The 144179-nt window shown below is 40.8% G+C and overlaps 5 pseudogenes across 1 annotated transcript; 3 read left to right on the plus strand and 2 right to left on the minus strand.

The window, feature by feature from the left end:
* The first annotated feature begins 32000 nt into the window (after positions 1-32000).
* On the plus strand, positions 32001-34999 carry LOC128574207 (oxysterol-binding protein-related protein 8-like; annotated as a pseudogene). The gene has a single exon (XR_008376640.1). The product of XR_008376640.1 is annotated as an oxysterol-binding protein-related protein 8-like (transcript).
* An 8261-nt stretch (positions 35000-43260) lies between these two features.
* On the plus strand, positions 43261-52270 carry LOC128573435 (bromodomain-containing protein 4-like; annotated as a pseudogene).
* LOC128573436 (ran-binding protein 6-like) lies at positions 52201-109530 on the plus strand (annotated as a pseudogene).
* A 4674-nt stretch (positions 109531-114204) lies between these two features.
* LOC128573747 (RING finger protein 10-like) lies at positions 114205-116682 on the minus strand (annotated as a pseudogene).
* A 25874-nt stretch (positions 116683-142556) lies between these two features.
* Positions 142557-144179, minus strand: part of LOC128573437 (solute carrier family 5 member 4-like) — a 20557-nt pseudogene continuing 18934 nt past the window's right edge.

The raw sequence follows: 144179 nt of genomic DNA on the forward strand, positions 1-144179 counted from the left end.
TTTTAATTAAAAAACTTATTTTTTATTTGAATAGACTTAGGGGTACAAGTTGAAATCTGTTACATGTATATATTGTATAGTAATAGAGTCCGGGCTTTCAGTGTACTCATCATCTGAGTAGAGTATATTGTACCCCATAGGTAACTTTTTATCCTTTACCTTCCCCCTTCAAAATTTACTCTTTATTGAAGTTTCTATTGTGAAAGGGACGTGGTTTGCAAACGTGGTCCTTCCCCAACTGAGACTTAAAAAGCATAAGTGGCTTTTCTTAATGAAAGGGGCACTTAGTCAGTCTGAGAAGACAGATTGAGTCATCATTTAAGAAAAATGGCTGGGGGCGGCACCTGTGGCTCAGTCGGTAAGGTGCCGGCCCCATATACCGAGGGTGCTGGGTTCAAACCCGGCCCGGGCTGAACTGAAACCGAAAAATAGCTGGGCATTGTGGCAGGCGCCTGTAGTCCCAGCTACTCGGGAGGCCGAGGCAAGAGAATCGCTTAAGCCCAGGAGTTGGAGGTTGCTGTGAGCTGTGTGAGGCCACGGCACTCTACTGAGGGCCATAAAGTGAGACTCTGTCTCTACAAAAAAAAAAAAAAAAAAAAGAAAGAAAAATGGCTGGGGGCGGCACCTGTGGCTCAGTCGGTAAGGCGCCGGCCCCATATGCCGAGGGTGGCGGGTTCAAACCCGGCCCCGGCCAAACTGCAACCAAAAAATAGCCGGGCGTTGTGGCAGGCGCCTGTAGTCCCAGCTACTTGGGAGGCTGAGGCAAGAGGATCGCTTAAGCCCAGGAGTCAGAGGTTGCTGTAAGCTGTGTGAGGCCACGGCGCTCTACCGAGGGCCATAAAGTGAGACTTTGTCTCTACAAAAAAAAGAAAAAAGGCTGTCCTTTTTGGACCCTGTGTGATTGTGTTTAAGCCTGTGAAGATTTTGAAATTATTTAAACTTTAAAGCCAGGAACTAAGAGTTCTTAAGAGTTGGATTTCTGGTAGCCTAAAAAAGATAAGTTTTGCTTGAGTATTCTTATATTAATAATATTAATTCATAACATTAATAATATTAATTCTTATATTAACCTTGAAAGACAGAAAATCTCATTATAGGCTGATCTCTGTGCTATTAAGTATAGCTGGAGTGGATGGTGATGTTTCTGAATACTAAATAAGCACATGGGAATTATATGATATACAAAATGTACGTAAGCTTACTCTCTACTGAATTTGGTTTAGCAACATTATATGAACACTATGGAGTTTTTTAGATTTTTTTATACTGAAATTTTATTTATTTATTTATGTTTGAGACAGAGTTTCACTTTGTTGCCCTCTGTAGAGTGCAATGGCAACATAGCTCACAGCAACCTCAAATTCTTGGGCTCAAGTGATTCTCGTGCTTTAGCACCCCCCCCCCAGTAGCTGGGACTACAGGTGCCTGCCACAGTGCACAGCTATTTTTAGAGATGGGGGTCTTACTCTTGCTCAGGCTGGTCTTGAACCCATGAGCTCAGGCAATCCAGCCACTTCAACGTCCCAGAGTGCTAGGATTATAGGCGTGAGCCACTGTGCCCAGCTATACTGCCATTTTAGAAGGAATGGACATTATATTTTATTGGTTTGCAACACACAGCACTGGCAAATTCATGATTCTATACCCCTGAAAAGTAACTTCAGGGATTTCCAAGAGTCCCCAGAGGATGTCCAAGTTCTGATCATTAGGACACATCAACTACCACAGGAGACCTCCAGTGAGCTGTGCACCAGGCGTCACTGTTTCTGCTGGGCTTTACAGCTCCCATCAACTCTATTTCAGTGGTTCTTTAGTCGGATCTAACTTAATCATGAATCTGGAATCGTCAATATTCCAATGTAAGATCTGTTTCTGTAGATACCAGGTTTTGAATGAGCTACTCAGAGCTGAATTCTAGATCTTGGAAATCTCCCATATCTGTCATTTGGGGACATAGCACATCTTCTTTTCATGCCAAACAGCACTGTTTGAATTTGGCTAAGTGAGGAGTGGACTGTCATTGCACACTCTGCAAAGAAAACCTTCTGTCAATACTCCTAATTCTGCTCTCTCCAAGTTAATTCTATGAATGGTGCTTTTTTTTTTTGAGACAGAGTCTCTCTATGTTGCCCAGGCTAGAGGGCTGTGGTGTCAGCCTAGCCCACAGAAATCTCAAACTCCTGGGTTCAAGCAATGCTCTTGCCCCAGCCACTCGAGGAGCTGCGACTACGGGCACCTGCCAAAATGCCTGGCTAATTTTTCCATTGTTAGTAGAGATGTGGTCTCACTCTTGCTCAGGCTGGTCTCAAACTTCTGAGCTCAAGGGATCCTTCCTGCTTCAGCCTCCCAGAATGCTAAGGTTACAGGTGTGAGCCACTGCACCCAGACACTGAGAATGGGTTTTCCTCTCCTTTATCTCTTGGTTTTATAAAATTACCCTATTTTAAACACCTTTTAATCACTTTTCTTCCTATTGAATTAATCCCTGTATCTGCTAGGGTTCTTCTGAGAAAAACCAGAATGAATATGAGAAAAAGTAGAAGAGAGAGATAGAAAGAGAAATAGATTTGTTTTAAGAAATCGCCTAACATGACTGTGGATGCTGGCAAGTCCAAAATCTACAGGCCAGGATGGAAATTCAGGCCGGACTTGTATGTAACAGTTTCAAGGTAGAATTCCTTCTTTTCAGGAAACTTCAGTCTTTGCTCATAAGGCCTTCAGGTGATTAGGTGAGGCCCACCCACATTATCAAGGATAATCTCCTTTGCTTAAAGTCATTTGATTGTAGGTAGAGGTCAATCACATGTACAGAACACTTTCACAGCAACATTTAGACTGCTATCTGACCACACAATTGGTCAACTACACGGCAGCCAAGTTGACACACACAATTAATCATAACAATGCCCGTCTGGTGCCCGTTCCTCAGCAGGTTGCTCACCCTACATCCCTTGCAGGTATGTTCTTTTTTGTTTGTTTGTTTGTTTTACTTTTATTTACATCATTCAGATTTCATCTTTTTTGTTCTGTCATGCAATACGCAGATTGTCATACAAATAGCAGTCTGGAATATACATTTTCATCAGCTCTCTCTAAATACTTTTTGGTCTTTTATGGGAAGAAGGAAGCCTGCCACATAATAATGAAGAAGTAATTTTTTTGATGAGAGCTATACATAAGGAGGACAGATTTAAATTATATTCAGGGATTAAGTGCCATGGTTACACAATTTCAGTTGTTCATGGAGTGTTTCTTAAGGATCAGGTGTGATTAGTTTTTGAAATTGATTTAAATAAATGTTTATTAATTATTCAGTTCATGAGAACACTTGCACTTTATAACTTATGTGATGTATTATTCTAATGATTCTAATGGTTCAGTAGACTATGCCCCCATATATTAATGTTTTAAAAAATACATTTAGAGCATCTATTTTGGGAAGTATAAATCAACCATAAGCATTATGAGGGTAGAGGCCATTTATTATTCATTATTATTTCCATAATACTAACATGGGACCTAGTAAAAAATAAGTATTCAATCAATGAATTTAGTAAATGACATGTAAGTCACCTTCAAAAAAGCATGGAAAATGCATATTATGGAAAAACTATGCATTGATTTCAAAAGGCTTTTTTGCACCCAAATGAACTCATACTAACTTATCATAACATGTCTGAACAGAATCTAGTTTGAGGCACCAAGAAGGATAAGGAATCAGTTTGGAAGAGCCCTGTCAGCCCAACATGAATTTTGATCAAATTGAAATAGGAACAAAGATCAAATTTATGATGATTCTGGGGAGGAAGAATAATAAAATCATTGATACTTTACAAAAAGTTTATGGAGATAATGCCCCAAGGAAACTAGTAGTTTACAAATGGATAATTCATTTTAAGAAGGGACAAAACAATGTTGAAGATGAAGCCCACCTTGGTAGACCATCCATATCAATTTGTGAAGAAAAATGTATTGTGTTTATGCCTTCTTGGTGTAAACAGCAGAAATAATAGCCAATACCACAGCCATCTCAATTGGCTCAGCTTACACAGTTCCTGCTGAAAAATGAAAGTCCATCAAACTTTCCACTCAATGGAAGACAAAACCATTGAGGTCACAAGGGCTGAGACAAGAGCAGAACTTTCAATGGAAATTTTAAAACAAGTGGGGTCAAGATCCTGAAGCATGTCTTTGAAAAGTTGTAACAGCAGATGAAACATGGTTCTATCAGTACAATGCTGAAGACAAAGCACAACCAAAGCATTTGTGACACAGAGATGGGAGTAGTCCGGACAATGCCAAGGTGGATCAGTCCAGAGCAAGGGTCATAGCAACAATTTGGGGGATGTTTAAGACTTTTTTTTTTTTGAGTTTCTGAAGGGCCAAAAAATGATAACATCTGTTTATTTTGAGAGTATTTTGGGAAAGTTAGTGAAAGCTTAACTAGAAAAATACTTGGGAAAGCTCACAAAAAGCTCCACCACAAAAATGCTCCTGCTCATTCCTCTCAGCAAACAAGGGCAATTTTGTAGGAATTTTCATGGAAAAGTATTAGGCATTAACTTTACGGTTCTGATTTGGCTCCTTCTGACTTCTTTTTCCTTCCTAATCTTAAAAAAAAATCTTTAAAAGGCACCCAGTTTTCTCAGTTAATGATATAAAAGAAGTCCAGGTGTGGTGGTTCAGACCTGTACCAGGGGTCTTCAAACTCCACATGAGGCGGTGTGATTGTATTTGTCTCCGTTTTGTTTCTTTACTTCAAAATAAGAGATGTGCAGTGTGCATAGAAATTTGTTCATAGTTTTTTTCTTTTTTTTTTTAAATTATAGTCCGGCCCTCCAATGGTCTGAGGGACAGTGAACTGGCCTCCTGTTTAAAAAATTTGAGGACCTCTGCCTAGCACTCTGGGAGGACGAAGTGGGTGGACTGCCTGAGCTCATGGGTTTAAGACCAGCCTGAGCAAAAGCAAGACCCTGTTTCTAAAAAAGACCCTGGGCATTGTGCTGGCGCCTGTAATCTCAGCTACTTGGGATGCTGAGGCAAAAGAATTTCTGGAGCCCAAGAGTTTGAGGTTGCTGTGAGCTATGACATTACAGCACTCTACCGAGGGTGACAAGATGAGTCTTAAAAAGAAAGAATGAAAAAAGTAAAAGAGACTGCTTGAAGTGGTTAAATTCTGAGGACCCTCAGCTCTTTATGGATGGACTACATGCCTGGTACCATTGCTTAAAAATATGGCTTAACCTTGATGAAGCTTATGGTGAGAAATACACTTTATATTTTTTATGTTTATCTTTTAATTCCGTTTTCCATGATTTTTTAAAAAAAATTCTCTTCATTTATCCCTCATTTCCCTTCTTCAGTATATCCTTGAAGATGGGATTGTGAATTCCCTGGATGGGGGAGAATGATTCACCCAGAAAGACATTGCTCGTGGTGGCTCCCAAGATGTGGGCAAGTGTTATGACATCACAGATAAAAACTGCAGGGTCCACAGCGAGGCACTGAGAGGCTGGAACACCTGCTAACATCTAATTTTCAAAATCAGACTTTGTTTTCAAATAAACACATAGCCCTTTTTTATTAATATTAAATCATAGCTGTGTACATTAATGTGATCATGGGGGACCATACACTGGTTTTATAAACAGTTTGACACATTTTCATCACACTGGTTAACATAGCCTTCCTGGCATTTTTTATTTATTCTACATTTACTAAGTTTCACATATACCCTTGTAAGATGCACCACAGGTGTAATCCCACCAATCACCCTCCCTCTGCCCATCCCCCCTCGCTGCCCTCTCCCCTTTCCCCATATTCTTAGGTTATAACTGGGTTATAGCTTTCATATGAAAGCCATAAATTAAAAAAATAAAATATACTGAACAATAAGTCAAACACTTTTTATCTAAGCGGTCCTTATACATACAGCTATGTTTTCATTTAGACATACCGATCTCAGTAAAGTTTTAAATCACTAACTATAATCCTATGATTAGACTTTGCATAAGTCTTTTTGTAGACCTCCAAAGTTCATGCACTATGGAACCTAGAATCTGGGAAGTTCCATATTCATCCCACATTTTATTTTCTTGCTTCTTGTTTTTTGTTCATTCTCTTGTCCTATTTTAAATGCATAGTTCTCTCTTCAGTCTATATATAGGCTCTCCTAAGTTTAGGGCTAAAATGGACTTATTTAATCCAAAACATTTACTAGGATGTTTATAATTTTCTTAGTAAATTCCAAATAAAAAGTTTGAAATAGACCTTTAAGTAAAAGAAAAACATCCATAGGTGATGGGTTAACTTTGTTAACTGCTTAATGAACACCCATCCCTCTTATTTTTCTTGCTGATAGAAGCCCAAATATCTTTAAGAGTTAGAAAGTAAAATTGTAATACTCAAGTCATATTTGACTTCTGCAGTTACAAGAGGTGCTTAAATGGGACTTGTATTCATCTTTTGTTATCAGTATATATGGAGTATTAAAATTTTAATTCAGTGCGGCGCCTGTGGCTCAATGGAGTAGGGCGTGGGCCCATATGCCACAGGTGGTGCGTTCAAACCCAGCCCTGGCCAAAAACTGTAGAATTTTCATTCAGTTTTTTCTTGTCTCAAAATGTGCATATCTTTTTTGGCATCCTCTGAATGTCCTCTATCCTAGATTTTATCTTGCTAAACTCTTTGATTAATAAAAATTAACACTTATTAATTACCTTTTGTATAACCTTATTGTGCATATATATTATTTTCAATTATTCAGAAAGATGAACCTTATTTGTTTCATTTTATGTAGAAAACTACTGCTTAGAAAGGCTAAGTCGCTTAGTGTACTTGCAAGTGGCAGAGGCACGATTGGCACCACGATCTGTCCTTTTTCTTTTTTGTTGTTTATATTTAATCATATATATTTTTTTTATTAAATCATAGCTGTGTACATTAATGCGATCATGGGGCACCATACACTGGTTTCATAGACCGTTTGACACACTTTCATCACTCTGGTTAACATACCCTTCCTGGCATTTTCTTAGTTATTGTGTTAAGACATTTATATTCTACATTTACTAAGTTTTGCATGTACCCTTGTAAGATGCACCTTAGGCGTAATCCCACCAATCCCCTTCCTCAACCCATCCTCTTTCCTCCCTCTCCCCCTTCTCCATATTCTTAGGTTCTAACTAGGTTATAGCTTTCATATGAAAGCCATAAATTAGTTTCATAGCAGGGCTGAGTACATTGGATACTTTTTCTTCCATTTTTGAGATACTTTACTAAGAAGAATATGTTCCAGCTCCATCCATGTAAACAAGAACGAGGTAAAGTCTCCATCTTTCTTTAAGGCTGCATAATATTCCATGGTGTACATATACCACAATTTATTAATCCATTCGTGGATCGATGGGCACTTGGGCTTTTGCCATGACTTAGCAATTATGAATTGGGCTGCAATTAAACATTCTGGCACAAATATCTTTGTTATGATGTTATTTTTGGTCTTCTGGGTATATGCCTAGTAGAGGAATTATAGGATTGAATGGCAGATCTATTTTTAAATCTCTAAGTGTTCTCCAAACATCTTTCTAAAAGGAATGTATTAATTTGCATTCCCACGAGCAGTGTAGAAATGTTAAGTCCACTTCCTCCTACGTTTATGGAAGGTATAGCTTAGGGGCCATTTCTTCCAAAATACCACCCATGACCACTCTTTGGGTCAGATGCCCCACTTTGTGCTCCCATGACGTTCTGCCTATGTCTCCATCATTTCACGAAGCACATTATATCCCACTTAGCTGTTTGTGTTTCTTTTGTATTCCAATCTTTCCGTTAGGGACATTGCTGGGCTGAGTGCAGGCATATACGTTTTCCAATGTTTGTTGAGGATAGACAATATCTCTATGTTCACATTGCTCAAGACATGCTCATGTGTTCCTTTCATTGTTTGAGTGTGTATTGAGCAAAGAATCTTGTCCCCCTAGTGTTTACTGAAAAATACCCGACATGACACAGATTGATTTAATTGGAGAAAAAAATACCAATTTATTTAATGTATATACAAAGGAGCCTTCAGAATGAAAATGTCCTAACAGTGTTTTGAAGCTTGTGTGGCTTTCTGGAAAAATGCTGGGGAGGATGATGAATGGGGCAGAAAGATGAACTGATCAACAGTTCTCCTTGGAATTTGAAATTTAGATGAGTCTTAGACTGGGCATTATCTTCTTAATGAGTCTATACAGGTGTGATCACATTCTTGGTCTTATGTGGAGGGAAAGAAATGAACAATTGTTCTCCTAGGTGTGTCTGGATCTTAGGCAAATAAAGGAACATTATCTTTTTGGGAGAACAGATGGTGGAGAGGGGGAGATGCTCAGATGGAACTTGAGAATTTTTTAGTCAGCCCAGCATGTCAAAATGCCATGTGTGGAGGTATTGGCTTCTAAGCCCCAACAGATGAATACAAAGTTTTTCTTATCAAACACCAAACAGCATTGGTCAGAGAGAGAAGAAAGAGAGAGAGAGAGAGAGTGCGAGCACGAGAGAGAGCCGGTGCAAGACTGGAAATGCAGGCCAGGTCTCTCTAAGCAGAACACAGTCACCATCATGATATCAGGGAAATGGAGCAGAAAGGTCAGGCACAGCCTGAAGCCAGAAAGCCAGCTGCACTGTAGCAGAGAACGTTCTAAGCTTCCAAGGACTGAGGCCTGGTTTATAAACAAGTGTGAAATAAACCATTTTAAAAAGTAAATTTTACTTTTTAAAGCAGTTTTAGGTTCACAGAAAAAGTGAGTGGAAGCTACAGAAATTTCCCATACCCCTAACCTCACTAGAACAGCCTGCCCTCTTATTGACATCCCCAACCGGAATGGTGCATTGATAACAATCAGTTGACCTACAACAACTCATCGTTATCATCCTACTTCTTTTTTTTCCAATGGACTCTTTTAACAATTCTTCAGTGCCTTGGATTTCTTTACATTTTGGGAGATAACTAGGATACGTTTTTCCTCCTATTTTGGTCTTTATAGCTTTTTCTGCCTTTTATACTCACAACTAGCCCTTACAGAGTTCCCACAACAGGATCCCAGTCTGTGTTTTTGGACTCTGTGTTAAAGGCCGTGGGGCTTCATTTAGGACAGCTAGGATGTTGGCTGCTGCCTTATGTGTGTTAGTCTTGTCCTTACAGATACATCACTGATTCTTCAGGACAGGAACCATTTCTCATTGCTGAGTTCCTATAGGCTGTTAATAAAATACAGGTTGATACAAAATAGAAGTTCGTTTGGGAGTATAAACAGAAGAATCCAAAGGCTGGAGTTGTTCCCAAAGACTTTTGATGTTATGATTATCCATTTTGTATTCACAACTACAGTAACAGAAGGGTGGTCTGCTCAAGGGCATGACTATGACTATAGTATAATATGCCAGGGGGGGGATGAGTCTTAGTGGCCCAAACCCCATGACCCAGGCAGTATGGTGGGGTTTGTAATAGAATGTGTGAAAAACGACTTCGTCTGAAGCTGTTTGATGATGAAAATCTTATAAATGACATGGGATGAAAAGTCATTTACTACAGAGCAAGAGATATTTCAGGACTATAAACAAGCACCACTTGTAAAGGAAGACGTAGCTAGAGCAAGTGGGGGATACTGATATTTTCAGAAATCACACCTATTAGAATGGCTCTGATTATGAAGAGTAATCATACCATGTGTAAAGAAGGAAGTGGAGGAACTAGAATTCTCACACTCTGTTAGTGAGAATATGAAGCAGGAGAAATAGTTGTATTTTTTTTCTTTTTTTCTTGAGACAGTCTCATTCTATCACCCTCAGTAGTGTGCCATGCTGTCATAGCTCACAGCAACCTCAAACTCCTGGGCTCAATCAATTCTCTTGGCCTCAGCCTCCCAAGTAGCTGGGACTACAGGTGCTCTGCTACAACCCCTGTCTATTTTTCAGAGACTTGGTCTCCTTCTGGCTGAGGCTGGTCTCAAACCTGTGAGCTGAGGCAATCCACATGCCTCAGCCTCCCAAGTGCTGGGATTACATGCATGAGGCACCCTGCCCAGGCCAAATTAAAATTGGGTAGAAATAGTTTTTGAAAATAAATTGGCAGTTTCTGAAGTAGTTCAACCTACACTTTCCATTTGATCCAGCAATCTCAGTTCTAGTTGTTTACGCAGGAGCAATAAAGGAATAGTCCACACAAAGAACATTCAAGGCAATTTTATTTGAATTGGTCAAAAACTAGAACCAACCTGAATATTCATTAATAAACAAATGGATCAACATGTTGTGGTATCTACAAACAGCACTAAAAAGAGTGAACCACAATACCTACTGTGATGAGATTTGATAGATGAATCTCAAAATACCATGCTCAGTAAAGGCAGAAAAAAGGTCTTACTATAGAAGCTCCTTACCTACAATGGGGTTATGTCCATCTAAGTTAAAACTTTACATGAAAGTGCCTTTCAAACTTAAGACATTTACAATTCTTTTTTTTATTATTAAATCATAGCTGTGTACAATAATGGAATCATGAGGTACAATGTGCTGATTTCATATACAGTTTGAAATATTTTCATTGCACTGTTTAATATAGCCTTCATGGCATTTTCTTATGTTCAGACTTTTATATTTTACATTTAGTAAATTTCACCTGTACCCTTCTGAGATGCACCATAGGTGTGGACCCACTAATTACCCTCCCTCCACACATCCTCTCCTCTCCCCTCTCCTCCCTTGCCCCTTTCCCTATATTCTTGTGCTAAGATTTGGTTATAGCTTTCATATGAAAGCTATAAATTAGTTTTATATTAGAGCTAAGACATTGGGTACTTTTTCTTACATTCTAGAGATACCTTGCTAAGAAGAATATTTTCCAACTCCATCCATGTAAACATAAAAGAGGTATGGTCTCCGTCTTTCTTTAAGGCTGCATAATATTTCATGGTGTACATATACCACAATTTATTAATCCATTCATGAGTCAATGGACACTTGGGCTTTTTCCATGACTTAGCAATTATGAATTTGGCTGCAATAAACCTTCTGATACAAATATCTTTGTTATAATGTGATTTTTGGTCTTCTGGATATATACCTAGTAGAGGAATTATAGAATCGAATGGCAGGTCTATTTTTAGATCTCTAAGTATTCTCTAAACATCTTTCCAAAAGGAACATATTAGTTTGCATTCCTACCAACAATGTAGAAGTGTTCCCTTTTCTCCACATCCATGCCAACATCTCTGGTTTGGGGATTCTGTGATGTGGGTTAATCTTACTGGAGTTGGATGATATCTCAAAGTAGTTTTGATTTGCATTTCTCTGATGATTAAGGAGGATAGCATTTTTTCATGTGTCTGTGGGCCATGTGCCTGTCTTCTTCAAAGAAGTTTATCTTCAAGTCCCTTGCCCAGCCTGTATGGGATCACTTGTTCTTTTCTTCCTAATACGTTTGAGTTCTCTGTGGATTCTGGTTAGTAAACCTTTGTCAGAGACACGATCTGCAAATATCTTCTCCCATTCTGAGGGCTGTCTGCTTGCTTTACTTACTGTGTTCTTGGCTGTGCAGAAGCTTTTTAGTTTGATCAGGTTCCAGTAGTGTATTTTTGATGCTGCTTCAATTGCCGGGGGTCCTCCTCATAAAATATTCTCCCAGGCCGATTCCTTCAAGAGACTTCCCTGCACTTTATTCTAGTATTTTTATAGTTTCATTTCTTAAGTTTAAAACTTTAATCCAGTGAGAGTCTATCTTAGATAAAGGTGAAAGGTGTGGGTCCAGTTTCAGTCTTTTAAGGTCACCAGCCAGTTCACACAACACCACTTGTTAAATAGGGAATCTTTTCACCATTGAATGTTTTTAATTGGTTTCTCAAAGATCAAATAACGGTAAGTAGCAGGGTTCATTTCTTGGTTCTCTATTCTGTTCCATATATCTACCTCTCTGTTTTTGTGCCAGTACCATGCTGTTTTGATCAGTATTGATTTATAGTATAGTCTGAGGTCTGGTAGCATGATTCCTCCTGCTTTGTTTTTATTTCTGAGTAATGTCTTGGCTATTCGAGGTTTTTTTTTTCTGACTCCATATAAAACAATGTATTATTTTTTCGAGATCTTTAACGTATGACAATGGAGCTTTAATAGGGATTGCATTAAAATTGTATACTGCTTTGGGTAGGATAGACATTTTGACAATGTTGATTTTTCCCAGCCATGAGCATGGTATGTTTTTCCATTTGTTAACATCTTCAGCTATTTCTTTTCTTAGGGTTTCATAGTTCTCTTTATAGAGATCTTTCACGTCCTTTGTTAGATAAACTCCCAAATATTTCATCTTCTTTGGCACTACTGTGAATAGAACACAGTCCTTAACTGTTTCTTCAGCTTGACTATTGTTGGTATATATAAAGGCTACTGATTTATGAATGTTGATTTTGTAACCTGAGACACTGCTGTATTCCTTGATCACTTCTAAGAGTTTTGTAGTAGAATCCCTGGTGTTTTCCAGATATACGATCATATCATCTGTGAAGAGCAAATGTTTGATTTCTTCTGATCCTATATGTATACCCTTGATCACCTTTTCTTCCCTAATTGCGGTGGCTAAAACTTCCATTACAATGTTAAAGAGCAGTAGAGACAATGGGCAACCTTGCCTGGTTCCTGATCTGAGTGGAAATGATTTCAGTTTAACTTCATTCAATACGATATTGGCTGTAGGTTTGTTGTAGATGGTCTCTATTAGTTTAAGAAATGTTCCCTTTCTATGCCCATTTTCTTAAGTGTTCTGATAATGAAGACATGCTTGATATTATCAAAAGCTTTTTCTGCATCAATTGAGAGAATCATATGGTCTTTGTTTTTTAATTTATTTATGTGCTGCATTATATTTATACATTTACGTATACTGAACCAGACTTGAGACCCTGGGATAAAACCCACTTTTTTCATGGAGTATAACTTGTTTGATGTGTTGCTGGATTCTGTTTGTTACGATCTTGTTGAATATTTTTGCATTAATATTCATTAGTGATATTGATCTATAATTTTCTTTTCTTGTCGGGGATTTTCCTGGTTTGGGAACAAGGTGATGTTTGCTTCATAGAATGTGTTGGGTAGTATTCCTTCTTTTTCTATATTTTGGAAAAGTTTGAGTAATATGGTACTAGTTCCTCTTTAAAGGTTTCGTAGGATTCTGATGTGAAGCCATCTGGTCCTGGGCTCTTCTTTTTAGGGAGATTTTGCATGGTTGATGCTATTTCAGTAACTTGATATAGGCCTGTTCAACATTTCCACTTCATTCTGACTAAGTCTTGGGATGTGGCATGCTTCCAAGTATTTGTCAATTTCCTTTAGATTTTCGTATTTCTGAGAATAAAGTTTCTTGTGGTATTCATTAAGGATTTTTTTAATTTTGGAGGAATCTATTGTTATTTCGTCTTTACCATTTCTGATTGATGATATTCGAGATTTTACTCTTTTTTTTTTTTTTTCCTGGTTAGGTTAGCCAAAGGTTTATCTATTTTATTGACCTTTTCAAAAAAAAACAACTTTTTGATTTATTGATCTGTTGTATAATTCTTTTGTTTTCAATTTCTTTTAATTCTGCTTTAATTTTGATTATTTCTTTTTCTCTGCTGGGTTTGGGATTGGAATGTTCTTCCTTTTCTAATTGCTTGAGATGTCCCATTAAGTTGTCCCATTGACTTCCTGTCTTTCTGTTCTCTTGAGGAAAGCTTGCAGTGCTATAAATTTCTCTCTTAGGAATGCCTTTGCAGTATCCCAGAGGTTCTGATAATTCATGTCTTCATTTTCATTTTGTTCCAAAAATTTGGTAATTTCCTTCTTAATTTCATTTATAACCCAGCTATCATTTAGCATGAGGTTATTTAGTTTCCATGTTTTTGTATGGGTGCGCAAATTCTTGTTGTTACTGAGTTACACTTTTATTCCATGATGGTCTGAGAAGATTTAAGGAATAATTTCTATTGTTTTAAATTTGCTGAGGTTAGATCTGTGTCCTAAGATGTGATCGATTTTGGAGTATGTTCCATGGGATGATGAGAAGAATGTGTATTCAGTTTTGTTAGGATGAAATGTTCTGTAGATGTCTGTTAAATCCAATTGTTGGATGTTTAAGTTTAAATCTAAGTTTTCTTTGCTTAGCTTCTTATTGGAAAATCTATCCAACACCGCTAAAGGGGTGTTAAAATCTCCAACTACTATTGAGCTGGAGGAAATCAAGTCACTCATGTCAGTTAGAGTTTCTCTTATAAATTGAAGTGCAATTTTGGTTCGGTGCATAAATAATAATAATTGAAATCTCATCATATTGAGTACGTATGACCCTCCTTATCTTATATGTAGTGACCCTCTTTATTTTTCCTAACATTTGTTGGTTTAAAGCCTATTGCATCTGCAAATAAAATTGCAACACTTGCTTTTTTCTGTTTTCCATTTGCCTGGAATGTAGATGACCATCCCTTCACCCTGAGTCTTTATTTATCTTTTAAAGTAAGATGAAATTCTTGTATGCAGCAGATATCTGGCCTGAGTTTTTCATCCAGTCAGCCAGCCTGTGCCTCTTTAGAGGACAGTTTAAGCCATTTACATTAATTGAGAATATTGATAGCCCTGGTAGAATTTTGGGTATTGAGTTTTTTGAAAGACCAGTGGACATTTTTAATCCTTTTGCAACTGTGGAAGTTGGAATTTGATCAAAAGTTTCAGAGTCAATTTACTTTTGTAGTGGAGAACTGCGCTGGTCATTATGGAGGATAGGTTTGAGGATATCCTGGAGAGCTGGTTTAGTTATGGCAAATTTCTTCAACATGTGAATATCACTAAAGTATTTAATTTCTCCATCATAAATGAAACTCAGTTTAGCTGGGTTGAAAGTTATTTTGTTTTAGGTGATTAAAAGTCAATGACCACCCTCTTCTAGCTTGACAGGTTTCAGCAGAGAGATCTGCAGTCATTATAATATTCTTCCCCTTGTATGTTATGGTTTTTTTACATCTGGTTGCTTTCAGGATTTTCTCCTTCATATTAACTTTAGTGAAGTTAATTATGATGTGCCTGGGAGATGTCTTATTTGGGTTGAGTCATGCTGGGGTTCTGAAACTGTCTGCTATCTTGATTTCAGGATCTCTTGGCGTGTCTGCAAAGTTCTTTCATAATCTCATGAAGAAGACCTCTGCACCTTGCAAAGCTACTTTGTTGCCTTCAGGGATCCCTATAAGGTGAATATTTATTTTCTTCAAATTATCCCAGAGCTCTCTGAGAGAATGATTCATTTTTGCTCTCCACTTCTCTTCCTCTTTGAGCATTTGGGATCATTCAAAAGCTGTGTCTTTGATGTCAGAAATCCTTTCTTCTGCCTGTTCCATTCTGTTACTGAAGGAGTCTACTGTATTTCTCATATCATGTAAGGCTGCAACTTCTTTTGTCAATGTGTCTAAATCTTTGGTGATTTTGTCTTTGAATTCATTGAATTCTTGAGAAATCTTCTGAATTAATCCTACAATTTCTTTCTTTTTTTTTTTTTTTTTTTTTTTTTGGCAGTTTTTGGCTGGGGCTGGGTTTGAACCTGCCACCTCCGGCATATGGGGCTGGCACCCTACTCCTTTGAGCCACAGGTGCCACCCAATCCTACAATTTCTAATTCCATCTTTACTTCTATTCTGTTGATCTTATTTGCAATCCAAATTCTAAATTCAATTTCGGACATCTCAGCCATCTGTTTGTGAATGGGATTCTCTGGTTTGGCTGGTTTGTCATTCCTTGGGGGAGTTGAACTGCTTTGGTTATTCATGTTGCCAGACTTTTTCTGCTGATTCTGCCCCATGATTGTTTTTCAGTGTTTAGCTAGATGAGCAGGTAAGTTTAAATTGGATTGGAGACTTCTGGAGTTGTGGTTGACCAGCCCTTCACTGAGGAACTGGGACTGGTGACTGCAGCTTATCCTCTACAATTTTGAAAAGGACTTGTACAGTACTCCAGTCTGTGACTCTAGAGGCCTGCGTGGTGTAGTGTGGGGTAGGTGGCTCTGTCTTGTATTCAGCTGATCTCTGTCCAATCCTAGTGAATCAGTGACTCTGGGTTCCAGTCTTAGCTTTGGAGAAATACAAGCAGCTAGGACATCACTTCCCACACTGGTAATATCTGGAAGAGGACAATCAAACCTTCCCACTACAACAAAACTTGGGTCCCACCTTGGAAGGTCCTCGGGTGATTTGTCCAGTTCAAGAGTTCTAGACCAATAGTCCCAAACAGCCCCAACTGTCTAGCTGGAGAGTTCAAAAGGACTCCAGCTATTAGATATTAGGAGTAGCTACTGGTAGCTGTGGTTTGAGTGCCTCTGGTTCTCTGAGGAGTCAAAAAGGCCCGTCCAGTAGGAGCTTTGGAGCCAGGGGGTTGAGGCCTCTTTTCCCACCTTGCTCTCCCTTCACCACCAGACCCTGGTCACCCCAGTCTCTGGTATCCACACCAGCAATCTCTGTTGACCCAGTCTCTGTGGCCCAGTTCTGTCCAATAAGCAAATGTGCTAGAGCTATGTGCTTGCCAGAGTCAAAGTAAGGTCACTGCTTCCTCTTCATGTTTACCACAGTCTGCCACCATCCAGCAGGGGAAGCTTAGGTCTGCCTGCCTCAGGAGCTCAATGTCAGCTGAAGAAAGTTCCACCTGAGCTCAATCTAAACTTGAGGGTATCCAGAGAGCAAAAGAATTTCTCCCTCAGCCACTGCACCTTTGTTGCCACTATTCTGCAGCTATGGTATCCCTATAGGGCGAGGTCTGGTTCCCTCTGGCAGGCCACAGTGTTGGGGAGATGACTCTCCAAAATTAGACCCCAGCAGGATCACTCTATTAATGCTGACATTGGGTGGGAGTTGTCTCCTCTTGGGTTGATGCACCTCATCAGTTTCTGAGCCTCCACCCGCAGTGCAGAAACCCAAGCCTCTGTCTGATGCTGAGATACACTTTTTCTGGGCCAGGTCAGTCACCTTTTCTTCTATGTCTTTCTGTTTAGTTACTGGATTCACAGATGCTGCACAGCTGTACTGCCTCCCTCTATGCCATGCCCAGTCCTAGCCAAGAAGTACAGACATTCTGGTTTCTGCAGGGGTTGGACTTCTGGACTGTCAAGCCAGGGGGGAGGGGTAGACTGGAGGTTCAAGGTGGCAAGGAAAATATTTGTTCAAACTTCCTGCCAGACAAAGGAATTCCTGGGCTCATAGCAGGGGCTATCTGGATAAGGAGTCCCAACTTCCAGCAATTTTCTCCAGTAGGTTGAGGAAGGAGAGCCTCAGTTCATTACTCACTAGTAGAGATCACACAGCAAGCAAGCAACTCTCTTAGGAGAGGGGACAGCCACACAACCTCATTGGGATGACATCTGTACCTGAAATTAGTTTCTTTGGAGACAAAGCTTGCCTCAGCAGGGAAAACGAGCAATTATCTATCTCATCTCTCATCTCAGCTCTCCTCCTTTGGCTTTGTTGGGTTCTTTCTGGCCATTATGGACTGGAGCTTTGGACTGGAGCTTCTGTTGAGAGCTGGCTCCAGTCAGCCATCATCCCCCATTCCCTGTTGTTCTTATTGAATGTGAAAATTGGAGTTAGGGAAAGTAGCCAACCCAAGGATGTAGCAAAACACAAAACACATTGAAACCAAATGAGCAAATAAACAGATAAAAAGGCTACCAGACACATAAGTCCACAGATGCACTGACAATCAGAAATGCACACACACACAGACAAAAAACAACTACAATAAAAACAATGATAATCATAATATAATTGAAAAAATATTTTTAAAAAACCTCTAAAAATCTGATGTAAGCACTCTCAACAACCATAAGAAAGGAAGAAGAAGAGAGAAAGAAAAAAATAGTATTAAATAAAAAGTTAAAAAAGAAGGAAAAATTAACAATAACTCCTCCAAGAAAAGGATGAAAAAAGAGAGGGAAAAGAAAGGCCACAACCACAAAAATACTATTCTTGTATATATATAAAAAAAATACAACTCTACATATTATGTAGGGGTCAACTTTAGCAGGAATATATTTATATTGCACCAGGTGGTGCTGTGAGTAGTTCCAAGGCTTATACCTGATTCACAGGTTACATAGTTACCATGGTAACCACCGTACCTGGCCCCTAGCCATTTCTGAAGTTTCAATATATGTCTGTGTCCTAACTGTTGCCTAACCTCCACTGCTCTGTTCCAGATAGCACCCCTATCTGACCTCCAAACTCGGTGCAGGCATCCACGCTTCACAAATCTTTCCATTCAGTTCCCAGATTCTCCACAAACTGCAAGAACTTTCCATCAGTTTCCATGGCTCAGAATCTCACTTTTGAATCCAGCAACCCACCAGTTCACTACACACCCTGAACTGCCAGTCCACACTAGTATTCCCCACCAGGAAGGTCCAGTCTATTCAATCACACCTGTTGTTCTGGGAAAAAGGTGTCCGCCATTTCTGACATTTCAAAATGTGTCTGTTTCCCAGGCTGGATCCTTTTCCCTTAATTTTCTATGGGGCTGCCTAGCCCCTTGCGGCTCCGGACAGCAACCCTTTCTGGTCTCCAAATTCTGCTCAGGAATTCATCACTGAAATTTCCATCAAATACCTAAGTTTCCCCATGAACTGGGAACTGCAGTCCTCTATGGGGGAGGAGCCGGCTGCCGGCTGCTAGCTGCTGGGTCCACAGGGGTAATTTCTACAGCAGAGTCTGTGGCTTTGGATTACAGCTCAAATACAGAAATCGACCAATTCGCTGCACACCTCTAGCTGCCTATCCACATGACACTCTATGCTGGAAAAAGATCTAGAACCCCCTAGCTCTCACCTGATGATTTGGGAGAGAGGGGCTAAACATTCATCCCATCAGCCATCATTTGTAATTCTTGATGTGTTTAGCCAGCCATAACCCCATGCTCAGTTGAGAAGCAAATTGAATGCATACCTCTTTTGTATCATTGTAAGTCAAACCATTCTAAGTCTGGGACTATCTGTATATGATCCAATTTATCTGAAATTCTAAAAAGTCTGAGTTAACCTAGAGTGATAGCACTTCTCCCTTGAGAAATAAAGAAAAGGTGGAAGGACATCAAACAAAAGTGAGGAAATGTTGGGGGGATGAGGAATACGTACCATAACTCATTATGGGTGCTTTGGACCACTTGGTGATGTCACCTAGTCACATGTCCCATTGCTACCAGTGCCCCCTATTGTAATATGAATTCCTTTTCAGTAGGTCTATAATTGTCTTTGGTAGATGGCACGATCTTACCGCAGAACCATGAGGGACAGCTTAAGGGACAGCAGAACCTACTGGGGCCAGCCAGAGACTCCACAGGCAATCATACCACAGATACTGTGGGATCTGCCAGTTCATATGGACCAAGTGACAGGGCTTTTCGTACCATGCTTGGACCTGCTGTAGAAACTTCTCTTACTGATTCAACTTCGAACTGGCAGTTGTACATGTCACTTGGTCTATGGATTGGAGCAAAATTCCCAAGTATGGTAAATGCTGTCCCCGGAATCCAAAAAGGCTTTCAGAGGACTATGAGTCCCACTTTGAGGAAGAACATGCAAGGTGTAGTGACTTGACCACTGGGGGTAAAAAATTAGAACTAACATGTCTGTGAATTTATTCCTTTCAAGTAAGGCAAATGTGATGATCCTTTCTCAGACTTCCTGTAGGAAATCTGCCTCTAACAATTTGTACCAGATTTTAATTTTCATTCAAATAAAGAAAATCATATCAAGAAATTGTTTCTGATTGAACTCTCCTCAAATAATTTCAAGGAATTTCTAAATTATTTCTTCTCCTGGACAGCTTACCAAGGGCTTGTATTGAGGAAAACCTCTAAGGCCTAGCAACCTCAACCTTGTTGCGGATGGAAGTTTGAATATGGGCTGACATACTTTAAATGAATCAGAAAAGCCTAAAATCAACTGCATAATGCATTAATTATGCCTGAAGTTATTTTAATAGACCTTTTAAAAACTAAAAATGCATACAAATATATTTATTGGTCTATGATTGATTCTGAAACTTCTGCCTATGATATGTCTGAAACACGTCAGTCCCAGGAGAGAGAAAAATACTCCAATGAAAAAAGCCAGAGAAATAAGATGAAAACTAGATAAAGCCCTGTGTAGGATTTTCTAAATCCTTCGTGACAAACATACATGTTAGCTTTACGCAGACTCCAATGTCTGTCTTTGGGCATAAGAACTTGGAGAGATACATTTGTGTGGCTATACAGTGCATTGAAGAGGGGCCCCAACAGGTGTCGTACTATCTTCATCAAATATCTAGCATTCTTTTCTGGATTAAAAGAAATGTTTTCAAAATAAAAAATAAAAGTGCGTGAGCAATAAAAAAAAATATATATATATATATATTCTGCCTGACTAGTAATTTGCAAATAAATATATTTGTTTTCTAGACAAATTCCAGAAAGGCCACAGACACTGTCTTCTTATCGGTATGCCATAATCCACAGATGAATTTACTTGAGGAGGGACCACAGTTGAGCTAGACTATAACTTTTTCTTATTTGGGTTCTGCATCTTCTGAGGAAACTGGAGCCCAGCTTGGGTCACAGTCAGCTGGGTTGAAGTGAAGACCTCCCCTCTAGGGCACATGCTTACTAGAGCTGGCCCATGTGCCACGTGCCCTCGGGCTATAGAAATAAACAAAGGGAACCCTGTCCTACAGGAGAGGAGGAGGTAGACACTGCCTGGGTTGGAAGCCTGGCTGGGCCACTCCCACCACTGTGACCTCAGAGGTGAGCTAAGGTTTACCTGTCCTTTTACCAAACATGCAAAAAGAAGTGAAAAGAGGTGACTGCCAAGAAGGGATGTCACAGGTGTAGCACCTGTCAAGGCACCGCAGTTCCCTCCTGGGAAAGCATCCCAGCTGGGCCAGAGACCCAACTCCCCCCAGCCCACAGGCATTGAGATGGGAAGGGATGGACTGGAGGGTGTCACTGGAGGAGGCTGGCAGGATCGGGTCCCTGCTCTGCCTTGGGGAAGCTCTGCCCCTGTGACCTGGAGCCCTTCATCAGGTGCCCTGGAGCCTGCAGAGCCCCCTCCTAGCCAGGAAGGCACCTGGAACATGGAACTCATACAGTCCCCACACAGTGGCTCAATTTGAGCCCAACACCTGCCACCAACTGCAGTGACTTGCCCTTTGCCCCTTGGCGCCACTTGTAAGTGCCCTCTGCTATGCCCCTCCCTCGACCCCTGGGCTGGGCCTCTGTCCGTCACCAGCTCCATTGGGACTTCACAAGTGCCCCGCTGACCAGTGAGTGATCAGTCTCCCGACGAGGTGGACGCCAGGAGAGATCTCTCCTTCCTTTTGCCTCTTCAGAGAGTCACTTTGCACTTTGCGTAACTCACCAGGATGGACAATCACATCGGTAAACCCGGCCTCCCCAGCCCCCATTGGCCGCCTTGCGCTCATGTCCAGGTGCCACCTGCCCTCCACACCACCCAGCCTGGGGCTGAACATGCCTCTGCCCTCCACACTACCCAGCCTCGGGGCAACCACCCCGCCTCAGCTTCCCCTTCCGCCTCCTGGCCTGTGACAAGGCTGTGCCAACTCCACAGGGAGATGAGGAAACTGCCCATGCCACTACTGCTGCCACGGCCACCACCAGTGCCAGTGCCACTGTGCTGTCATGGGACAGAAGTGAGCTGCCCCCACCTCCGAAGCTTCCAGCTGTAGCAGCAGAGAAAGATCAAGGCACCATGGAGGGGGGCACTGGGGGTCAAAGGAACATCTGGCAGAAAAAGCAGAGGCCTTGGAGAGGAAGACAGAGGCCCTGGGAAGCTGCAGGGCCACCCAGCCTGCTCCTTCCCTTTCCCAGGTCCCACTTCCTCTTCCTTCCTCTGACCCCCCTGCCCACACGGCTGCTGCTGGACCTCCTGTCCTGCCTGTCCCTCCACTTTCCTCCACCCTTAGCAGCCTCGGATCCTTCTCTGTGAGGCAGAGTCCACAAATAATGGATGTCACCTCCCCTCCTTTCCTTCTCCTCCCGCCACCTCCTCCTCCTCCCCTTCCCATCCCGCCTCCTCCTCCTCCCCTCCCTATCCCTCCTCCCCTCCCTGCACCCTCCCCTCCCCCTCTATCTTTCATCTTCCGCCCTCCCCTCTCTATCCCTTTCTCCCCCCTCCTTCCTTGACCATCCCACCTCCCCTTTCTGTTCCTTCCCCTCCTCCTTCCTTCACCTTCCATCTTCCCCGTTTCATCCACTCCCCTCCTCCTTCCTCCCACACCACTTCCTCCCTTCCCTTCCCCTCCCCTCCTCCCACTTCCCTCCCCATTCCTCCTCCTCCATTCCCTCCCCATCCTACTTTTTCTTTCCCCACTTGTCCTCCCCTTCCTCCTACCCCAAACCCACCTTTTATCCTGGAGACACCCAGGTCTTGTGAAGCCACCACGTCCAACATCACAGGCCACCCATCTGCCCATGTCACCGGGCAGCCTGATGAAGAGCCGGAGGACATGGACACCACACCCCCTTCTGCAGCTGGCATTTTCACCTCTCCCTCAACCTCTACCAGGACCTCTCCTCCCTTTCCTCACACTCCTTGGAGCACAGATCAGGGGAGCCCTGTCCATTATGGTGTCCCCACACACCAGCCTCCACCTATCATTCCCCACCCCACACATAAATCCAGGCTGGGGAACCCTTTTCCCACGGCCCCTGCCTTCACAAGCCTTCCCACCATGGCTCCTCCAGTCGCCTCCAGTCTGGGAGGCAGGGCCTCTGCTGTACCACCGTCCATGCCTGCCTTTGACCTCCATGCCATGGACACCACCCCTCCATCTATGGCTGTCATCTTCTGGCCTCCCTCTCTACCTGCTGGAGGGAAGAACACCATTTACTTCTGAGGGGGCTTGCTGGGAGCTCAACCCCTGCCCCGTGGCAGCGCTGGCTCAGCACTGGTCACCATCAGCACGGGCAGTACTGCATGGGTAGTCACAGGGCGGCAGCATCTCTGGAGCCACTCCTCAGCCCACAATGGGCTGCCTCACAGGCAGTGAGTGGCAGCTGCAACTATGGAAGGAGCTCTAGGCACAGTGGCCCCACAGCCCAGCCAGCCAGGCAGCCTGGCCCCTTGGAGGTGTCTGCCACAGCGGCATGATGAGAACTCTAGCATCTTTCCACTGCTGGACCTGTACTCACTTTGGAATACAAATTACCTGGCCAGCTCAGCTCTACCAACTGGGCATCTCTTCCCCTGGAGAAGGGCGAGCTTCTCAAGGTCCTTGCACATAGTTTCACACACATCCGTGCAATTAGTCCCCAGCAAGCACTTGTGCAGCTTGCTACAGAGTTTATAGGATAGGAAATTGAAATGTTCATGTGACAAAGAACGATTAAGCTCGAAGTCACTCCAGGAAAGGAGAAGCTCAGCGACATGCTCCCATTCACTCTGCTTATCAGAGTGGGCCAGGCTGCAAACCCACCTTGATGCTTTCTGCTGAGGCTGTTGCCTTCTTTTAGAAATTTGGAACTGCACTGCAGAGCTGCTCTCCCATCGGCAGGGAGGGATTCTGAGATCTGTAAAACAGAGCAACATTAACACAGGCGGGCACCGTGGAGTCGGGGTGGGGACTGAGCACCAACTCCATCAGATGAGCCTCCAGCCAAGTTCACAACAAGAAGGTGGCTAGGAAAATGGTAAGGAAAATTTAAGATGTCCCAGGAAAAGAACACAAAGACTTTTTTAAATGTACAAAGAAGGAAACCAGCCATTCAACAAAGATTTGCACCACAGGTAAAGAAAAATGTCTCAAGTCAATAACAAACAGCATTATTATTTGTATTATAGAATACAACCCTAGCTCCCACTCTGTATAAAGAAGTACTTACAATATTAAGAAATTAAAACACATATCATACAACGACAGATGCCATAAGTAGAATCCATCAGAAAAGAGTGTTAATAAGCATAAATTTGAGCTGCTGGGTCTTTGGTCAAACCCCTTATGGACCAATCTCCTTCACCGCCCAGAGGAAGAAGCCCGCGGCATTTCTTCCCAGGCCCACCTGAGTCACAATCCTGTGAGCATCTTTTGCCAGTTTCTCTGATTCTTCAATCAGACTCTGGAGGTTGGAATAGACACGGGCTGCATTGGTCACGTTCAGGGACACATGTCTGACATTTTCAAGGTCACTACTGAATCAGCATGTTTAGTAATGTTATGACAAACTAAATCACACTAGCAGAGTCACTTGCGAAAATTGTAAGTGCCCACATTCTTGAAAGTCTCCTAGTTTCTTTCCCCATAGAAAAATATCACTAGCAAAAAGTGACAACAATTGTGCTCCCCTCTAACTTCAAAAGTAATCTTTCAGGAGCAGTAGCCATATTATCATGCTGACACTCAGAATTGCAATTTAATCAATACTAAAGAATGTATTGCTGTTATACCCATTGATCACTTCCCACTAGCTGCCTTCAGTATTCCTTGATCTCTGTTCAATGCCCCCTGCCTGTGTTACAGTGCACTTGTTAATTTCCAAACTGCTTTCCTAAGCATACATGAGGATGCTGAATTTTATCCCTCAAATGTCATATACCAAGAGACTTTGGAAGAGGAGGATCAGATAATATTTCAATCAGCTGAACTTCATTCTAACAGTTAGTGGTCAAATCACTTAGAATGTGGCAAAGGGCAACAAGCACAGTTGCGTCCAGCTCGCTCTATCTTGAAAATGAAACCCTGCATTGACAATCTTTGCTTCCTGAGCAACACACCTCATTTTCTTTCCAAGGGTATTGATGTAGGGCAATTTCCAGACCAGATGTTAGCAATTATTGCTTCTTACTACTTGGTTGGCAAAATTCAGTGATTTATAAATCAAAGATAATGATGTTATTTAACTTCGTGTATCATACCAAATTGCTTTTATTACTGTTCCACTAAGCAATCGTGGTGTTGTTCTAGCTACACGTGGACTGGAATATCTCTTTCTCTTTTAAGAAATGAGCAAAGATGATGAAAATAGAGAAGGAGAGTATCTAATGCCATTTTCTGTTAATGAATCCTACAGCCCATGTAGGCAGCAGTGCTCAGTTTAGCACATAATTTACACAACACTCCACCTTCTATCATTTTTAATTGCCTTTGTTGTGTGAGCTAACCTTGCAGGACAGCTTTCCTCAAATGGGGAGATACTAAACTTTCCCCTTCCATGGAACACACATGCACGAAAACACTTGTTCCCAGCATGTGCAGACTTTTTCCGCTCAGAACTTATAGCAAAGTCTAAAGAAATAAATTTACCAATTAACCCCCAGTATTATATAAATCACAGATGAACCCTAAAATACAGGTTCCCATGTTTGCCGCACATGAGAATCACTGGGGGATTTTTTAAAATGTTACAAAGCTCAGGCCACATCCTGGACATATTAAGTCACAATCTTCATGGAGAGAGGAACAGAAGATAAAGCCATCGGTAGTTTCTGAAGTTCCCCAGATCCAGTGTGTGCAGATGAGTTTGGAACCACTGGCATAAAGTGCTTCTCGCTCAAATGCTCTTTTAACACTTTGGGTGCATATTTATATTGTGTCACAATGGCAGACTTCGGGTAGTGGAAAATATTAGTAATTGGGGTGGTATCTTTCCAGAGTTGGAAAAGAAACTGTTCAACTGTAAAGCAGACTTCTATAATCCAAATGCTATTTTCCCATTGACATCTGTGATGAAATAGCAAATCTATCCATCCTCCTAGTAGGTTTGGTGGAGTTTAAAGAAGACAGAAATTGGCTGACAATTTATAGTAATATTCAGAATAACCGCAAACTACTGACAAGGACAATGTAGGAATGCTAATTTCATGTTGATTATTTTTTGTTATTAGAAAGTCTGAAAGTCTTAAATTATTAAGACTTCAGTGTCATTAAATAAAGATGAACCTGTATATGTTCCTTGCCATGTTTTAAAAGACTTATCCCATTAGTATTTATGACTATGCAGATACCAGTCAGTGCTCCATGATGCAAAAGTGATCAAAACAGCTTTAAAAAACCACTACACATATGCAGTCATATATCCATACATTCTAGAAGGCAGAAATGGGAAGATTTGGGAGACAAATATTTGGAAGACAGAGACGCATCCACTGTGGAAGAACAGCCAGACAATAAAGTCTAGAAAAAGCTGTTGTTTTCACTCTGACCACCCAGGACAGAGTGGCAAGAAAGGCCTGGAGCCATGGAAAGTACGGCTGACACACTGTAGCTTTAGTTTATAAAAAATCAAAGCTACTAATAAGAAACTACCATGCAAATGGAGTCCCCCTCCTAGGTTAGGTTGTAGAAAAGGGAAACTCTGATTTTGTGTGCTCATCAGGTATGCAGCGCATGGGTACTAATTGCTGGAGTGACAAGACACCATCTCTGGCAGATGCTGGGACAAGCACAATGTCTGATAAGGACCACAGAGACAGGAGCAGATCAGAGACAGGCAGGGCAGGGCGGCACCATCAGACGGGAAACCCCTGCAAGGCCTCTCTGTGCTAGTCCTAGAGGAGCCCCAGGGGACAGGGGAGGGGGGTCTCTGAGAGCAGCAGGGCTGTGAGCCCCAGGTGGGAACAGCCCAGGGCTGGGAGCAGGAGGAGAAAAGAAAGTGGCCCGGAGGTCGGGGAAGCCTCAGAAGACATTCGAGGCACTAAGAGGGAATGACACAGCTCTCCTCTGTTGCTCAGCGCAGAGTAACTAAAGTCAGTCGAGCAACTAAGAACAGCGACATCTATGATGCACTTTGGAAATGTCACAGGGCCCAGTGAAGGCTGTGAGGTTTGGGGAGGCGGGTGCACACAGCTCTCTGTCCCTGCTCTTTTCTCATTTCACACAGGCTGTTTGGGAAAAAGGAGCCAAATTTTTGGTCAAATCCAACAGATGTGACACATGCTACTACCTGTCTTCTTTAAGATGCCCTGTCCTTCTGTCTGTGAGGCCAGCCTTGCTTCTGCCCGGTAGAGCCTCGTGGTGGTGTCCCAGTGAGTGGCTCAGTGTGCAGAGTCGCTGCCAGACAGTGGGAGCTGTCAGAAGAGGAAAAACTTGTTCTACAAGTCCAGGTCCTGTGCCCCATCACTGCCCCCATGGAACGCAGGACCCTCCAGCCTCCCCTTCTTGGGACTTGACACCCAGCACGGAACTGGGGACTTGGGAAGCAGAGAGGGAGGAGTGTGTCAACAGCTTGTCATTGTCTGGCTCTTCCCTCTGCCCAGCACCAGCCTGTCACCTGCAGCTGCTCTGGCAGTCACTGCCCCTCCCTCCACAGCTATGGACAGAACCAACCACTAACTGTCCGAGGTTCCAATAGTCCTGCCCAGCAACTGCTCCCAGCAACTGCCACTGGCTCCCAACCCTGCCTTGGCATCCCACAGGGACCAGGCTCCCCTCAGCTTCCCTGTCACCTTCATTTTTCTTCTTCCCCTCCTGGAGGTCTCCACCTCAATCGGAGCCCTGTTCTCTCACACTTTGTAAATGGTGCCAAGGGGAGCATCAACTGATGTAGAGCTTTCTCCAGCTTTCTCAACATCCCAGCCTACTTAAATACTATTGTCAAAAGCAACTCAGAATCACACAGTAACTCTCTTAGGAAGAATACCCTCTCCTCCGGCACTGCTGAGGCTCTTCCAACTACCTGTAAGATTTGTCTAAAGCCTCGTCCTGGGTGTGCCTGTCCCTCGTAGCTCAGCAGTAAGGTTGTGACATCTGAACTCAAAACCCAGAAAACTGTCATTTCGGGTGTTGCACAGCTAGGAACAGCCAGGGGTCTGCCCCAGTGGTCACTCTCTTTCACTGGGAACAGCAGGGCCTCTGCTGCCCTGGGCCCTCTTGTTCTTCCATAAATCATTTCATTCTTCATCTAGATACCAACCCTACTCCTCTTCATGCCAAATTTCTTGAAATTTTGCTTTGTTTATTTTCCTTTTCCTTGCATTCCTCCTGACCACTCTTCAGTCTGTGATGTTCTGGGTTCTCCTACCACAATTCATGCAAAACTCTTTTCTGAGGAAGATACCAGTGAGCTAATTGCCAGAAGCTATGAACACATTTTACACTCCCCTTGGGCTATACCTCTGGGGAAGCGCCTTCTGTCAAGTACTTTATTTTAAAACTCTGTTTGAGCTCTTGGTCAAGCTTTCTGTTGCATGATGGGGCTGCCAAGATGGATCTAGACCCTGTCCCTTCAGGGAAGCCAGAGTATGGCTGAGGACAGAGGCTGAGCTCTCTGACAGACACAGAGGAAGTTACACAGTTTTCTCAAGAACAGGTGCTTGAATTGAATCTGGAAGGATGAATAGGGGTCCACCCACACAAAAGAAATGTGAAAGGCAAACATGGGGGCTTTATTTGCCCGGACAGTGCATTGTCTCCAGACCCCAAGGCCAAGACCACAGGTGGCTTTAGAAAGAAAGCCAACATCAGGAAACTCTCAGCATCACTCCTCTCTGCTCCCCTCTGAGCAGTCCTTTCCTTCTTTTCTCTCTGAGGACCTACCTCCTGTATGGCTCCTGCCTACCAAAACAGGCAGCAGTGACTTGCTTAATACTGCTTTCTATCAAAAATGGCTTATCCACAGTTAAGGCTCCTCCAAGCCCATTAAGTATGGCCAGAGGACAGAGTCACACAGTGCAGTTGGGAGAGCCAGAGCCCCCCTGTGTAGAGGGCATCCTCCTCAGCCAGGCCAGCAGTCACCTGAGCCCCCTGTGTGTATGTTGGAGGGGGATAGATGGGGCTGTCACTGCCTGGTTTTTGAGTTGAGCCATGCTATTCCTGTAGTAAACTCTGTTTCTGAACTGGCAGGGGAAAGCTCCACCTGCTTCAGCCTCTGCTCTTGAGTCTTCTTGCCCAGTGGGCACCCCTGCGAATCACATGGTAGGAATGAGTTGAAAGTGTTTGCAGTTTGGGGGGCTCAGCCCTCTCTGACCTCCTCCTGGATATCTGGCCAGATGCCTGGGAGAGTCCCTTGTCTGGTGGTGCTGCCATTTGTAGGACAGGGAGGCTCCCAAGATCCTCTTAACATTGTTTCCCCTACACATGGCTTCTGCAAGCAAAGGCAGCTACTGCCCAAGGTGATTTCTGTATCTCCTTTTTTTTTTGGATGCTAATGCAGATGTTATATCTCTAAATTGTTGTTTATGAGAACATTTGTACTGTGAATTATAAATACATACACAAGTCTATCACCATTCATTTTTACTTAAATGAAATAAAATGAATAGTAGAAAATAATTTCAAGATTAAAGTAGTCTGAGGAAGCAAAAGTTGATAGTAGGAAGAAAAACAGCGAAAGAAAAATATTTAAAAGAAATACATGTTACATATGGATCTCCATACATGAATTGGAGTCTCAATAACAGCATTTAAGCACAGAAACATTTTCAGAGATATTCACTAACTTACCACTTCTGTATTTTTGTGCATGAAAGTAAAATTGATGTTATTCTTTTGCTCTTGTAGAATATTTTCAATAACACCAATGCCAATTTTCTTTACAGTTGCTGGATTGTCTGTTCCTTCCTGTAAAAAAAACAAAAACAAAAAAAACAAAAACAAAAAAAAACCTGACTTCAGAACACATTGTATTTATGGCATTAACTCATCCCCTTGGTCAGTAAGACAATAAATATTTAGTGTGTCTATCAGTCATGGGCAGTATTCTCAGAGGAACTGAACATGTAAAGAGAAGACACATGCTACCCTATTTTAAAGTGTGCGTAGAGGTGTATGAAAACAAGAATGGAAAAGGACAATTCACTAGCTCTAAAATTAAAGTGAATGAAGGACGATAAGGGCACACAATGGAGGGAACAGTCAGTTCTATCTGGAAATTCAGGAAATGCTACAGAGATAGGACCAGATTGTGAAAGACAAAGCATGAGGGTGTGCAGGGTTTCTAGACAGGGCAGCATGGGCAAAACAAAGAGGCATGAAACAGAACAGCAGGTGAAGGGTAGAACAGGAATGTGGAAAAACTGGAACACAGTTACAGGCAGTGAGGTGGAGAGAGAAAAGGGGAGAATAAGGCCAACCAGAGTGTACCATCCTGGAACATGCACTTTCCCCTTCATGTCATGGGGATCTGCTCAATGAGCAGGTGACTTAGATCATCACGAATATATTTTAGAAAGGTCATCCTAGCAGCAAAGTAAAGATAAATGAGCTGAGGTGGGGGAGGTGACTAGAAAAGAGTGTTTCAAAATCATAAGTCAGGGTGAATTAGTGTAGTAAGATATGGAAATTAGTAAGCAGGTGGCAAACACAGCACTTGGTGAATGACTAGACTAGCTGGAGGTAGGACCATTCCTGCTTGCCTGTTTCCGTGCTATGTTCTAGATGTTATTTACTAGGGTGGGAAAGCCAGATGACAGAGAAGATTAGAAAAAGTCAGGAAAGAGTCAGATGAGGGCCCAGGACATCTTCATTGGTGATGTATCGAATTCCAGGCCCCAGGGGGCTGTAGAAGACAATTCTGGATATATACATTGGGAGTAGGATTAGATAACCTTACTTAGAAAAAGTATATGAGATTAAGAGGATTGTTCTTAATTCTAAACTAGGAGAATTAATTAACACAAACCTACACAGAATTCTCAAATTTTGAAAATGAAAACAAGAGGAGGGAACAAATTTAAGATTCAGTTTATCAGTTAAATATTTTAATATCTGTTTTGAAAATATAAAATATACTTTTATTAACACATTTAAACATTTATTTCTGGAACATTGTTGGCATACGCATTTTTTTTTTTTTTTTTGTAGAGACAGAGTCTCACTGTACCGCCCTCGGGTAGAGTGCCGTGGCGTCACACGGCTCACAGCAACCTCTAACTCCTGGGCTTCCGCGATTCTCTTGCCTCAGCCTCCCGAGCAGCTGGGACTACAGGCGCCCGCCACAACGCCCGGCTAGTTTTTGGTTGCAGTTTGGCCGGGGCTGGGTTTGAACCCGCCACCCTCGGCATATGGGGCTGGTGCCCTACTCACTGAGCCACAGGCGCCGCCGGCATATGCATTTTTAAATCGAATAAAAATATTTACTACTAAACCACTGGTTCAAGACACTGGAAGGAGACTTCTTTATAAAAATTAATCTTAAAAGTTTTAGACTGTGGAAGACATGCATCTCCATTTGTGCGATTACAGCACTGAGGCATTCCTATGTGCTTCCATAATTTAAGAAAGAAACAAAACCCTATGTTAAATATCACATGGGTTTTTTTATACCCCTGTAAGCAACATACTAATAGCTCTTAATTTCTTCTCTTTACACCACACAGGATCTTAGGTAAAAATTGGATAGTGTATCTAGTATAAAGGAAATAAGGCTTCTTGGTTATTCAAGTTGAAGATTAAAAGTCTTCAAATACATCTACAATTGAACAAAAGACAATAGCTTTAAGAATAAGAAGTACTAAACTGGATAAATTAAGTATAATTTTCACCACGACTCCATGGTCTAACGAAAAAGTAAACAGGTTGTGGAGTCACTCAGACGTAGACTCCAACCTCCATTCTGCTGTTTTCTAACCTGTTTCCTCCTGGGGGAAGGATTATGAGAGATGGTACAGATGTCATCAAAATATTACTGCCGCCCAGAAAGGCGGCGACTAGGCGGATGACAACTTTAGGCCGCTGCGCGCTCCGGGCCGGGCGGCGGTGTTGGCGGCAGCTCGGGCGGCTATACGCTAGCTTGGCCGCCGCCGCAGGCAGGCGGAGGGCAGGCGGAGGGCAGGCGGGAGGCCGCTCTGGCGGGCGGACGGCGGGGCCAGAGTTCCCGCCCCTCTTCGCGGGCCGCGCCGGCGGCGCCCCGGTTGCACCTAGACAGCGCCCTCAGTCTGGGCTCGCGCCCCAGCCGCCGCCGGCCACAGCCGCCAAGAGAAGTTGGAGTCCGACCCGACGCGTGCAGGGCCCCGGACCGCGGCGTCCCTGCGACTCCAGAGGAACCGGCTCCCTGCCTCCCGCCTCGCTGGGGGCCCGCACCGGATTTGCAGATATACATGATGGCTGAACAATAATGTAAAGAGAAGCAGAAACCTATCTTCTTCCATTATGGAGACAGGTTTGCCAGATGGAGAGCCTGACCGAACTTCCATGTTATAGCAAACAGTGAGGAAGCTCAACATCTAACCCCAGAAAAGATGAGTCAGCGCCAAGGGAGAGAAGCTTATCCAACACCAACCGAAGATTTACATGGGCCATCTCAGTCCAGCAAGTCCTCCTAGCCAGGGTTTTGAAAGAGGGAAGGAAGATATTTCTCAAAATAAAGATGAGTCTTCACTTTCTATGTCAAAGAGTAAGTCTGAATCTAAACTTTATAATGGCTCGGAGAAGGACAGCTCAACTTCAAACAAGCTCACAAAGAAAGAATCTCTTAAGGTGCAAAAGAAAAATTACTGAGAAGGAAAGAAAAGAGCTACAAAGGAGTTACTCAGTACAATCACAGATCCTTCTGTCATTGTTATGGCTGATTGGTTGAAGATTCGTGGTACACTAAAGAGCTGGACCAAGTTGTGGTGTGTGTTGAAACCTGGGGTGCTGCTGATGTATAAAACCCAAAAAAATGGTCAGTGGGTAGGAACAGTCCTTCTGAATGCCTGTGAAATCATTGAGGGTCCATCAAAAAAGGATGGCTTTTGTTTCAAACTTTTCCATCCTTTGGAACAATCTATTTGGGCAGTGAAGGATCCAAAAGGTGAAGCAGTTGGATCCATAACTCAGCCCCTCCCTAGCAGTTATTTGATCATCCAAGCCACTTCGGAGTCTGATGGAAGGTGCTGGATGGATGCTTTGGAGTTGGCTTTGAAATGTTCTAGTCTTCTTAAACATACAATGATCAGGGAAGGAAAGGAACATGACCTGAGCATTTCATCCGAGAGCACACATGTGACTTTGTATGGCTTGTTAGTGCTAACAATCTCCACAGCGGTGACAACTTTCAGTTAAATGATAGTGAAATCGAACACCAACATTTTAAGGACCAAGATATGTATTCTGATAAATCTGATAAAGAAAATGATCAAGAACACGATGAGTCTGACAATGAGGTGATGGGGAAAAGTGAAGAAAATGACACAGATACATCAGAAAGGCAAGATGACTCCTACATTGAACCTGAGCCTGTTGAATCTTTGAAGGAAACTACCTATACTGAAGAGAGCCATGAAGAGCTTGGGGAGGCTGGGGAGGCTTCTCAAACAGAAACTGTGTCTGAAGAAAACAAAAGCCTTATCTGGACACTGTTGAAACAAGTTTGTCCTGGCATGGACCTGTCCAGGGTGGTTTTGCCTACATTAACTTTGGAACCCCGTTCTTTCCTGGATAAACCTTCAGATTACTACTATCATGCAGATTTCCTTTCTGAGGCTGCTCTTGAAGAAAATCCTTATTTCCGTTTGAAGAAAGTAGTGAAATGGTATTTGTCAGGATTCTATAAAAAGCCAAAGGGTCTGAAGAAACCCTATAATCTTATACTTGGTGAGACTTTCCGCTGTTTATGGATTCATCCCAGGACAAATAGCAAAACTTTTTATATTGCTGAACAGGTGTCCCATCATCCACCAATATCTGCCTTTTATGTTAGTAACCGAAAAGATGGATTTTGCCTTAGTGGTAGTATCCTGGCTAAGTCCAAATTTTATGGAAACTCATTATCTGCAATATTAGAGGGAGAAGCACGATTAACTTTCTTGAATAGAGGTGAGGTGAAGATTATGTAATGGCAATGCCATATGCTCATTGTAAAGGAATTCTTTATGGCACAATGACACTGGAGCTTGGAGGAGCAGTCAATATTACATGTCAAAAAACTGGATTCAGTGCAATACTTGAGTTTAAACTAAAGCCATTTCTAGGGAGTAGTGATTGTGTTAATCAAATATCAGGGAAACTTAAATTGGGAAAAGAAGTCTTAGTTACTTTGGAAGGCCACTGGGATAGTGAAGTTTTTATTAATGACAAAAAGACTGATAATTCAGAGGCTTTCTGGAATCCAACACCTGACATTAAGCAATGGAGATTAATAAGGCACACTGTAAAATTTGAAGAACAAGGAGATTTTGAATCAGAAAAACTCTGGCAGCGGGTAACTCGAGCCATAAATGCCAAAGACCAAACAGAAGCTACTCAAGAGAAGTATGTTTTAGAAGAAGCTCAGAGACAAGCTGCCCGAGATCGAAAGACAAAAAATGATGAATGGACTTGTAAGTTATTTGAACTTGATCCACTCACAGGAGAAGGGCATTACAAGTTCGCAGATACCCGACCATGGGACCCACTTAATGATGTGATACAGTTTGAAAAAGATGCTGTTATCCAGACCAAAGTGAAACATCAAACTCCAATGGTTAGTGTCCCAAAAGTGAAACATAAGCCAACCAGGCGACAGAAGAAAGTAGCAAAAGGATATTCTTCCTCAGAACCTGATATCCAAGACTCATCTGAAGTGAAGCTCAATCATTAAAACCAAGTACAAGAAGAAAGAAAGGGATAGAACTGGGAGACATTCAAAGTTCCATTGAATCCATAAAACAAACACAGGAGGAAATTAAAAGAAATATTATGGTTCTTCAAAATCATTTGGTTTCAAGCACACCTGCGACAGATTATTTTCTGCAGCAAAAAGACTACTTCATCATTTTCCTCCTGATTTTGCTTCAAGTCATAATAAACTTCATGTTTAAATAGAAGTTCTCTACTGTTGAATCAATGAACTAGAAACATGAGATTTTGCCTAGGACTAATGACCAAGTTGGTTTGGTCTTTATTAAAACATCACAAAATTTCAAAAAACCTAGGGGATAAATGGAGAGGTGTTAATCTTTTGTATCTTTTATCCTTAACCTGAAACAAGAGCTATCCTATTTGGTTATTAAAGTGACCTGTGTGTGAAGTGCCAGGACATTTCTAGCTTTCGTGAAAATGTGTCCACATGTGAGTATAATAAATCTACATGTATACACGGCTGTCTCTTATCAACTCTTACCTGATAGTGGTCTTTGTATTCTATAATATGTTCTTAGATATAACATTAACATTGTTCATAACAAAAATGCTATTACTCTTATAAATATATGTAATTTATTTTCTTCTTAAAACTGGCACAAAGCTTTTATCAATAAGAAATTACAGATTGAGAAATGATAGAATACTACACATGAATAACTCAGTACATTGTACTGTTAAAATAATTTCCAAACACCCAGCTCAATTGTCTTCTTATAAACAGCAAGAAAATAGTGTGAATGATCAGTGTATAATATGGAGACAGGTGGCAAATTGCTTTTTAAAAAGTTTACACAAGATTTTTTTAACCCCTAGAATTTAACTTAGTATTTATAGATACAGGTGTGTATGTACTTACGTGTATATCAATATGAAAAAACTTGTATGTAACTATTTGGATTGATTATAATACCACTTCAAGCACTTGTTGAAAAAGGTATGGTCAAAATTGACTGCTTTTTTTCCCCCACATTTTTGTATTTTTTTAAATCAGCTGGTCCATTTTAGGTCAACTTCTAGAGATGTTTGTAGGGTATATGGAATGCTGATAATTCATTTTTTTATCATGAAACTTTACTTTAGCTTTCATTTAGAGTTAGACTCTAGTATGGTCAGTCAATAAGTAGAATACAAAAATTATAACCAATATTTTACTTAAAATGCCAAAAAGAGAAAGGCCGTAAAACCCTGTGTGGTGGCCTTTCTGTGTATATTGAAATTGGTTTATTTAAAATGTGCAATAAGTCGAGCATCTGAGAAGAGTATCACGTCTGAAGTTTAATTCCTTATTATCCTCCTCTGTCTCAGTAAATTCTTTCTGTGGCAAAACCACAGTTCTTTAAGATTCCTTTTGTTCAGCTCAGGCATACTTTTTCCTAAGTTTTTTTTGTTTCTTCAGTTTAGTATTTTAACATTTTTTTTTTACATAAATATCAACAGTCTGCAAAAGCAAGTTTTGCCAAGGTAGTTAAGCCTAGGAACTTAATGTCTTAAAATATATCTTGGAATCCTGAAAGTACAGATTTTGAAATGAATCTTAATGAAAGTGGAGGTCAGAGAGTGGATTTTCTCTGGCCACATTTGCCTTTGCTTAAGACTGTGAGACTAATAAAACTATAATCAACTGTTTATTATGCTATGATAAATACGAAATCAAGGGATGAATGCTGAATTACGAAAATTAAAATGATAAAAAGAGCTTGCTCTTTTCCCCTAATAAATATACCTATCTTAAGTCTTGTATTTCTATAAAGAACCATTCACAGCCAGACGCAGTGGCTCACGCCTGTAATCCTAGCACTCTGGGAGGTCGAGGCAGGTGGATTGCTTGAGTTCAGAAATTCAAGACCAGACTTAGCAAGAGCGAGACCCTGTCTCCACTAAAAATGTAAAAATTATCCGGTAGTTGTGGCACATGCCTGTAGGTACCGCTACTTGGGAAACTGAGGCAAGAGGATTGCTTGAATTCAGGAGTTTCAGGTTACTGTGAGCTATGCTGCTACAGCACTCCACCCAGGACATCAGCGTGAAACTCTGTATCAAAAAAAAAAAAAAAAAAAATACCATGTTTTGTTGACAAACTATTGTACTCTATATGTACATGTAAAATTATTTTTTAAATTGATAAAAGCATAAATAAGATGTACCTATACTCAGTATTTTCATGACTACAGTAGAGCAAGTGTTTTTTCTGTTTTGGTTATATTTTGTATTTGTCATTGTAATTTTTTGTTAATATTCTGTTCCAACATTATGTTCAACTGCCTACTAGTTGATATGTGATATTTTGTAAATACTGTACAATTTGATCTTTCTTATGGTTTAAATTAGAATTAATTTATTTACATGTAACTTCATTGGCTAATGATGAAAATAATTGTATCATTAAATCCTGAAAACTTAAAATTTTTTGTTAGGGACTCAAATCTTGGTCCTATCCACTTGTATATTATTTTTATTTGGTCCAAATGTGTCTTATTTTATGGGTATCTTCTGAGACTAGAAAGGTAGTTATTTTCCTTATTAAAAAAAAAAAAAAATTAGGGAGGATGTTATGGGTTCTTACCAAAAGAGTCTAAACACTATTTCATAAGAGCAGGTTTATTGGTGACAGTTTTTTTTATTTACTGAAGTCCTCTCAATGCTTTTAGTTGTATGACTTCCTTTCTATAAACTGAACACAAAACTCAGGAATTGGTGGCTTAATTTTAGATCAGTGCTTATATAGTAGGATTAGTGTGTGAATCTTTAAAACACATAATTAATTTTGTACTTAGCCATAATATGTAATTGACTTTAAATTTTCTTTACCTGAGAATAATCTCCTTTCATACGTGGATTCATAGTGTGATTGACAGTTTCCAGTTGTCTGAGAGCCTCTTGAGGGTTTCTGAAATTTACAATCTTAATGACCAGTTTTCTTCAAAAAAGTATCAATTTTATTTTCCCACATAAAAACTTAAATAAGTAATAATTACTGACATGTACATTTCTTTCTTGGTTGTTAAATTGCTATGCCATCAGTCATCCACCGTTTACTAAGATGTAACTGGCCCAGGAGGGTAAGGCAATAATAAATAGGGCATGTGAAATGTTAAGTTTCAGCAATAGATACTTCACTTGTGTTTCATGTCAGTACTCTTCTGTATCAATTATAAAGGTACAATGTAATCTTTGTCCTAGCTCAGTTGGCAACTGCATTCCATTGAAAAGTTGGCCTTGTAAAATACAACCATCATTTAGTATTCACGCTTTTGTGCCTTTAAGAAAATACTTCCTGTCATTTTTGTGTTACAGAACTACAGTATGATTCGGTGTTTATAGGCTTAATTGTCATAAAAGAGTCATTTCTCTGTGTCATTTTATTTCCTTTTATATAGCTTTAGTATAAACAGAAATGCTGTAATTTTATAAGGGTTTGTCTATTTACCTATTTCAAATATATTCACTCAGACATCACTGAAGTAGACTTGTCAGATTCTGAGGTTTGTAAACAGTGCCTTTTTGATGGAAATCACACTGATTTGGAGGTCAACTTGTGCCATATACAGACAAAATGTTGCGGCGGGCAGTTTTAACTTTTTGAAGAATATCTTAAGCAAAATTTAAGAAAACAAATATATAAAATTCCATCTTCCTAGTGTTCAGCATTTCTAGTGAGGAAATAATAGTTTTGGTATTTTGTTTGAACATAAAGTTATAACATTATTGAAGAGCCATGCATGACTTTGAATTATGTTAAATAAACAGAAATAGAATATTAGCATTTATATCAAATTTTCCAATTTGAACCAATAGGAGAAACCACAGAAATCAGTTTGTTTCCACTTCTACCTTATTTGACTAAGTGCAAAAAGAGATTCTTTAAAATGTATAACCTGCCATTATGATGTAATTTGGTTTCATTTTGTTCTACCTATTGTGTGAGTTCAGTATTACTTGCTTTTTATTACTTTTGACATACTGTTACAGTTTTTAATTGAAGATGGACTGTTAAAATTGTATAGGACCAGTGTCTTCTTAATATGATTAACATATTGAGAACAGCCACAAAAAAACCCCATGACAAATGAATGTGAATGTACTTTCTAAAATATTTAGAAAATTCCTTTCTGCATTTATCATGTAAAATTATTTTAACATGGTAACATCAAAATTTTTCATTTAAAGAAAAAATGCCATAAAATATTGGAACTGGTGAGCTACAGAATTCAGCTATTTTTTTTTTCACTTTTTAGCATGCTAAATATACATCTCAGTTTAAATAGTGTTTAATGGCCATTTATAAATTCAGACACTCCCACTGGTCAGTTTTGTATGATAGAATAAAAGTATGTTACCTGCAGTTTAAGTACAGCACACTGTCAAATAATTTTCCTTAAGGTGCATAGTAAATGTACAGATAGTCAAAGGCTACTGTTTTGTAATGTATTATATTTCTAATCTATTATTCCTAACATACTATAAATGTTTGCAGAGACAAAATAATTGGAATTTTTCTAATATGTAAAACATGCTGACTTCTTCAAGTAGCCATTCTAAATAAAGTTTTTTAAAAAGAGAACAAAAATATTACTGCCTTCACTTCTCGTTCACTATTATATAAACACTATGATATCCAGTAGCGTCTTAATACAAATAACTTAGAACAAAAATTTTCCCAGGTAGTTACAAGTATCACCGAGATAATTAACATTAAAAACTTAAATTAATTACATGTTATGTTTTGAAATGTATCTGCATGATTTACAATCGTATGAATCATCTCCTGTCCAGAAATATGTGGGAGTTTAGTTTTTTTTTTTTTTTTTTTTGCAGTTATTGGCTGGGGCTGGGTTTAAATCCACCACCTCTGGCATATGGGGCCGGGGCCCTACTCCTTTGAACCACAGGCGCTGCCCGGGAGTTTAGCTTTTTTAGCAGTATCTTATTTAGATTGGTTGACACTTTAAGTAGTAGAAGTTGTTTCTGTTATGTTTGACACTCTAGTACTTACAAGAAAGACATAAACAAACAAGAACAAACCCTGTTGGGTAAGGACTGATGAGTGAGAGGCACACATACCTTACTACTAAATAGAAAGTTGTAACTAAATATGGAGACAGAGAGGAACTGAAAGGAAAGACACTGAAGAAATGTATTCTGCAAGAAAAATAGAGGCAAGGGTCATCATTTCCAAAGTTAGAGGAGGAGGAATAAACATGCAAACAAAAAAAAGTGACATGATTGGTCAATCAATTACAAACTTAAGTCAAGGAAAAAAGAAGGAAACATATTTAGAACAATAAGATGTATAAAAAAGACTTGTATTCATAGTATATCTATAAAAATACTGATTAATATTTATAGTTAGTTTTTCTCTCTGTAGAGTTTCATTTCATTGCTATAAAAGAAGACACTTAAGCGGTTAAAGATGGTCATCTACCACTACCTGAAAGCTGAAACCTTATTACCTACAGAGAGACAAAAATGAAAACAGAAATGTTCCATCAATTTCTACCTAGAAGAATTCTAAAGAGTAATATATGGCTTGTAAAAATATCTGTTAATATCTTGGCAAGCTATCACTGGTGAAAATCATAGAGGGGATATGGAGAAAACAGCTGATGAGAAAAATCTGTCATTAGGTTGTTTCTTTCTGAAGAGAGCATTCCAGATTAAAAGGCACACCCCAGGTATAATTCTGAGGGAAGAGTGCCAGAAATGCTCCAAGGTGCCCTACAAATCAAACACAATAGTCAATACACACCTGTATAAAAACTCAAAAGTGAAACTTCACAGTTTTCCTTTTCCATTCCTAGTTACTTTTCTAAAGAGGATGTTCTCCAACTCTATCCAGGTTAATAAAAAAGATGTAATGTACACTCAATGCTAATATGAAGCCAGTAGACAAACTAAATAGATGCCCACATACACATAAGAGAAACACTCAATTTAATTCAAGTTTTAGGGAGTGAAAGTGGAGGAGAGAAAGGGAGAGGGGAGGAGGGAGGGGGAAGGGTGTGCTTCCACCTAATGGGCACAATGTGAGGGTACACAGCACACCTACTGGGGGAGGGGCACAACTGCAACAGGGACCTTCCCTAACACATGCAGAAATTGTAACTTCATTATATGCAGTCTCGTATTAGCCTGAAAAAATTAATTAATTTTTAAAAAGTCACAGTTCTTAAGAAAGAGCAGCAGAAGAAAAATACAAAGCTACTGATAACAAAGAACATGATGATCAGAACAGTGTCTCTCCTATCAATGCTAACATTTCATGTAACTCCCCCCAGTGCCCCATTTAAACGGGACAGGCTCATGGAATAGATTAAAACACCACAAAACAAACAACCCCCTCACAACCCAAATTCAAATACCTGCTGTCTTCAAGAAACCCATTTAACTCATTAAGAGTCTCACAAAATGAAGGAAAAGTGGTTTTGGGGAAAACCATTTCCTGGGAGTGGAAACCCAACTCCAGTAGGAGTAGCTAGTATTGCATCAGGATAAAACAGACTTTAAGTTACCAACAGGTGAAAAACACAAAAGTGGTTATTATATAATGATACAGTGATCAATTCAACAATATATTACAACCCTAAATACATACGCACTTAATGCCTGAGATCCCAGATACATAAAACAGATGCTGCTACTCATAAGAATAGACATGAGAGTGGTGAGAGCTGTCAAGCTCCACTGACAGAAGATGTTAGAACTGGAAAGAGATGCCAGAGAAAATGGACCTATCAGATATTTACAGAATATTTACACATAAACTGGAAAATATACTTTATTCTCACCAACACATAGAACATTCTCCAAATTAGACTATATGTTATGCCATACACCAAGTTTCAGAAAATTTTCAAAAATCAAAACTAAACCATATGACTAATTTTTCAGATCAGTGAAATAAAACTATTTAGTAGAAATCAATTGAAAGAGGAACTACCAAAACTAAACATATACCTAGATAGTAAACAACCTCCTGCCAAATAATCTTTGGTGAACAATGGAATCAACAAGAAAAACAAAAAATTTTGTAAAGTAAGTTACAATGGCATTGCAAGATATCCAAACCTCTGAGACATAACAAAAGCAGTGCCAAGAGGGAAGTTTATAGCACTAAATGTCTACACCAAAAAGAAAAATGCCAACCCTCAGAAAACGGAAACAATGAGAAGAAACAAGCCCACAGCTGCAAGAAGATAAGAAATAGATCAGAGCAGAAATAAGAGAAATTATACAACAAAGTAAAAAAATGAAACAAAACAAAAAAACAAATGATCAAAGACACCACAAGTTGTTTTTTTAAGAGTTAGATTAAGAGGAAAAGAAAAGAAAATCGGGAATAAGAATCTCCCAAACAGGGCGGCGCCTGTGGCTCAAGGAGTAGGGCGCCGGTCCCATATGCCAGGGGTGGCGGGTTCAAACCCAGCCCCGGCCAAAAACCACAAAAAAAAAAAAAAAAAAAAAGAATCTCCCAAACAAAAACATTCAGAACAAGATTCACAGCTGAACTCAAGGAAACTGGTATCTGTCCTACTAAAACTATTCCATAACATTGAAAAGGATCGAACCTCTCTAACTCATTATGCCAGCATCACCCTGACCTCAAGGATAGGAAAGGAAACAATATCAGAAAACTACAGATCAATGCCCTTGATAAAGAGAAGTGCAAAAATATTGAAACAAAATATAAGCAAACTCAATCCAAAAGCACATCAAAGGGATAATTTTCCATGATCAAAAGGGTTTCATCTCAGAGATGAAAGGATGGTTGAACATATGCAAGTCAGTGAATGTGATTCACTGCAGGATCAGAATTTAAAACAAAAAACCAGGAAATCATCTGAATCGATGCAGAGAAAGCATTAGACAACATCCAATATCTCTTCATGATAAAAACCTTCAAAAAACTAGGCAAAGAAAGAACGTAGCTCAAAATAATAGAAGCCATATATAAAAAACACACAGCTGACATCACATTGAATGGGGAAAAAGTAATAGGTTTCCTGTTAAGTCTTGGAACAAGACAAGGATGCCAGCCTTTGCCAGTTCTACTACATATAGTACTGGAAATCCTAGCCAGAACAATCAGACAGGAAAAAGAAAGAAAGTGCATCCAAGTTAAGAAAGAGGAAATCACCTTAATCCTGTTGGCTGATGATATGTTCTTAGGTAAAAATTGGATACAGTAACAAAATCCCAAAACTACAGATGTTGGCGTGGATGTGGATAAAAGGGAACACTACTGCATTGCTGGTTGGAGTGCAGGCTAATACGTCCCTTTTGGAAAGAAGTATGGAGGATACTCAGGGATCTACAAGTAGACCTGCCACTCGAACCTCCAATTTCACTACTAGGTGTATATCCAAAAGACAAAAAATCACTTTGTAACAAAGATATTTGCACCATATTGTTCACTGCAGCTCAATTCATCATAACCAAGACATGGAAGAAGCCCAAGTGCCCATCGACCCATGAATGGATTAATAAATTTTGGTATATGTATACCACGGAATATTATGCAACCTTAAAAAAGATGGAGACTTTACCTTTTTTACATTTACATGATTGGATCTGGAACATATCCTACTTAGTAAAGTATCTCAAGAATGGAAGAAAAAATATCTAATGTACTAAGTACTATTATGAAACCAATTTACAATCACTCACACTTTCATATGAAGAATAGATCACAACTATGACCCGGGATGAAGGAGGAAGTAGTGGGGGAGGGAAAGGTCAGATCGAGGGAGGGTGAATGGTGGGATCACACCTATGGTGCATACTGCAAGGGTACATGTTGTATCTATTAAGCATAGAGTATACATGTCTTAACACAATAATTAAGTAAACGATGTGAGGAATATATTAACTAGTGCGATGTAAGCATTCCTAATTGCATATGAAATCAGTGCATTGTACCCAATAAATGCATTAATGTATACATGATCTATGTGTTCATGCTTTCATAAAAGAAAGAAACTTGAAAAAATGGATACAATGTCTAGTATAAAGAAAATAAAGCTATAATTATTCAAGTTGAAGATTAAAAACCTTCAAGTACATCTACAATTGTCAAGCAAGACCCAATATTCATAAAAAGAGAGAAGAAAGTGACTGAAAATGTCAAACCCACAGGATTCCTGAGTTTTTCAGATGAATGAAATTATGTGCTAGGTGGAATGACTTTGAATATTACAGTTAATAAAGCTTCTTGAAAACAATATAAAATGTCCCCTTTGCTGGAGGTATTTGTAAAAGTGAAGAACCATCATCCAAAAGTGATTTTGCTTTCTGTTCTTACATGAGTTAATTTTTATGTCCAAATACAAGGATAATGAAATATATTTTCCATGCAAAACAGAGGTGATCTTGTACTTCCTCTTGGGAACCATCCCTCATCGTGTTTCTGTGATAATGGGCAGTTTATGTTAGAGGAAAACTACTGATTTTAAGTTCGTGTGATGTGCATATGTGCATGTCCATTTCATACAGATATTAATATCCCAAGGTAAATCAGAACTATTCCAGAGATAAATAATTGTTGCATCTATGTCTTTAAGAGGGTTGCAGCACAAAATTTCTTTTCTCATTTAATTGATACAGATTTAGAACCTCCTATAAATAACCAGAAATTTTGATTTTAGTTAATGAAGGATTATACCAAGGCTTATTTATGTCTCTCTCTTTATTCTACAAAAGATCTATAACAGCTACCAAGACACCGTCGGGCAGTAAGATGATTTGCTTCAGTAAGTTATGAACAGACAAGACACCCAGTTAGAAACCTTCACCAAGAAATAAGACAAGTCAAAAATTAATAATCCATAAAATATCTTACAACACCCAAGACAGATATATTTAGGAACACAAGTTTTACTAGATTCAACGTAAGACATCACTTTACCAAATTTAAAACAAGTGAGGATTAAAGAAAATTTCTTTGCTTGCCAAGTTGCTTTTCATTGATGCATAATAGGGGTACATATTTGGGGAGTGCATGTGATAATTTGATATATTTACAGAATCATATAGGGTAACAGGAATGTCCCTCATAAAAAAAAAATTTATATTTTCTTTATGACAACACTAAAATTATTCTGTGACAGTGATTATGGGTGTTCTGCCCTTGGAAGCCATTAGGATTCTGCCAAGCCATACAAAAGAGGCCCACTGTGTTTCTGATGCAGATGACTCTGTTTGCCCTGGTGCATTTCCCATATTCCTAGGGAATGGGGATCCATCTTGCCTCTTTCTTCTGGGTCTGTGTGGGTACATCTCTAACACTGAAGCTTGCCTAGGTCCCTGCTCCAGTCCCCCACATAGGCAGCATGGTGATCCTTGCATAGCCCATATGTTGTAATGGGCCTCGGTCTCCAGCCAACACCTTGCAGTGGATGCCTAGGGGGCCAGGCAAAGGTGGGAATTGGGTGTTGAGGATAAGTCAGGAAAAATGAAATGATGAAAGGGTCTTAATACAGACCAGGGATGATAATGGATCAAGAACCAAAGAGTGTGAATAAATCAGTCTCATCTTTCCAGTGCTACACTGGAGGAGGTGCTGTCTCAGCTCAGACCATGTCCTAGGGACGTGGGCCTGTCCCCAGTGTCCCTACCCTTCTTCAGAAGAGTGCCTGAGGGCAGCTGCAGCTGGGTGTGCCAAGGGCAGGGCTGGTGCGTGGGGGTCCACCCCCCCATGAGCAGTTCCAGGGCTCATGCTCCAGGGCTCCTGCCAGCCAGGCCACAGCTAAGACTGCCCTTGAATCCCACCTGGCCTGGCTCCTTCCCAGATTGCCTCCTGACTCTCCATCCATTTCTCCTGAGATAACTTCCTTAACTAGCACCCAACTCTCCGTCTCAGGGTATATGTCTGGGAAACCCCACCAAAACCCATCTTCAGCATGAAAAAAAAAGAGAAAAGAAAAAAAAAAAAAACCACCGGGCTGAATTTAAACCATGCTCCAAGAGAAAGGGTTAGAACAGAGGAGAGGGAAGGGAAGGGCCTTGGGATTCATCACCTCTCAGAGTCCAAGTGAAAGAAGCAGAGATTGCAAAGAGGAATTGGAGGGGAGGCAGGCAGAGGTGATGAAGGCTGGGGGAGCCCACACCATGGGCCAGAGAGGGCACATCCTAGGGTACTAGGGAGTCTTTCAAAGGCAGCTACATTGGAGGATGATGCAGCCATGTCCATGAGCACCTGGAGGGCAGTGCTAACCTGGATAAGGTCCTTCAGCAGGTAGGGACACAGGTGTCAGAGGAAGGGGGTTGAAGAATGATTGGGATATGAATTTCTGCTGGGGATGACCCACCAGAATCCAAGGACTATGTAATTCAGAAAAGAGAGGGGATAACCAGAGGACACCAATGCTGAAGAGTGAGGGGATGGCACCCCATAGATTTAGAGGGACTAGCCTTTGATAGGAGCAGAGACACCACCCACCCACAAAGAGGAAGATAGAGTAGAGGTTTGGACAAACTGGGTTGACGTGTCCAGCCATGAGAAGATGAGGCTTCCCCGTGAGGTGTGAAGCACAGTGTTTAGACCTTGATCTCAAGGCATAACTGACTTCTCCCTTCCCTGCTTCCCCAATTTCCTCAGTGCCTAATTCTGAACTTACACAGAGTGCGGTAAGAAGCCGTAAATGTTTACTAAAAACCAAGTCTGTGTTCACTCAGTGAAGGGGCACAGTTCCCTGCACCCTTGTAAGGTGAAAAAGTCTCATTTGTGCTCTTTGAGGTACGAGGCCCTGAGAAGGAACATTTCCAGTACTTGGGCTAGATGTGAGCTTGCAGAAGTGGCTTTGCTGAAAAATGCAGGCAGTTACACCTTAAAGGAAAGAATGTGCCAGAGGGCCCCGCCAAGTCACAGCTGGAGACAGATCATCTGCCTAGGGCAATGGCCTGTTGCACTTAATTCTCTACCTGTATTTACACAATAATTTTCAGTTAGTCATATAGGCCAATGGGCAAAGAGAACAGACAACCCAGTGCCTTTGTGGTTTATCTCCATTATTGTTTATCTCCAAGCAAGACATTCTTAGTTTAGAAAAGTGTGTACGTACTTTGCTGCATTAACGCTGATAAGGAATCTTTACCTTTTGTCTTCTTTATTCTTGGATTATTTTTATCTGATGAGTTTGGATATATAAGAAAGTGAATAAAGACTGCAGATTGCTGTTGTGCCTGAGTGAGCACCAGCCTTCCCTTCTAAAATCATTCATTTTGTCTGAGGTGCTGCCTCTGCATCATCAACCAAGTAGCCCAGTGGACAGTAAAATCTCAGGGTGCATGGAACTGCATGGGGGCACAGGTCTCTTTTCATGAATCTGAATATCATCCAAACACAGGCTGTTGTGGCGCTTCTGGATGGTCAGTTTGCTTCATCCAGACAGGATGATTTTGGTGTCACGATAAAGCTACTTCTGGCAGAGTTCATTTCACAAGTTTTGGTGTCCTAAAGAGGAAGGTCTTAATTCATTAATGCTGCCAAGTGATAATGTCTTTTTTTTTTTTTAATGGAGCCACAAGAGGGCCTGCTTTATATAAAATTTCTGTATTATGTGGAAATTGTAGGATTGAGATACATGGGATAGTTGTTGATGCTTCCTTAATTTTGGCCATATTTAAAAATGGATCAAGGACATTTAACTACTACTGTCTCCCCACACCCTGTCAGATGGAAATAAACCTAAGGCATAAAAGATAATAAGAGAGAAGAAAACAGATTTTGGAAGTCAGAAAGGAAACAGATCAGTTGTAACTGACAGAAGAAGATGGAGAAAATCACACTGGAAGTCAGCAGGGGGAAAATCCAAGACATGTGGTTTATACTGTCAGACTCTCCAGGACCCAGGAACTAAGCTAACCTAGAAATCAAGGTGATTGTGGAGCCAAAAACTTTAAAAATCATTTATTTTTTTTTTGACTTGCTAATCATAAACCACAATGTGAATTTCTGCAAAAGCCATGTCAAAAAAAAAAAAAAAAAAAAAAAGAAAAGAAAAGAAAAAAGAAAAGAAAGAAAGCATTCTGAAACTGACATGGTTTGTAAGTCTCTGTTTTGAGGCCTACGCTAATGATAAATCTCTATCAAAATCTCAGAGAATAAACTAATGTTTTTTTTTAAATAAATAAAAATAATTTAGACCCTCTCCCCTACTCTACGTAGCTGAACAAAAGAAACTTTTCTAGGGAATCTGATCATCCAGGAGAAAAGTTCTAAAAATGCTCAGCTGGGGGATCCACTCACCCTCAAGCTAAACATTTTAGCTACACCACTCTGCAAGGAAGACAGCAGAGTTTAACAGTGATTCCCATGTGTGCAAATTTCAATAAGCTTTTAAGTTCAAAGGATGACTGGACAATTTGAGGAACGAAGATATGAAATTTAAAACATTAAAGTAACATACATGTAAAGAAAGGAAACAGGTGGCAACTGTGGCTCAAGGAGTAGGGCGCTGGTCCCATATACCAGGGGTTGTGGGTTCAAACCTGGCCTTGGCCAAAAACTGAAAAAAAAAAAAAAAAAAGAAAAAGAAAGGAAACAAACTCAAGAATGGAAATTTCTGAATACTCTCCTAAAGATCCTTACAGAGGCAAAGAAAGATATAAACCCATTTTAAAAAAAAAAGCAGAATATTTTGTGAAATATATATATAAGAATATATATATATATATATATATATGTTGAGGCAGCGCCTGTGGCTCAAAGGAGTAGGGTTCCAGCCCCATATGCTGGACGGGGTGGGTTCAAACCCAGCCCCAGCCAAAAACTGCAAAAAATAAAAATAAAATAAAACAAAACAAAATCGTCTTTATAAAAAAAAAAGAATATATATATATATATATATATACACCAAAGTGTATCTTTGAGAAATATAGATATATGTGCCAAAGACAAAATACTGTTGGAAATTAAAAGTTTGCTAGCATATTTTTAAAATCAATGATTAAACATCACTAGTCATTAGGGAGATATAAATCAAAACCTCAGTGAGATACCATTTCAAATGGACTGGGATGGCTAGAATCAAAAGACACACAACAGTAAATATTAGTGAGGTTGTGGGGATGTGGGGAAACTGGAATTTCTATATGGTGGGGATGTAAAATGGTGCAACCACAGAAGAAAACAGTCTAGTAGTTTCTCAAAAAGTTAAATATGAACCACCAATTCCCAAGATAAATGAAGACATTTGTCCACACAAAAGTTTTCTAACAGATGTGCATGACAGTTTTATCATTTTTTTTTTTTTGAGACAGAATCTCACTAGGTCACCATTGGTAGAGTGCTGTGACATCACAGCTCACAGTAACCTCAAACTCTTAGGCTTAAGCAATTCTTGTGCCTCAGACTCCCAAGTAGCTGCAATTACAGGCACCTGCCACAATTCCCGGCCATTTTCTTGTTGTAGTTGTCATTGTTGTTTGACAGACCCAGGCTGGGTTTGAACCTGCCAGCCCCGATGTATGTGGCCAGCGCCCTAGCTGCTGAGCTACAGGCACTGAGCCTACAGCCTATTCTTAGTAGCCAGAAAGGGAAGACAAAATGCTCCCAGATAAATAAACCTTGAAAGCATTACGCTAAATGAATGAAACAAAACACAAACAAAGCACATATATGATTCCATTTGGATGAAACGTCCAGAATAGACAAATCATAGAAACATACAGGAGACTAGTGGTTGCCAGATCTGGGGAAGGGAGAACACAGAGTGACTGCAAATGTGTATAGAGTCTCTTTGGACCGTGATGAAATATCCCGGCTACTAGGGAGGCTGAGGCAAAAAGATGGTTTGAGCACAGGAATTGGTTGCTGTGAGCTATGATGATGCCACAGTACTCTGCCCAGAACAAAAGAGTGAGACTCCATCTTAAAAAAAAAAAGGCTGAATTACACACTGAAAGATGGTGAATTTTGTTTCAATAAATACATGTGTATTTTTTGTGTATTATTTTAAGAAATACATGACAGTTTCAAATATAAAATTGTGAAAAATGCACAAAGTAAAGCACAAAGACAACTGGGGAAAAAAGAAGGGAAAAATAAAATTATGATAATACCAGGAAGTCCAACATCTGGATGGTCAGGTTTAGAAGTGACTTATAGAGGAAAGAGAAAAAGGAAAAATCATAAAATTAAATTTATTTTCTCAAAACTGAAACATCAAGTTTCTGGATTGTAGGAAACCAGTAGATAAAGCCTAAAAGTGAACAAAATAAAACAAAACAAAAACAAAAACAAAAAAAAAAGCCATGCTTAGCAAAATGGATAACAGTTAATACCACTTTAATCCCCACACTGTGAAACATCAGAACCCAAAAATAAGAGTAAACTTCTGGAGAGGGAGGGAGAAACAGTTTCCATAGAAAGGCTCAGATGGCAATGGAATTTTCAAAAGCACCATCGAATAATAAATATCAATGTAATGCCTTAAAATTTCTAGAAGAAAAATATTTCTATTTTACAGTTGTATATCCAGACAAATCAGCAATTTAAACAGATAGGGAGGCATTTTTTGAACTTTCAAGGTCTCAGGAAATCTCCTTTCTAATGTATTCTTCTCAATAAGCCAAGAGAGGACACCTTCCACAAAGCAGAAGGAGTGAACCAAAAGAGAAATCCCTGGAAGCCAGAAAATAGAAGGGGCCATCACACAATCCAGCAATGGTGCTCCTTGGTATTTACCCAAAAATGTTAAAATTTTTGATCCACACTGCTGGGAGAATGGGGACTGAAGACCCCATTCTTGGCAAAGGAAAGCACCCCCAGAAAAAGAGGAAAACTAAAAAGCAAGCTGTGTGAGTCAGAACAAAGAAAAGTCAGCTAATTTATGTTTAAGCTAGCCATTGCTAGCAAGCTTCTTGCCTTTTCTGAAATTCTAGGCTGGCAGCCTAAGCACAGCACTCCACCCCATCTCAACCAGCATGCAGTAGTCTCTCCTTCAGCTTTTCACAATGTGCTGCCCCAGCCCCCATTGCCACCCAGCAACCGAGCCGCTGCCCTTCCTCCCAAGCCTGCCTGGCCCCCGGCTGTGTCATCTGCCCTGGCCCATCCCCCCTCACTCCCACAAGCCCCCATGGCTCAACCCCCTCAATTGCTGCTGGAGGATGAAGAGCCCCCGCCCCACTCCTCACCTCCATGCAGCTGCAGCTGTACCTGCAACAGCTGCAGAAGGTGCAGCCCCCTGCACCACTACACCCTTCCGTGAAGGTGCAGTCCCAGCCACCACCCCATTTACCCCCCAGCCCCACCCCTCTGTTCAGCAGCTACAGCAGCAACCACCTCCACCACCACCACCCCAGCCCCAGCACCCACCTCAGCAACAGCACCAGCCCCCGCCTCGGCCTATACACTTGCAGCCCATGCAGTTTCCCACCCACATCCAGCAACCCCCACCACCCCATGGCCAACAGCCTCCCCATCTACCCCCAGGCCAGCAGCCACCCCCACCTCAGCCTGCCAAGCCTCAACAAGTCATCCAGCATCATCCTGCACCCCTACTCAACTGCTGCCAGCAGACGGGTGGTTCCTGTAAACCACGGGCCTGACAGCCCACTATTGCCCAGGTCAACCTCAGCAGGTGCTCCCGAGACTGCTATCCCAGGTCATCTTCGTGAAGCTCCCTCCCCGCTTACGATACTTTCCCCCCAGATGCCACAGTTCCAGAGCCTGACCCACCAGTCTCCACCCCAGCAAAATGTCCAGACAAGGAAGGAGCTGCTATGGCTTCTGTAGTCCAGCCCCAGCCCCAGCCCCTGCTGGTGGTGAAGGAGGAGAAGATCCACTCACCCATCATCTGTAGTGTGCCCTTCAGCCCCTTTCTGCGGCCGGAGCCCCCCAGGCACCTGGAGATCATCAAGGCTCCCATCCACCTGCCCCAGCGGCCAGAGATGAAGCCTGTGGACGTTGGGAGGCCTGTGATCCGGCCCCCTGAGCAGAATGCACCCCCGCCAGGGGCCTCTGACAAGGATAAACAGAAACAGGAGCCAAAAACTCCAGTTGCACCCAAAAAGGACCTGAAAATCAAGAACATGGGTTCCTGGGGCAGCCTGGTACTAGAAGGATCCAACCACCCCATCCTCCACAGCCAAGTCATCGAGTGACAGCTTTGAGCAGTTTCGTCGCGCTGCTCGGGAGAAGGAGGAGCGTGAGAAGGCCCTGAAGGCCCAGGCCGAGCATGCTGAGAAGGAGAAGGAGCGGCTTCCGCAGGAGCGCTGAGGAGCTGAGAAGAGGAAGATGCGCTGAACAGGCCCGCTGGGCCCAGGAGGAAGCACGCAGGCGCCAGGAGCAGCAGCAGCAACAGGCAGCAGCAGTAGCTGCCGCCGCCGCCCCCCAGCCCAGAGCTCCCAGCCCCAGTCCATGCTGGCCCAGCAGAGGGAACTGGCCCGGAAGCGGGAGCAGGAGCCAAGGCGCCGGGAAGCAATGGCAGCTACCATTGACATGAATTTCCAGAGTGATCTATTGTCAATATTTGAAGAAAATCTTTTTTGAGAGCACCTAGGTGACTTCTGACTTTAATTTTCTGGCAAAACATTGACTTTCCATAGTGTTAGGGGCGGCAGTGGAGGCAGTAGCAGCAGCCAGGGGGTGCCTCTGGGCCTGGCCCTCCTGCATGCCATGCCCTGGGCAGGCCTGATGGCAGCTGAGGATTGCAAAGCCTGTCTGCCTTACGGCCAGCCGGACAGATGTCCTGCCACCTGCCACCCTCCACCCCTCACAGGACATCAACTCGGAGCATGCCTTGTTATGAGCAAGTGCCCACGGGACCCAAGCCCTGAATCCCCAAGTGTGGGGCAGAGGCCCTTCTCTCCCCCAAATGTCTACATAGTATATACAGGACATCGTTGATGCCGCCACCGTGAATGGTTTTTTGTCCCTGACAAGATAACATTTGTGATGTCCTGCCCACTGGGAGTTCTTCCCCACACCCCAGCCTTTGCCGCCCACTCCAAGGAGGCCAGGGCAGGCCCGCGTGGGCTGGTGGCAGGCAAGGCAGGCCCACCCACTTGCTGGCACTGACTTTGCCTTCAACAGATCCCACCCCTCCTCTCCCCCCACAAGCCTTTAATCCAGAGCCGCTGTCTGTAAGTGTTCGCTTGTGCAAAAGGGAATAGTGCCGTGGAGGTGTGTGTCCATGGCATTTTGGGGCAAGGTAATTGTCCCATGCATGTGTGGGCAGGCCTTGCCCAGGGAGTGAGGCCACCAACCAAAGTCAGTTCCTTCCCACCTGTGTTTCTGGTTTTTTTCCCCCCTATATATATTTTTTGTTGTTGAATTCTATTTTATTTTTAATTCTTTCTTCTCCTCCAGACACAATGGCACTGCTTATCTCCAAAATGGTGTGAATGTCTCCTCATTGAGCGGCAGCTACCACCGCGCTGTGGGTAGTGTGTGACCGTGGCTGTACTGTATGGTGAACATAGTTGTCATATCTTTGTTGGAAGTTTGTTGGTGACTCCACCAAATGGATTTAAAAAAAAAAAATCCACAAAAAGAACAAAATGCAAAAAAAGCCTGCCTATATTTTACTCAGTTTCAAACTTTATTAGTCTATTTTTAATCATAAAATCAGAAAGCTGCGATTTCTTTTATTTCCCCCTCTTCCCTCCCCCCATTTGTTGGCTTATTTTTTAATGTCGAATCTGTTTGAGTTGTTTTTTATCAATAAAGGAAGGGCCAGGGGACAAAGTGGGCACCAGGCATTGTGTGGGTGGGAATATCACAGACTGAGACAGAGGCTCCTCAGCCCTGCGCCCAAACCCAAACAGCTGGCTGCTCTTTCCCACACTTTTCTTAATTTTGTAATTGGAGCCCTTGGTGAGGTTATGCATGCCATGAGAGCCCACTCTACCACCAGAACGCTGGTGCCTCAGTGTTGGCCAAACTCTGGAGTCACTGCTTGGTTTGACTTTCATACAGTGAATATGCATTTGGTCTGTGCTGATCATGGAATAAACACATCTCTCTTAAAAAAAAAAAAAAAAGAAAGAAAGAAAAAATTCTAGGCTGTTGGGGATGCAGCTTACAAACACCCTTGCTGGGTCTGTGAGCACTCTGAGGAGAATAGTGGTCATAGAAGAGGCTATGACAAGTCTTAAGAAAAGATACATCTTTTGGAGCATTTCCTGCTCAGTAAACAGGCAAAAGCAGATACCCATTGCGGAGATTTGCATTTGCCCAAGGCAGAGACCAAGTGAGTAGCTCGAGCTCTGAGCTTATATCCCTTACAGCATAGGAAAATCCTCTGGGGTGATGAAGGGAGGAAAATGCCTCTCTCCCAGTGATCCCTAAGAGGAGATTAAAGCTGATGGCGGTTTACTCCACAGAGAACTAGTGGAGCTTAACACCTCCCTAGAAATCTGTGTGTGTGATCTCAAGCAGGAGGCTATCTCAATACAAGGCTCAGATTTCAGTTTACTGAAGGCCACAATTAATGTTAATAATAATAACAATAGCTGATATGATCAATGAGAGAAAATGCTGACCTCTTTGTCCCCTTCCTCATCTTACCCTCTGGGCAAATAGACTCCAGTAAAAGCAGAATTGAGCAAACACTCTGGGCCATTGCCAGAATCCCACAATGGGCAATGGACCCTTGAACTCCTGCTTTTAATTCTACTCTGTCTCATGTCTTTCTTTACTGTCGCTTTTAACTCTATATTTCGTCACTCAATCAACGCCAGTTTCCACAAGTCTTAGCAGATGCTGCTCTTGGGGCGGGACCCCGACACATACAAAAACCTTGACATGCATGTTTACAGCAGCTTTATTCATAGTTACCAAAATGTGGAAGCAACCCAGATGCCCTTCAGTGGGTGAGTGGGTAAACTGTGGCACATCCAGACAGTGGAATATTACTCAGCGGTAAAAGAAATAAGCTATCAAGCCACAAAAAGACACAGAGGAAACTTGAATGTGTATTATTAAGTGAAAGAAGCAAATTTGTGTGATTCCAACCATGTGACATTCAGGAAAAGGCAAAACTGTGGAGACAATACATGTTCAGTGGTTGCCAGGGGCTGGGAGGGTGGCGGGGGGACACGAGCAGGGGAGCACAGGGCTTCTTGGGGCAAAGGAGGTGGTCTGATGCTGGAAGGATGGGTACACATCCTTACACATCTGTGCAAACCCACAGCAAGCACAGCACCGAGAGTGAGCCCTGATGTGACGATGGGCTTTGGGTGATATTGTAGGTCCATCAACCATGACAAATGAACCTTGGGGGAAGCTGGGCATGTGGGGGACACAAACTACATGGGAAATCTCTTAACCTTCTGCTCAGTTTTGCCATAGACCTAAAACTGCTCTAAAAAAAATCTGATTTTTAAAATTAATTGATTTCAACCAGTAATACTGCTTCTAGCAACATTTGCTAAGAAAAACATCAGAGTGAATAACAAAACTAGCATATGTCTCAGTGGTGATATGTTATATAATAATTAAACTGTGTGTTTTCAATCATTGTGTAAAATGATGGAAATGGAGTGAAGATACCATCTGGGCCCAGAACATTTCCTAGTAAAAGACGAGCTCCATCACCATTCACCAAACAGGCTGAGGGAACAGGTTGCTGCAGGCCAGGTAAAAGCAGACAGGACATGGACAGCCACTTCTCAAAGGAAAGAAATTGGTGGGCAGCACCTGTGGCTCAGTTGGTAAGGCACTGGCCCCATATACCGAGGGTTGCGGGTTCAATCCCGGCCCCGGCTGAACTGCAACCAAAAAATAGCTGGGCGTTGTGGCAGGCGCCTGTAGTCCCAGCTACTCGGGAGGCTGAGGCAAGAGAATCGCTTAAGCCCAGAAGTTGGAGGTTGCTGTGAGTTGTGTGATGCCATGGCATTCTACCGAGGGCCATAAAGTGAGACTCTGTCTCTGCAAATAAAAAAAAAAAAAGGAAAGAAATTGGTAATAGGAATGTTAGATTTGTCTCAGCATTCCCTGGTGCTCCATTCCCAGCATCAGGGATGATTCTTGGTGCTAAGTTGAGCTGATGATGGAGTGACCATGTAGCAGTAATCTAAGCCTAAGCAGAGAGAAGGAATCACCAGAGCATTTGTGACAGAAGAGGAAGAGGTTTTATTTCAGCCGGTGGAGCCACTGCAGACTAGAATCCAAAAGGACCCAGTTCCCCAATCAGCTCTGTCCCTGCCCTTTTATTAGACTCAAAAGTAGACAGACAAAGGAATCACCTTACAATATCTCATTGGAGATATCAAATCATGTGCAGGGTTTAGGAAGCAAGCAGCAAGCATTAGTTCAAGGGCCTAGGAAGCTATGTTTCATAAATTCTTTTTTTTTGTTTGTTTTGGAGACAGAGTCTCACTGTCACTGTAGGTAGAGTCCCTTGGTGTCACAGCTCAAAGCAACGTTAAACTCCCAGGCTTAAGTGATTCTTTTGCCTCAGCCTCCCAAGTAGCTGGGAATACAGGTGCCCACCACAACTCTGGCTCTTTCTGCTCCAACTAGCATTCTGGCCTGGGCTGGGTTTGAACCCGCCAGCCTCAGTGTAGGGGGCTGGCACTGTAACCACTGTGCTATGGGCACAGAGCCAATGTTTTATAAATTCTTAAAAGCTGAGTTACCATGGGAGGACCTTGTAGGAGTGTGCCCTTGGGCTTCTGTGAGAGGCTTTTGTTTTGTTTTCATTTTTTTTCCAAGTCAGAACACATTCTCCCCAGATATCGTCTCTCAATTACAAATACAAAGCAATCTCACACCTGCAGTGTTTATTGCAAAGCAGAAATACATCTCACCGGGACAGCCGATGCACACTCCTCTAGTGGGGAACCCAAAGTCTTAGTACACACTGTCTGTATATGGTCACTAGCTTGTCCCACCCCCTTCCTGGCTGGAATTGGTTGCTGTTTCCTGCCTCTGGATGATTGGCAGGTTGGGGTTATACATATATAAGATGTTAGAGAACAGGTTGTGGTTATATAACAGTTTCCTTTCTACCATGTGTCTTCCCAGAATTCTTAATGAAAACTCCACTGGGTGGTCAAAACCGTAATGCTAATTTTATGGTAATAAGCCTCTGGTAAGCCAAGGTCACTAGAAGGTCCTCACTGCACATGCTCCAACCAGTGAGAATCTCTAGCCACAAATATGCACATGTATTGTTCCTTTCCTGCATTCTGATGGGCTCCCACTCCCTACCCTTAGCCCCTCTCTCTGCCTTGCCACCTGCTTCACCTCCTCCTCTGCTAACACAAATGTGTTTGTGTTCAGAGGAGCTTCTTATTATGGTGGAGGGAGGCAGATGGTAGAGTTGAATGAGTCATAAGAACATAAAAAGCAGGGTAGACAAAAGGGATTACTGACTCCAGAAGACATTTTGTTTTTATTGTTGCAGTTTGGCCGGGGTTGGGTTTGAACTCACCACCCTCAGTAAATGGGGCCAGCACCCTACTCACTAAGCCACAGGCACCACCAGTGTGCAGAAACAGAAAAGTGATTCTAATGTATCAAAACAGCTCAACTGTGATTAAATGTATTATTTGACTAGTCGTAATGGTGTAAATACATACAAGTGGGAACTTGTGGTCTGGATGAGAATTCTTGACACAAAGATTAGAAAGAAGAGAAAAGTTTATTTTACTTTTCCAAGGGAAGGGGAGAAGGGTGCAGAACACAAAAGAAAGGAGAAATCCTGTTTGTGGTGAGGGTAAGGAGTCTGGGGCTTTTTTGGGGGGGGCAAAGGGAAAGAAAAATAAAAGAACGCTGACAGGAAGAGGTGGTGGAGAGAAACTTACCTTTTTCCTTTTCTCTGTGAGGTTGTCTTATCAGGATCCTTGGAATACAGTCTGGAGGAACCTGCAGGGGTTGGGTGGGGGGTAGGGAGAATTATGCCCCTTCTATCTTCTCTGCTCTTTTGAAGTGCTGTAAAATGAGTTAACCTCTTTCTGGGGATTGATCTTAAAAATGAGTTAAGCCTTAGGTGGTTAATGACAGGTGTAGTTATGCTCTGAGATCTTTTCCTCCTCTTTCTTTTCTGAGACCAAATTTTCACTCTGTCACTCAGCTAGGGTGCCCTGGCATCAGCCTAGCTCACAGCAACCTCAAACTCCTGGGTTCAAGTAATCCTCCTGCCTCAGCTTTGCAAGCAGCTGGGCATCCTCCCCAATGCCCAGCTGTTTTTAGTAGAAATGGGATCGCGCTCTTGCTCAGACTGTTCTCAAACTCCTGAGCTCAAGCGATCCTCCTGCCTCAGGCTTCCAAAGTCCTAGGATTACAGGCTTGAGCCACTGCCTGCCCAGGCCTGTGATCTTTTCCTTCAAAGGGGCAATTCTGTATTGATGAATTTTCTCCTCTTTTTTTCTGTTAGTGTATTTTTCTCCATTAGTTTATTGAAATTCCACTAAACTCTTTTAATTCCAGTAAAACTTCTGGGATTTTTTTGAGATACAGGCAGTGTGGAAGAGAATGTGAGGTGTCAGGTCAAAGGTGAGGAGTCAGAGGAGTGAGTGGGAGCTGAATTCCCACCTGCCCTAATGGAGCCCAGGGAGGATGCCTGAAATTGAAAAACAAAAAACAACCAACCAAACAAACAAACAAAAAAAGAGCAGCAGAAATGTAAATAACAAGAATATGATACATACTTTCAAAGAAGAGTTAAGAAAGTTGGAATTAATTGCCTTCTGAGAGTAAGAAACTGAAGGGAATGCTGGCAGAGGAAAGCCATTTCTCATAAACATTAGAAAATAAGGTGCCTCTAAATGCGTGTTTTTCTACCTTTTTTAATCTCACAGCACACTTGAACCTATAGTTAAACTTCTACGGCACACTTAAATTATGTTGATAAAAAATAAAAAGAGTAAGAAAAGAAAAAGAATATACCTTTTTTGATTTATTTATTAACACAAAGTAATTTAATCAATGATCTTAAAAAAAGAAAATGTGTGGCACACGTAAGATCCTCTCAAGGCAAACAGGTTGAAAATCACTGCTCTAAATGATGTAAATAACTTTGATAAAAATAAAACTAAAGTTTCTGAGAGAGAACGTGCCACACAGCCATCAGCACTGTTGCTGAGTGGCAGATATTTAGCACATGCCTACTATGTGCAGGGCAACATTTTAGATGCCAAAAATACACCTGTGAGCAGTCAGACACACATACCCTTCCAAACACACACACACACACACACACACACACACACCATACACACACACACACAGGCTCCCCAGTGCACCCACAATCCATGCAGAGCAAGACAGCTGTCATATTTTTATGGGCACACAGAAGCAGCCTGGTATGAGAGGCGAGATGACCAACTCACAGCATTGAACCAGCAGTGAAAGTTGTCTGCAATCCTAAGTTTCATAAGCTTGTCAAAATGCCCCTTCTCTCTTTCCTTGTTAAATAATTATTTTCATCACAATAATGATGGAATTCAAAAACATATCTACAAAGTACTGTTTATGTAGTTAAACGGAATGCCAGGTAATCATTTAATACCTCATTTTCTGAGTGCCGAGCTCAGGACATGGCTCCACAGGCAATTCTACATGAGACTCTTGGAGTAGCAAATGAAATTACTAAAAAATATCTAATGTGCATTCCAGCTTTGTACATTTTATCAATCATTAAAGGAAAACATACTAATTAAGTTCTCCCTTTACGTCCTGGCTTGCTTCTTGACAGCACTGCAGAATTTGAGTACTTTCTTTTAGTTTTCTGACTAGTGTTTTTTCTGGCAAAGTCTAGGTAGAAGGAAAATAAAGAATGTTAAGACATTTCCTTGAGTGTGCTCTTATGTTACAGATTTCATTTCTTTATATCTTGCCTCACTTTATCTACTTCTCCCACATGCAGAGGGTTGCTAAACTATTCAGGGATACTACATTAAAACACAATAATTAGAAACTAAATTGGTTACATTTGCTTTATTTTTAATTTAATTTCATTTTTTTTTTTTTTTTTTTGTGGTTTTTGGCTGGGGCTGAGTTTGAACCCGCCACCTCCAGCATATGGGACCGGTGCCTTACTCCTTGAGCCACAGGCGCCGCCCTTAATTACATTTTTTAATTGTCAAATAATTATTGTATATATTGATGAGGTACAACACGATGTTTTTATATATGTTTACATTGTGGAATGACTATATCAAGCTGATTAACATCTGCATCACCTCACAGACTTATCTCTTTTTTGTAATTAAACCATTTAAAATGTATTCTTTTAGTAATTTTAAAATATATGTGTACATCACTTTTCGGCTTTTGGCTAAGATCAAGTGCGAAATCTATGTGTACGATACAGTCTGGAGGTTCCTCAAAATATACTAAAAATAGAACTGTGCTATGATCTAGCCATCCCATCATAAGGAATTGAAATCAGTATGTCAAACCTTTGTCTTCACTCCTGTGTTCATTGCAGCAGCACCATTCACAGTAGCCAAAATAGGCAAACGACTCAAGTGTCCATCACAGATAAACAGAGGAAGAAAATGTGGCATACAAATGTATACACAATGGAATAGCGTATGTGTGTACATGGTCAAATTGTTTAAATGCACATCAAAACTGTAAGATGGCAAGCTATTGAACTGTGCATTTAGTTGAGTTTAAGGTGAAAGACACACTATGTCATATGTACCTGGGTCGGGTTGGGAACAGTCCTCACGACAGCAGCCTGCCCGTGGCTGTGAGGAGCAGTCTGGTTCAGATCGTTCAGTCTCTGCCCAGAGAACAGCACCCAGAAGCAGATGCCTCCTCAAATCTCCAGACAGGCCCTCTGACAGCTCCTGAAGGCCCCCCCACCTCTCAGGTGGGACCTCTCTCTTCAGAGCACCTTCCCAGGTAGCTCCTCAAATAACACAGCCGCCAACTGTCTTCTCAATTGGTGCCCTGGGATTGTTTTGTTCACTCAACAAAAAAATAATTTCACTCCAAAACCTTAATGTATGTCTAATTATCAACTGTACTGATTAACACATAACAACCATTATGAAATAGACAAATACAGACATCAAATGAATCGGGACAATTCAAATACAAGTTTTTAGAGATGTCATTATGTTTTCTTCTGGAATCTGAGGAAACCCCTGCACATGCCCTGGGAGAATTTACTCAGTCCTCAGAATCCCTCAGCCACGTGAAACTGGAGGTAGACAGGCCTCCTGGACTTTTTCTTCACTGACGGAGATAGGAAATGAGCAAAGGCCCAAACTGTCCATGGGTTGAGCTAGTTATCAGTTATATGCAAGAATTGTAAGAAAGAGATTAATATAATGATGAAACTTTACATATTTACTGGAGGAAAACAAATAGGAAAAAAGCATACAAAAAAATTAAAATCGCCTATAATCCCACTACTGTATAAGAAATAATCCTGCTTGGCAGCGCCTGTGGCTCAGTGAGTAGGCCGCCGGCCCCATATGCTGAGGGTGGCGAGTTCAAACCCTACCCTGGCCAAACTGCAACAAAAAAATAGCTGGGCGTTGTGGCAGGCGCCTGTAGTCCCAGCTGCTTGGGAGGCTGAGGCAAGAGAATCGGGTAAGCCCAAGAGTTAGAGGTTGCTGTGAGCCGTGTGATGCCACGGCACTCTAACTGAGGGCGGTACTGTGAGACTCTGTCTCTACAAAAAAAAAAAAAAAAAAAAAGAAATAATCCTGCTTATATTTTAGAATGCAGTTTTTCTGTGACTTTCTACACATTGGTATGTGTCTTTTCAAAAGGTACTTTTTTATAAGTTCATTTTTTCCATTTATTCTGAACATTTTCTATGTCATTAAATTTTCGACATTTTTATTACAGTCTATCTAATATTTTATAGCTCATGTTTTTAAAATGCTCTATTATAGAAATTTTCAAACACCTACAAAGTGAACAAGGCAGCATAATGTATTCATCACTCACCTTCAACAGCTATAAACAATCCACCATCTGTAAAGCCACTCACTCCCCTGCACCCCAGTAAATTTTAGGAGCTTTAGGTAAAATTTACACATATCTTAGCTACACTATTTTTTTAAATGGCTAAATAAGAATAATCTACATCTGTACCAAATATTGAATATTTTTCATCTCCCCCAAAATTCGCTTATGAGTTTTTGATTTAGTTCTCTGTGCCAGAGTCAACTATTGTTATTTATTTATTTTTTTCAACTTGAGTTAATTTTGTTCTGGAACATTTTTTTTTTCTTGTGTTGGCTTTTTTTACTTGGAATAACATCTGTGATATTTATCCATATGGTAAAATTTATTCATAGTTTTTTTGTTTTTATTCAGGAGTAGAATTCCATTGTATAAAGTACCAGAATTTGTTTACTTGTCCTGATGACAAACATTCATTTGTGTTGTTTCTAGCTGGGGTTACCTTGAAAAAAGCTGCAATAGTTTCTTTTACAAGTCTTCTTGTGAACACATAGTTAATTATCTTTTGGATAAATACCTGGGAATGGAACTTCTGGGTTAAAGAATGTCAACGTTTAAGTTTATAATGTTACACTGCAAAGCTGTTTTTCAATGTAGATGGAATTTTGTGCTTTCCCACCAGAAACATTTCAGCCTGCTCTTTCCCTGCCTGCTTGGCTGCATTTGGTACAGAGTTTCATTTTCATTTCAGCAGATGTTTTTATTTGCATTTTGCTGTTGACTTGAACATATTGATCATTTTTTGCTTTGCTTTTGCTCATTTTTTAGTTCTTTTTACATTGGTTTGTGGAAGTTTGTTGCACGTACTGAGATTTTGAATACTTTCTTAGTCTTTTCATTTTAACAGTATCTTTTGATGAGCAGTGTTGTTGTTTGTTTTTGAGACAAAGTTTCACTTTGTTACCCTCAATATCAGAGTGCTATGTCATCATAGCTTGCAGCAACCACAAACTCTTGGTATCAAGAGATGCTCTTGCCTTAGCCTCCCAAGAAGCTGGACTAAAGGTGTCTGCCACCACACCAGCTATTTTTAGAGATGGGGTCTCCCTCTTACTCAGGCTGGAGTCAAACTCCAGAGCTCAGGTAATCCAGCTGCCTTGGACACCCAGAGTGTTACAATTTCAGGTGTGAGCTACCATGCCTGGCTTAATAAGCAGTTTTTAATTTTATGAAGTCAAATCTATCAGGGCTTCTTTTGTGGGTAATTTTTCTGTGTTATACCTGAAAAATCTTTGCATGTCTCCATGTCATAAAGATATTCAACTATGTTTTCTTCAAAATAAGCTCTGTAGTTTTAGTTTTTACAGTTAGGTCTATGTTCAGTCCCCAATTATTTTTGTGTATGAGGTGAGGTGGAGGACAAGGCTAGCTCTTTCATAATGTGAATCTCCAGTTTTTCCATCACTATGTGTTGAGAAAATTTTCTTCCATTAAATTCCATTGGCATCTTTGTTGAGACTCAATAGACAATGTTGGTGTGGATCTGTTTCTGTTCTTAGTATTCTGTCTCATTCACCTATTTGCCCCTCTTTATATGTAGGAGGTAGATAGGCTGACTTTATGCTGAATCTCTCGCCTCTATCCGGGGAAAATCCCATAGGTTTGCCAATCCTGGGGGCTCACCAAGACCACCAAAGATGAAAGGAGCTCAGAGGTGCCCCAGACAGGGCAAAGTTGCTCAGACCATCTCTGTGGGGAGAGTCAGCAGGTAGGAGGGCTGAGCTCTTTGAACTCCTGATCAGCAATTAGATTAGGGAGGCTGGGTTGCTTGTCCTGTGGAGATGAAACTTGTTTTCTTCTCCTCATTTCTAAATATGTCATCTGTCATCATCGACAACTCACTACCCTATGTTCCTAATTACCCATCCATTTTCTCTTTACCCAATCTTCCTGGGATCTTTGGATTTTTCTAATCCTATTTTAGAATTTTGACACCTTTACATTTTGCATATACACTTTGTTTAGAGATCAATAAAAGGTTTATGAGAAATTAGAAAATTGCTGTATTGTCTCAATCTGCTACATGACATGTGAGTCAATGTATGCCTCTCCAGGCTTTATGCATTCAGTTGGTGTAAAGTCTCATTATTTCCCCAGTGTTGTTTGTTTTCCTTGTCAACGCTCAACTCATATCAGACTCCCAGTGATCCCTGACACTTAAGTATGACACTCTTTATTTTTGTGTCTTTATAGTGAGTTTTGAAGAAAGGTAATATAAATCCTTTAAGCATTGGTCTTTATAAAAATTCCTTTGTTTATTATAAGTCATTTGCATTTCCATATACATTTTTAGAATCAGCTTATCAATTTCTATGAAGAAGCTTTCTGGAAGGATAATTGAGATTGCATTGAATCTATACATTGATTTGGTAAAAATAAGTCCTTCAATGTGTTGGAGTCTTTCAATCCAGAACATGTTATACTGCTCCATTAAGTTAAGTCTTCTTTATTTTCTCTCAGCAATGTTTCGTGTGTTTTAGGAGAGAGGTTTTTCACTTGTTTTATCAAATATATTTATGAGTATTTGTTTGGGATTCTATTTTTTTTTTGTTTGTTTGTTTGAGACAGAGCCTCAAGCTTTCACCCTGGGTAGAGTGCCACAGCATCACAGCTTACAGCAACCTCGAACTCCTGGGCTCAAGTAATTCTTCTGCCTCTGCCTCCCAAGTAGCTGGGACTACAAGTGCCCACCACAATGCCTGGCTATTTTTTGGTTGCAGCCGTCATTGTTGTTTGGTGGGCCCAGGTTGGATTCCAACCTGCCAGCTCAGGTGTATGTGACTGGCACCTTAGCTGCTTGAGCCACAGGCACCAAGCCTGGGATTCTATTGTTAATTAAATGTTTTTAAGTTTCATGCCCAAGTTAGCACATAGAAATATATATATTTATATTTTATATTTATATAGTATATTTTCATATCCTGCTCACATATTAGTTGTAGAATCCCTTGAAGATTATTCCTTAGTATTTTCTATAGAAACAATTTTCTCATTTTTGGCCATGTACAGTAGCTCATGACCAGCACATTGGGAGTCCAAGATGGGAGGATTGTTTTAGTGCAGGAGCTTGAGACCAGCATGAGCAACAATGTGAGATGCTGTCTTTACAAAAAATTACAAACTTAGCCAGGCATGACAGTATGTATGTATAGTCCTAACTAATCAGGAGACTGAGGCAGGAGGATCACCTGAGCTCAGAAGTTCCTGGCTGTAGTGAGCTATGCTTAGCCAGTGGTCTCAAAATAAATGTCATTTGGGAATGAAGACAATTTTAGTTTTTCATTTCCAGTCTTATCACTTATAAATTCTTTTTATTATTGCTTCATTACAATGGCCAAAACCTCAAGTGTAATGTTAAGCAGAAATTATTTAAGATATCTAAAATCAGACATCCTCAGCTTGCTATCAATGATAGGAAGGAAGTTTTCAAGTTTTACTATTAATTATGATGTTAACTACAGGATTTTAATGACTTTTCAAATATCAGAAGTTTATTTTTATTTCTACTTTGACAGGGGTTTGAGGATTTTTAAATAAATGAACTGTAGGAGACCTCATAGTTCAAGGGAAGGAGAAGTGAGAGTTAAGCTTTAAACGCTCTGTAACTATAAGAAATACCTGTGATAAAACATCTCAGTAATCTAACACCTTGGGGATAAGGGCATGGGGAAGGGATTCGGCTCTCCTCAACACAAGAGCATGAAAGCACAAGAGCAGGAGCATCAGTGCTTGGCAGTCTCCACACTTGTAGTGTAAACACCCACAGGATCATTTCTATAAGTAGCTGTAGAAGAGGTTAGTCCAGATTTGTTCATTCTCTCACAGACTCGCTCACTCTAACTCTTTTGCTCCTCCTACTTGGAGGGCGCCTCCCCAGCACCCTTCTACAAAGACTGCTAAGATTCACTCTCCTACTAAGACTGTTTATCTCCCTCGAAGACTGCTTCTCTCTCTCTCTCTCTCTCTCCTGCTAAGACAAATTGCTCTCTGGCACCTAAAGGGAGTTAATCCCAAGCAAGGTAGCACAGCAGTCCAAATCCAGACAGTTTCATAGGCTGGAGCTGTAAATGAGGATGGGATAGTGAACTTGGACCAAAGGGAAAATGAGCTTTTAGAAAACAAAAGACAAAGAGATAGGAGAAATATATAGAAAAAGAGGGAAAAGAAATATATAAGTAAAAGACAACAAGAGGCCTTCCTCATCTAGTTTCTTCCCTTCTCACCTACGCTTTTTCCTCCAAAATTCTAATCACCTCTTCTGTAGAGTGGCATGGAAAAAGCAGACAAAAGGCTTTAAACAAAAGGGAAAGAGAAAAGATAGACCTAGGGAATCAGAAAAACCTTTAGCAAACAAAAACCTTTAGACTCGGGGGTGAGAGAAGCCTTTGGCAGATAAAAATAGTAAGGGGAGAAATAAATATATAAAAAGTAAAAGAGAAAGATAAGAAGGTGGGAACAGGTTGTGAGAGCTCATCAGTTAGGGAAAAGAACCTCTAACTGCCTTCCCCTGTATCGATGTCCACGCTCAGCAGGAAGTGGTTTTGGAATGATGGACATCCTCTGTCCCTTTAAGGCAGTCAAAGGTTCTACTTGGAAGGGAAGGATTGTAAGAATCAAAAGAAAGGCTGACAGTTTCTATAACATCTTCATTTCAAGCTATAGGCAAAAGAAAACAACTCAGCTTCTATAACATCTTTATTTCAAACTATGCTTTGGTAAAATAGCATAATTCATTCAACTTTATGCTAAGGGAGGACCCTGCCCACAGTGTGCCAGACCTTTGCCCCCCCAAATACAAGTATGGGAAAATAAAAACAGACCAACAAGTGACAATGGAGGAAAAATAGGTAAACTAAATTCTTTCTTTACTTATATGGCTCTCTCTTGAGTATTGGAAGCTCAGGCTTGTACCTCAGTCCATAGATGAGGACCAAAGGAGGAAAATACACTCTAAGATAGTGCACCCTTCATAGACAGCAAGAGGGAGTAACAAAGGGAAGCAAAATTGGGGAAGCAGACCTTTGTCTTGGTTAGGGAGACTCTATTTGAAATAAGGCCTGGATTCAATTAGCAAAGGAAAAGCTCCACAAGAAAAGCAGTACCTTTGTTCGTCAGCTACTGAAGTCAGAAGTGGCAAAAGGTGGTGAAAGCAGTAAGATCTTAGCTACCAAGGACGGCAAGAAAAGTGGGATCTTTGGTCACCAGCTACGAAAGGTAGAGGTAGCAAATATGTGGTAAAAAGCAGTAAGATCTTCATTAGCAAAGACTACAAGAAAAGTGGGATTTTTGTCCGTTAACTACAACTCAAATAGCAAAGGAAAACTTTGTGAGGGAAGCAGGACCTTTGTTTGCTAGTTAACACAATTTATAATAGAAGAAATGGAAATTGTAAAGTCTCTCAGACAAAGGTTTTCTTAGTTTGAAATATCTTTAAAGAAAGTAATACTTTAGTCATTATCTTTTCTCCAGTGGCAGCTAAAGCTTGAGGTTAGATACAGGGCTCCACCACTTAGGGAGGCCCCCACCTGGAATTCTGAATTTTGACAATCTTCATATATTCTTTATTCTTTTGCCTAGCAAGAGGAAGGGCTGTACAGCAAGAACAACTGCCCTTGCCATACTAGACCCTATCTTAAAATACACAAAAAGGGGGAATATGTTGGAGACTATATAGTTCAAGGGAAGGAGAAGCAAGAGTTAAGTTTGAACACTCTGTAACTATAAGAAACACCTGTGATAGAACATCTTGGTAATGTAACACCTTGGTGATAACGGAATGGGGAAGGGATTCAGCTCTCCTTAACACAAGAGCTTGAGAGCACAAGTGTCAGTGCTTGGCAGTCTCCATACCTGTAGTGTAAATAGCCATGAGATCATTTCTATAAGTAGCTGTAGGAGAGGTTAGTCTGGATTTGTTCATTCTCTCACAGACTCACTCACTCTAACTCTTTTGCCCCTCCTGCTTGGAGGGTGCCTCCACGGCGCACTTCTACAAAGACTGCTAAGATTCACTCTCCCACTAAGACTGTTTCCCTTAAACGCTTTATCTCTCTCTCTCTCCCTCCTGCTAAGACAAATTGCCCTCTGTCACCTAAGGGGAGTTGGTCCCAAGCAAGGTAGCACAGCAGTCTGCGTCTGGACAGTTTCATAGGCCAGGTATGGTGATCTGGCATCCTGGACCCCAACAATGAATATTAATTATTTTCAGATGATTTTCCTGTATCTATTGAGGTAATTTAGTGCTCACAGGAGTAGAGAAATCTGCATGGGCCTTCTTTTAGGACATTAGCTGGAAAAAAATATATCATGGTGGGAGAACCACTTGGGCTTTGTATTCATGTAAGGGCATATTTGAGACCTTTACTGGGAAGCTCCTGAAAGAAGACAGACTTATGAACAGCCAAGTGAAGAAAAAGACTTTCTGGATTGCAGCTCAGCAGATGCCCCAAGCTGGTTCTTGACACCTTCCAACCCCCAGTATGGTGTGCACAGGAGTCCTCCAGGGTCCTCCTCTCCACACACAGCCTCAGCCTCACAATACTGTGAGCACCACACACCTCACAATCAGCTTTTTATGTCACTTAGATGTGCAGGTGGCCCTAGGGTGGAGATTGGAATGGGAACCAGCTTCCAGAAGGAGTTCATAGGTTATGGCCATTGTTACTCAGATTTTTGGGTCCCACAAGAAAGCAAGGCCACCTCTGCATGGGAAGATCCAGGAAGGACATGAGCCCTCCCTCAGGTTAGGGCCCATGGTTTCTACCACAGAGTCATGGCAGTGTCATCAGATCCCTCTTCCCATCCCTGGGCCATGCCTGAATTAACCTGGGCCCTGGAGCTGGAAGCCCAGGCCAGATCCTAACAGTGCTAACTGAGTTCCATACTCCTCATCACCCTGTACCTGTGTGGAGGAGTGCCCATCACCACCAGCCCCAAAGAGTCAACAAACTCCAGAGGCAACTGATAAAATCTCCTGATGAGTCTTGGCTCAGATGGCCCAATTGGAAGCTTGGATGTTGTTGAGCCACACCCATGAACAGACCTTAGGGTCAGGTGATGCACATGGATCCAAAAACATCCTTCTAGCAATACAAGTGTCACAAGCAATCTTCTAGAAAACCTGGAAGAAGATAGGGAACTGGGAGGGAACGTGCCCCACCCCTCCCAGGAGGACAGTCATCTTTAAGCATCAAGATGAGCATGTGCTCCCCTCCCCAATAGCTGAGAGTGCCTCACTGTGAGCAGGCGATGCCAGAAATTGTGCAAGAAGGAGTGAGGTGCCCTCACCTAGGAACTGGGGGGAACTACCACCCACCTCTCTACCCCACCTTTCCCTGTTTTAGTTTTCTGCCATAAAAAGACTGGAATTTCTTTTTTCATAAAACATGAAGGAGAAGGAGAAAACTCAAAATAAAAATGTAGTTCAAGTCAATGACCAGAAATATCTCTCCCTATCCTTTTCCCAAAAGGATCTTTCTGCACATGACATTTTTTTTTTCTTGTTTGGAGTTTTAGTGCTGAGACTTCAAAACTTGTTTTTAGGGGAAAACAATTTTTTTCAATGGAAGTCTACAGCAATCCTCCCACCTCACCCCAATCAACCTGTATAGTTTCTTTTTCGAGAAAAAGAGGGAAACAAAGGGCAAAAAGGTAAAGAAGGAAGAAGTAAGGAAGAAAAGGAAAAGAAGAATAGGGAAGGGAAGGTAAAAGAACAAGGAAAGGAAAGAGCAACAACAACAACCAAACTGTAGTGACAGGCAGCCTTGCTAATAGACTAACGGGGAAAAGTAAATTCTCTAACCTGCAGTCTAGGTAAAAGCATGAACTAAATCCTGTCTTTAAGATTAATCACATGAGCTTTCAAGTTAATTGACTACCTGGGGGAGTTCGTGTCTACAGCAATAAAAAAGAAGGAAGCTGACAGAGGGAGAGTGTAAATTCTCCTCAACATTCACCAGATAGACCAGACCCTTTGCAGTGATAAGATATTTTAGAGGAGAAAGAAGGAAGAAAGAAGAAAGGAAAAAGCAAACTATCTCACTTGCTATAATTAAAATTAACTGAATATCTTTTGGGGGCGGGACACAAATCTAAGAGGGTCCTTATCTAACAACAGCAATCAGTGTAACCTGTTCTGCGTACCCCCCATGAATCCCCAACAATAAAAAAAAAATCAACTACATAGAGGTTGAATTGCTTTCAATTTTGTGATACTATACCAGACTTGAAGCATTCCTAAGAGGACAGCTTCCTGCCTCAGTTACTGCAAAACAACATCCCAAGGTGAACCCACCTCTCGGGGGAACAACAGAGGGACAGGCAGCTCCCTGACACCTCACAGCCACTCCTGTTATTAGTCTGCTGGGAAGCAGGAAAGGAGAAAGCAAACGCAGCGGTTTCACCACTGTCTCCTGACAATCGGTCTCAGCCATGGGATTTTCTTTACCTTCCTTCATAAGGAGGCCAGCTGCGTTGTTCTTCTGCCAGCACTCACCATGCTGTCCTCAGTGCTGTGCCACTTCCCTTCTCTCTCTCTCTCTCCCTTCTTTCTCAGGGAAGTAAATAAACCTTTTCCTTTGTATTGTAAGATTTGCACTGAGAATTCTTTCTCCAGCCTACTTACAAATTCCCACCCTAACAACTAGTAGCCCTTCTGTCTGTACCCAGCCTTTCCACCAGGAAAGACAGTCTGGGCGTGAGCACTCACATGGCATTTGTGGCCATCTTAAAATATTAACAATAAACTTAAAAATGTACAATTGGGGATTTCTTTCCAAAATCACCTTTTGTGAAGGAGAGAAGGGGTCACCCTTTTCACTTGGGGTCTTCTTGGCTTATGGGGTAGACATGGACTGGTGGAGGTGGCTGTGTTCTGGCTGGCTTCTGAGGCTGCAGCCACAGCACACTTGTACCCAAGAACCCACCCACCCTCATGACATGGCTGGAGGGGCCAGACCACCCCACCACCTTTCAGGATTCTTCCACAGTCCAGACCTTCAATGAGACCTGGTGGCTATGCTGTGGTCCCAGGAGAGCTTTAACATACCCTCTCTCCTGGACTCTCTCATCCTGGCCACCCCGAGTCTCCTGCCCTCTTCCTCCCAACTCCAGTCTTCCCATTGAGAATTCTGCCACCTGGGTTATGTCCTGAGGCAGAAAAGCCACCGCCCACAGGAAGAGAGGCACTGGGACAGAGGACCTGGGCCCTCCATATGCTGGTCCTCCGATCCTTGTATCATCCTTATTGTGGGTGTGGGCAGGGTGGGCTGGGGGTGGGTTTCTTTGTCCTCTTTATTTGCCCTTCTTTTTCAAAGTTGGGATGTTGACTGGAATGCTTGGAACTGGGGGCTTCTGGACTCTGGAGGACCTGTGGTGATCCTGGTTTGATTTTCAAAAACTGACAGACCCCATGTGGGGGCCTCTCCTCTCCCAGGAAACAGGTTGCTCATGGCCACCTCACCTCAGCACTGCTCAAGGAAATCTTTGTGACCTGCCCTGGAATATACATTCAAATTCTCTACACACTGACCCACCTTTCTCCTCCTTGTTCCCTCCCCTGTCGCTGGTCTGTTTTTCTTTGTTACCTCCTATTTCTAATCCAGGTCTATCTTATTAAATGAGATAATTTCTGCCTGAAAAAAGACCTTGTGGGGATTATTGGGAGCATTGTAGCTGTTTTTCTGATTTTTCTTTTCTTGTAGTATGGTTCTGAGTTTAGAGTTGGAAAGTAAAAGTATTTACAATTATAATACATTTCAGTTTGTGTGTGATACATGTTGATAACATTTTCCTTTTCAGAACCTTGTTGCTGCAGGTACCTTTTTATCAAAGTGGGTCAGGGATCCTGTCGGTAGCTCCCTCTCTTGTTAACCATGGCATCTGCTGTCTGCCTTGTGCAAGAGCAGCCTCTGCTCATCTTGATGATCAGGGTCCCTTGTTCCTACCAATTTGGGGACATCGTCTTTTACCTTGTGGTGTTTCATTGAGGGTTTCTTTTCTTTCTTTCTTTCTTTCTTTTTTTTTTGAGTTCTTACAATTTTATTTTTGGGGATTGTATTGATTTTTTCAAAATTTCAGTTTAATCTGAGGGTGCAAATAATGGAATCATAACATTTGAATTTGTCAGGTAGAGTCCCTCTTATATCTATGTCCTATACGCAAAAGGTGTGCCATACACTGCTACCTTGTGAATGTTTCAAATAAGTGACACAGTGGAGTTTACTGGGTATTTAGCTGTGACTTCTCTTGTGCACAGTCACATGGGGAAATCACAAACTCCAAGCTCAAAAAGTCAAAAGTTTAATAGCACACACATCCCCATGTGGGTCACCAAGGTGGTGGAATGTGGCTTGTTCCCACCTGTCCCCTGGAGTGTCGGAATCCATGCTTCAGTTCAGGACACATGCCCGGTGACAGTAATGAGGGGCAGTGGACACACACTGTTGAGTAGGTAGTCACCGTGCAGGGCGTGATCCTGGGCTGGCTCTACTGTTGTCCTTTCAGACACCCCTCTTCAGAGGCTGCTCTCTGCTGCTGGGTCTAACTCTAAAGTTACTGAGTACATACAATTTTCTATTAAACCCTCTACTCTTTATCTTCTACAATGGGGAAGTACAGCAAGTGGGTAATATTCTCCCTGGAAGTCTAGGTCAGTATTTGTCTGGTATCCTGGTCTCCAGCCTTAGCACCACCTAGATCTTCTTTTTATTGGATGTGCCAAATGCCCAACAGAAGCCATTGTTATATGAATCACCCCTGTGAACTTACAGTATCTGCACCCACTTCCTGGTGGTAATGACTTGATATTAATAGCAAATATTTATAGGTAGTACTTAACCATTGTGAAGTAGAAATCATATTGGGCAGAAATGGGAAATGTTTTTATGTGTGCACAATTCATTCTGACATCTGCTAATGGTGCTTATGCTAACACCTGTAATTTAATTCTAACACTCCATTGTTCACTGTAGCATTTTCATTTTCTCAATAACAGCTTCCTGAGGTCAGACACAATGGCTCACGCTTATAATACTGCCACCCTGGGAGGACGAGGTGGGAGGATCCCTTGAGGTCAAGAGTTCAGTTCGAAACCAACCTGAGGAAGTATAAGACCTTCATCTCTACAAACAAAATAAATAAAAAAAATTATCCTGGTATTGTGGTGGTCAACTGTAGTCTCAGCTATACAGGAGGGCGAGGCAAGAGGATTGCTTGAGCCCATGAGTTGGAAGTTACTGTGAGCTAGTCTGAGGCCATAGCAACATAGCTGAGGCTGCGGCAACAGAGTGAGACTCTGTCTCAGAAAACAAACAAACAAATAAACAAACAAAAGCAAAAATGTACTTGTCTTTTAGTGAGAAAACCGGGTCTCAATAATTATAATGTATTTTCTTATTGGTTCAGGCTGTAAAGCTCATTACATAGATCTATAATTGCTAATTCATACTACTAATGTATCCAAACCTAATAACTAGAGTTACATATATTGTTCTAACAGTGAGGGCAATAGCCAAAGTAATGTGTAGAGCATTACTTGGATTATGTTTGTTTGATTACAGATGCTACAATATTTTTAGAAATTTATGGTCTTCTATTTCCATAGGAAAGTGAGAATGGAAATTCAAAACTGTTCATAAGTTGATCACTCCTAAAATTAGATGATCGTACATGATGGTGATCCCTTATTCTATTCTCTCACTTCTTCGTGTTTTGGAAATTTTTATTAATAGAGAAATTAATTTATAATTGACATAAATGATGAAGGTAAATGGAGAATTAAGCAGAAACATTAAAAAGGAGAACATTCTTATTTTTCACAAATTAAAATTAGAAAATGGCAATAATAACAACACTCATAACAATGCTTGGTGGCATTGCCTCTATCCCCAGGAGCAGAGTCACTGCCTGTCCACACTCTGTGATCCTCCTGTCAGGAAGCCTTGGCTCTCATAAGCCTAGACTCTGCAACCTCACCTTACACACCTGGGCTAGCTGAGAGGGAGACTTACCTTTAAAACAGAAATAGGAGACAGACTTGGCACTCAGAATATTGGAAATCAAAAACTGACTCTCAGAGCTTCCCCATTTTGTCACATTGTTGGAGGAAATCGTGTAACTGCTCAGCTCGCTCTTCCATCTCATCTCCTCCCCCTCTCTCCACTGGCCTCCCTTTGCTTCAACCACATCTGGCTTATTCTTGCCTCAGAGAGTCTGCACATGCTGTTCCCTGCCCTGAAGTGCTTTTCCCTGCATACCCACAGTGTCCCTGAATGCCTTCACTGATTTGAGGGGGGAGCAGAAAGTAAGTATCCACCCAAGGAATGAGGTGGTGTGGGTAATTTTGGCTGTTGGCAAATGAACAAAAATTATTTAATGACATGATCTCTTGCGGGAGGCCCCTGTATCTTGGCCACTGATTTCTATATTCTCAGCACAGAGAATATAAGTATGTGCCAGGAATTTAAAAACAGATACACTATAAATTTTAATTATTTCTTCATACATATGGTTGAAAATACAAACTCTTCATAAATGTAATAATGAAGTAAAAATATTTGACACAATTTCTACTTCCACTTATTTTGTTCTCACTCCAACTTTTTAATTAATTTTTTCATTCTTATGGAGGTTTGTTTGTATTTTCTATACATGAACACTAGTACATTCCTGTTCCCTTCATATATCACAAAATTATGCTCACTGCAACATCTATGCTGATGAATTTCCTTTAGCCCTACATTCAGAGACCTTTTTAGGCACTACTGTTTTAATATTTTGACAGCTACATAAAATACAGCTGACGGATGTACCAATACCAATTAATGAACATTAAGCTCTAAAGTGGATGTTGTGTGTTGTGAAATATTTTAAAATTTTACTTCCAATACTACTTGTAGGAGGTTTTTAAAATATTTAATAAATAATGACTTTAATGACCATTGTAGACTGTATGATATGTTGCTATTTTTAATATTTGTCTAAAATAATGCTTTAAGTTTTAAAACTAAAAATGAGGTCTGAAAACAAAGAAGCATACATGCTACGGCAAAAGTATATGATTGTAGAGAAAACACTCAGATAAAAACAAGAAACAATATTTTAATGCAAAGAAAAAAATAAAACTTTTGTAATAAATATTAGATATTGGTCACACTGAGCGTGAGTGTCTGTTCTTCCTGGAGAATCAGTGAGGGTGATACAGGACAGGTGGTGCCTCAGCCAGCTGAGCTCAGCTGGAGGACCTACCTCCTTAGCCCTGGCAGTGCTGGTGCAGCACCCGTCAGCAGTGGAACCAGTGGGCTGGAGGGTGGGGGAGAGGGCATAGGAGTCTCCAGTAACTGCAGGTGCCAGACAACAGCTGGGGAGATAGCAGCACCTTAGGTCTCCTTCCCCTTGCACTTCTGGCTGAACTGGGAACCCCAGCTTTCCTAGGCCTGGTCAATTTCATGCAAGTTTCCTGGGCCTGAATGAAAGGGATTGTAGCCATTCATTAACTGAATTCCCGCCCCATGCTGCTAAATGTAACAACAGAGTTCCAGCTGAATGTAACTTTAGAGGACCCAGCCAGCTAAATGTAACAATTGAGTTCCAGCTAAATAACCCCTTGTGACTATATATATCCCCGACAGGAGAGAGGGAGAGGGAACAGGAGGTTTTTTTGTTTGTTTGTTTGAGACAGACTCTCATTTTATCTCATTTTAGCACTCTTGGTAGAGTGCTGTAACCTCACAGCTCACAGCAACCTCCAACTCCTGGGTTTAGGCGATTCTCTTGCCTCAGCCTCCAGAGTAGCTGGGACTACAGGTGCCCGTCACAATGCCTAGCTATTTTTTTGTTGCAGTTTGGACGGGGCTGTGTTTGAATCCACCACCTTCCGTATATGGGGTTGGCGCTCTACTCACTGAGCCACAGGCGCCTCCCGGAAAGACAGAGCTTTTTCCCCCCACCTCAGTTCTCTTTGCCAGGAGCTTTAGTATTTTTGTATTCTTTTTTTTCTGTAAATAAATTCTGTCTTACCACTGATCTGTGGTCAGTGGATTCATTCTCCGAATCACTGAGACCAAGAACCTACTAAAGACGAAACTCTGGTGTCAAGGGGTCCTGGGTTATCACAGCCTGTGAGCTAAAACCTGAAACGGAAATAAATTCATGTCAGGATTGAGGAATAAGAATGGAGGGATCACCCCAAAGTCTGCTTCGAAATCCCATGAACTTGAGCAGAGTGAGGAGAGGGAGCAGGGGAGTCCAGGCCATGATGTGGGAGTGACAAGGACAATCTGGCTCACATCGGTGCTGTTCTCTGTGATGGCGCTTAATCTTCCATCAGCTCCCTGGGTGCAGAGTTTGCTTCTCAGTGATGTTTTAGTCCATTCTGAGCCCTTTTCCACCCACAGCCATCCAGTCTCTGTCCTCAGCCCCAAGAGTAGCTCCAGTGTCAGGATGCTTTGGTGGGTTGAGCTCCAAGTGTTTCCCTTCCCTGCAGGAAGCAGCTGCTTTGACCTCTACCTCAGGCCAGTGAGCAGGGACCCAGGGCTCTCTGAAATTGAACTTGCATCTGGCCTTGCTCACCCTGAGCAGCTTACAGCACCTTGGTGACACTCTCAGAAGAAGATGGTGAGTGCTGTGCAGACTGAGGGATCAATTTTACCTTCCAATAAATGGTGTTTAATCTATTTAACATTACATTAAAAATAAATAAAAAGTAAAATTGGAATGTTAATGACATGAAGAAATAATAAATCCCTGAGGTGATGAATGCACCGATTATCTGATTTGATGAATCCACATTGCGTGCCTGTATCAAATCATCACATATGCTCAATAAAGATGTAGAAATTTTATATACCCATTATAATTAAAAATAAAATGTAATTGTCAAAAACCGTAATACAGAATATAACCACAATAAGTCCTCAGAGGAATAAAATAAAGAAATTTCACAAGTTCAGAGAAAGACAAAAATATGATGTTTATAAACAGTGGAAGAGTATTTAACCATAGAAAAAGAAGAAAAACTGATTTTTCATCAACATGGATGGAAATAGATGACACTGTGTAAAGTGAAATAAGCTAGGAACCGACAGACATGGCATATTCTCTCTTGTAGAAGCAAAAATAAGATGATCACATAGAAGTTAAAAGTAGAACAGATGAAGCTGGAGGCTGCCAAACAAGGATATGGAGAAGGGAGGGATAGGGAGAGATCTGTCACAGGGTACAAAGTTACAACTAGATAAAAGGAATCAACTGTGTTCTATAGCACTATAGGTAAGTGGAATTAAAAGCAAAATGTTAATTTCAAACAGCTAGAAGGAGACTAGCAAATGTTCCAAACACAAAGAAATGATACAACTTTGAAAGGATGGATATGCTAATTATGCCAATCAGATCACTGTATATTAAATTTATCAAGACGTCACTAGGCAACCCATGAATATTTTAAAACTATTGTGTGTAGCAATATAAAATGATTGATTAAAGAAAATAACCTCAAGTTTTGTATCTGGACAAAGATAAAGTTAAACAGAATGTCACTGCACATCCCATGCCTCACTGCCACATCTCTAGATCTCTGTGATTCATTTCCCTGGCACCAACAATTAGCAGCCTCTAATTCACTTCCACAGCTGCACTATTCCTGAGAATTATAAGTAAAACCTGGGTGTCCCTCACTGTCCAGGTCTGAGGCACTCACTCTCCCTGTGTCTCTGATGCTTTCTTAAGGAGATGGTGCAGCAGCTGGGAAAAGAGGGGGCTGGTGCTGTTGAGGATGGAGGTCAGGGAGCATAAGAGGCCAAGGCTACCTCCAGGATCAGGCCTCCCAGTCCAGGGGCCGCAGGAAGGTGCAAGCACTGGGTGCTACCTGGACACCATGGCCATGAGGCATAAGACTCATTCCAACATAAAGTGTCATCTGGAACGTTGATGTCCTGACCTACTCAAATATAAATATGTGGAGGTTCCTGCATTGTTCTGGTGATCTGAAAATGATCTAATGTATAATTTTAGTCTTAAGTATAAACGTAGAGAACATTAGCTAGAACCTGATATTTGTCGGAGGGAAATGGTGCTGCTGTACCATCTTTCTGTGGGGGGGACCCTTGTCATCCTGCAGACTTAGAGAACTGGAGAGGACAGAGCCTCGTAGGAGGTCACAGCTGCACAGTCACTGCGGGGAGAAGCTGAGGGTTTAAACACTGTAGCTGTTTCCTCCCCAGGTCCCTCTGTCCACTAACGCCCCCTCACCTCCTAGGAAGCAGTGTGGAAAGAGAAGGATGCATCGTGTGAATTGTGGGTCATGTTCCCTTCTTGCTGAAAATGCTCCTGTGTGTCAGGGAGGAGAAAATTCACTGAAGCCTCATCAAATTCTCAATGGGCCTAAGACACAGACCCACTGTGCTGTCTTGAGTCCTGTCCCTGCTGTGTTTCTGTTCGCCACAGAAATGAGCACCTTCTGCTGTTCTGTCTCAGTTACTTGTTTAATATGCAGGCGGGTTATTTCTCATCTCAGGAAACTGGAACTTAGCTACAAGAGGTAAAATATTTTGTGTCTGTTTTACAAAATATTCCCAAGCACCAGGGCAGTAGCTGGCACATAGTAGGTACTCAGTCAATAATTGTAAATGATACTAATAGAGATTAATTGTGTGGGTAATACTGACCCAAATCAATGAAGGAAAATTGTAATTTCTGGTCTCTGAGTCTGTAAACTGAGGCATTTGGAGCTCTAATCGACAAACAGGTACAAATGATGTAGAAGGAAAAGACAATAATTCCCTTTACATTTCTGAGAGCAGTTTGTGCCTAAAAAAAGGCAGTGGTGCCTTTACGCAAGTGAAGAAAGGGAACTTTGAACTGTGACTCTCACCTTCAGCACAATTCATGTGCAGGTACAAAAGACCGTGGCGTGCCACCTTGACAGGGAAGCCCTTAGGTGATATTATTTCCCTGGTCTCTTGCAGAGGAACGAAGAAACTTCAGACAAAAACAATGCCAAGAAAGATGTAGAATGCGATATATCACAAGGACCAGATTTGCTGTTATTTGTACCAATAAGTCCCAATGAGGGTGATATGAGAGGGTGGAATCTTTCTGGTGCTCATCAGGGTTATTGCCTTATAACAAATTATTATGAACCACCTGTCTTTTGTTCCTTTTCTACATATAAATTTCATTTTATATGAAGTTTTTATAGAAAAACTGTAATATTGTTGAAAGAAATGAAATTCAACATTAGATATAAAACATCTCTAAAGATAATTCTTAATACAAGCAATTACAAATGAAATACCTGGACCTACATTAGCTGACTTGGGGCAGACCAGCAGTGAGCTGGACCTTGTCCTGTGGCCTCCTATCTTACTCAAGCTCCCAACCCTGTGCCAGCTGCAGCCCCCCTGAGGCCCAGCTGAGTCCTGCACATCACGGGCTTGTCAGGCGTCGGTTCAGGAGTGTGCAGCACAGACAGGGGCAGGGACCCCCGGGGAGGGACAGCGAGGGGGCAGGGGCTCTCTGGGTGGGTGTGCAGGACCCAGCAGGCTCCTCAGGATGCAGGGAGATGTTATAGGTATTAAAGATGCAAGTTCATCTGGCTCAGTGCCCGTAGCTCAGTGGCCAGGGCGCCAGCCACATACACCACAGCTGGCAGGTTCGAACCCAGCCCAGGCCTGCCAAACGACAATGACAACTACAACCGAAAAATAGCCAGGCATTGTGGCAGGTGCCTGTAGTCCCAGCTGCTTGGGAGGCTGAGGCAAGAGAATTGCTTAAACCTATGAGTTTGAGGTTGCTGTGAGCAGTAAAGCCACAGCACTCTGCCCAGGGCAACAGCTTGAGACTCTGTCTCAAAAAAAAAAAAAATGCAAGTACATCAACTGCCTGATAAGACCAGATCCTGCAGGGAGAGACGGAAAAAGGGAAAGAGGGAGTGGGGAAGAGCCACCAGGAGGAGCTGGTGTGTGGGAAATAGAATAGGACAAAAGAGATGCAAATAGGAAATAGACTCCTCAGGCTGCTCTCCTCCTCCTCATCTGAGGACCCTGCCTCCGTGTGGACCAGAGCAGTAACTACAATCTGGTGGCCTTGGGGAAATGAGAGATAGAGTTAGATTTCAGGTAAGAATGTGGAGCCAGCTGCTGCTGGTATTTGATAGCCAATGACATAAGTCAAGTCTTCCAGTCTCTGCAGACTTATCTCAGAGACTCATAACTTCACCTATGCAGTGAGAAATGGCCTGTGGATCTCCAGGACCCCTTAAATAGTTGAATTTTTGTAAATATAACCAGGGATGGATGCCTGTGCTATTCTGTCCCTCCAAGGCAGCCACTGTCCCCACTGTTCCCTGTGCCTGGCACTGCCTCCCCTTCCTGTTTCCCTCCCTCCCTGGCTCCAGGCTCAGCTAGTACTGGGGAGGGTGGTGCTTCCTGGGAGGTGTTTTCCAGTGAGGGTCAACATCAAATATTCAAACCATAATCCCTCATGCACACCTCCCAAGTGCTGTGAACCTATGAAAGCTGAAGGCTGTCATACTTAGGAGAGGCAGACAAGAAAAAGCAAGTCTGATAGGAAAGATTATCATTCACTGATAAAGCAAGAAAAGAAGCTACAATCAGCATGCTCCGTGCCAATACACACACTAGCTCTTATTTTCCTGTCATTACAATATGAAAAGGTCACATAATTTTCCCTTAGGATTTCATGCACCTGCCTCAGTGTCCAAAGCAGCAGAAGTGACACAGCCCCTCCCAGGACCCCTTTCTCCTGGGGACCTGGCTCAGACGTTGTCCCTACATGCAGGGTCTTCCTCCTTGTCACTGGAGATGTACTTGATGTCATAGGTCCACTCTGCAGAGACACAAACAGGAGCCAGCAGGTTACCCAAGGGACTGACTCTCCCCATCCCTCCTAATGATCCCCATTAGTATTATTTACGATTATTGACCAGTGAGGTCAGCCAGATCACACCTGGTCACCCTGCCCTCACCTGGGTACTTGCATCTTTAATACCTATAACATCTCCCCGCATCCTGGAGGTTCTCAGAACCTCCCTAGGCTCTGTGGAGTCAGAGGTCTTCAACAATACAGGGCTCACAGTTGCAAACCATCAAGGGAGAGGATCCGCTTGCATCTTCTCACTTCCCCATTTCCATCGGATCATCACAGCTCTTAACTTTGGTCTCATCATCCTGACATTCTAACTCTCACGCACACAGTCAGAGGACTTTTAACAAACACTCCCTGTGCCAGGCTGCCCAGAGAGCCTGCGGTAGGGACAGAACTGCTCTCTATGTCACTATGGGGCACTGGACATGTGGCTAGTGTAATGAAATTGTGGATTTTTCTAAGCTTATTTATTTTAAATAATTAAAACACACAGAGACAACTGTCTCTTGTTGACCACACAGAATAGCACACCTCTAAAGATCCAAAGATCTCCTGGAGTCTCCTGGCAGAATAGTTGGCTGCTCTGATCCAATCATTCACTTGTGGGCACGTCCTGGGCTCAGGGTCAGAGTCAGACACTCCCTGAGGCCTGGGACACCACAGCAGTGAGGACGGTCAGAGGGACTCCCTGCAGAGGGTGCACTTTCCCTTTTTTTTAAATTTTAGATTGATATGAGGGTACAAATGTTGAGATTACTTTGTTTTAATTTCTGAGATAAATTTGAAGTTGTATTTGACCCCTTCACCCAGGGGCCATTCTGAACACCTCTTGTGCACATTAAGTAAGATTCTGCCATCTGCCCCCCTCTCTGACTAGACTACACTTGTGTTGTTCTTTCATGTAGACATGTAGTTGTTTATATATTGGTTTCATCTTAGTGTGCAGTACATTGGTATTTTTTTTCCATCCTTGAGATAATTTACTAAGAGAAATATGTTTCAATTCCATCCAGGCAAACACAAAAGATGTAAAATCTCCATCTTTTCTTATGGCTGATATAGTCCATGGTGTATATACCACAGTTTGGCAATCCATTCATGGGCTGATGGGCACTTGGGTTTCTTCTATGTCTTGGTGATTGTGAACTGAGCTGCAATAAACATTCTAGTGTAAAAGTCCTTGTGGTAAAATGACTTTTTCTTCTGGGTAGAGACCTAGTCATTGGATTGCAGTATCAAATGGAAAGTCAATTTTTATTTTTTGAGAATTCTTTACACTTCCTTCCATCCATGGAGGCTGTACTAATTTGGAATGCCACCAGCAGTGCAGAAGTGTTCCCTTTGGTGAACATCCACTCTAGTATCTGCAGATTTGGGATTCTCTGATGTGGGCTAATCTCACTGGAGTTAAGTGATACCTCGGAGTGGTTTTGATGGAATTTCTATGATGATTAAGGACAATGAGCATTTTTTTCATGTGTTTATTGGCCATTGGTCCATTATCTTCAGAGACATTTCTGTTTCTTGCCCAATTATAAATGGGGTACTTCTCTGTAGATTCTAGTTATCAGCCCTTTGTCTGATTTATAGCATGCAAATACCTTCTCCCCTTCTGAACGCTGCCTGCTTTAGTTGTAGTACACTTAGCTTTGCAGAGCTTTTAACTTGATCATAGTTCATTTATTTATTATTAGTCTTGCTGCACTTAACATGGGGTCGTGTTCATAAAATCTTTTCTGAGCCAATTTGTTCAGAGTTTTCTCTACACTTTCTTCTAGAATTTGGGATGCACTTTTAAACAGAGAGAAGAGTGTGGTCCTGCCAACAGTCCCCAGACAGGATCGGAGCAGCTGCAACACAGGGGACAGGGGACACAGCAAATCTTTGTTTGGAAAATCAGCTTCTATCATTAACATCAGATCCTCTTCTCCCCGGAAAGCCAACATGGACACTTCAAGCTTTCTAATAATATAACTTATTCTTCAGTGAGTGAGCGCACCCAGAATATGTACCCTGTCTCCTGAATCCTGAGGCCACCAGTAATTATAAAAATATATATATATTAGCATGAACATTACATCATTTTGTGTCCTGTTTGCACAAGGTTTTTCTTTTTTTCTTTTCTTTTTTTTTTTTTATTGTTGGGGATTCATTGAGGGTACAATAAGCCAGGTTACACTGATTGCAATTGTTAGGTAAAGTCCCTCTTGCAATCATGTCTGCCCCCCATAAAGTGTGACACACACCAAGGCCCCACCCACCTCCCTCCTTCCCTCTTTCTGTTTCCCCCCCCATAACCATAATTGTCATTAATTGTCCTCATATCAAAATTGAGTACATAGGATTCATGCTTCTCCATTCTTGTGATGCTTTACTAAGAATAATATCTTCCACGTCCATCCAGGTTAATACGAAGGATGTAAAGTCTCCATTTTTTTTAATGGCTGAATAGTATTCCATGGTATACATATACCACAGCTTGTTAATCCATTCCTGGGTTGGTGGGCATTTAGGCTGTTTCCACATTTTGGCGACTGTAAATTGAGCTGCAATAAACAGTCTAGTACAAGTGTCCTTATGATAAAAGGATTTCTTTCCTTCTGGGTAGATGCCCAGTAATGGGATTGCAGGATCAAATGGGAGGTCTAGCTTGAGTGCTTTGAGGATTCTCCATACTTCCTTCCAGAAAGGTTGTACTAGTTTGCAGTCCCACCAGCAGTGTAAAAGTGTTCCCTTCTCTCCACATCCACGCCAGCATCTGCAGTTTTGAGATTTTGTGATGTGGGCCATTCTCACTGGGGTTAGATGATATCTCAGGGTTGTTTTGATTTGCATTTCTCTAATATATAGAGATGATGAACATTTTTTCATATGTTTGTTAGCCATTCGTCTGTCGTCTTTAGAGAAAGTTCTATTCATGTCTCTTGCCCATTGATATAAGGGATTGTTGGCTTTTTTCATGTGGATTAATTTGAGTTCTCTATAGATCCTAGTTATCAAGCTTTTGTCTGATTGAAAATATGCAAATATCCTTTCCCATTGTGTAGGTTGTCTCTTTGCTTTGGTTATTGTCTCCTTAGCTGTACAGAAGCTTTTCAGTTTAATGAAGTCCCATTTGTTTATTTTTGTTGTTGTTGCAATTGCCATGGCAGTCTTCTTCATGAAGTCTTTCCCCAGGCCAATATCTTCCAGTGTTTTTCCTATGCTTTCTTGGAGGGTTTTTATTGTTTCATGCCTTAAGTTTAAGTCCTTTATCCATCTTGAATCAATTTTTGTGAGTGGGGAAAGGTGTGGGTCCAGTTTCAGTCTTTTACATGTAGACATCCAGTTCTCCCAACACCATTTATTGAATAGGGAGTCTTTCCCCCAAGGTATGTTCTTGTTTGGTTTATCAAAGATTAGGTGGTTGTAAGATGTTAGTTTCATTTCTTGATTTTCCATTCGATTCCAAGTGTCTATGTCTCTGTTTTTGTGCCAGTACCATGCTGTCTTGAGCACTATGGCTTTGTAGTACAGACTAAAATCTGGTATGCTGATGCCCCCAGCTTTATTTTTGTTACAGAGAACTGCCTTAGCTATACGGGGTTTTTTCCAGTTCCATACAAAACGCAGAATCACTTTTTCCAAATCTTGAAAGTATGATGTTGGTATTTTGATAGGAATGGCATTGAATAGGTAGATTGCTTTGGGAAGTATGGACATTTTAACAATGTTGATTCTTCCCATCCATGAGCATGGTATGTTCTTCCATTTGTTAATATCCTCTGCTATTTCCTTTCTGAGGATTTCATAGTTTTCTTTATACAGGTCCTTCACCTCCTTCGTTAGGTATATTCCTAGGTATTTGATTTTCTTTGAGACTATGGTGAAGGGAGTTGTGTCCTTAATTAGCTTCTCATCTTGACTGTTATCGGTGTACACAAAGGCTACTGACTTGTGGACATTGATTTTATATCCTGAAACATTACTGTATTTTTTGATGACTTCTAGGAGTCTTGTGGTTGAGTCTTTGGGGTTCTCTAAGTATAAGATCATGTAGTCAGCAAAGAGGGAGAGTTTGACCTCCTCTGCTCCCATTTGGATTCCCTTTATTTCCTTGTCTTGCCTAATTGTATTGGCTAGAACTTCCAGCACTACGTTGAATAGTAAAGGTGACAGAGGACAACCTTGTCTGGTTCCAGTTCTAAGAGGAAAAGCTTTCAGTTTTACTCCATTCAGTAAAATATTGGCTGTGGGTTTGTCATAGATAGCTTCAATCAGTTTTAGAAATGTGCCACCTATGCCTATACTCTTCAGAGTTCTAATTAGAAAAGGATGCTGGATTTTATCAAATGCTTTTTCTGCATCTATTGAGAGGATCATGTGATCTTTATTTTTGCCTCTGTTAATATGGTGGATAACGTTTATAGACTTGCGTATGTTAAACCAGCCTTGCATCCCTGGGATGAAGCCTACTTGATCATGATGAATGACTTTTTTGATGATAAGCTGTAATCTATTGGCTAGGATTTTGTTGAGAATTTTTGCGTCTATGTTCATGAGTGAGATTGGTCTGAAATTCTCCTTTTTGTTTGGGTCTTTTCCTGGTTTTGGTATCAGGGTGATGTTTGCTTCATAGAATGTGTTGGGGAAGATTCCTTCTTCCTCGATTTTTTGGAATAACTTCTGCAGTACAGGAATAAGCTCTTCCTTGAAGGTTTGATAGAATTCTGGAGTGAAGCCATCTGGACCAGGGCATTTTTTGGTTGGAAGCTTTTTTATTGTTTCTTTGATCTCAGTGCTTGAAATTGGTCTGTTCAGGAGCTCTATTTCTTCCTGGCTGAGTCTAGGGAGAGGGTGTGATTCCAAATATTGATCCATTTCTTTCACATTGTCAAATTTCTGGGCATAGAGTTTCTGGTAGTATTCAGAGATGATCTCTTGTATCTCTGTGGGATCAGTTGTTATTTCCCCTTTATCATTTCTGATTGAGGTTACTAGAGATTTTACTTTTCTATTCCTCGTTAGTCTGGCCAATGGTTTATCTATTTTATTTATTTTTTCAAAAAACCAACTCCTTGTTTCATTAATTTTCTGAATGATTCTTTTGTTTTCGATTTCATTGATCTCTGATTTGATTTTGGATATTTCTTTTCTTCTACTGAGTTTAGGCTTAGATTGTTCTTCTTTTTCCAATTCCATAAGATCTATTGTGAGATTGTTGATGTGCTCTCTTTCAGTTTTTCGAATGTAGGCATCTAAAGCAATGAATTTTCCTCTCAAAACTGCTTTTGCAGTATCCCACAGGTTTTGGTAGCTTGTGTCTTCATTGTTGTTATGCTGAAGGAAGTTAATGATTTCCTGTTTTATTTCTTCCTGCACCCATCTGTTATTCAACAGAAGATTGTTTAGTTTCCATGCCTTTGGGTGGGGTCGAGCATTTTTGTTAGAGTTGAGTTCCACCTTTAGTGCCTTATGGTCTGAGAAGATACAAGGTAAAATTTCAATTCTTTTGATTCTGTTAATATTTGTTTTGTGTCCCAGGATATGATCAATTTTGGAGAATGTTCCATGGGGTGATGAGAAGAATGTATATTCTTTATCTTTGGGGTGGAGTGTTCTATATGCGTCTATCAAGCACAGTTGTTCTAGAGTCTCATTTAAGTCTCTTATATCCTTGTTTAATTTCTGTTTAGAGGATCTGTCCAGCTCTGTAAGAGGAGTGTTAAAGTCCCCTGTTATGATGGTATTATCAGATATCATATTGCTCAGACTGAGTAAGGTCTGCTTCAAGAATCTGGGAGCATTTAAATTGGGTGCATAAATATTTAGAATTGAAATGTCTTCTTGTTGTATTTTTCCCTTGACCAATATAAAGTGACCATCTTTGTCTTTTTTGACTTTAGTTGCTTTAAATCCACATGTGTCTGAAAATAAGATTGCAACTCCTCTTTTCTTCTGAATTCCATTTGCCTGAAAAATTGTCTTCCAACCCTTGACTCGGAGCTTGAATTTGTCTTTTGAAGCCAGGTGTGTTTCTTGCAGACAGCAAATGGATGGCTTGTGTTTTTTAATCCAGTCAACCAATCTATGTCTCTTCAGTGGGGAATTCAAGCCATTAACATTTATTGAGATAATTGACAAGTGTGGTAGTATTCTATTCGTCTTATTTTGTGAGAGTCCATTGCTTAGTTTTATTTTTTGCATCAGTGTGGAGGTTAGGTTCTGTCCTTTAATTTCTGAGTTCTTACTTTGCTGCTGATCCATTGTGGTGGTCAGTGTGCAGAACAGGTTGAAGTATTTCCTGTAGAGCTGGTCTTGTTGTGGCGAATTTCCTCAATGTTTGTATATCCGTAAATGATTTGATTTCTCCGTCAATTTTGAAGCTTAGCTTAGCAGGGTACAGAATTCTGGGCTGAAAATTGTTCTGTTTAAGTAGATTAAAGGTAGATGACCATTGTCTTCTTGCTTAGAAAGTTTCATTAGAGAAGTCTGCGGTCAATCTGATGGATTTGCCCCTGTAGGTCAACTGGCGCTTACTCCTGGCAGCTTGCAGAATCTTTTCTTTGGTCTTGACTTTGGACAGGTTCATCACAATGTGTCTTGGAGAAGCTCGGTTAGAGTTGAGGCGACCTGGGGTCCGATATCCCTCTGAAAGCAGTGTGTCAGAATCTTTGGTGATATTTGGGAAATTTTCTTTTATAATATTCTCTAGTATGGCTTCCATTCCTCTGGGGCATTCTTCTTCCCCTTCTGGAATTCCTATAACTCGTATGTTGGAACGCTTCATAAAGTCCCATAATTCTGACAGTGAACGTTCTGCTTTCTCTCTCTTCTTTTCTGCCTCTTTTACTATCTGAGTTATCTCAAAAACTTTGTCTTCTACCTCTGAAATTCTTTTTTCTGCATGGTCTAACCTGTTGCTGATACTTTCCATTGCATCTTTAAGTTCCCTGATTGACTGTTTCATTTCCTTCAGCTCTGCTATATCCTTTTTATATTCTTCATATCGTTCATCTCTTATTTGATTCTGTTTTTGAATTTCCTTTTGGTTATTTTCCACTTTATTAACAGTTGCCTTCATTGTTTCCATCATTTCTTTCATTGTTTTCAACATGTGTATTCTAAATTCCCTTTCTGTCATTCCTAACATTTCTGTATAGGTGGAATCCTCTGCAGTAGCTACCTCATGGTCCCTTGGCGGGGTAGTTCTGGACTGGTTCTTCATGTTGCCTGGAGTTTTCTGCTGATTCTTCCTCATGGGTGATTTCTTTTATCTGTTTACTTGCCCTAATTTTCCTTTCAATTCCTCTTGCTCTTTAAGTTCTTGTGCCTGTGGACTAAGGGTTACAGGACCAGAAGGGTGAGAAGGTTTAAGAGCAAAAAAGCGATGAAAGAAATGAGGACCGAGTGATAAGAAAAAAAAAATGAAAAAAAAGAAAAATAGAGAAAGGAGAGTGGTTGGGTGAAAGGAATATTGACAAAAAGAAGAGAGGCACAGAGAGAGGGAGACAGAGCAATATAGGTGTACAGTAGGGTACTTTGATACAACCTTAAAAAAAAAAAAACACCTTCTGGGGGTGCCAAGTGGGGTGGTTCCCTTGAGGTCAGCAGCTCTTTGCTAACCTGATCAGACACAGTACCCCACCTCCACCAAGTAGAGAGGAAAGACAAAAATGCTATAAATTAAAACAAAACAAGCAAACAGAAAACTTTACGGGATAAAATTGGCTGGAAAAACCAAATAATAGTGGTAGAAACACTAACAAAAATGAAGTTCTGATTATTGAAATAGGCAGCAATGGGAAATTATAATTAAACTAGAAAAATTGAGAAAGAAAAAGGATCTGTATGGAAAAGGTTGAACTTAAAAAACAAAACAACAATCTAGAATGTCAAAATAAACAAAAAAAACAACCAAACGAAAAAAAAAAACCAAACAAACAAACGAAAAAAAACACACACGCAACCAAAAACAAAGCAGTATGTATATGGAATTGAATATTGTCTGGGCAACACGTGGTCTTCTGGGGTATGAGATGTTAATCACAGTTCTGATACGACTGGAGGCTGCTAGTTTCTCGAACCCCAGCAGGTAGACACCCTAAATCTCTCTTCAGCCCACTTAAAAGGCACTTTGAACTTGTTCACTTACTGAGCAGAAGCTTTCTCAGGGAAGTGCTTGTTGCTGGAATCACTGCTGAAGTGGCTATCCACTTACCCTGTGTGTCAAAACTGGTCTCCCTCTGCCCCCGAGGGTTAGGGCTGCAAGGCGGCTCAGACCCCGCCCTTAGGCTACTTGGTCGCTGGGTTACCAGCTCCCACCCAATTCCAGCTCTGCGACCCTGAGGGTGGAGCTTGCCAGGGCAGATCGCTCACAATGTCTGCCTGTGACCCAGAGCCAAACTCTATTAGCTCCGTCTGGCTCAGCGGCTCAGACTGGGGCCCTAGACAAAGGCCAAAGTTCTCCGCACTCCCGCTCAGGCTCTCCCCAAGGCAGTTCAGCTGAGTGCCAAGTCCAAAGACACCAAAACAGTTCACAGGTAAGGCCTTTCTGGTTTGCAGTCTCGCTGCTACTGAACTTACAGTTGCGGGCGGGTTTAGGCGGATTGAACACACGCGACCACTTGCCGGTTTTCCACTGTTTTAGTCCTCCTCTTGGGGTCCAGAAGTCTCTCGCTGACTCCCTGTATCCTCTCAGGGGTGATGATAGGCAGATCCCACCAGCCAGAGATGCCTGGAGTCCTATATCCCCAGACTCACGGTGCCCAGATGCAAGGAAGCTGTTACTCGGCTGCCATCTTGCTCCACCCTCATGAAGCCAGTTTCATCTCTGTTTTTTCCAGTTGCTGGGTCAATACGGTCCTTAATGGTTTAAACAAGCCTCAGTTTCCTATTATCCAGTACAGTAAGTCCTCATTTGTCATTGATAGCCCTTGGAAACTTCAGCACAGGACGCCGCTTTAGCCGAGAGAGGGTTTTGCAATTGACACGGCGCCGCGCCCAGCTCCTGGCTAGAGCCTTCCAGGGCCAAAGTCAGGGACTGAGAGACTTGGGGGTAGCAGGGAGGTAATAGACCGATCCCCAAGTGCACAGCGCGCACAAGAATCGGAGACCAGGAGACGGCAGCACAGCGCCACCACGACTCCCCTCCGCGTGCCACTAGCAGACCCCGCACAAGGTTTTTCTTGACTTGGTGACATTAAAAAAGGAAACAGTGGTGAGGGTGAGGGAACCAAAAACCAAGAACAGAGCAAACTCATTGTTGCCCAAAGACACACAGTTTTTGTGGAAGATGTATCTCTGAAGTCCATTTTGATTGGCAATTACAGAAACATTTTCCAAAGAGAGAAAATGTTGCTAAGGAGTAGTCTCACTAGAACAGTCTGTATTGAAGCCGCAATTTTTAATGGTGTCTCAAATCCTTGAACCAGGTCTTAGTCATTAACACAGTCTCAGTCAAAATTTCACCCACCACAGAAAACATATATGACATCTATACAAACAATATTTGGGTTTTCCCATTTTTTATTTTAATTGGAAAGGAAAAACCAAGATAGCAATATTTCAATTTCACACAAAGACAGGTAGCCTGACCTTGGTCATGGATGAAATCTTGTCATCTGCCCAGTGATCTTATCCCATGTTGTCAGATGGCTCTAGGAGACAGAGTGACTGTCAATGCCTTGCCAGGGGTTGGTCATGAGTTATTTAGTGGACAGTGCTTGATGTGGACATGGAATGAGAGGAAAGACCAATGAGAGGACCAGGAAAGACATGAAAAACAAAGCCTTTGCTGTCTGGGTGAAGACCACCTAACCAATGTGGACTAATCTATCTAAACACTAGATGCCCTGGAATGTCCCCTGTGTGTTCAATGACAGGGTCTCTGGCTCCCCCTGCCCATAGGGAAGGGAAGTTACATGTCTCTACCTTACTGACACCTGCCAGGATCCTTTCTGCCTCGGGATGCACCTGTGCTGCTCCTGTCTAGGTCAGCTCTTCTAGAAGACTTACACCTGCTACAAGTCATCTTTCCTGGGGCACAGCATTCAATTCTGGGTAATATACTCACTGATATTTCTTTGTTAATGATTGTTATAAGTAATTAAATGAAAAAGATTAGAAAATGGTGAATTCTCCTATCATTTAGACATAACCACCACTGATCCTGGGGCGCTTTTCCCTCTGGACCTCTTGTTCAATACTCGGCGTGTGTCCATTGGTGAGTTGCTGCTCATGCTCACGTCAGGCTCTGGCAGAGGGACAGTGCTGTGTGGAGTTCAGAGTGTGGTGAATTCTGACCCTCTGACCAGCTCTGTAGGACAGTTCATCTAGGAAATCTCATTTGGGCACCAGGCTGATAACCATGTTGTCCTCTGAGTGCTCATTTAGAAGTAACCTCAGAATTTGTGAACTGCTGGACTTGAGCATTTCTGAGCCTTGTGATAATCATTTATTAAAAAAAAAAAAACAACAACAATATGTCCCTTCTTCGTCTCTGCTTTACCCAAGTGTTGAGGAATGACCTCAGCATTACCAGATGCTGACCTACGGGTCCTATGTGGGCCTCTCAGTTCTCAGAATCTGTCAGCTGATCAGAATCCTGAGATCTCTCTATGTGCTCTTTACACTAATAATCTTCCCTAAGAGTGCTGTTCAATGTAACTGTTGCTACTCTGCTAGTTGTGATCACTACTGTCACTTTATGTTGATGGACACTGTTGGGATGTCTGTGGACCATAACACATCCAGGTGTGCACTTGGAATTCCTTGACACGTTGGTAAGTGCTCCACCCTACAGGTGGGTGTTGATTTCAGTTCAATGTCCCAGAGCATCAACAGTGTGACTGGAACTGAGTTCACATGTGCCTCTTCTTAGGTCAACACCTTGAGCCATTCATCTCTGCATGGAAGGGGTGACAACAGTAAACCAGACGTCAGATGTGCCTGTGCTGAGGGATGACTGAGTGGATTTAGGGAAAGTGGGATTTGCTGGTGAAATACACAAACTTCAGATGTGCCTTTGCTGAGGGACAACTGAGTGCATTTATGGAAAGTGGGATTTGGTGGTGGAAGTTTTCCTTTAAGGAATATGACACTTGTATTGCGCAGTGCGGGTAGGTACAAATGTTTACAGGGAATGCACACACTCAGACAACCACACTAAGATTTGATGCATATGGAGTTATCCCTAGATCCCTGCCAAACCTCATGCACACAATCCCTGCAATCTAAAAACTCAGGTGTTCTAGAGACAACAATCCACGGTCACAGTTCTTTAATGCACCGTCAGTTGCTTGCTCCATGCCCCAATGCCTGTCTCCAGTAGGCAGCTGGAAACAGGAAGATCTCCTGATAATAGCAAGCAAGTCCAAATTTTGTATTACTTAGATTTTTCCACAGCAAGAAATTGATATGAAGATCTGTACAACTGACATTTTCCTGGAGTGCACCTGCAATGAGAGAACGGAACACACTATGCAGTGTCCTGTTTGCAGAGGTCTTTTGTACAAATCCTAACATCAGAAGATCAGATGGGGAGCAGTGATTGATACAATAACCCCCAAACAAAGCACATAAGATGCTTGTGTAAAAACCAATGATGTTTATGAAGGATTTATTGAATGCATTTTGGTAATGCAAAACTCTTTTTTTTTTTGATATTTCATTTTATTTTTAATTTCAGATCAGTATGAAGGTAGAATTTCTTAGGTTACAAGGTTTGCTTTAGTTAGGTATGGTCCCTGTTGTAGTTGTGTCCCACACTCAGGAGGTTTGCCCCATATGCCTACCTTTTACATCATGCCCACCACTTGGGAGCACAATGCTCCTCCCTACTCCCCTCACTCTGCTCCCCCTACTAGAATTACTTTGAGTATTTTGTTTGTGTTGGCCTGTATTAGATCATGTACTGGCTTCTTATTAGTATTGAGTACATTAGATACTTCCTTTTCCATTCTTATGATATTTAATTATAAATTTTTTTTATTGTTTTCAATTCTATTTATTTTTTATTAAATCATAACTGTGTACATTAATGCATTTATGGGGTACAATGTACAATTTATGTACAATTATGTACATAATTTTATGTACAATTTGGAATGCTTACATTAAACTGGTTAACACAAACTTCACCTCACTTATTTGTTGTGTTAAGACATTTACACTCTACTCTGAATAGTTTTGGCGTATACCTTGCATTGTTCACAATATGTGAGGCAACACCAATACCCTCTCTCCTCTTAGCCTCCCTCCATCCCTTCCCTGTCTCACCTCTTCCCTCCTTCATTCTGGACTACAGTTGTGTTTTTCATTTGTATGAAAGTGTGGGTGATTATATATTGGTTTCATAATAGTATTGAGTACATTGGGTACTTTTTCTTCCATTCTTGAGATACTTTACTAAGAAGAATATGCTCCAGCTCCATCCAGGTAAACACAAAAGATGTAAAGTCTCCATCTGTTTCCTGGCTACATAATATTCCATGGTATACATGGACCACAATTTGCTAATCCATTCATTAGTCAATGGGCACTTGGGCTCCTTCCATGACTTGGAAATTATGAATTGGGCTGCGATAAACTTTCTGGGGTAAATATCTTTGTTGCAAAATTATTTTTGGTCATCTGGTTATATTCCTAGTAGAGGAATTGCAGGATCAAACATCAGGTCTGCTTTTAGTTCCCTAAGTGTTCTCCAAACATCTTTCCAAAAGGATGTAAGAAGAATGTGCTTCAACGCCATCTGGGTCAACACAAAAGATACAAATTTCATGTTTTGTTTTGTTTTTTAATGCCTGAATAGTATTCCATGGTATACATATACCATAGTTTCTTAATCCATTCCTGGGTTGGTGGGCATTTATATTGTTTCTACATCCTGATTAATTGTATGTTGAGCTACAATAAACAATCTAGTGCAAATCTACTATGATAAAAGGATTATTTTCTTCTAGATGCATGCCTAGAAATGGGATTATGGGATCAAACGGGAGTCTATTTTTAGTTATTTGAGGATTCTCCATACTCCTTTCCAAAGAGGCTATATTAGTTTGCAGTCCCACCATCAGGGTCAAATTTCACCCTTCTTTCCATGTCCTTGCCATCATCTGATGCTTTCAGACTTTGTGATGTGATCTACTCTCTCTGGGATTAGGTGTTATCTCAGGGTGGTTTTGATTTGCATTTCTCTGATAATTAGGAATGATGGGTGTTTTTTCATATGTTTGTTAGCCATTCTTCTGGCTTCTCCAGTGAAAGTGTTCTTCATGTCTCTTACTCTGACAGAGACACATATGGTAGATGGGAGTGCTTACTCTTTTTTGTTGATTAATTTGAATTCTCTGAAGATTCTACTTAGCACATCTTTGTCAGATTCATGACATACAAATATCTTTTCCACTTCTGAAGAATATCTATTTTCATTAATTGTCATATCCTGAGCTGTGCAGAAGATTTTTTATCTTAATTAAACCTCATTTATTTATTTTTGTTGTTGTTACAATTCCCAGTGAATTCTTCCTCATAATATCTTTCCCTAGGCCCACATCATCAAGAGATTTTCCCATGTTTCCTCTAGGATTTTTATTGTTTTGTGTCTTAGATTGAAATCTTTTAGCCAATGCACACCATATTTTTTCCATGATGAAAAGTGCCGATTCAGTTTCAGGGTTTTATATGTAGTTATCCAATTCACCTAGCACCATGTATTGAATAGGGAATTTTTTCCCCTACTGCAGCAGTTCTCAACCTGTGGATCATGACCCACAGGAACTGTATTAAAGGGCCATGACACCAGGAAGGTTGAGAACCACTGCCCTAGTGTATGATTTTGTTTAGTTTATGAAAGATCAGATGGTATTGAAGAGGCCAGTTGCATCTCTACATTTTCTAACCTGTTTCATACGTATATGTCTCTTTTCTTGTGCCAATACAATGCTGCATTGATCACTGTAGACTTAGACTATAACCCGAAGTCTGGTGGAGTGATGCCATGGGCTTTGTTTGTGTTACTATTGTTTTTGATATACAAGATTTTTCTGATTCCATACAAAACAGAGCACTTTTTTTTTTTTCAAGTTCTTCATAGTATGGTTTGGTATTTTAATGGGAATTGCATCAAACCTGTAGTCTACTTTGGGTAGTGTAGACATTTTAATAGTGTTGATTCTTCTCTGCTAAGAGTATGGTATGTTTTTCCATTTGTTAAAGTTTTCTGCTATTTCTTTCCTTAGGGTTTCACAATTTCTTTTGTAAAGATGGTTCACCTCCTTTGTTGATGGTGACATTGACAAATGTTTCATGTTCTTTGAAGCTACTGTAGAGGGTATTGTGTTCTTGATTTGCTTCTCAGCTTGATTGAAATTGGCATATAACAAAGGCTATTGATTTGTGCACATTGATTTTACCATGAGATATTACTATATTTCTTGATCACTTCTAGAAGGCTTGTGGATGAGTCTCAGGGGTTTTCTCAGCATAAGATCATATCATCAGCAAACAGAGTTTGACCTCTTCTTCCCCCATTTAGATGCCTGTAATATCTTTCCCTTGGCTGATTGCTTTGGCTAGAACTTCCATAACTATGTTGAATAGTAGTGGTGACAGAGGACGTCCTTGTCTGCTTCCAGTTCTAAGTGGAAAAGCTTTCAGTTTTACTCCATTCAGTATGATATTGACTGTGGGTTTGTCATAGATGGCTTCAATTGGTTTAAGAAATGTGCCACCTATGCCTATTTTTTAAAGTGTTGTTGTTAGAAAAGATGCTGAATTTTGTCAAATGTTTTTCTCTGAAACTCCTGGGAGGATCGTATGGTATTTATTGTTCTTTCTTTTTATGTGGTAAATTACATTGTTGGATTTGCTTATGTTAAACACAAACTTGCATCACTGGGATAAAGCCTACTGCATCATAATGTGTATTTGCTTTAATCAGTAACTGAAATCTATTTGTTAGAACTTTATTGAGTACTTTTGAATCAATATTTATTAGTGAATTGGTTTGTAGTTCTTTTATAGTTGGATTTTTTTTCTGGTTATGGTATCAGGGTGATGTTTGTTTCATAGAATGTATTCCTTCCTTTTCAGTGTTTGGGAATAGGTTCTGCAGTATAGGTACAAGCTCTTCTTTGAAGTTTTGGTAGAATTCTGATGTGAAGCCATCTGGCCAATAGATTTTCTTTGTTGGGAGGTTTTTTATAGCTTCTTCAATTTCAATGCTTGATATTCAAGAGATCTATAGCTTTCTCAAAGGAGGACGTGTAATTCAAGTATTGTTCCATTACTCCACGTTGTCAAATGTCTTGGCACGGAATTTGTTGTAGTCATCAGAAATAACCTCTTGTGATATTAGTTATTATGTCCACTTTTTCATTTTTGGTTGAGGTTACTAGAAATCTTATCTATTTCTAGTTAGTCTGGCCAAAGGTTTATCAATTTTGTTAACCTTCTCAAACAACATACTTTTTATTTCAGCACTTTTCTGAATGATTCTTTGGTTTTCAAATTCATTTATTTCTGACTTAATTTTGCTTATTTCTGTTCTTCCACTAGGTTTGGGACTGGATTGCTTTTCCTTTTCCATTTTCTTGAGATGAGTCCTTAAATTGTTGATGTGAGCTCTTTCTGTCTTTTGATATAGGGATCTAATGTGATAAATTTCCCTCTTAGGACTGCTTTCACAATATCCCATGGTTTGGGGTAGCTTGTGGGTTCATTATTGTTATGTTTCAGGAATCTAATAATTTACTTCTTAATCTATTCCCCAATCCAAACTTTTAATCCTCATAAAGTTGTTTAGTTTCTATGGCTTTGTGTGGTAATGAAAGTGTTTGTTGAAGCAGTTGTTCTACCTTGATTCCCTTGTGGTCTGAAAAGTTACAAAGTATAATTTCAATTTTTCTCAATCCATTGAGGTCCGATATGTGTCTTAGGATATGATGAAATTTGCAGGATGACCTACAGGCTGACAAGAAGAACATATACTCATTAGTTTGGGGATAATAGGTTGTGTTCATGTCTCTTAATTCCAATTGTTCTAGGGTTGCATTTCTGTCCCTTGTTTCTTTGTTTACGTTCTGTTTAGAGCATCTGTCTGGTTATGTCTGAGAGATGTTAAAGTCCACAGCACTTACGGTGTTGTTTAATATCATGCATATTGATCTTGCTCAGACCATTAAGGGTTTGTTTCAAAAATATGCTTATACCTACATTGCATGAATATATATTTAGAATTGAAATGTCTCTTGATATATTGGTTCCTGAATGAGTTTACATCATTAAGATTTACATCATAATGCCCATCTTTGTCTATCTTTAATTGCTTGAAATCCAATTGTATCTAAAACTAAAATAAAATTGTGACATCTTCTTTCTTCTGTTTTCCATTTGTCTGAAATATTGTTTTATAAGCCTTGGGTATGAATCTTGCTTTGTCTTTTGATGTTAGATGTGTTACTCCTAGAGATAGAATATAGTTCGGATTGTACTTTTTATCCAGTCCATCCTGTGCTTTCTTGGTGGGAAATTCAAGCCATTCCCATCTATTGAGACAATTGGTAAGTATGTGGAGTTCTACTCATTTGTTGAAAGTCTTTTGCTTAGTTTTATCCCTTGTTCCACTGTAGAACTTATGTTTTGTTCTTTATTTTCTTGGTGTCTACTTTGCTGGAGATCCATTGTGATGGTAAGTTCAGAGAATTGGTCTGAATATTTCTGTAGAGCTTGTCTTGTTGTGGCTGGCATAGTTTGGTATCAGTAATAGATTTTATTTCTTCATTGGATTTGAAGTATAGTTTAGTAAGGTACAGATTCCTGGGCTGCAAATTTCCTTGTTTAAGAAGGGTAAAGGTAATTGATCAACATCTTCTAGCTTAAAAAGTTTCAGCTGAAAATTTCGCTGTCACCATAATGGGTCTGCCAATGTAGGTCAATTGATGCTTACTCCTAGCTTCTTGCAGGATTTTCATTTTGACCTTGACCAGGATCATGACAATGTCTCTAGGAGATGTCTGTTTCTATTGAGATAAACCAGAGTTTGATATGCATCTAAAATGAATGTGATGATGCTTGCCAATCTTTGGTGATGCTCACAAAATTTTAAGTTATCATATCCTCCAATAAGACTTCTATTCCTTTGGGTCGATCTTCCTCTTCTGGGATGTCTATCACTGATATGTTTGACCACTATACTAATAATTTTATGACCACTAGTCCCATAATTCTTAGAAAATTGTTCTGCTTTTACAATCTTCTTTTCTGCCCCACTAAATGCCTGAGTTCACACAAGAGCTTTATCCTGTATTTCTGACATTCTTGCTTCATCAACATCTAATCTGTTATTGATAGTTTCTACTATATCTTTACTTTCTTTGACTGACTTCTTCAATTCCTTGAGCACTGATGTATCTTTTCAAATTTCATCATGTGTTTTGTTCTTTTCCTGGGTCAATTTTTGTATTTCCTTTTGGTGGTTTTCCACTTTGTCTTCAATTCCCTTCATCATTTTTGCCATCCATAATCCAAATAACCTTTCTGTATATTCCCTAACTTCTTTTTAGATGGGATTTTCTTTGGCAGCTGCCTCAGGATCATTTGGTGGTGGAGACCTGTTGTGACTTTTCATGTTGACAAAATTTTCTTGTTTGTTCCTCCTCATGTGTGTTTTCTTCTTCTTCACTTCCTTCCCCTTCTTTATCTTCTTGCTTCCTTCTTCTCCTTAATTTTCTTTGTCTTTGTGCTTGGTCAGAGTGGTGTCTTCCTCGGCCACTGCAGTCCTCTGCTATCTCACCAAGTCCCCAGAATCAGGCTCCTGGGGAGCAATCCAACCACAGGTGACTGGAGTCTGTTCTCCTCAATCTCCCGAAGAGCAGCTGATGAGGAAATGCCTCTAGGCTACCAATTTTAACATCATCAGCAAAACTTGTTCTCAAGAAGGAAAAATTGCCACCAAGGAGAGTGCTCACTACTACACATTTTGTAACTAATATTATATTTTCAAATGCCATCACTAGTCATGATCTGTTGGTAACAAATCCAACTAGACATTACCTTAAACAAGAAATTGTTTATATTATTTATAATGTACATAGTCAGACTTTCATATCTTAACTGGAAAAAAAAAAGAAAACAAGAAAAACATTTCTATTTCTGACCATGAAAGATAATCTTAACTTCAAAGCAGGTGGGGCCTTCATGAAGTTCACACCTGGAACCTCTCTCACCAGAAGCTCTGGGGAAGGTGGGAGGACACAGAGGAGCTGTCAGTGTGAGGGTGCTGCTGGAGACTCACCCAGGGAGCTCATGGGTGATGTGCATATGGGCTGAAGAGTGTGTAGGTGTGGGCCACAACACAGCGTGAGATGCAGATGGGTCATGCTCTGTGGTGGAGAAGGAAGGCCAAGGAGAGGAACAGAAAAGAAATAAAAGATAGAGCCTTGGCTTTCAATCCACGGCAACCTATTCAAGGTGAAATTGTCATTTTACAAATATGTTGATATGAAAATGCACTTTCTTACTCAAATGCCACTCTTACTCCTCTTGCTCTTTTTGAAGCTGAGATGATACACACTTATTTCACATGAAAAAATATAGTATCCCATTTTTAGAATTTTTCTGAAATATGGTAAAGTGAATAAACTATAATTATTATTACTTAATGTGTATTTCTTAATAACTGGCATTAAATCCTACCTTCATTTGGCATCTTCTCTAAGTGTGCTCTCTTTGTGGCCACTTTTGGATTTTTGGCCCACTTTCTGGAGGTTCCAGACTTTGTTGTGCCTAGGAGAGAAAGAGTTTTCATAATATATCCCAGTGTCAGGACCCTGGGAAATGTATTACAATAAAGACAGCAGTGGACAACTTGCTGGATGAAGACCATAGAGGAACTAGAATAGTTTATCCATAGAAAAGAATTTTCATCCACTTCTCTAGCATCTTCTTAGCTGAGAATCAGAATTGTGTTTTTGGATCAACGTGCAGTGTACATTTCACTGAAAACCCAACAGACTATTTCATTAGGCATATAAATCTCTTTAGACCTGACAGTGCAGAACAGCAGCAGAGGAGATGTACCAAGAACATAGTGGCTTGTGCCTAATGGTCTGAGTCCTAATTCTGTTTGGCCTCTGCCTGGACTTTGTACAGTAATAGAGACCCTTCTATTCCTAAGTTCCCTGTTCTGATATGTGGACATCATAATGCGTGTGAAAATGATCAAAATCATGTAAGGCCTTAAGAAGACAGGTGCTAAATAAAGGACCTACAGTATTTAGTCATAAAATAAGTGAAAATAATAAGCAAGACACTCGACAGTGTTTGAATACAGGGCAGGAGCCTGGGTGGCTTCAGGGCAGGGAAGGTTGTAAGTATACTTTATTGTTTCCATGGGAGTGATGCTTTATAGCTCTGTTTGTTATCTTTTGTGATACTAACACTAGCCCTGAGGGTTAAATTAAGCAGGGCTGACAATCCATACTGTGCAGTTTAGAGAACTTAATTTGCAGACTTTTAGTGACTTTCCCAGAGACACAAAACTGATAAGTGATGGATCTTGGATAATAATGTAGTTGATTTTCTGGAGATGAAGATCCCTGAACCAAGAGCTCTTATCATGTCCCTTCTCAAGTATCCTGAGTCAAGGCAGATGACCCAGAAGAGAGGGTTGAGTCAATAGAAGGGGTCACAACATAACTTTGCCTTCTGCCTCTAGGATTCTATCATCACCTCAAAGGTGACCATTGCCTTCCAGCAAATCTCCCCTGAAATTTAAGGCCCAATGTGCAACCCTTCTACCCTGAGAATCTTCACAATGTCAGTGCTTTGGCATGAGCTTTCCCATCACCAGTTGACCACACAATGTGGTCCATGGTCAGTTTGGCTCCCAATCTGGCACAGAATCCTGGATATTTCAAATGAACTACAATGTGGTGTCTATGCCAAGAATTACATCCCCTTCTATTGACCGAGCCTGGGGGAGCAGTTCCTAGGAATTGCATGGAAGGTGGCCACTGGGCTGGGGCCTCAGAGGCTCAGTGAATTAAGTATGAGGTCCCCACTGTCTCCCTGATGACTTACCTGAGCAACAGCCCAGAGTGTGTAAGTTGCTGCTCACATCCTTCCTCTCCAAACTCATTCTGGACAAACTACCCGTGCCTCCCAAGATCTCACAGGGTAGGGGCAGAGACCCATATCCTCTAAGAGGGACCTGTCCACAGATAGAACTGGGGAACCCATCCCACGACCTTCTTTGGACAACACAGACCCTCCTTATTTATTCCACTGAAGGTCCATCCCACTAACTCTCAGGACTGTCCATTCTCAACACTCTTGGCAGCACTTAAACCAGCAATGAACCCATCCTCATCAATCCCACGGATATCCCACCATGAAATCTCATTTTCCTTCCTTTCAAATACCTCTAGCTTTAGACATCACTATAATTTGTTTTGGGGTGGCCTTTCATTCCATTCCCTGTAGTGTCTCTTGCTGTATTTAGTGTCAGGATTCTCCAAATCTAGTGGAGGTTGTGTGGGTGTGTTCTTTCTGTAGCTATTCTCTGGAAGATTGTACAACATTGCATTGGGAAATGGTACGTTTTCCTAAATAGAAACAATTATGACAACCAACTTGATAAAGGTGTCAACTGTATAAATTTAGAAATAAAATAGAACTGTAAAATACATTCATAAATCAGTAGACTCTACTCTAAAGTAGAGTAAGCGAATTGAAAATAAATAGGGAGAAGATCCTGAGCAGAAGCTAATGGACACATCTGAAGAAATAACAATCAGATCGGTATGTGCATGCCAGCCCAGCAGGAATTCAAATTTCCCATGCTGAAGGAGTCTATGAATAAATGAAGGGAAGATATGTGAGACTACTCTGAAGTATGAAATTCCCAACTTAGGGTCACATTTGAAATGTTAGGCAAGATATACATCAGCACATCATTGTGGTGACAAATAATCACAGAACTTTGTGAGTGAACACAGGCCACCCAATGGGATCCAACTGTCTCTATGTAGACAAGTGAATTTTTACATTTACAAGAGTGTTATTTGAAAGAAAAACATTTTTATTTGTCAAAAAGTCAATCTTATACTCAGACATAATTATTCTGTTTATGAATCCACATTAAGTGAGAACAATAACCAGCCTCCCAAACATATTTGGGAGTGAATGTTTCAAGGTGAAAAGGGACAAACCTAACATGTTGAGAAAAAAAAGAAGTTTTGTCATGGTTTAAAATACCATCCTCACCCAGCTATGGAGCTATTGAGTTACCAGGCATTTCCTGATCTAATAATTAAAAATTGTTCCTGTAAATTAATAAATAATGCTTGAAATTCATTGTGCTTTCTAAGGCACTCAAATGTGAAATGATAAATCCTTGTTTATCACTTGTATATTTCCTTTGCTCTGCATTCAAGTATGTACATGTACTTAGTTAACAAGGTCTATGAGTAACCAGGTCACAGAGCTGTTTCTCTGTCATTGTATAAGGAAAGGCTTACTAATGACTCAGCAATGTTTTTTAAATGATTGTTATATATTCAGCATTTGGTTGGTGGATGGCAGGTAATTAATAATTTTATTAATGGAGTGTTTCTGATGACTTCACACTCTAGGATTAAATATGTGTTCTGGTTCATATGTGAACAGTCTCACCCATTCTTATGATTTGGTCATGAATATTGTTATCAAGCCCACAAGAAGGATTCATGTTGCTCACTGCACAGAAAGCCAATAACTGAGCAAACTAGGATTGTCGGGAAGGAAAGGATTTAATGGAAGAGAAGAATCCACTGGGAGGTGGAGGCACAGATTGCCTTAAATTTGCCTCCCCGACCAACAGGGTCAGGGGTTGTCATGGAGGGAAAATGAATGACATGCGAGAGGAATGAACAGCATTACATGTTTGGGTGGAATGTGCGGCACGCAAGCGCAGTGGTAAATCATGTCAATACATATAATCCATGAGGGGAATATGATGGATATTCCCTCCCCAGGGCGGGGAGCATAGGATTATAATGAGCTAGCTGTTAATACTGGTCATTTTTTCAGTCTCGGGCACAGGCTTACACGATCCTTGGGCACGATCTTTGGAAATGAGGTGGTGTAAGGCTCTGTAGTTATCTCATGCCTGCAAGGAGTTTGCATCATTCCTCCAGGAAACAAACTCCAAAGGGAACACATCAGCGCAACAGAAAGTTACAAAGTTCTTGGCAAATCTTACTGGCCTGGGAATCTGAACCATAAAAGAACTACAAAAAAATTGTTTAAAAAGTTTTATTGTTTATTGATCCAGTTACAATATTGGACATAGGAAGGGAACAGAAAAGCTCCCAATCCAAGGAAAAAGTGAAATTATTACAATAAAAGTGAAATGATTACCTTATTTAAAACACAGTGGATGCCTGGCAAGACATGAGACATTCCAGGACAAATCCCCATCTCTGCTGGTTCTTCCCAGAACTGTGGAGCTAATAAATAGACAATTTAGGACGGACAGCAGCTTCATTAATATAGAGGGGGCTGTATTACTCTAGGGATGATGTAGTTGAGGGGTGTGGGAACGATGATGTTCTAAACAGAGGATTTTTTTTTTCCTTTGAGACAAAGTCTGACTTTTTTGCCCTTGGTAGAGTGCTGTACTGTCAGAGCTCACAGCAACCTTCCAACTCTTGGCCTGAAGACTATCTGTCACCTTAGGCTCCCAAGCAGCTGGGATTACAGGTGCCTGCCACAATGCCCAGCTATTTTTAGAGATGGAGTCTCCCTCTAGCTCAGGCTGGTCTCACACTCCTGAGCTCAGGCATTCCTCCCCGCCTCAGCCTCCCACAGTGCTAGGATTACAGGTGTAAGCCACTGTGCCTGGCCTCATAAATGGAGGAGTCCTTTTAATGGTTCTCAAATGGATAGAAAAATGTGTATATATGTCTGAATGTCTTACGTATACATATATTTGTGTGTATACATGCATACACGTGTACACAGATTGTGCCTGTGTATATGTATGTATGTATTCTTATGTATTTGTACATATTATGTATATGTTTAAGAAAGAGAGATACATCTTTGAATGTCAAAATGGGGTAGAATATGAAAAAGAATTGGAGAATATATTAAAAAATGTGAAACCATCTGGTTAAAGGAATAACATTTGAAAAGCAAGAGCAGTTCAGACTCCCATTTGCAGACAACTGTTAGGCTGAACAGGGGACTTTCCTTCCTGATGTCTATTGAGTGCCCACATTAAAGGGACAATGAATAAGTGAATGTAGGCAAAACCTTTAGGAAGCTTTGCAGCAGTGTCAGTGCTATATGATTGCTCATTTAATACATCTGGAAGATATGCAGATTCCAACTGTTGCTACTTCCAGAGGCAGGACCAGGTAGGCTGCAGAAGAGGGAAGGATGGAACCCAGGTTTTAATGTACACCCTTTTGTATCTTTTGTCATTGTTACAAGTGTGTTATCCTTGTGCTCTCCCTATGAAACTTTCTTTTTAAAAAGCCTCCTCCCCCAAGATAGGTGTAAGTGACCCTTTTATTTTGCTCATGGTTCTCAGGTACAGGGACTCAGACAGGAGGCAGTAGAGATGGCCCTCTTCTGCCCACTGATGTGTCTGCGGTCTGCAGAGGAGACTCACTGCCTGGGGTTGAATCAACAGCCAGGGGTTGGGATTATCTGGAGGTGACCTCACTCACAGGTCTACACTGGAGTGTGGGTTTGGCTGGAGGACCTACAGGACCCTCATGCGGCCTGGGCTTCCTGACAGCGGAGAAGGCCAAGGTCCTTCAGAGCTCTGATTTGGTGCCCAAGGGCTGCACGGTGAGTGACCTTAGTGAGTCAGGAAGAGGTTCTTGGCCTTTGCAAACATGACCTTGAAGGATACACAGTGTCACCAGTTGCCTGGGTTTAAGTCGCAGCCTGGACATTTCCTATGGAGCAATGGAGGTTCCTGTGACTCACTTTCTTCTCTGTGAAATGAGGATATAATAGCAGCTACTTTGTGGGGCTTCTGTAAAGACTAAGGCTGTTAATGGTTTGAATCAGGTAACAAGGGCTGGCACAGAGTGGGCCCTCAGGGCAGGCTGGCTGTCATCATCAACAATATTGTACAGGTGAGGAGGGTAGGGTGAAAAGAGGTGACATCACAAATTAATTTCACTTGGCTACATCAGTGGGGAGCCAGGCCATTGAGGAGCCCTGGTGTGACTGAGTCTTAATGACAAACCTGTCACTCCTGGAAATTCCAGGACTATCTTTCCACCACACAGGGCTCTGCCTCTGAGGGCCAGAGTCCTTTCCCAAGGTCAAAGGAACTTCCTCTGATGGTGGGGATGTTTTCCATTTGTCCTGCCCAGTAGGGTACCTACAGGGAGATACTGAGCACTTGAAATATGGCACATTCCACAGAGAAACCACATTTTTAATTCAGGTCCACTGTCCTGCCTTGCTCTCTGCTTGGCTGCTTAGATTTTGTTGAGAACACAGCGCTCCCCTCCACCTCAGGGCCTTTGAATCAGTTTTTCCATCTGCCCATAACACACTTTCCAATTTCACTATCCCCACACAAGTCCCAAATCTTGGGTCCCAATTTTCTGTCCATGAAGAGGGCCTCCTCTATCCTGTTTTTTAAACTTCGGGTAACAGTGTTGGGCTGGGCCAGTGACACAGTGCCCATATCAGCTGCTCACACTCCCAGGAGGTTCCCCAGGGCGTCCCACGCATAATGCACAAAGGTGAGAATAATGGAATTGTGAGAAGAGCAATGTAATTGTTAGGCATTGCAGCACGGAGTGAGCCCTGTACTGTATTTTGGAGAAGGGTAAGGTTTGCGTGGACCAGATACTGTCGTCATATCCCCCATCTGGATCCCTCCTCCTACAGAAAGGAAGCCTTTGAGTTTTAGGGGTAGAATATTGAAGTCTGCCTCCTCGTGGAAAGATGCCCATGGCTGCCATCACTGTAATACACTTCCCAGGATCATCTTCAGAATATAAAAGTGCTTCCTCAGGGGACAAGAAAATCAACAGGCCCATGCAGGGCGTGAGAAAAATTCACCTCTGGCCAGACAACAGATAGCATCCTGCACATCGATCAGGAGAAGGTGCAGTGAAATTCAACTACAACTTCACTCAAGTATAATGATTCAGCATCCCAAATTTAAGACAAAATTTTACAATAGCCACACAATAGTGTTGAGATATTTCAAGTGTGCAGATTGAAAATTAATAAGTTAAGCACTAGTGCTGCAACTACAGATGTAAAGATATATTGACAGCTTAGACTAGAGTGTGGTTCAATTTTAATGGTAAAGAACATCTCAATTAAATGTTTAGACATTTAGCAGCTCGTTCAACATTAGCTAAAATGGATCTCCTCCTGAGGCAGTGTTGCCAGACTTAAAAAATTTATAGATATGATGCAGAACAGGTCTGAATTATCAGAAATACCAAAGAGCATGTACCAAAGTTCTCATGTGCCTTCTCCTCAGTTTCTTTTTTAAAATAGCATTTCATGTAAGGGTGCTTCATCTGTTACAATAACTGAGCCTGTATCAACATATAATTGTGAACCCAAGTGCAGAATTTTCATTATAGCTTACCCTGTGTTACACGGTCTATGAATTTGGATGATTTCATGTCATTCTTAAATATGACAAAATAGAGTCCCACCCTAAGCATCACCTGGGCTGCTCCTGTCAGTCCCTGATACCTGTGGCAATCAGTAATCTTTGCCCTTTCTCTGCAATGTTTCTCTTCCTGAATGTTAGATGAGTAAAGTCATACCAGGGAAAGCTACTTAAGATGACTTGTTTCACTGAGAAATATACAATTAAGGTTTTAAAAAACAACTTTTAGCAGCTAAATATTTCAATGGTTTTGATCACTCAATAATACACTGTTGGATCAGTGTATCAAAGACTATTGGGACATGAACCTTGTGAAGGACATCTTGCTTGCTTCCAGATTGAGCAATTATAAAGCTCCTAATCTTTTTGCACAGTTTTTTTTTTTTTTTGGTGTCTAATTTTTCAGGTTAGTTTGGTAAGTTCTTAGGAGTAAGATCTCTTGCTTGTATGGTAAGACTATGTGTTTGTAAGAATTTATGCAATTCAGCAGTGAAACCATCTGAAATTTGTGTGGGAGGTGTTAAAAGTTGTCAATTACTGATTTCATTTCTGAAATATAGATTCAGATTATCTGTTTCCGTAGGTGAGTTGTGGTAATCAAAATTGGAAAATGGCACCCAACCTGGGTCGCGGCAGCTTTGACAGAGCGCGATGGCCGCGGCCGGGTCGGCGACCGTGTGGGAAAAGCAAGACTTTTACCAGCTTCTGAAGAACCTGATCAATCCAAGCCGTATGGTGCGCAGGCAAGCGCAAAAAGTCTATGAAAATATCCAAGGATCCTCATCCAAGAGTAAGGGCTGCAGCCTGTACTACACTTGTACAGATGGCTACAAATTTTGCACCTAATTTCCAAAAGAAATTCCATGAAACAGTGATTGCAGCTTTGTTGTGTACCATGGAAAATCAAGGTCATCAACGTGTGCAATCGAACACAGCTTCTGCTCTTATTACTTTTATTAAAGAATGCCCCAAGTCATTGCTAGTTCTATATTTTTTTTTTTTTTTTTTTTTTATTAAACCATAGCTGTGTACATTAATATGATCATGGGGCACCATACACTTGGTTCATATATCGTTTGACACATTTTCATCACATTAAAAAGTTAACATAGCTTTTGTAGCATTTTCTTAGTTATTTTGCTAAGACCTTTACATTCCACATTTACTAGGATTCACACATACCCTTGTAAGATGCACCGCAGGTGTAATCCCATTAATCCCCCTTCTTCCCCCTCCCTCCCCCTCCCTTTCCCCTTTCTCCCTATTCTTAGGTTATAACTGAGATATACCTTTCATGTGAAGGTCCTACATTAGTTTCATAATAAGGGTGAGTACATTGGGTACTTTTTCTTCCATTCTTGAGACACTTTACTAATACTAGAAGAGAGTGTAGGGAAAACCCTTGAAGAAATTGGGTTGGGCGAGTTTTTTATGAGAAAGACCCACCGGGCAATTGAAGCTGCTTCAAAAATACACTATTGGGACTTGATCAAACTAAAAAGCTTCTGCACAGCCAAGAACACAGTAAGTAAAGCAAGCAAACAGCCTTCAGAATGGGAGAAGATATTTGCAGGTTATGTCTCCGACAAAGGTTTAATAACCAGAATCCACAGAGAACTCAAATGCATTAGCAAGAAAAGAACAAGGGATCACATTGCAGGCTGGGCAAGGGACTTGAAGAGAAACTTCTCTGAAGAAGACAGGCACATGGCCTTCAGACATATGAAAAAATGCTCATCATCTATATTTGGATAATAAGGTGAAAAATTTACATTCCATCTTGGTCATAAAACTTAATTCGGAATGGAACTAAGTTGGCTTTGGAACAACTTGTGACAACCATTGCATCATTTGCAGATACAATAGAAGAAAAATTTCTTCTGTATTACATTTATGCCCTCACTAAAGCACATTTTTGAGCTTGCTGTTCAGAATGAACTCAAGCTTCTGAGAGGAAAAACTATTGAGTGCATTAGCCATGTTGAACTTGCTGTTGGGAAGGAAAAATTCATGCAAGATTCATCAAATGTGATGCAGCTATTGTTGACACAATCAGACTTAAGCAATATGGAAGATGATGACCCTCAGACCTCTTACATGGTTTTGGCATGGGCTAGAAAGTGTAAAATTCTTGGGAAAAGATTTTCAACAATATCTTCTGTTGGTTATCGAACTCTTATTAAGACTGCTTCAGCTAAACCTGATATTGCTCTCTTAGATACACAAGATCTACAGAATATGAGTGATGATGATGGCTGGCAATTTGTAAATCTTGGAGACCAGCAAAGTTTTGGAATTAAAACTTCAGGACTTGAATAAAAAGCAACTGCTTGCCAGATATTGGTTTACTATGCTAAGGAATTAAGGGAAGGATTTATGGAATATACTGAACAAGTTGTGAAGCTGATGGTTCCTTTACTGAAATTTTATTTCCATGACAATGTTCGAGTGGCAGCAGCAGAGTCTATGCCTTTTCTCTTGGAATGTGGAAAAATTCATGGCCCAGAATATCTTGGACAAATGTGGCAATTTATATGTGATCCCTTAATCAAGGCTATTGGTACTGAACCAGATACAGATGTACTCTCAGAAATAATGAATTCTTTTGCAAAGTCCATTGAAGTAATGGGAGATGGTTGCCTTAATGATGAACACTTGGAAGAACTGGGAAGCATATTGAAAGCAAAACTTGAAGGGCACTTTAAAAACCAAGAATTGTGACAGGTTAAAAGACAAGAAGAAAATTATGATCAATAAGTTGAGATATCTCTGCAAGATGAAGATGAATGTGATGTATATATTCTTACCAAAGTATCAGATATTTTGCACTCATTATTTAGTTCTTGTAAGGAAAAGATTTTGCCATGGTTTGAACAGCTACTTCCATTAATTGTAAATCTAATTTGTTTAAGTAGGCCATGGCCAGACAGACAGTGGGGATTGTGCATATTTGATGACATCATAGAGCACTGCAGTCCAACCTCATTTAAATATTTAGGATATTTTCGATGGCCAATGTTGCTTAATATGCGAGGTAACAACCCTGAAGTTAGGCAAGCTGCTGCTTATGGCCTAGGAGTTATGGCCCAGTTTGGTGGAGATGATTATTGTTCATGTTCAAAAGCTATTCCATTGCTGGTAAAAGTTATTAAGTGTGCAAATTCCAAAACCAAAAAAAAGTCATTGCTACAGAGAACTGTATCTCAGCAATAGGGAAGATTTTGAAATTCAAGCCTAACTGTGTAAACGTAGATGAAGTTCTTCCACACTGGTTATCATGGCTTCCACTGCATGAAGATAAAGAGGAAGCTATTCAGACTTTGAGTTTTCTCTGTGACTTAACTGAAAGTAACCACCCTGTTGTAATTGGTCCAAATAATTCTAATCTTCCCAAAATAATCAGCATAATTGCAGAAGGAAAAATTAATGAGACTATTAACTATAAAGATCCTTGTGCCAAATGCTTAGCTAATGTTGTGCATCAGGTACAGATTTCTGAAGAATTATGGTTGGAATGCATATCCCAGCTTGATGATGAACAGCAGAAAGCCTTACAGGAATTGGTAAATTTTGCTTGAGCACAGTAGTATTGCTTGAATATCATTTACCATAAAAGTAACTACAAATAAGTGTTGCAAATGGATTTCATTATAAATGAGAGAACTGTTTTTGTTCTGCTAAACGGTTTATATTTCTTTCCTCTGTTACTCCAAGATTAGTCAGTGTTACAGCCTTCTGTTTACTTGCATGTTTTATCTTCTAAACACAGACCTTGGTGATAAAACAAAAAATTAGAAAATGGCAATAGTGACAACTCTTATAACAGTGCATGATGGCATCGCCTCTATTCCTGGGAGCAGAATCACTGCTCCTCCAACTCTGTGACCCTCCTGCTCAGGAGACCTTGGCTCTCACCGGGGCTTGGTGAGAGGGAGACTTACCTTTAATATAGGGATAAAAGACAAACTTGACGCTTGGAATATTTGAAATCAAAAGCTGACTCTCAGAGCTTCCCCATTTTCTCACATTGTTGGAGGAAATCGTGTAACTGCTCAGCTAGCTCTTCCATCTCATCTCCTCCCCTCTCCTTTTGCCTGGACTCCTTTTGCCTCAACCACATCTGGTTTATTCCTGCCTCAGAGACCTGCACATGCTGTTCCCTGCCCTGAAGTGCTTTTCCATGTACACCCTCACAGTGTCTCCCAAAGCCTTCATTGATTTGGGAAGTGGGGTAGAAGGTAGGTATCCTCCCAAGGAATAAGGTGGCTTGTGTAGTTTTGGTTGTTGGCAAACAAACAAAAATTATTTAATGACATGATCTGTAGCAGAAGGCCCCGGTATCTTGGCCACTGATTTCTATACTCTCAGCACAGGCACTAAGTCAGTTTGGGCAGGATTTGAAAACAAATACACTATAAATTTAAGTATTTTTTTCATATTTATGGTTCAAAAATAAAAAATCTCCAAAAATGTAAGAATGAAGTAAAAGTATTTGACATGATTTTTACCTCCATTTATTTTGGTCTCACTCCAACTTTCTTAATTAATTTTTTTAATTCTTCTTGAAGTTGGTTTGTATTTTCTATACTTGAGATAGATCACTGATATATTCCTGTTCCCTCCCTAATTCACAAAAGTATGGGTACTACACCATCTATGCTGATGGTGTATATCCTTAAGCCCTGCATTCAGAGACCTTTCTAGACACCTTCACCACTGTTTTACTATTTAGATTTGAAATACTGCTGACAGTTTTACCAACACCAATTAATGAATGTTACGCTCTCAAGTGAGTGTTGTGTGATGCATTTTTTTTAAATTTTACTTCTAATACTACATCTAGGAGGTTTCTTAAACATTTAATAAATAACTTTAATGACCATTCTAGACTATATGATATATTGCTGTTTCTAATGTTTATAGATAATAATGCTTTAAGTTTATAAATCTAAAAATGTGGCTGGAAAACCAAGAAGCATAAATACTATGGCAAATAAAATGATTGTAGAGAAAACACATGAGATAAAAATAAGAAACACAACATTTTAATAGTGAAACAAATAAAACTTTGGTAATAAATATTAAAGACTAGTCACAATGAATGTGGGTATCTGATCTTCCTGGGGAATCAGTGAGGGCTCCTGGGTAATCACAGCCTGAGAGTTGGACCCTGAAACAGAAAGAGATTCATGTTAGGAGTGAGGAAGGAGGATGGAGGGATCACCTCAAAGTCTACCTTGAAATCCCATGAACAGGAGAAAAGTGAGGAGGAGGAAGAGGAACATGTGCAACCAGGCCATGATGTGGTATGACAAGGACACTCCGGCCCACCCCTGGTGCTGGCCTCTGTGATGGCCCTTTATCCCACCTCAGCTCCTGGGTATAGAGTTTATTTCTGGGTGTTGCTTCAATCCAGTCTGAATCCTTTCCCACCCACAGTCATCCAGTCTGTGTCCCCAGTCCCAGGAGCAGCTCCAGTGTCAGGAGGCTCTGGTGGGTTGAGCTCCAAGTGTTTCCCTTCCTGGCAGGAAGCAGCTGCTGTGACCTGCACCTCAGGTCAGTGAGCAGGGACCCAGGACCCTCTGAATTTGAACTTGCTCCTGGCCTTGCTCTCCCTGAGCAGCTTACAGCACCCTGATGACACCAAGTAAGGAGACAATGAAAGCAAATAGATAACCATCAGAATGGGAAAAAATATTTGCATATTATCTATTGGACATAAGCTTGATAACTAGACTCTACAGAGAACTCCAATTAAGCAACAAAGAAAGAGACAACAATCCTTTATGCCAATGGGAAAGTGAGATGAATAGAGCCTTCTACAAAGAAGACAGATGAATGGCTAATATGTTCATCATCCCTAATTATCAGATCAAAACCACTCAGAGATATGACCTAACCCAATGAGAACGGCCCACATCACCAAGACTCAAATCTGCAGATGCTGTGTGGATGTGGAGAGAAAGGAATACTTTTACACTGCTGGTGAGACTGCAAGCTAATACAACACTTTTGAAGAATACTCAAAGAACTCAAACTAGACCTCCCATTTGATCCTGCAATCCTATTACTAAGTGTATACCCAAAAGGAAAAAAACAAACAAACATTTTTTTCATAAGGACATTGGCACTAGACTGTTTATTACAGCTTAATTTACAATTGCCAAAATGTGGAAACAAAATAAATCCCCAGCAATCCAGGAATTGATTAACAAGCTATAGTATATGTATACCATGGAATACTATTCAGCCTCTAAAAAACATGGTGACTTTACATCTATTGTATTAATTTGGATGAAGGTGAAATACATTCTTCTTAGTAAAACATCATAAGAATGGATATGCGTTGATAAGAATCCAATGCACTCAATTCTGATATGAGAACAGTAGATGCTAGTATATGATGTGTGAAGGGGAATGGGGGGGTGGAGGGAGGTAGGGAGGGGGATGCGGGGCCCAAGTGTTTGACACAATCCTTGGGAATGGTACACTATTATTAGGGGGATGCAAGCAGTTGAACCCTGGCTGTTTGTACTCTCACTGATTTCCCAACATTAAAACATAAAAATGGGCAAAAGATCTGAATAGACATTTCACAAAAGAAGAGGTACAAATGGCCAATAGGAATATGATCAAACACTCAAAATGATGAGTCATCAGGGAAATGCAGATCAAATCTACAACTACATATCTCACAAAAGTTAAAATGCCTTTGGTGAGATAGGGAGTTGAAGATTTGATTTGCATTATCAAAAAGATTGACAATAATGATTGCTCTTGAGGATGAAGAGAGAGAAGAACACTCATACACTATTCGTGAGGATGTAAATTAGGACAACAGCTATAGAGAACAAAATGGCCATTTTTCAAAATACTAAACATAGAACTGAAGTTTGACTCAGCAATTTTACTCATGGGCATATATACAAAGGAGAGGAATCAAGTATATCAAAAAGATTCCTGCACTCCTATGTTTACTGCATCACTACTAACTATAGCCAAGATTTGGAAGCATACTAAATACTGTTGGATGCATGAATGGATAAGGAAATAGTGGTTCATATCTACAATGGACTATCCTTCAGGAAATCCTGCCATTTATAGAAACATGCATGAAACAGGAGGCCAGTTCACTAAGGGAAATAAGCCAAGCACAGAAAGACAAACTTTACATGTTTTCACTCATATATGCAAACTAAATACAGGGTGTTCATAAATTCTGCATGCAATTTAAAATCGTTGTCTAAAGTAAAAAGATTTCATGAAGACAGAGAATAGAACTATAGTTACCAGAGCTGGGAAGGGTACCAGGGAGGTGGAGGGACAAAGTGCTAATGATTAATTGGTGCAAAAATACAGTTAGGTATTTAGGTAAAATGAACAGTATTTGATAGCACAACACAGTCACTACCTTCAACAATGAGGTAGGGCGTACTTAAAAATCGATAAAAAGTAAAATTGGAATGTTAATGACAGGAAGAAATAGTAAATGCCTGAGGTGATGAATACACCAGTTACCTGATTTGATGAATCCAGCTTGCATGCCTGTATCAAAGTATCACATATGTAGAAATTTTATATACCCATTATAATTAAAAACAAAAAGTAATTAGCAAAAAACTATAATACTGAGTGTAACCACAATGAGTCATCAGAGAAAGAAAATAAATTTTACAAGTTAAAAAAGAGATGACATATGGTACATATAAACAATGGAAGAGTATTCAGCTATCCAAAAAGAAGAAAAATGTGATTTTCCAGCAACATGGATGGAAGCGATGATACGATGTAAAGTGAAATAAGCTAGGAACTGACAGACACGGCATATTCTCATTCATATGTAGGAGCTAGAAAAAGCTGATCACATAGAAGTGAAAAGTAGAACAGAGGAAGCTAGAGGCTCCCAAAGGTAGGGAGAGGGAGGGGATAGGGTGAGATTTATTGTAGGATACAAAGTTACAACTAGATAAAAGGAATCAACAGTGTCCTATAGCACTATAGGATAAGTGGAGTTAAAAGCAATTGTTAATTTCAAACAGCTAGAAAGAGATTAGTCAATGTTCCAAACACAAAGAAATGACACAACTTTGAGATGATGGATATGCTAATTATGCCAATCAGATCCCTGTATGATAAATTTATCCAAACATCACTAGGCAATCCATGAATATTTTAAAACTATTGTGTGTAACAATATTAACTGATTAATAAAGAAAATAACCTCATGTTTTCTTTTTTCTTTTTTTTTTTGAGTGTCAATACTTTATTTTGGTGTAAAGATGGGAAGCTGGAAAATACACTGTATTTAAAATTTTCTTGGTTCCCCCTCACAATGTGGAAACCCCCTCCCCCCCAGGGCTAATCTGTTCAAACTCAAATACTTAAAAATTACAGCAGCCAAACAAAAGCACAGAAGAAAGAAATCCAGATGGAGAAGCTAGCCTGGGCCAGTAGAGTCACTTGGTGTAGACAACTGAAGTACTGAACAGGAGCTTCTGTTTCTGTTTCTGTTTTTTTTTTTTTTTTTTTTTTCTTTTCTTCCCTCCTTTCTCTTCAGAGAGGGGATCTGAAGAAGCTGGTGTGTCCAGTTTCATGAAGACAGCTTCAATAGCTTGGCTGAAGGAATTTTGGAAACTGTGCACAGGAACACGGTCTGAGTTATCACTCTCCCCATCAGTGTCCACCGGGGCAGGAGGAACTAGGCTGTTCTCATCTTTCTTTGGAGAAGTTTTGGGACACACTTCTGCTTTTGCTTTTCCAACCCTCAGCATCTGAGCAAAGGAAGGGAAGGGAGAATCTTCTTCCAGACTCACAACGCAGAATGAGGGACTGCCCTGAACAGCTGTGGGTGACAGAGAGGTCAGCAGAAAATCTGCATGGGAACCTGGACTTGCTAAGAGGAGAAAGAGAGAGGGCTCCATGGCCCTCAGTGCTGGTGGAACCCAAAGCAGAATCAGAGGAGCAAGTATAGGAATTGAAGGCAGGAAACTGCTGTAGGTTCTCTAGGGGAATGTGGACTTCCGGATACTTGCCCTGTTCATTCTCTTCCATCTCGATCCTGCGCTCTCCACGGCGTTCCTCTCGCGCCTTCTTTTGGTGCTGATGTTTCCTCTTCTCAATGTCATCTGAGAATATTTCTAGGGTTTCCTTTGAGACCACAGAAGGCTGGAGAGCCAGTTCACAGATACTGAACTCCAGGTGAGCGGCAAGTGAGAGAGATATCTATGACGCTGCCGAACATCCTCAGACATGGGGTACCCAGCAATCTCCACCACTGTAGCTGATATCCTCTCAGGGCTCCGCTCCGGGCTGCCATACTCCCACACGAGGCAGCGCACATTCCCAGGGTGCAGGAACATGCGTTGCCCATCTTCTGCTTGGTACAAGTAGTAACAAGGAGAATTTCTCAGGTGTTTGGTGAAGCCTGGCTTGGTGACAGGTTCCTGCTGGCTGGACACAATACAAATAGTCCCTTCCCCAAGTTGTCATCTGTTAATTCCGAGTAATCACAACCCTCTGACAACCCCTCGGGCTCTGGCTCAGACACTGCCTCTTCTTCCACTACCAGAGGGAGAGCAAGAGGAGAGAAGGGGAGTCCAGAGAACAAACTGCTGTGGTTTATTCATCAAAAGCAGACGGATACTCTAGCACACCCTTCCTGGGTTGAAAAACAGACTCCTTCACCAAGGGAGCCATGAGCACCAGTTGTTCTAGGGCAGCCATGACACCAGTGACCTCCCCACTGCTTTCAGCCAATCCTGATAGAGCCTCCTCCCGAGTCTTGAGCTCTTGGATAGCTGCCTCAATAAAACAGGACTCGGGAGTATGCTTCTCCTCTGCCAGCTGTTGTGCTAGTGCTACTTTCTCTTCCGGAACTACCCGGTGCAGCACCTGCTCCTTGGAGGCCAGCAATAACTTGGAGTACTGGCTGTGCTGTCATCTCCTAGACGAATGGGATGGTCTACGTCCATCCATTTAGATTTGGGCAAAGCCAGCAACACCCCTTTCTCCCTCTTCATCAGCTGCATTGTAATGGTATTACCAACAACATACTGACGTGACTCTGGCAACAGCACTCTTGAGATCCTTCTTATGCACAGAACTATAACAGGTGGGACATTTACTCCAGATCTTCTCACTCAGTGAAAGCTAGTGCAGGATGCGGGCCCAGCAGAAGATGTGTCCGCAATGGGTTATCTTGGCTGCAGTAGGTGGATAGAGGCATATTGGGCAAGATGGCACTTCCTGGCTACATATGCGCACTTGCTGCACAAAGTCCCAGTTGACTAAAGTATCAGGATCAGCAAAATGAGCTGTGTAGTCTTGGTCTTCAGATACCACAAACTGGCAGTTGGCCTGTAAAAAGAGTTCCTTATTAAAAGGCTTATGTCCCCACTTGTTCCTTTTGCCCCAGCTGCCATGTCCACTGCCTTCAAAGTGATCTGTCTGGCCACGGGGTTCAAAAGTAAAATTCAACAAGTGGTTCAGGTTGATCTTCTTCGGTCCAGAGAACTGGGCAGGGCTAAACTCTTGCCCGTTGAGCCTCTGCTACTGCTCTTAGGTTTAGACTCTCCGGCTGGCCCCGCCGAGGCGGAGCGGGGCGGCTGTTGCCCTTTGCTGCTGCAGGAAGAGGCGGAGGAGCTGCTGGTGCCGCTGTTCCTGTCCATGTCGGAGACGGAGGCGGTGGCGGCAGCGTTGGGGGAGCTCTGCCGCATCAACGGGGGCCTCTGCGGCGACTGTGGTCGGAGCGGAGCGGGCGCGGCGGGGACCCAGGCTCATGGCGTTAGGGGCCGCGGCAGCGGTTCTCGGCCCTCATGGCGACATTTTTCCTTGTTTCCTTCCTTGGCTTCTCAAATTGGGAAGAGAAGCGACAGGCGGGGCTGCTGAGCCCGGTGGCAGGGGTGACACGAGAAGGAGGAGGAGGCCGGAGCTCGGGAGTCCGGCAGGCCTGGCGGGGCGGAGGCTGCGGGGAAAGGGGAGGCGAGGGACACGCTCCACCGCCGCCGGGGCGAGGGAGAGGGCTGGTTGTCTTGGTGTCGGGGACAGGTGTCTCCCACACAGCGACCGACACTCGCCTCTGAGCCGAAGCCGAGCTGCTCCGGGAATCAACCTCAAGTTTTCTATTTAGGCAAAGATAAAGTTAAACTGAACGTCACTGCACGTCCTATGCTTCACTGCCCCATCTCTAGATCTCTGTGACTCATTCTCCGGGAACCAACAATAGAAGCCTCTAATTCACTTGTACAGCTGCACTTTCTTTTTTTTTTTTATTAAATCATAACTGTATACATCGATATGATCATGGGGCATCATACACTCGCTTCATAAACCATTTGACACATTTTTATCACAGTGGTTAACATAGCCTTTCTGGCGTTATCTCAGTTACTGTGCCAAAACATTTACATTCTACATTTACCAAGTTTCGCAAATACCCCTGTAAGATGCACCACAGGTGTTGAGATCAGTTCCTTCAGGGAGTCAGAAAGGGAAAGAGGGAGTGGGGAAGAGCCACCAGGAGGAGCTGGTGTGTGGGAAATAGAATACAAAAGAGATGCAAACAGGAACCAGATTACTTTTCAGCTTGCTCTCCTCCTCTTCATCTGAGGACCCTGCCTCGGCATGGACCAGGGCAATAACTATGATCTGGTGGCCTTGGGAAAAGAAAAAGTAGAGTTAGCTTTCAGGTTAAGAAGTGGACTCTGCTACTGCTGGTATTTTATAGCCAGTGACAGAAGTCAAGTCTTCCTCATCTCTGCAGACTTGTCTCAGAGACTCATAACTTCACCTCTGCAGTGAGAAATGGCCTGTGGATCTCCAGGGCCCCTTAAGCAGTTAAAATTCTATAAGTATAACCAGGAGGGGACACCTGTGCCATCCTGTCCCTCCAGAGCAGCCACTGTCCCCACGGTCCCCTGTGCCTGGCATTTCCCCTTTCCTGTTTCCCTCCATCCCTGGCTCCAGGCTCAGCTGGTGCTGGGGAGGGTGGTGCTTCTTGGGAGGCGTTTTCCAGTTATTTTCAACATCAAACATTCAAACCATAATCTCTCGTGCCCACTTCCCAAGTGCTGCGAACCAATGAAAGCTGAAGGCTGCCATGTTTGGAAGAAGCAGACAAGAAGAAGCAAGTCTGATAGGAAAGATCACCATTGACCAATAAAGCAGGAAAAGAAGCTACAATCAGCATGCTTCATGCCAATACACACACTAGCTCTTATTTTCCTGTCATTACAATGTGAAAAGGTCACATAATTTTCCCTTAGAATTTCATGCACCTGCTCCAGTGTCCAAAGCAGCAGGAGTGACCCAGCCCCTCCCAGGACCCCTTTCTCCTAGGGACCTGGCTCAGACGTTGTCCCTACCTGCAGGGTCTTCCTCCTCCTCACTGGAGGGGTACTTGATATCATATGTCCACTCTGCAGAGACACAAACAGGAGCCAGCAGGTTACCCAAGGGACTGACTCTCCCATCCCTCCTGCTTCAGGTGAGGTCAGCCGGATCACACACAGTCACCCTGCCCTTTCCTCTGGGTTCTCAGACTCTTCCTGTGCTCTGCAGAGTCAGAGGTCTTCAACAAGACATGGCTCACAGTTTCAAACCACCAAGGGAGAGGATCCCCCTTACATCTTCTCCCTTCCTCATTTCCATGTATCATAACAAGTCTTTTTTTATTATTTAATTTTTTTATTGTTGGGGATTCATTGAGGGTACAAAGAACCAGCTTGATGACATTGATTCCATTTGTTAGGTAAATTCCCCCTTATAACTGTGTCCTACCCCAACAGGTCACACACTGTGACCCCCCCACCCTCTCCCTCCTTCCCTGCCCCTGCTCTCCCCTTTCCCCGTCCCTGCTCTCCCCTTTCCCCACCCCACACCATGTACTAGGTCATTAATTGTCCTCATATCAGAATTGAGTACAGAGGATTCTTGCTTCTCCATTCTTGTGATGCTTTACTAAGAACGATGTGTTACACTTCAATCCAGGTTAATACAAAAGATGTGAAGTCTCCATATTTTTTTTTCACTTTTCTTCTTTTAATCAGATAGTTTTTGGTATTCATTATTTTCTAAAACGTGTCAAATACGGTAGAGCAATTTTACATAAACGTCTGCCTATTTATAAATTCCTGAGTCCTTTGGTCCTTCTAGTGACTTTCAAATCGTCAAATTCTATTTTCTATTCTGTTATAGCTTCACCTGATAATGCATCAATGACATTAATGGCTGAATAGTATTCCATGGTATGCATATACCACAGCTTGTTAATCCATTTCTGGGTTGCTGGGCATTTAGTTTCTTTCCACATTTTGGCGATCGTAAATTGAGCTTAAATAAACAGTCTAGTGTGAGTGTCCTTATGGTAATAGGATTTTTTTTTTCTTCTGGGTGGATGCCCAGTAATGGGATTGCAGGGTCAAATGGGAGATCTAGTTTGACTTGTTTGAGGAGTCTTGATACTTCCTTCCAAAAACGTGTACTAGTTTGCAGTTCCTCCAGCAGGATAAAAGTGTTCCTTTCTCTCCACGTCCATTCCAGCATCTGCAGTTTTGAGATTTTTGTGATGTGGGCCATTCTCAAGGGGGTTAGATGATATCTCTGGGTGGTTTTGATTTGCATTTCTCTAAAAATTAGGAACGATGAGCATTTTTTCATCTATTTGTTAGCCATTCATCTGCCTTCTTTAGAGAAGGTTCTAGTCATCTTTCTTGCCCAGTAATATAAGGGACTGTTGGCTCTTTTATGTGGATGAATTTGAGTTCTCTGTAGATTCTCGTTATCAAGCTTTTGTCTGATACAAAATATGCAAATATCCTTTCCCATTGTCTAGGTGTTGATTTGCTTTGGTTCTTGTCTCCTCAACTGTACAGAAGTTTCTCAGTTTAACTAAGTCCCATTTGTTTATTTATGGTGCTGTTGCAATTGCCACAGAATTCTTCATAAAGTCTTTCTCCAGGCTGATGTCTTCAAGTGTTTTCCCTATGCTTTCTTTGAGGATTTTTATCATTTTGTGCATTCAATCTAGGTCTATTATCCATCTTGAATCGATTTTAGTGAATAGAAAAAGGTGTGGCCATGTTTTAGTCTTTTACATGTGGATATCCAGTTCTCCCAGTACCATTTATTAAATAGGGATTCTTTCTCCCTGTGTATGTTCTTGTTTGGTTTATCAAAGATTAGGTGGCTGTAAGATGTTAGTTTCATTTCCTGTTTTTCTATTTGGTTCCAAATGTCTAGGCCTTTTTGTGCCAATACTATGCTCTTTTGATCACTATGGCCTTGTAGAACAGCCTAAAGTCTGGTAAGCTGATGCCCCCGGCTTTGTTTTTACTATTAAGAATTGCCTTGGCTACACAGGTTTTTTTTTCTGGTTCCATACAAAATGAAAAAATATTTTTTTCCAAGTCTTGAAAGTATGATGTTGATATTTTAATGGGGATAGCCATTCTCAAGAATGGAAGACAAAGTATCCAATGCACTCAGCCCTACTATGAAACTAATTTATAGCTTTCATATGAAAGCTATAACCCAACTATAACCTAAGAATATGGGGAAAGAGGAAAGGGAGGGGAGGGATGAGGGAGGATGGGCAGAGGGAGAGTAATTTGTGGGACCACATCTATGGTGCATACAAGGGTACATGTGAAACTTACTAAATGTAGAATATAAATGTCTTAACACATTAACTAAGAAAAAGCCAGGAAGGCAATGTTAACCAGTATGATGAAAATTTGTCAGATGGTGTATAAAACCAGTGAATGGTGAAAAAAAAAATAAATAAAAGTAGCCAGGAAAAAATAGTAGGGATAGCATTGAATCTGTAGATTGATTTGGAAAATATAGACATTTTGATAATGTTGATTCTTCTCAGCCTTGCGCATGGTATGTTCTTCCACTTGTTAATATCTTTTGCTATTTCTTTTCTTAGTGATTCATACTTTTCATCATCAAGGTCCTTCTCGTCTTTTGTGAGGTGTATTCCTAGGTATTTCATTTTCCTTTGGAGCTACAGAGAAGGGCATTGTGTCCTTGATTAGTTTCTCACCTTGGCTGTCATTGGTGTATACAAAGGCTACTGACTTGTGGATGTTGATTTTATACCCTCAAACATTACTGCGTTGTTTTTTTTTGTTTGTTTGTTTTTGAGACAGAGTGTCACTATGTCGGTACAGTGTCATGGTGTCACAGCTCACAGAAACTCTTTGGGCTTAACCAATTCTCTTGCCTTAGCCTCCCAAGTAGCTGGGACTACAGGCACCCACAACAATGCCCAGCTATTTTTTATTGCAGTTGTCATGATTGTTTAGCTGGCCCAGGCTGGATTTGAACCCGTCAGCCTCAGTGTATGTGGCTGGTGCTGTAAACACTGTGCTGCAGGCACCAAGCCATTACTGTATCTTTTTTTTTTTTTATCACTACCAGGAGTCTTGTGTTTGAGTCTTTGGGGTTCTCTAAGTATAAGATCATATCATCAGCAAAGAGGGAGAGTTTGACCTCTTTTGCTCCCATTTGGATGCCCTTTATTTCCTTCTCTTGCCTGATTGTATTGGCTAGAACTTCTAGCCCTATGTTGAATAGTAGGGGTGATAAAAGACAACTTGTCTGGTTCCAGTTCTAAGTGGAAAAGCTTTCACTTTTACTCCATGCAGTAAAATATTAGTTGTGGGTTTGTCGTAGATGGTTTCAATCAGCTTAAGAAATGTGCCACCAATGTCTATATTCTTCAGTGTTCTAATTGGAAAAGGATGATGGATTTTATTGAATGCTTTTTCTGCATCTATCGAGTGGATCATATGGCCTTTGTTTTTGCTTCTGTTGATATGGTGAATTATTTTTATGGACTTGAATATGTTAAACCAGCCTTGCATCTCTGGGATGAAGACTATTGATCATGATATATGACTTTTTTGTGAGAAGCTGCAGTGAATTGGCTAGGATTTTATTGAGAATTTTTGCTTCTATTTTCATTACAAAAATTGGTCTGAAGTTTTCCTTTTAAGTTGGGTCTTTCCCTGGTTTTGGTATCAGTGTGATGTTTGCTTTATAGAATGTGCTGGGGAAGATTCCTTCCTCCTCAATTTTTTGGAATAATTTCTGCAGTATGGGAATAGGATTTTCTTGGAAGGTTTGATAGAATTCTGGTGTGAAGCCATCTGGACCAGGGCATTTTATTGTTGGGATATTTTCAATTGTTTCTTTGATCTCAGTGCTTGAAATCGGTATGTTCAGGAGATCTATTTCTTCTAGTGAGAGGGTATGATGCCAAATATTGCTCCTTTTCCTTCACATTGTGAAATTTCTGGGCATAGACTTTCTTATAGTTTTCGTAGATGCTTTCTTGTACCTCAATGGCATCTCTTGTTATTTTCCCTTTATCATTTCTGATTGAGGTTACTAGAGTTTTTCCTTTTCTGTTTCTAGTTAGTCTGGCCAAAAGACTTATCTATTTCATTTACTTTTTTCAAAAAACCGACCCTTTTTTCATTAACTTTTTGTATTTTTTTGTTTTCAATTTTATTAATCTGTGATTTAATTTTGGCAATTTCTTTGCTTCTGCTGGGCTTAGGGCTTAGATTGTTCTTATTTTTCCAAATCCATAATGCCTAGATTGTCAACTCTCCACCCTGCTGCTACAGTTCATGTACAGCAACCAGCACCCCGCTGCCTTACAGTACACCCCAAGCCACAGCTCCAAGCAAAGTCTCCTTCTAAACCACCGGACTAACTCTCGTTTCTAGGTTGCTCTAGAGGAACTCGGCCTAAAGGCATGCCAGTTCACCATCTTGCCCCACCTCTTTCATCACATCTCATAACTCCAATCTCATCATCCTGAAATTCTAACTCTCATACACACTTACTAACTCATAGGACTTTAACAAACACTTCCTATGCCTGGCTGCCCAGCAAGTCTGCTGCCAGGACAGAACTGCTCTTTAGAGTAGAGATATTTCACTATGGGACACTTAATGTGGCTAGTACAAAGAAGTTGTAAATTTTTAAGTTTATTCATTATAATTAATTAAAACACACAGAGACACAACTGTCTCTTGTTGACCACATAGGATAGCACACCTCTAAAGATCCAAAGATATCCTGGTGTCTCCTGGCAGAATAGTTGGCTACTCTGATCCAATCATTCACATGTGGGCATGTTCTGGGCACAGGGTCAGGGTCAGGAACTCTCTGAGGCCTGGAACACAACAGCAGTGAGGACGTGTCCAGGGTCCACTTATAAATGGGGTTCTTCCTATGTTTTCCTTGTGGATTAATCTGAGTTCTCTGTAGATGGTAGTTATCAGCCCCTTTTCTGATTTATAGTGTGCAAATACCTTCTCCCCTTCTGAACGCTATCTGCGTTAGTTATAGTAGTACCCTTAGCTGTGTGGAAGATTTTTACCTTGATCATGTTTCATTTATTTATTGTTTGTCTTGCTGCTAAGATATGGGGGTCTTATTCATGAAATATGTTTAAGTCAAATTTGTCAAGAGTTTTCTCCACACTCTCTTCTATACTTTTGGATGGACTTTTATTATTATTATTTTCAGAAGCATTTTTATTTTATTTTATTTTTTGTAGAGACAGAGTCTCACTTTACCGCCCTCAGTAGAGTGCCATGATGTCACATGGCTCACAGCAACCTCAAAGCTTTTGGGTTTATGCGATTCTCTTGCCTCAGCCTCCCGAGCAGCTGGGACTACAGGCGCCCGCCACAACCCCCGGCTATTTTTTGGTTGCAGTTTGGACGAGGCTGGGTTTGAACCCACTACCCTCAGTATATGGGCCAGTGCCCTACTCACTGAGCCACAGGTGCCATTCTTCGGAAGCATTTTTAAACAGAGAGGAAGAGTGTGGTCCTGCAGAAAGTCCCTACACAGAATCAGAGCAGCTGGAACACAGGGGATGGGGACACCACAGATATTTGTTTGAAAACCAGCTTTTATCTTCAATCCCAGATCCTCCTCTCCACTGGAAAGCCAACGTGGACACTTCAAACTTTCTAAAATGTAACTTATTCTACAGAAAGTGAGAGCACCCAGAATACGTACCCTGTCTGCTGACTCCTGAGGCCACCTGTAATTACAGAAAAATATAAATAAATAAATTAGCATGAGCATTAGGCTATTCTGTTTCCTATTTGCACAGGAGCTTTCTTCACTTGGTGACACTAAACAACTAAATGGGAAACGGTGGTGAAGATGAGGGAACCTGAAAGCAAGAATAGAGCAAACTCATTCTTGCCCAAAGGCACATGGTTTTTGTGGAAGATGTATCGCTGAAGTCCATCTTGATTGGCAATTACAGACACATTTTCCAAAGACAGAAAAATTTTGCTAATGAAGAGTATCATGAGAATACAGTCTGTACTGAAGCCATAATTTTTAAGGATGTCTCGAATCCTTGAACCAGGTCTTAGCCATTAACAGTCTCAGTCAAAATTTCACCCACCACAGAAAACATATGCGACATCTATTCAAACCATATTCATGTTTTCACACATTTTTTTCACTGGAAAGTAAAAAACAAGACAGCAATATTTCATTTTAGACAAAGACAGGCAGCCTGACCTTGGTCATGGATGAAATTTTGTCATCTGCCCTGGTCCCAGTGATCTTGTCCTGTGGGTCCTCAGATGGATCTAGGAGACAGAGTGACTTTTAGTGCCTTGAAGGGGTTGGTCATGAGTTATTTAGTGGACAGTGCTTGATGTAGATGTGCAATGAGAGGAAAGACCAATGAGAGGACCAGGACAACATGAGAGACAGAGTATGTACTGTCTAACTGAAGGCCACCTAAAAATGTCAATTAGTCTATCTAAAAACTGCATACCTGTGTGTTCAATCACACGTCTGGATCCCCCTGCCCATGAGGAAGGCAAGTTCAATGTCTTTACCTTACTGACACTTGCCAGGATGGGGGGACCCCCCTTTCTGCCCCAGAAACTCACTGTGCTACTACTGTCTATGTCAGCTCTTCTAGAAGACGTTATACTAGCTACAAGTCATCTTTCCAGGCAGACTGAGTTCAATTCTGAGTAATATATTCACTGATATTTCTTTGCTAATCTTTTGCAATAAAGATAAATGAAAAAGATTAGGAAATGGTGAATTCTCCTACCATTTAGACATAACCCCTACTGATCCTGTGACACTTTTCCCTCTGGTGTGTGTTTCCGTTGGTGAGTTGCTGCTCATGCGCATGCCAGGCTCTGGCAGAGGGCCAGTGCAGTGTGGGGTTCAGTGTGTGGTGAAGGCTGACCCTCTAACCAGCTCTGCAGGACAGTTCATCTAGGAAATCTCATTTGGGCACCAGGTTGACAACCATGTTGTCCTCTGAGTGCTCATTTAGAAGTAACCTAGGAGGTCGTGCACTGCTGGATTTGAGGATTTCTAAGCCTTGTGATAATCGTTTATTCAATACAAAACAATAGATTCCTTCTTCATCTCTGCTTTACCCAAGGGTTGAGGAGTGACCTCAGCATTACCAGATGCTGACCTACACTGGCCTATGTGGGCCTCTCAGTTCTCAGAGTCTGTCAGCTGACTGGAATCCTGAGATCGCTCTATGTGTGCTTCACACTAATAATCCTGCCAAGGTGTGCTGTTCAATGTACCTTTTGCCACTCTGCACATTGTGATCACTGCAGCACCTTCCATTGATGGACACTGTTTGGGGGTATCTGTGGACCATAACACATCCAGGTGTGCACTTGGAATTCCTTGGCATGGTGGTAAGTGCTCCACCCTACAGGTGGGTGTTGATTACAGTTCAATGTCTCAGAGCATCAGCATTGTGACTGGAACTGAGTTCCCATGTGCCTCTTCTTAGGTCAACACCTTGAGCCATTCATCTCTGCACCAAATGCCACCACCAAAATTAATTCACCAAATCCCTCTTTCCATAAATCCATTCAGTCATCCCTCAGCACAGGCACATCTGAAGTAAACCAGATTTATGGTTCTTTATGAAAAGAGGGATTTGGTGGTGGAATTTTCCTCTTGAGAAAGGTGACACTTGCACTAAGCTGTGCTTATAAGTACAAATGTTTTCAAGGAATGCATACACTCAGACAACCACATTAATAGTGGTTGAATATGGACTTACTCCTAGATACCTTCCAACCCTCACACACACTATCCCTGACATCTAAAAACTCAGGTGTTCAAGGGACAACAATCGTGGTCACAGTTCTTTAATGCACCATCAGTTGCTTGCCCCACACCCAGGCAGCTGGAAACAGGAGGCTCTACTGAGAATAGCAAGCAAGTGCCAATTTGATATTACTTAGATTTATCCATAGTAAGAGATTGATAGGAGCACACGTACAATTGATATTTTCCCCGGAGTCCACCTGCAATGAGAGAAAGGAAAACACTATGAGGCCTTGCAGTGTCCTGTTTGCAGAGGTCTTTTGTCCAATTCCTAACATCAGAATAACTCTAAGCAATTGCTCTGCTCTTACAAGCTTTTTTCCTGCCCCCTCAGTTTTCTTTTTACTGAGACAAAATCTCACTTTGTCACCCTTAGTATAGTGCAGCTCACAGCAATCTCAAACTCTTGGGCTCAAGTAATTCTCTTGCCTCAGCCTCTCTAGTAGCTGGGACTACAGGTGCCCACCACAACACCCAGGTATTTGTGTGTTTGTTTTTTTAACAGGCTCTGAACAGGTTCAAACCCACCAGTCCTGAAGCACCTGGCTGGCACCCTAACCACTGACATATGGGTGCCCAGCCTTTTCTGCTTTCAATGCCTGAGTTCACTCAAGAGCCTTATCCAGTAGTTCTGAGATTCTTTCTTCACCATGGTGTAATCTGTTATGACAGTTTCTCCTGCATCTTTAAGTTCCCTGAGTGACTCTTTCAATTCCCTTAGCTCTCATATATCCTTTCAAACTTCATCATGTGTTTCATTCATTTTCTGGGTAACTTTTGGATTTCCTTTTGGAGGTTTTCCACTTTTCTTTCAATTCCTGTCATCATTCTCACCATCCTTTCTCTAAATTCTCTTTCTTCATATTCCCTAGTTTTTTTTTATAAATGGAATTTTCTGTGCTAGTGGCCTCATGGTACTCTGGTGGTGGAGACCTGTTGTGACTTTTCATGTTGACAAAATTGTCTTGTTCCTTCTTCCTCACATGTGTTTTCTTCTTGTTCACTTTCTTCCCCTCCTCTATCTTCTGGCTTACTCCTTCTCCTCAATTTTCCTTGTCTTGGAATTTGGACTGGCCTCCTCAGCCACTGAAGTCCCCTGTTATCTCACTGTGCCCCAGAATGCTGATTATTCTGTGGGGGGACAATTAATCCAGAGGTGGCTGGAGTCCACTCTCCCCAATCTCCCCAACAGCAGCTGATGAGGAGATGCTTTTCATCCACCATCTTGAACCATCAGCAAAACTTTCTCAAGCAGGAAAATTTGCCACTGAGTATAATGCTCACTACTATACAGTTTGTAAGCAAAGTTGTCTTTTTCAAATGCCATCTTCAGTCAGGTTTAGTTGGCAACAAACTCTCACTAGACATTCCCTCTGCCAAGAAATTGTTGACATCATTTATAATGTACACGGTCAGACTTCGAATCTTAACTCAAAAAGAAAAAAATAAAAGAAACCAAAAAAACTTTTCTATATCTGAAAATGAACGGGAATCTTACCTTCACAGCAGGTTGGGCCTCCTCCAAATTCACACCTGTCACCTCCTCCACCACAGGCTCTGGGGAAGCTGGGAGAACACAGAGGATCTGTCATTGTGAATGTGCTGCTGGAGACTCACTCAGGGAGCTCGTGTAGATGTGGACGTGCACTGGAGTGTGTGCAGGTGTGTGGGTCACAGCACAGCCTGAGCTACAGCTGGTCCGTGCTCCGTGGTGGAGAAGGAAGGCCAAGGACAGGGGCAGGAAGGAAATGAAGGGCAGAGCTAGGCCTTTTGTCCAGGGCAACCAACTGCAGGTAAAATTTTCATTTTACAAATATGTTGACATGAAAATGCACTTCATTATTCAAACACCACTCCTCCTCACTCCTGTTACTCATTTTGAAGCTGAGGCAATAGACACTTATTTCTTGAAATGTTCCAAGGCCATTTAGCTTCTGTGCAGCTGTCTATTCTTCTGAATATATCATCTCTTCTGTTGGATTCTCCCCCAATATATTGTGGTGATACATTGCAATAGTTATTACTTTAACTATAAAGTGTATACTTCAGTGACATTATTTACATTCACAATTCTGTATCAAAAGTAAGAAAAAAATGTAATCTAATTACATAGCTTTCACATTAGGAAACCAGAGATAAAAAGAGATGTGTGTTGTAAAGCAAAGAGAAGAAAAAAAGAATGCTTTCAGAATCCAGTATAATGGAAAATAGTAATAGAGAAAATTCTCAAAGCTAAAACTAATTCTTCAAAAGGGTAATCTTAAAAAAGTTCTAGTGACACTAAACACAGGTAATGAAGACACAGTGTACCAATAATGTAAATAACTGATCTCCTACTGCTAAAAGGGTAATGATAAAACAATCGTGAATATCTATGCTCATAAATTGCATTGCTTAGACAAAGTGGACTGATTTCTGTCCTCACTGAAACTAACAAAACTCACCTGTGGTAAAATAGATAAACTGAACAGGGATGTATTTTAGAAATTGAATCAATAGCTAATATATTTTCAAAATAACAACAATAACAAAAACATTAGCAGTCTAATAAGGTTTCACTTGTAAATTCTAGTATTATAGAATTATAATAGTATTATATATTATAGTAGTTATTATATAGTATTATAGGAGTTAGTTATCATAATTATAGTAGTTAGTTATCATAATCTTAATATATTTAACCAAGTAAATTAAACGTTATCTCCACATAAAAAAGAGCACAAGAAAGTTATGGTAGCTTTTTCGTGTCTGTCCGTTCTAGAAGCAACCATCATGTCCTACAAGATGTGAACGTTCCATTAAACTCTGTTACACTGATCCACTGAACTATTATTCAGTGATAAATCTACTGAGATATTCAGCTACAAACAAATCTAAAAAATACTCAGTCTATATTGCTAAGTAAATAAGTCTATCTGACAAAACAGTATCTACTGTGGTTCTAACTACATACAGTTCTGAAAAAGAAAAAAGAAAACCTAAGGAGACAGTAAAAATATCCAAAGTTGGCAGAGATTGACACAAAAGGGGAGAGATATTAATAGTTAAGGCACAGGTCAGATTCAGGGCATGACACTATTTTGTAACAGGGATGGATGACATTATGAGTTTGTCAAAATCTCCAGACTGTACAACACAGACTGAACCTCAACCCAAACTCGGGTCTTTAGTTCTTGATACTCTATCGTCCCCTGCAGGGGTCAGAACATCTGTGCATTTAGGAAGGGTCTTTCCTTCTTAGAAGGCCTCACAAGCTGCAGCCTAGTGATTCTGAGAAGCTGGGAAGGGCAGGCTCAGCAGAAGCAGGGGACAGGCACTTGCAGGAATGAAGAGTAAGACAGGAGTTTATGAAGAAGTTGGTCAGGTGTACATAATCCCAGGTTGCAAGAGGAGCTATGATACTTATGAAAGAGACCCAGGCACAGATGTACTAGGTTTCCATATATGTAACATACATGATCATATTGTGTTGGAGATATGACGTTTAAAGGCATCACAAGTAGGTCCCGTATATAAAAGAGTGAAGTTTACAGGATGAGTCCATGAACTCCACACCTTCACCTGACTGGACAGAACCACTGCACAAGGAGCAGTGACTTATTAAGAAACTCTTCCTGGTTTATAGTGGATGTCACGTTTTACCCACAGAAATGAGAGGAGTGTGGCACAGTCAGATAATGTCGCAGAGGGGTCTCCTGGCTCTTTTTTCTCTCACACTGACCTTTAATAAAATTAGGTAATGATTAGCAAACGGAAAGGGTAAACACAGAAGAAACATGGCCATCCCTCCATCCTGCCACAGCCTGGAACTCCACAACGTGAATGTTTTACCCAAGCTGTGTCTGTTAGTTTGCTGGAGGAGTTTAGCATGTTTATGTCAGTCCTCAGGATCAATATACCCTCAGTCACTGAAACACACACACCACAGCAGTGAGGGCCGTGAGTAAGAAAAGAACTGCATGGAGAGAGGGGAACACCAATGCTCTGCTCTGTCTGTTCAATTTATATGATAATGTAAGATTCTTCTGCATAAGGTCTATTAAAAGTCAGTATTTTAAAAGGTAGTATTTCAGGAAAAATTCACACCAGGCCATGTTTTAAAATACATAAAATTCTAATATTAGACTGAGATGTTATGCTGTATGCTATTAAAATTTTACAGAACCTAAAGTTCTAAATCCAGTATATCATTACTTTTGTAATAGTATTACCATTCATTGTAGTAGTATTGCTAAAATTGCACAAGGGAAAATATATAGCATTTTTTGAATTTGTCTTAAATATGGGACACTCAATAAACCCGAATTATTATACCTGAATGTGTATTACTTAATACCTGGCTTTAAATCATACCTTCATTTAGCTTCTTTTCCGAGCATGTCCTCTTTTGTGGCCACTTTTGGAATTTTTTTGCCCACTTCCTGGAACCACCAGAAAGTGGCTTTTTTGTCCCTAGGGGAGAAAGAGTATTCCGGTGGCAGGATCCTGGAAAATATATTAAAATAAAGACAGCTATAGACATCTTTCTGGCAGATGACCATAGAGAAATTAGAATATTTTATTCATAGAAAAGAGTTTTCATCCACTTTTCTTGAATCTTCTTAGCTGAGTCTTCAGAATCTGAAAGATTCTGATTCTATAGGATCAACTTGCGTGTGGGTTGCAATGAAAACCCAACACCCTAATTCTGTAGGCAAATATGTCTCCTTAGACCTGACAGCACAGAACAGCAACAGAGCGGAGGGACCAAGGACACAGAAACTGCTGCCAAAGGGCGGGGTCTAAATCCTCTACGGACTCTGCATGGACCTAGGACAATCATGGAGATGCCTCTGTTCCTAAGTTCCCCGTCTTGAGACGTGGACATGGAGATGTGTCTAACAATGATAAAAAACATGTAAGGCATTAAGAAGAAAAATGCTTCATAAGGGCCTTGAAGGATTCAAACTTGAAATGTGTGAAATAACAAGCCAGACACTTGAGATTAGTTGAATACAGGGAAGGATCCTGGATCCTGAGTGGGTTCAGGGCAGGGAAGGTTGAAAGTTTACTTCATCATATCCATCATCACAGGTGTGATGCTTTCTAGCTCATGGAGACTGTCATTTTCTGTGATACCATCATTACCCTGAGGGATACATATAGCAGGGGTTACAACACACAATTTATAGTTTAGAGAACTGAATTTGGAGATTTTAAGTGACTTTCTTCAGAAGTAAAGAGTAACAACACTGATAAGTGATGGATCTGGGATAACAATGTAGTTGATTTTCTGGAGCCAGAAATCCCTGAGCCAAGAGCTCTTGTCACATGCCTTCTCAAGTGTCCAGACACTAGGCTCATGCCCTGGAAGAGGGTGTTGAGTCAAGAGAAAGGGTCACAGCGTAACTCAGCCTCCTGCTTCTAGGATTCTATCCCTGACCTCCATGTGAGTTTCCTACAAACAAAGCTCCGAAAGGCAGCTTCAAGTGTTCGGACCTCTTATTCCAAGGATCCTCACACTGTCAGTGCCTTGGCATGAGCCTTCCCATTACCAGTTGATCTCTGAATGTGGTCAGTGGTCAGTTTGACTCTCAAGCTGGCATAGAATCCTGGATGTTCCAAACCAACTGCCACCTGGTAGCAATGCCATGAATTACATCCTCTTCCATTGACCCAGCCTGGAGGAGCAGTTCATGGGAATTACTGAAAAGGTGGCCACCTAGGCTGGAGCCTCAGAGGCTTAGTGAATTACATCTGAGGTCCCCACTTTCTCTCTGATGACTTACCTGAGCAACTGTCTGAGCAGCCATGGCTGAGAATGGGCAGTGGCAGCACCAGCACAGAGTGTGTAATTTGCTGCTCACATCCTTCCTCTCCAAAGTCATTCTGGACAAACTCCCCCTGTCTCCCTAGATCTCACAGGGTAGGGACAGAGACCCAGGCCCTCAGAGAGGGACCTGTCCACAGATAGAACTGGGGAACCCACCCCAGGCCCCTTCCTGAGGACCACACATACCCTCCTTCCCTTTTCTATGGAATGTCCATCCCACAACCCTCAGCACTGTCCCTTCTTACCACCCTTCCTGGAAGCACACAGCCAGTGACCCGTTATCATCAACCCCACAGATATCCCACCAGGAAATCTTAGTTTCTTTCCTTTCAAATACCTCTGGCTTTAGACTGCTCTACAGTTTGGTTTTGGGTGGCCCCTCATTCCCTTCCCTGTACTGTCTCTTGCTGTATTAGGTGTCAGGAGGCAGTATGGGCGTGTTCTTTCTGTATCTATTGTCTGGAAGATTGTACAACATTTCATGGGGAAACAGTACATTTTCCTAAATAGATTCAATTTAAAGCAACCAACTTGATAATGGTGTCAAATATAGAAGTTTAGAAATTGAACAAAACTGTAAACACATTCACAAATCTGTACACAAAGTAGAGTAAGCAATGTCAAAATAAAGATTTTCAGCACACAGTAATGTGCTGTGATTGAAGAAATCACAATCAGAAGATCAGTATAAGCATACCTGCCCAGCAGGAATTCATATTTCCCATGTTGAAGGACTCTAAATAGATAAATGAAGGGAAAATCAGTAAGACTTTGCTAAAGTATGAGCTTCTCAACTGCGGGTCACAGTTGAAATGGTAGGCAAGACATACATCATCACATCACCATGGTGACATATCATCACAGAACTTTCAGAGTGAACGCAGGCCACCCAATGGGGTCCAAGTAGTAAATTTTTACATGTCCAAGGGTGTCATTGAAGAGAACTTTATTTTTTTGTCAAAAACTCAATCTCACATTCACACATAATTATTCTGTTTATGAAACAAAGTTAAGTGAGAAAAATGACCAGCCCCCTGAATATATGTAATAGTGAAAGTTTCCCTGTAAAAAGGGACACACCTAACATGGTAAAAATAAAAAGAAATTTCTGCCTTGATTTCAAACACTATCACTACCCATGTATAGAGTTTTTGAGTTATCAGGCATTCCATGATCTAATAAACAATTGTTCCTGAAAATTAACAAACAATACTTTAAATTCATCGTGTCTCTCTAAGGCACATTAATTGTCAAATGATATAAATCCTTTTCTATCATATATGTATATTTCCTTTTCTGTGTTTAATGAGTTAATAAGATCTGTGATTAACAAAGTCACTGATCCTTTTCCTTGTCACTGTATGAGGAAAGACTGACTAATCTCTGAGTAATTTTTTTTAAAGGATTGTTATAAGTTCACTATTTGTCTGATGGAAAGTATATAATTAATATTATTAATGCAGAGTTTCAGATGACATCACATTCTAGATTAAAACATGTAGCTGGCTCATATGTGAACAATCAGTCACATCACTCTTATAATTTAGTCATGAATATTGTCACCAAACCCACATGGGGGGTTCATGCTGCTCACTGCACAGAAAGCCAATTACTGAGAAAAGGGGGGAGTGTCAAGGAGGTAAGGATTTACTGCAGGAGATGAATCTGCTGGGAGGGAGGGGGAGGCAGAGACTGCCTCAAACCTGCCTTCCTGACCAATAGGTTAAGGGGGGTTTCATGGAGGTGAAAATGAATAAAACACAAGGGGGTAAACATCATTGGGTGTTTGGGGTAGAGTGTGGGGCACGCAAGCGTAGTGCTAGTACATATATCCCATGAAGAAAATACGATGGATACGGCCTGTCCAAGGCGGGGATCATAGGATTATAATGAGCTAGTAGTTAATATTAGTCATTTTTTCAGTCTCAGGCACAGGCTCACTGGATCCTTGGACACAATCTATGGTAGTGGGTCACTTGTCTTTTCTGAACAAAGGTAACATAAGGCTCCGTAGTTATCCCATGTCTGCAAGGAGTTTCCACTGTTCCTCAGGGAAAGAAACTCTAAGGGAAACATATCATTGGCACAGAAAGTTACAAAGTTCTGGTTAGCAAATCCCACTGGCCTGGAATTTGAACCACAAGGGAACTACAAAAAAATTATTTTTTTAATTAGAATTTTTATTGCTTATGGAGCCAGTTACAATATTGGGCATAGGCATGGAATAGAAAAGCCCCCAAACCAAGGAACAAGTGAAATTATTAGGATAAAAAATGAAATATTGCCTTATTTAAAACAAAGCAGCTTCTCAGAAAGACAGGAGACACTACAGTATAAAATCCCCATCACTGCTGGTTCTTCCCAGAACTGTAGGGCTAATAAATAAGTCACTGATGAGGGACAACAGCTGCGTTAATATAAAGGCTTCTGTATGTCTCTAGGAATTAAGTAGTTGAGGGGTGTGGGAAGGAAAAGGTGATGTTCTAAACAGGACTTTTAATGTTCCTCAGCTGGATAAAAATTATGTATATATGTGTGAGTGTCTTACATATGCATATATTTGTGTGTACATGAGCACACATATACACGTGTGCGTGTATTTATGTACACGCATGAATGGATGCGTAAGAGAGAGAGATACATCATTGAATGCCAAAAGGGTGGAGAATATGAAAACGAATTGGGGAATGTATTAAATGCAGAACAACATTTGAAAGGCAAGAGCAGTCAGACTCCCATTTGTAGACAACTGTTAGACTGAGCAGGGAGCTTTCCTTCCTGCTGCCTCCTGAGTATCCAACATTAAAGGAACAATTAATAAGCGAATATAGGCAAGATCTTTAGAAAGCTTTGCAGCAGTGTCAGCGCTATATGACTGCTTGTTTAATACATCTGGAAGGATGTGCAGATTCTAACTGTTGCTACTTCCAGAGGCAGGACCTGGTGGGCTGCATGGGAAGGAAGGATGGAACCCAGATTTTAATGTACACGCTTTTGCACCTTTTGATGTTGTTAAAAGTGTGTTATTCTTGTGCTCTTGTTATGAAATTTTCTTTAGAAAAAGCCTCCTCCACCCCTAAGATAGGTGGAAACAACCGTTTTATTTTGCTCATGGTTCTTAAGGACAGGGACTCAGACAGGAGGCAGTGGAGATGGCCCTCTCCTGCCGACTGATGTGTCTGGGGACCTCAGAGGAGGCTCGCTCACTGGGATTGAATCTACAGCAAGGGGTTGGGATCTTCTGGAGGTGACTTCACTCACAGATCTGCACTGGAGTGTGGGTTTGGCTGGAGGACATACAGGTCCCCAATGTGGCCTGGGCTTCCTGGCAGCAGAGAAGGCCAAGGGCATTCAGAGCTCTGATTTGGTGGCCAAGGGCTGCACAAGTGAGTGACCTGAGGGAGCCAGAAAGTGTCTCTTGGCCTTTGCAAACATGACCTTGGAAGATGCACAGTCTCACCTTCGGCCTGGGTTTAAATCTCAACATGGACATTTCCTAGGGAGCAACCAAAGTTTCCTGTATGGTAGAGGACCTGTCCTCATCAGTGTTCCTCCTGAAATTAGGAATTATTCATTTCCACCCACATGGACTGGAGAGAATCCTCCAGGGAAAGCCCATGCCTTTTCCACAGGGGTCCTCCACACTTACTTTCGGGCCTTGGACAGGACTACAATTTGCCATTTGCTTTCATTAAGTAACTGAGAGAACAAAAGACCTCTGTGAGTAAGGCAGAGCATAACTGAAGCTACAGATTTATGCATGTATTTTACAGTTTTGTTTCATTTCTAAATTTACAGAGGTGACGCCTTTATTATGTTGGTTGCCTTCAATTGTTTCCATTCTACAGGGAAGAATAGACACTCCAGGGAAGGGAATGGAGGGCCACACAAAACCACACTGCAGTGCAGCCGAAAGCCAGAGGTCTGTGAAAGGACAGAAACTAAGATTTCACGGTGGGGTGTCTGCCATGAGTGATGGCCAAGGGTGAAGTGAGTGAGCCAGGCAGAGGCTCTTGGCCTTTTTCAACATAACCTGGGAAGACCCAGGTGCCTTCCCTCCCTCCTCTTCCCTGCCTCAGATGTGCCCTGCCGCTCCCTGCAGTGTTCTCTTTTGACCTGTGATTCCCTACTGTGCTCCTTTGCCTCTTCATCACAGACCAGGTGAGTGCTGGGCGCCTCTTTTCAGCCTTTTTTTTTTTTATAATTTCAAAATATTAAGGGGGAGCAAATATTTTACTTACATGCATCACTTTTGTAATGTGTGAGTTCCAGTAGGAGGTGTGCCCACCCCACGAGTGGTGTTCATAGTACCCCACCCCAGAGTGTTTCTTTTTAGCCTATTTTTTTAAATTGCTGTTAATATTTTGTTTTCATACAACTCCTTTGTCATTTGCACATACTGGGAACATTTCTGTAATTTTGTGGTTTGCCTGGTTAGTTTCCTAAAGGAGACTTTTGTTAAGTCACAGTTTATCAATTTGATGCAGTCCAATTTATCATTTTTTTCTCTCTTATGATTGGGAATATTTGCGTCCTCTATATGAAGACATCATCTATTTTAAGGACACGAAAACGTTTTTATGCCCGACCTAGGAAGTCTAAAGATGTCTCTTCCCGTCTAAGTGCAGCTCAAGAAATAGGCTTGATTTTTTTCCCTCAATTATTATTTTTTTGCATGTCATATAATATCTAGTTGTTTCCATATTTTAAAGTTTTTATGCAGTGCCTTTTGATATATAAAAGTTTTGCAGTTCATTTAGTTAAATGTATACTTTCAACTTCTGCAATTTTTAAGTTTCCTGTTTGTACAATAATGTTCTCCCACAATAAAATACCAAGAAAAACTAGAAAAGGTTATAAGTAACCAACTCAATAAAGTTAAAACAGATAAATAATTCACACTCATGTGCAATTTTTGTATCAATGAAGATAATAATCTTCTGAAAAAGTGAAAACTTTTTTTTTTTTTTTTTTTGCTGCTGAGCCTACAAGAGAAACAGGACTACTGAGGTTGGTAGAAAGGTGCATCGCTTTAACTTTTGAAACATAGTCTATCAATACCTATTAAAGCACACGCAAATGTATCTTGGGCTCAGTTATAGCACGTCAAGTTGTCTATACATAGAAATAAAGCCACCAGTAGGAATTAGTGTATAAAGATGATTGCCACCACACTACTCATGGTCACCAAAAACATATTTAACCTAAATATCCATCTGAAAGAGAATGATTAAGGAAATTATATATGTCCAGTATTATAAAGTATTAAGCCTAATTTTTTATTTTTTTATTTTTTAGAGAATCTCACATTATTGCCCTTGGTAGAGTGCTGTGGCGTCACAGCTCACAGTAACCCTCCAACTCCTGGGCTTAGGTGATTCTCTTGCCTCAGCCTCCAAAGTAGCTGGGACTACAGGAGCCCACCACAATGCCCAGCTATTATTTTGTTGCAGTTTGGCCGGGACAGGGTTCAAACCCACCACCCTCAGTATATGGGTCTGGTACCCTACCCACTGAGCCAAAGTCACCAGCAATATTAGGCCTAAATTAAAATGAATACATTTGATTTACATTAGTTAGGCTTAACGATAGTTCATTGTGCACTATAAAGAGAGAAAAGCAAATGCGGAAACAGCAGGATTGGAGAACATCCTGATAACAAAGGAAAGATGGCAGACCATCAAAGGATAACCAATTGAAAGCAAGTCACAAAACACAGAACCCATAGGAAAAAATAAAACAGTTTGACTAAGTAAGAATTAAAGCTTTTGGACATGAAAAGACAACATGAAATTAAAACGCAAGACACAGCCTTAAAGAATTTACTATTTATATGTAAATGAAAACAAACAAGATCTCTGAAGAATATCTACAAATTAATTTATAAATTGGCTAAAGCATCAAATTAACAAAACATGTAAATAGCTAATAAATATATGCAAATATATAAAAATGGAGAAACTAAAAATAAATTTACTTTTCAATTGTTTAATTGATGAAAATTAATTACGATTGATAATATACTCTGTCATTATTAAAGAAAACTAGATGCTACATCTAAAGGTGAACATTCAGGCATGTCCAGTCGAATGTTATTGATAATAGCAAATAATTGCTACCAATGTGAATATCTCTCAGTAGAAAAGTGGCCAAATTATAGAAAATAATCCTATGGAAAGTAGCACAACTCTTAAAAAGAATGAGGGAGAACTATGAGTACTGGCAGGCAAAGATTTCCAATGTATATTTTGTGTGAAAAAGTCAGTCACAGAATAATACTAAGGGAGGACTGCACATTAGGTAAAAAGATGTGCGTGTCTACAAAAATTACTGGAGTTTATGCTTTCAACTGCTAAAGCTATTTCTCTAAAAACTTCATGAGAGTAGAAAGACGAATGTGTTGTCAGTGTAGAGTAATATATTTATTCTATAGACAGAGCATTGTGTGAATCTTCAGAACAATATGATGAATATGTGTCCCTATGCCATTTATTAAACACATTTTAATATAGTTTGTTGATTTACTTATAAAAGTTGAATTTTCAAACCTGTGTATAATCCAACATAGAGATAATTGTTCTTTCTGATATTTCTTCTTTTTGATAAATTGAGAAAAAGAAATAATTCTCATTCAGAATGTCAAAATAAAACAGAAATTAGGACACAGAAACATATATTAAAGTAAAATATGCCAATAACTAAATTATTATGATAATCTAAAATTAGATTGATAACTGTTGTAAACGCTGAGAATATATTTTAAAAACTAAATTATATACTTTATGTAAATGAGTTTAATGATATGTGAATTATATTTAACAAGGCTGTAATAATATCAGTAGTTTGATGTTCTGGTAATTAGTGTGGGATGGATTTAAGACAAAACTAATAATTTCTAGCATATTCAAAACTATTTACAACAGATATGTCTAGCTCACTCTCCTCCTCAACTACTAGGAAATAGTTTTCTTTTCTAAATCCTTAAGATCACGAGATGAAAGTGATTTGGGAGAAGTCATGTTGTATAAATGAGGAGGTTGATAGGTGAGGCAGAGTTGGGAGAGGTGTTCCTTTTAGTTTATATTTCAGATTAATATGCAGGTACAAACAATTAGGTGACAATGTTTGCCTTTCTTAGGCAAAGTCCAAGGTGCAGTTCAGCCCTTCACCCGGGATGTGTGCCATATACCTTTATGTTGTGTCATTAGGGGAGAGCACACCAATACCCCTCCCTCCTTCCTTCTCAACCCTCCCTTCCACCCCTCAACTTGAATTTAATTGTAGGAGTATAGTTGTTCATCTATTGGTTTCATATTAGTATTGTGTACATTGGACGCTTACTTTTCCATTATTAGGGTACTTTCTTAAGCAGAATGTTCTCCAAATTCATCCAGGTAAGTAAAAAAGATGTAAAGTCTTCATCTTTTTATGACTGAATAGCCTTCAATGGTATACATATACCACAGTTTATTTATCCATTTATGGGTTGTTGGGCACTTGGGTTGATTCCACAAATTGTTGATTATGAATTGAGCTGTGATAAACATTGTAGTGTCAATGTCCTTATAATAAAGTGATTTGTTTTATTCTGGGTAAATACCCAGAAACAGGACTGTGGGATCAAATGGAAGGTCTACTTTTAGCTCTTGGAGGATTCTCCATACTTCTTTCCAGAAAGACTATATTAATTTACAGTCCCACCAACAGTGTAAAAGTTGGACTTTGTGGTGTGAACTATTATCTCTGGGATTAGGCAATATTTTGGGGTAGTTTTGATTTGCATTTTTCTGACAATTAGGGAAGGTGAGCATTTTTTCATATGTTTGTAGGCGATTCTTCAGAGAAGGTTATGTTCGTGTCTCTTGTCCAATGATAAACGGGATTGTTTCATTTTTTTCTGTTGATTAATTTGAGTTCTCTGCAGATTCTGGTTATCAGCCCTTTGTCAGATTCATGACATTCACGTATTTTTTTCCATTTTGAAGGTAACCTGTTTGTTTTAATTGTTATGTCTTTAGCTGTGCAGAAGCTTTTAAGCTGAATTAAGTTCTATTTATTTATTTTTTGTTGTTCCTGCAATTACCAATGAAGTCTCCTTCATAAAATATTTCCCTAGGCTGAGATCAGTAAGAGTTTTTACCACAATTTCTTCTGGAGTTTTTAACATTTCATGTCCTATATTTAAATACTTTATTCATTGTTAATCAATTTTTTTATGTCAGTCTTGAGAATAGTCAGTGAGAATTGTCACTCTTGTTTTAGGATTTTACGTGTGGTTATCCAGTTCTCCCAGCACCATTTATTAAATAAGAATCATTTTCCCCAATGTATGCTTGGTTTGGTTTATCAAAGATCAGATGGTTGGTTTTTTCTGTAGGTTTTGTGTCCTGTTCCACAGATCTATGCCTCTGTTTTTGTGTCAATGCTAGGCTGTTTTGACCACTATTGACTTGTAGTGTAACCTGAAGCCTGGTAAAGCGATACCTCTGGTTTTGTTCGTTTATTTCTAAGAATTTATTGACTATATGTGTTTTTTTCTGGTTCCACACAAAATGAAGTACTATTTTTTCAAGGTCTTCAAAGTATGATGTTGGTAACTTAATGGGTATTGAATTAAATCTATAGATCACTTTGTGTAGTATGGACATTTTAACTATGTTGATCCTTCTCAGCCAAGAGCATGGTGTGTCCTTCCATTGTTATTTTTTTCTGTTTCTTTTCTTGGGATTTCATAATTCTCTCTGCATAGATTCGTCACCTCTTTTGCTAGTTACATTCCCAAGTATTCCATTTCCTTTGAAGCTTCTGCTTAACTGTTACTGGAATATATGAAGGCTTCTAATTTGTAGATGTTGATTTTATAACCCAATAAATGCTGTATTTCTTTACCACTTCAAAAAGTTTGTGGTTGAGTCTCTGGGTCTTTCTAAGACCATATCGTCAGCAAAGAGTGAGAGCTGGACTTCCTCCGTCCCCATTTGGATATCTGTAATATCCTTTTCTTGTGTGATTACATTGTCTAGAGTTTACAGAACTAGAATACAGCTACACATCAAAAAAAATTATACATTATGGTGGTGCCTATGGCTCAAGGGAGTAGGACACCAGCCCCATATGCCAGAGTTGGTGGGTTCAAACCCAGCCCCAGCCAATAAAGAAATAAATAAATTATATATATATACACACACGCACATACATACATACATCCTGATCAAGTAGGCTTCAACTCAGGGATGCAAGTGTGAATTAATTTTCACAAATTCATAAATGTAATTCACCACATAAATAGAAGCAAAAACAAAGGCCATATGATCCTCTTATTTATTTATTTATTTTATTAAATCATAGCTGTGTACATTGATATGATCATGGGGCATCATACACTAGCTTCACAGACCGTTTAACACACTTTCATCACACTGGTTAACATAGCCTTCCTGGCATTCTCTCAGTTACTGTGCCAAGACTCTTACATTCCACATTTACCAAATTTCACATATACCCTTGTAAGATGCACCACAGGTGTAAAGCATTTGACAAAATTGAGCATCCTTTTCCGACAAGAACCCTTAAGAAATTAGACATAGATGGGACATTTCTTACACTGATAGAATCCATCTACAACAAACCCACAGCTAGCATCATATTTAATTGAGTGAAACTGACAGCTTTTCCACTTAGAACTGGAACCAGACAAGGATGTCCACTACTGAGGTGCTCTTTTTAAATGGACATTTCTGGAAACTGCAGAAAGCAAGTGGGATGTAGGGCATCATGCCTGATCAACTATATAAAATAAAAACTTTCCACCTGTGAGTGGATCGTACTGTATTTGCCTTCCTGTGTCTGGTTGATTTCACTTAGCAAAATGTCCTTCATGTTCCGCCATGTTGCAAATAGCAGGATTTCCTTTGTCATTATTGTCTGAATACTCCTCTGTACGTATACATCATATTTTGTTCATCGTTCATCTTCTTCAGGTTTGTCCCCTTACCTTGGCTATTGAGAATAAGACTGAAATGAAAAGTTGAATACATTGAAGCAGAGAGCGGGTGGTGTTTGCCAGGGACTGAGGGGTGGAGTTAGTGAGGAGATGTTGGTTAAAGGGCACCACCTTCCAGTTAATAGAAGGGAATGTCACTCTCTAATCAAGGTACAGCATGGTGACTACAGTTAATAATTCTGTCCTGTATACTTGAAATTTGCTCACATTAAATGTTAATTGTTCTCACAAAAGTTAACCACATAAAGTGATGGGTGTGTCAAACAACTGGATGGTGGGCAGTGTTTCAAAACATAGATAAATCAAATTATTTCATTGTAAATTAATGCCTTGAATATGTACAATTTTTGTTTGTTAATGATAGATTGATAAATCTGGACAAAAGTATTTAGGCCTATATGACTGGTGTACACGTACATAGGATCACTTCATACTTTCACAAATTATCAGCTTTCTTTTTATTAACTACACAAAGAAACAACAAAAGTAAAATGTCAAGTCTTTAAGTCACCTCATTAGGCAAAATTCCCAACTGCTCCTCTCCCCTTTACAACATAAACTATAGAATTAAAATCAATACAATTACCCCATGCCTTGTTATAACTTATTACTAACTATTCTAGTGGTTCAGGTAGAGTTCAGGCAAAATAGCCATAAGCAAAGACCACCATGGCCAGGAGGAGGATGCCATTGATGCTTACCACAGTCCTCCAGAGAGGCCTCTCAGATGTGTCAGTCAGCTTCTTCCTAAGGGCCTCTTCCTCCTCCTTGGTCAGCTTGGGTCCCATTTCCTGCAAACCACAGAACAAGACCCAAGTCTTCCTGAGACATCCACGAGATTGCTCAAGAAAACAAATAAAAATAAATAAATAACCACCAAATATGGGAACTGGAAATCCCTGTCAGTGTAGTGCAGATGACTGTAAGGAATGACTACAGCTGCTTATAATTAATGTTAGAGAAACCCCCGAGAAAATGCAGATAGATTTGATTATGTGAAAATACAAAACTTTTCCATGGCATAAATTTCAATAAACAAAGCAAAAACAAATGACCAAATGAAGAAAACATCTGTATATTATATCATAAAGGATTAACTATCTTAAATATATAACTACTTAAAATAAATATATATAGAGAGAGTTATATATAAATATATAATATAATAGCTACCCAAAATATATATTATAAATATATACATACATATATCTTGAGAAAATCTAAAATCTCTAGAGAGAGATTTTCAACAGCTCCATGTAAACATGTTAAAGAGATTACCAAGTCAAAGAAAATAGACAAATGCTTTTTAAACTCACATATAAAAGTAAATCTTAAGCAAAACCTATACTGAGATATAATTTCTCACTTAGCAGTGGCATAAATGCCAAGGTGTCACAATGTGCCATGTGACAAAGACAGTCTCACACCTTGTTGCTAGGAAAGCTTAACTCACCTCCTATGGGGGGAATTTGGTTGTACCCAGCAAAATTCCATGAATATTAATCTTTTGACACAACAATCAAATAAGGAAAAATACAAAAAGACTTTTGTACAAGATCATTAGTTGCAGCACTGGAAAAATTAAAACATATTTCTAAATGTAAATGTTTATGAAAAATAATAATGAAAGGAAAACTATATTCAGAAATAAATGGTAATGAAAATTATAGAAATTAAAATCAATGAAAGACAGCAAAAGTATGAAAATGATAGAACTTAAATTAAAATTTCACAGAAATTAAAATCCGTGAGAGACAGCAGAAGTATGAAATTTATAGAAATTAAAATCTGTGGGAAACAGCAGAAGTGTTGTTTTTAGGGAAATGTATATGGCTTTAGTTACTGACATTAGAAAAGAAGAAAGCAAATGTCCAGATTCACTGGAAATCAATGTTGGGATATCTTTCAAAATATGCAATAATGTTAAAAATAAAGTTAGAAAAGAAAAACATAAGAAAACCAAATAATGTAGATAGATGGGGATACAAACGAAAACACAAAGTAACAATGTAGAAAGGAAGGATAATAACAGAAATAATAAAGTCAAAGTTTATCTTTTGAGAAAAGTACACTAGATAAGTCAAATCTAATTATAGAGGCAGCAGAGATGGATAAGTAGATATTATAAATAGCTTTATTCCAATATACTTAAAAACGTGTATTAATTGTCCAAAATCCCCCAAACATATAACTTTCCCAAACTGATTAATGAATAAGTATTCTAAATAGCCCTGCACTTGTATAAATTTGACTCTTGCTTG

This window comes from Nycticebus coucang, chromosome 21, assembly GCF_027406575.1.
Source record: "Nycticebus coucang isolate mNycCou1 chromosome 21, mNycCou1.pri, whole genome shotgun sequence".
NCBI classification, from domain to species: Eukaryota; Metazoa; Chordata; class Mammalia; order Primates; family Lorisidae; genus Nycticebus; species Nycticebus coucang.